The sequence below is a fragment of the Cryptomeria japonica genome, chromosome 5, assembly GCF_030272615.1.
Source record: "Cryptomeria japonica chromosome 5, Sugi_1.0, whole genome shotgun sequence".
NCBI lineage: Eukaryota > Viridiplantae > Streptophyta > Pinopsida > Cupressales > Cupressaceae > Cryptomeria > Cryptomeria japonica.
This window is the reverse complement of record NC_081409.1, coordinates 508,579,545-508,723,723: the sequence shown is the minus strand read 5'-3', so window position 1 is coordinate 508,723,723 and position 144,179 is coordinate 508,579,545. Positions and strand designations below refer to the sequence as shown.

General features: G+C 36.9%; 1 protein-coding gene across 12 annotated transcripts; it reads right to left on the bottom strand.

The window, feature by feature from the left end:
* Window positions 1-26,926: 26,926 nt before the first annotated feature.
* On the bottom strand, window positions 26,927-122,372 carry LOC131064878 (digalactosyldiacylglycerol synthase 2, chloroplastic). Of its 12 annotated transcripts, XR_009111328.2 has the most exons (8): window positions 118,528-120,756; window positions 53,654-53,753; window positions 52,122-52,612; window positions 36,121-36,387; window positions 29,501-29,850; window positions 28,909-29,402; window positions 27,445-27,527; window positions 27,246-27,284 (listed from the first exon to the last, which is right to left on the bottom strand). XR_009111328.2 is itself a non-coding variant. In XM_057999194.2 (7 exons), the coding sequence occupies exons 1-7, from the start codon at window positions 119,173-119,175 to the stop codon at window positions 27,247-27,249; spliced, it is 2,388 nt and encodes a 795-aa protein (XP_057855177.1). In that variant the 5' UTR covers window positions 119,176-120,756; the 3' UTR covers window positions 26,927-27,246. The 12 variants fall into 12 exon arrangements, 11 of the variants coding, with proteins under 11 accessions (XP_057855177.1, XP_057855182.1, XP_057855181.1 ...); XM_057999194.2 differs by lacking the exon at window positions 27,445-27,527 and having other exon boundaries at window positions 26,927-27,284; XM_057999199.2 differs by lacking the exon at window positions 27,445-27,527 and having other exon boundaries at window positions 26,927-27,279.
* Between the last annotated feature and the right edge of the window lie 21,807 nt (window positions 122,373-144,179).

Sequence of the window (144,179 nt, the reverse complement as noted above, 5' to 3'; positions counted from 1 at the left end):
ATATGTAATAAGAAAGGGATACACAATAAGAAGATGGCGATGTATGATAGCCTATAAGTTTTACAAACTCCAATGGAATACATGCTATGAACTGTTGTTTTTCTTTGCGTATGTGCTGTGGATTATTTCACTTTGTTTTGGCAATCCTCTGTGATATTATCTAAAGTGATAAGGTTATTCATATTCTTGAAATCAAATTTGTGCTTCATGTTATAAGGTTGAAACAAAAGTTTTCCTTGCGAATTGTAATTGTTCCTCACAGTACTTCATTGATTGGTCCCTTAAAGGTAGGGTTAAATTCACTCAATCAACATATGATATAAGCATTCAAATTGATCTCAAAAGAAATAATAACCGACAGGTCTATAAAAGGGTGGATTAAAAAACTGTCTCACAGGCTCGCATAATAAGTCCTGAAGAAAGTATAATGACTCTGTAGCCCAAACAGCAAGGAAGGCACTGGTCAAACTCAGATTACACTTATCACCATATTCATCATATGTTATTTTAAAGCAACAGAAGTAATTAAGAAACATAGATCGAATAGCTTCTACAACAACAATCTTGAACTCATCTGCTATATCTCCATTCTAGGAACTTATGCCATTCTGAGACTAAGAGATATCAGATTAAGAAACTAAATCTGCTATAAAAAGCATTAGTTGGAGGAACAGCTAGTGAGTAGGTATACCCGCCTAGGTCCTGCAGAGCCTAAAGTGAGAGAGTTAGTAACCAAATAGGTTCACTCTATAAGTTGGCCAAGTCAATTGGAGGGTTTGATCATAGGAGTTGGCATTTCCTTAAAATCTATCCAATCTGTTGATTTGAGACCCAACAGGTACCTTAGTGAGTTGCTCGCACAAAGCATCACTTATTTGCTTACCCCAATATATTATATCCTCGTTTTGTCTAATGATGTGGATGTATTGATACATCCATTCATAATATGTATTTGAAGTAGGAAGTCCCTTAACCCTGCTTAGAAGAGTAACCAAGTCATTGACTTCCTCAATAAGATCACTCTTGTGAAAGGTTTTCAGCCACCTGAGAATGGAAGGTATTGAAGACTTAACCAATTATCATTCATGTTTCTTCTCCACTTATCAAGATTCCTATCATAGTAACTTTTCATTGATTGCATGGTGATATTAGAATACTTTTCAATGTTTGGACAATTGAATATAGTGTCAAAAAATTCCTCTTCAAGTATGATAAGCTTTTTGCCACTAGCATCTTTCATACTTCTGCTAATAGGATCAAAGTGGTTTGTCAGTGTAAGAACGAATTCAAGGTTTATGAGCCAACATTGGAAATGTTGAGACCAGATGAATACTAATATTGATGGTAGGATCCATATTATAGTATGAAGGTGACTGCTCAATCCTTTTGAGAAATTCTGCCAAGTCCACATGACCTACTTCAATATCCCTTATATTATCAATATTCAAATATACTGAAGAAGGCAAAAAGACCAGATGTGGATGTTGTTTTTTGAAATTCATTGTCTTCTTTACTGGAGATAGTTTCATCATCTGTGTAAGAATGGCCTATAGCATAGAGAAAACATCAATACTTGTGAAGAACAATCACAAACCATCTTGATCATTTGAACTGAACAGGGTCATGTATGTGTTGAATTTGGTGCTATTAGGATTTCAAAAACCCTCATTGTATCATAGTAGGACAAGTGTAAATTGGGTCTACAAATCCTATTTACATGTGTGTGCATTTGGTGTAATTTGGGTTTGTAGACCCGATTTACACTAAAAGGCTAAGTGTAGACCATATGTGTAGTTCGGGTCTGTAAGTCCGAACTACACATTAAAATGGGGAGGGCAAACTAGGTGTAGCTCAGACCTACAAACCTTAACTATTCTTGGGTAAAACAAAGTGGCAATGTAGGTCAGGTCAATAGACCCGAACTACACTAAAAAAGTGTAAAGGTGGGATAGGTGTAGGTCGGGTTGGAAGACCCGATCTACACTAAGAATGAGATTGTAGTGTAGGTCAAATCTACAAACCCAACCGACACCAAATAAAACAATGGTAGTGTAAGATGGTGGTGTTCGGGATTATAAACCCGAACACACTTGTGATATGGTGTTGTTCGAGTTTACAAACCTGAACACCACCATATGAAAGATATTGTGTGTGGATTGAAACATGGTGTTGTTTGGGTTTATAGTCCCGAACACCACCATTAGAATTGTGTTGTTCGGATCAGTAAACCCAAACAACATAGAAAGGATAGTGTAATGCCCCGCCAGGAAACCCCGAAGGGATAAGCTAAAATAACAAGAATAGAGTGCAATTTTTTTTATTTTTTTTTTTAAAGTTACAACACATAAGATGCAACAAGATAACAAGATTCAGATTACATAGCGGAAGACTTCAACTAACTCCTAAAGAGTTTCCCAACGAGATTACTTAAATTTTCACAATACACTAAGCTCACACAATTAATCCATTAAGCTGAATATCTTAATAACGAGATAATTCACAATCAGGATAATTTCTTTCAAAGATGGAAATATAAATCACAAGCAAGATTCATCATTAAGATCCATTCCTAATACTCATTCAAGCTTTTCAATTAAAATTGCAAACCAACATCTAACATTCTAATACACTAGGAATTTCACCATAAACATAAGAGGTCTTTCCAAGCATCTTAAATTTCTCAACAACAACTGAGTATAATTCATTACTCTAAGTTACATTCATTCATAATCCAATTCATTGCATTAAAAGGACGATTTCACACATGCATTACGATAAATCGCATCTCAACCAATTATGCATTCGATCAACGAGGCATTCAAGATAGACTGAATATAAGCATTTAAAAGTTAATTCCAATTATCCACTTAACCATTCAACATAAATTAATCATACATGATAAAGCTGAATAAAGAGACATAAGAGAATGCATCACATAACACCATACTGATCTCGGAGTTCACCCCTAATGGGCTACATCTCCGGGTCTGCTCAACTGCAAGACCCCCTCGGATAAATAATAAGGTTAAGAGTACAAGAGGTTACACTATACAATCCAGCCATCAAGGCGATACATAAGCAATATACAACGACCACAACGGTCAATAATACATAAATGATCCTTACAAAGAACAGGATCCAGCTGAACATAATCAAAGCTAATAACATAAGAGTCCATGAGGGCATCCATAAAACTGAACCATCACCACCCAAGGTCTAACAAAGGACGACTCACAAGGGTACTCAAAACAGGACAAAACGACAAAACACTAGCGAACGTAGGGACAAGTGTCATCACACAACCTGGTATGGATACCATGGCAAGTCTTCATAGGTCCCGGCCCATACACTGGTAACCCTGGCAACCTAATCCGAACTTCCGGCCCATCCAAGCCTCATGTGGACCCACACATCCTCTCGTGAAGACAAGGAAGATGGTTTGCCATTTCAGGCCTTCTCACAGCATGTCGAGTCTATGCTAGCACTCGTCCCATGTGTGAGGCACATTATCTTATTTAGAGATTATTTTCTAATCTACTTAGGTTATCACTTATTAGACTCACTTTCGATGGGTTACCCAGCAGCCACTTTGGGCGCGGCCCCCAATCGAAAGCCACTTTCCCATACGACACTAGACTAGCTCAGACGAACTCAAACCACGGAATACACATGGTAAGACGAACGGAGTTCAAGAAGAGAGAAACAATCGTCTGGTCAAACATGACTCAACGGTAATCACTTACTGACGGTACTCTAACTAGAGACCTGACAACTAAGGTTAACCACGAATCATCATTCGACTCACTCAAGGAGGATATGACCAACTATGACAACATCACAATTCAACAATCAACTCGGAATTCAAGGACTGATACAGGAACACCAATTCATCCATACGACAGGGTCCTACTTACAAAGCAAAACATGCCATTTCATAATTAAAGGCGAATACAGAAATTAAACTCGCAATGCAATAATCAGAAAAGACAATATTTCCTCAATTTGATTTAATCATTAAACGACGATCAAGTTTTCTACAAGATCTAAAACAACTTATAGTCATCTACCTTATCAAGGGATAAGTCGTTCTTGGTTTTCTAACTCGTTAAAATTCAAAGCATATCCAGACATATAAAGCCGTAAAGAGTTTTAACCAAATCATATTATTAAAATTCAGACAACCGATTAAACGATTAAAATAAGATATTTAATCTCCATCCCAAAACGTCATAAACATACTGGACTAAAAATCAATCTCTACAGATTCATAATTTCAATTCCAGATGCATTATACGGATTACGGAAATAAAAATATAAAAAGAGAATCTAAATGGAGGTAGTCATTCCCAATGCATATCGTTAAATTTCTAATGCCCAACGATAAATATTTCACTACTTACAATTACTCAATAATATATTCTACGATAATATTTAACATCATCAAGTAGAATTACATCGACAATATTAAATTGCAAAATAACAGTCTCAGAACTTAATTAGAAAAGGTACCAAAGTCGTGAAATGAAATTGGATAATGATTAACCTATAACCCCATTATAAAATTAATCAATACCAATTTGACATTTAACATGATATTCCACCTTTAATCAAAATTAAGCATCTAATCTAAACTTAACATTAAAATTACTTCCATTAAAATGATATATAAAAAATATCATAAGCATTTTCTTTTATACAAAAAAAAACATTCATTATAAAAAAAAAAACGAAGTTAAACACAATGGCTAGGGCGGGCCGTGCCCTAACCCTAGCCACAGGGCAAAGCCCGAGCGGCGGCGCCGCTGTGGTGCCCGCAGGCTCCGCGGCGCCCTGCGGCCACTGCGGACCTGCGGCCACCGCAGTGAGCCACGGCCGGGGTTCCCAACACCTGCGGGGGAGGGGAAAGCAGAGGGACGAGCGGGGAGAAGGGGGGACGTGCGCGGGAGAGGGGAGGAGGAGCAGGTGGAGCTCCGCTCCCCGCCCTCCAACCCCATAACATGGTTTTAAAATAAAACAACGCACAGTCCCGATAAAAAAAACAAACGCCCAGCTCCAAAAAAAAGAATAAAAAATATATTTCTTTAGCACAGTTCGGAACAAACAACAAGAACGCCCATCCCAAATTCATCATGAATATAAATTCGATATAAAAAGTTCGGTTAATACGAACTGGGTTTTGGCATTCCATTTCTTTGGTGAAATACATTCTTCCAAAAACAACAAGAGTTCAAACACCCAACCAGCTGGGAGGAACAATACACCTCCAAAAATTCTAATGATTTTTTTATTAACAAAACCAGGTATGGCAAAAAGAATTCATATAAGCACAATGATACAGCCATAGAATTTGCTTGAAGAACACAACTAAAGCATGGATATAAACCCACAAATCCACTTTAAAATTGAAAGCAAATCAAAGAATGGGTTTTGGCAACAAGCAACCATTTTCACAACAACAAGGAAGAACAATTTGGATAAACCCTACCTTCATACGCAATCCTGGCATGGCTGAAGGAGAGCCCACCTGCCAGATCCAGCAACCTGCCTCTTCTCCAAAACCCCCCCAAAATCTTTCCAACCAAAATCTCCTCCAAGAATGTCCATTTTTTTCCAAATTTTCCCCAAAATTGGGTTATATGGAAGAGTTGACCCCAAAATTTCCATTTTTTGAATAAAAACTCTTATTTACAAAATAATTCATAAAATTAATCCTTTTCAACAATATCAACAATATAACTTGCTTTTCCAATTAAAAATCGACTTCTTCAATCAATTAAATTTAACCTTCCAATATCAGAAGCCACAGAATACAATTAATCCATTGCGATTAAATACACAGCTTTCCTTTTTCAACAGCATATATAAAATGCATTAAATATTCGAAAACGGTTATTTAATCAAACTTACTCCAAAATTAAAACAGGCAATTCATTAACAAAGAAAATCGCATAACGAATACCTGATTAATTAAATCCATTAATCCTCAATGCACAAACGCATATATTTAGTAAAGAAAATTACTAAGGACTACTAATCAATTTATTCATGCACACCAAGCACGCAAACCGAGAAGGTCAGCCAAACAGACGACTCGCAACCCAAACAAGAAGGGATTACCGACGACGACTGGCGATGCTCACTTGAGCACGACTAAGGTCGACTAGGGTCTGACGACCACCTAAACCAACTCTACGGCTTAAAAAGGGGTACACTCAAACCTGCAAAACCAGGTGACGACGAACCTCGCACTCATGCGACTTCGCACCTGAAATCTCCTGCAACAAAAGATCATACATGCATACATTTATAAAATCTAATGAAAGCGTTAGTCCGATACTAAAATCACGAAATAGGTACACTGAATAACCTGCATACAACTAGTGTGAGAACCACATCAATAGCTATGCGTTAAAATCAACATCTGACTATCACATAATATTACGATAAACTGATCAAGATTAAACCAAGGTTAGAGATCGATTACGGTAGGGGTACTACATTCTCCCCCCCTAGGTTCCGACTTACTCCTGGAAGTCGTAAGGCTAGATGGAGAACATGTCGTACGCATTAGCCCTGAAACTCATTCAACAAAGATCAAATTGCACATAGAAAACTTTCCATAAATAAATGAAATATAATTGCAAAATCCTTTACAAACGCCATTATCCATTGGCAAGATACATCTAAAACCATACATTCCTTGCAATATTCTAGGAATTATCCACAATCATAGAAGAGAAACAAGAATTTACTTCCATTCATTACACCAAATTAAAACATTACAATGAGGTAACAACAATTACCATAATCATCGATCAAAAATGACAGGAAAACATGCCATAAGATCAATTTCCTTTACCAATCCATCTTTATCATAAGATTTAATAACATAGAACTAGCTCAAAACATCAATTTCTACAACCATATAAACTTTCAATAGATAGGAGCAACATAAATAACTCAATTGGTTACACTTGCTAGGCATAAGAAAACCTTTCCAAAGACTATGTCCCATAACATAGCGACAAGCTAACACAATTTACTCCATGATACAAATAATAACCATCCACATAACTGGAATGCATAACAGAAAAGGCCACATGTGAGCATGTCTAATGCTCGGTCAATGATAACATGCACGATCAGCATCTCTATGCCTGATCTCAGAACAACAATATGATCATAAGAATCCAATATCTCACTCAAAGGCTTGATGGTGCTAGGTACACCATAGCGGTGCTACCTTCCATACAAGACCTTTGTGAATATCCCTTGTTGTGCAAGGTGGTTAGCCTCCAAGAGATAGTCACCACACATAGGTAGGTAGTGGATACTAGCTGCATCACAGCCTCACATACCCCCATCCTCAAGGTTCCTTCCGTCTACTTCCTCGTATACACTCATCCAAGCCCGTCTCCTACGTTCTTGGAGAGGAATTCACATTGCAACACAAGACCAGCATACGAAAACAACAAGGATAAACCAGGTTAGCCACCAAAGTACAGATGAATAAAGATAATAAATCCTCATTTCCAACAGTAAGGCAAGAAAATAATCCGGAATTTCAACACCAAATCAAAGTGTAAAAGATCACAAGATCGTGGCTAAACCTTCACAATCAAAGTAAAATAAACTGCTGATCCCCAAAGAAATATAAAGAATATCACAACTGCACATAACAGCACTGTGTGACTAGCATCTAGCCACCAACGAGGAAGGAAGGAACAACTGACTAGCTATTGCAGTAGCTCATCATGTGGTGCGACATAGTCACACTATCCACATGGCATGGCGGTGTGCACCTCGACATCACCCCGCATCACGTCGTCACGTGGCATGGCAATACCCCAAGTGGAGAAAACACACAATGGACGTATCCCGCATGGTAGTGCACCTCGCGGAAAAAGCACGCGCAAGCCACATCCCGCATAGCGACGTATCTAGAAGGATACTCGCCGTAAGTCAGAGGTATACATGACTCTGGTCCACCCACAAGTCTACCAACACAGGCCAGTTGGCAACTTATGTAAGAATAATAACACGCCTCTCAAGAAGACAAGGCAACAGATACTCCAATAGAATCCAACAATAAACTCAAAAACTGCCATCTATATGCTCAAATAAGGAGAGGAATAGGCTGGCACACATAAACCTATAAATAGGTTCATCAAAGGGAAAGTATTGAGTACACCTTGATACAGTTTAGTAGTACAACTATATCATTCCTCGAAGTAGAGAAGCTAAAGTCGCTTCGCGCCGACATTACTCGTACGCCCATCCATACTATTCAAGGAACGGTCGCTTCGAATACTATCCCTTAACATACTGAGTTACCCACAACCCGAGGTTTGGTACTCAGTAGGGAAACAAATAAGCAACATCACATAAACAGTATGGTTTCCCATACTCAAAAACAACATATCCTCCATGGTTGATTACTTCACCAATCCATGGGCACATGGAATACGCACTGGTTTCTTACAATACACACAATTACACCAATACTGGTTTAGTCACATTTACGAGGAGTACTTTTCAGTACGCTAACATCTATACAAGGAAGATTCCAATTATGCTTTCTATATAATTAACTGAATTAAGTTTACTCTAGATTCATGTACTGAAATTATTACAATTCACAATTTTATAAGGAAATCACATCATTCCTATATCTTTCTCGAATCTCACTAAGCATTCATAATTAAATTACTAGCTAAGCAAATTCCTTTCTAAAGCTTAAGACTTTCATCTATCACTACGAAGCCAAAAGCAACATACAATTTCACATGTTTTATAAACATTCTATTTAGATCAATGCACTCTTTAATATCATTTCTAAAAATCTCATGATTAGGCAAAGAGAAGGGAAAGAGAGTTTGATAACCAAACCATTTCCTACAAAACACGCAAGATCAAACAAGATCACGCTTCAATATTAAATTTCCCACTATAAGCCTATCATTTAATTACACGGTTTTCATTTCGCTACTGATTAGAAAGATAAAATTAGCCTAACCAAAACACTTCCAATAATTATGGTTGCAACAAGAGGTTCTAGTTTTCCAAACAACCAGAGATCAAGGGAGGCACTCTTTTCAATAATGCAAGACCTCATAAGAACACTCACTTAATAATAATGCAATATAGACACATGTCCTAATTTGCAACCTCTTAGAAGATCATATTACGATCCAAGATAAGCAAGGAGCTAATATCCAATTAAAACATATTAATGCATGCACATCAAACAAGCTTTCCATTCGCACTTCCTAAACACATTAAGGTAATTCCACATACCCAACAGCGAGTTCAATGGAGCATTTGCTAAAATAATCTTCAATCAAACTGGTTTAATAAAACACATAAGACAATCTTTCAGGGAACACATTAATACTTTCTCGAAGCTACAATAACATGCTCCTTTTAACACCTCTTCTACCAATCAAGCAGTTTCACATAATTCATCTATTCGCATATCAATGCACCTTACTAAGGTAGAATTTAATCATGCTACTCCTACGAGATACATATGGAGAATTCTTTAACCAAACACATACAGTTTTCTCCCATTCACCCAAAATAAATTTTTAAACCCATAGCCCTTTTAATAATCTAAAAACATAAGCGACATAAGGCTCACACAAAGGTTCAAGAAGTCACAACCTTTTCTCTCTTGCAAACAAGAAAATTCGAATCAAAGATAATTACACATATCTTAATCATTTTAATTTCCAGAAAGAGAGAGAGGATCATTTAATTTTCTACAAATAAGCATTCAATAATTGCCATACTAGTCCTTCAAGTGGACCACATAAGCTAGATCCTAATCTTTTTAAACAAATGCAATTCACACTTTCAGATTCAAGACAAGCACGGACCAATCCAACTAGGTTAGTCTAAAGAGTACAACACTCAATAGGGAAGGCACACAATGCACACATAAGCACTCAACACCAACATCAAGAAGGCGAAGACAAGGTGTGAACACACACACGTTACACACCAGCTAAGGTCTGCTCAATCACTCACATGCAAAAGGAGGACAAGCATACACATAAGGTCGATACACCTCACACACAAATAGAGGGCACACGCGACACCAGAGATCCCAATGTTTGCAACATGGGCTCTGATACCAAATGTAATGCCCCGCCAGGAAACCCCGAAGGGATAAGCTAAAATAACAAGAATAGAGTGCAATTTTTTTTTTTTTTATTTTTAAAGTTACAACACATAAGATGCAACAAGATAACAAGATTCAGATTACATAGCGGAAGACTTCAACTAACTCCTAAAGAGTTTCCCAACGAGATTACTTAAATTTTCACAATACACTAAGCTCACACAATTAATCCATTAAGCTGAATATCTTAATAACGAGATAATTCACAATCAGGATAATTTCTTTCAAAGATGGAAATATAAATCACAAGCAAGATTCATCATTAAGATCCATTCCTAATACTCATTCAAGCTTTTCAATTAAAATTGCAAACCAACATCTAACATTCTAATACACTAGGAATTTCACCATAAACATAAGAGGTCTTTCCAAGCATCTTAAATTTCTCAACAACAACTGAGTATAATTCATTACTCTAAGTTACATTCATTCATAATCCAATTCATTGCATTAAAAGGATGATTTCACACATGCATTACGATAAATCGCATCTCAACCAATTATGCATTCGATCAACGAGGCATTCAAGATAGACTGAATATAAGCATTTAAAAGTTAATTCCAATTATCCACTTAACCATTCAACATAAATTAATCATACATGATAAAGCTGAATAAAGAGACATAAGAGAATGCATCACATAACACCATACTGATCTCGGAGTTCACCCCTAATGGGCTACATCTCCGGGTCTGCTCAACTGCAAGACCCCCTCGGATAAATAATAAGGTTAAGAGTACAAGAGGTTACACTATACAATCCAGCCATCAAGGCGATACATAAGCAATATACAACGACCACAACGGTCAATAATACATAAACGATCCTTACAAAGAACAGGATCCAGCTGAACATAATCAAAGCTAATAACATAAGAGTCCATGAGGGCATCCATAAAACTGAACCATCACCACCCAAGGTCTAACAAAGGACGACTCACAAGGGTACTCAAAACAGGACAAAACGACAAAACACTAGCGAATGTAGGGACAAGTGTCATCACACAACCTGGTATGGATACCATGGCAAGTCTTCATAGGTCCCGGCCCATACACTGGTAACCCTGGCAACCTAATCCGAACTTCCGGCCCATCCAAGCCTCATGTGGACCCACACATCCTCTCGTGAAGACAAGGAAGATGGTTTGCCATTTCAGGCCTTCTCACAGCATGTCGAGTCTATGCTAGCACTCGTCCCATGTGTGAGGCACATTATCTTATTTAGAGATTATTTTCTAATCTACTTAGGTTATCACTTATTAGACTCACTTTCGACGGGTTACCCAGCAGCCACTTTGGGCGCGGCCCCCAATCGAAAGCCACTTTCCCATACGACACTAGACTAGCTCAGACGAACTCAAACCACGGAATACACATGGTAAGACGAACGGAGTTCAAGAAGAGAGAAACAATCGTCTGGTCAAACATGACTCAACGGTAATCACTTACTGACGGTACTCTAACTAGAGACCTGACAACTAAGGTTAACCACGAATCATCATTCGACTCACTCAAGGAGGATATGACCAACTATGACAACATCACAATTCAACAATCAACTCGGAATTCAAGGACTGATACAGGAACACCAATTCATCCATACGACAGGGTCCTACTTACAAAGCAAAACATGCCATTTCATAATTAAAGGCGAATACAGAAATTAAACTCGCAATGCAATAATCAGAAAAGACAATATTTCCTCAATTTGATTTAATCATTAAACGACGATCAAGTTTTCTACAAGATCTAAAACAACTTACAGTCATCTACCTTATCAAGGGATAAGTCGTTCTTGGTTTTCTAACTCGTTAAAATTCAAAGCATATCCAGACATATAAAGCCGTAAAGAGTTTTAACCAAATCATATTATTAAAATTCAGACAACCGATTAAACGATTAAAATAAGATATTTAATCTCCATCCCAAAACGTCATAAACATACTGGACTAAAAATCAATCTCTACAGATTCATAATTTCAATTCCAGATGCATTATACGGATTACGGAAATAAAAATATAAAAAGAGAATCTAAATGGAGGTAGTCATTCCCAATGCATATCGTTAAATTTCTAATGCCCAACGATAAATATTTCACTACTTACAATTACTCAATAATATATTCTACGATAATATTTAACATCATCAAGTAGAATTACATCGACAATATTAAATTGCAAAATAACAGTCTCAGAACTTAATTAGAAAAGGTACCAAAGTCGTGAAATGAAATTGGATAATGATTAACCTATAACCCCATTATAAAATTAATCAATACCAATTTGACATTTAACATGATATTCCACCTTTAATCAAAATTAAGCATCTAATCTAAACTTAACATTAAAATTACTTCCATTAAAATGATATATAAAAAATATCATAAGCATTTTCTTTTATACAAAAAAAAACATTCATTATAAAAAAAAAAACGAAGTTAAACACAATGGCTAGGGCGGGCCGTGCCCTAACCCTAGCCACAGGGCAAAGCCCGAGTGGCGGCGCCGCTGTGGTGCCCGCAGGCTCCGCGGCGCCCTGCGGCCACTGCGGACCTGCGCCCACCGCAGTGAGCCGCGGCCGGGGTTCCCAACACCTGCGGGGGAGGGGAAAGAAGAGGGACGAGCGGGGAGAAGGGGGGACGTGCGGGGGAGAGGGGAGGAGGAGCGGGTGGAGCTCCGCTCCCCGCCCTCCAACCCCATAACATGGTTTTAAAATAAAACAACGCACAGTCCCGATAAAAAAAACAAACGCCCAGCTCCAAAAAAAAGAATAAAAAATATATTTCTTTAGCACAGTTCGGAACAAACAACAAGAACGCCCATCCCAAATTCATCATGAATATAAATTCGATATAAAAAGTTCGGTTAATACGAACTGGGTTTTGGCATTCCATTTCTTTGGTGAAATACATTCTTCCAAAAACAACAAGAGTTCAAACACCCAACCAGCTGGGAGGAACAATACACCTCCAAAAATTCTAATGATTTTTTTATTAACAAAACCAGGTATGGCAAAAAGAATTCATATAAGCACAATGATACAGCCATAGAATTTGCTTGAAGAACACAACTAAAGCATGGATATAAACCCACAAATCCACTTTAAAACTGAAAGCAAATCAAAGAATGGGTTTTGGCAACAAGCAACCATTTTCACAACAACAAGGAAGAACAATTTGGATAAACCCTACCTTCATACGCAATCCTGGCATGGCTGAAGGAGAGCCCACCTGCCAGATCCAGCAACCTGCCTCTTCTCCAAAACCCCCCCAAAATCTTTCCAACCAAAATCTCCTCCAAGAATGTCCATTTTTTTCCAAATTTTCCCCAAAATTGGGTTATATGGAAGAGTTGACCCCAAAATTTCCATTTTTTGAATAAAAACTCTTATTTACAAAATAATTCATAAAATTAATCCTTTTCAACAATATCAACAATATAACTTGCTTTTCCAATTAAAAATCGACTTCTTCAATCAATTAAATTTAACCTTCCAATATCAGAAGCCACAGAATACAATTAATCCATTGCGATTAAATACACAGCTTTCCTTTTTCAACAGCATATATAAAATGCATTAAATATTCGAAAACGGTTATTTAATCAAACTTACTCCAAAATTAAAACAGGCAATTCATTAACAAAGAAAATCGCATAACGAATACCTGATTAATTAAATCCATTAATCCTCAATGCACAAACGCATATATTTAGTAAAGAAAATTACTAAGGACTACTAATCAATTTATTCATGCACACCAAGCACGCAAACCGAGAAGGTCAGCCAAACAGACGACTCGCAACCCAAACAAGAAGGGATTACCGACGACGACTGGCGATGCTCACTTGAGCACGACTAAGGTCGACTAGGGTCTGACGACCACCTAAACCAACTCTACGGCTTAAAAAGGGGTACACTCAAACCTGCAAAACCAGGTGACGACGAACCTCGCACTCATGCGACTTCGCACCTGAAATCTCCTGCAACAAAAGATCATACATGCATACATTTATAAAATCTAATGAAAGCGTTAGTCCGATACTAAAATCACGAAATAGGTACACTGAATAACCTGCATACAACTAGTGTGAGAACCACATCAATAGCTATGCGTTAAAATCAACATCTGACTATCACATAATATTACGATAAACTGATCAAGATTAAACCAAGGTTAGAGATCGATTACGGTAGGGGTACTACAGATAGTGCTCAACGATAATGATCATAACATTCATACATTGACGTGATTCTGGTTCATCAACCTGACATAACATTCATACATTGGTGTGATTCGGATTCATCAACCCGAACACACCAAGGTTAATAGAGATAAAACTGTGACAGCATGGTGTGTTTGGGATTTGCAGACCCGAATCACACTATACAAATGGCAATGTGATTCAGTTTTGTAAACCCTGAACCGCACTACAAAAAGAGAGATTCAAATCAAGGGTAAGATGGCCCAGCTACGGCACGAAAACTAAAGAGAAAACCATGAAAAATGAAACTTACTTGGAATCGCTACAATTTCGGAAGAAACATGAGCCCAAATGAACTCGCCTCCAAGTGAATCGAAAAACCAAGAAGAGATCATGTAGACTGATTAAACAAGAAATAAAAATGAATTAAAATACTCCTAAATCAAAATGATAAAGGAGACATTTAATTTGAACAACAAGTGATAAATAGGTGCAAATCGAATCAATACACCTGATTTGCACTTGAAATGGCAATGCCAAGGTGCGTTTTGGGTTTATGAACCCGAATTGCACCTAAATATGCAAAGGAAAGGTGTAAATCGAGTCTATGAACCCGATCTGCACCTGAAGACCAAAATGGTGTAAATTCGGTTTGTGAACCCGAAATACACCTGAAACTTGACAATAAAAATAGTAAGGAATTTCAAAGTATTCCAAAATGACAATCACGCATGTGAGGTGACAAAATCATCTCAAAATACATGCACAGTGCATTTAAACTATAAATGGGGATAATACACACACACATAATTTCAAATGCATAAATAAATATCCTTAAATACAGCAATTGAGTTCACAAATCCAGATAATGTGTGAGGTCCAATTACAATTAGTGAAACAGTTGACCAAGTAAAAATTTGAGTTTTGAAATTTAAAAGGGATTAGATTTGTAACTGCAAGATTGATGAGTCAAGTTAGCACCTACAAATATGATCCAAGATGAGGAATAGTAATTTTGGTAATCATAAATGAAACTCAAGGGATTAGCAATGGCATGGATCATGATATAAGACAATTTAACACAAAATTATTGTACTTGTAAATAAATTAATGCATTTAGGCCACCTTTATCAAAGATCACTCAAAACATATGGGAAAAGTGCATGGATATGCATTTTTTACCAATACGAAAATATACAAGGTCTAATGTCCACTTTTCTAATTCATTCCAACATTTTTAGTAATTCCAACTTTCTTGGAGAGCCCCAGTTTTTACAAAACAAAAATTCTAATAGTGACAAGAAGTTCCTAGAGCCAAAACATGCACACCAAAGTACTTTTTGTGTGTGGCTAACATTTTGGGAGTGCTCCATACTTCTTGAAGTTTCTCATTTTGAGAAAGTGTCAACTTTCCTATAAATTGATATCAAATGCATTTAAGATATTGGTGGTGTAATGTACCATATTTGACAGATTTGAAAATTAAAATATTATTTAATTCCCATGACAAAAATGTAATTAAAAAAATTAATTAATTATTATTATTATTACCTAATGTTTATTTAAAGATGATATATATTAATTAAAATGACTTTAGACAAAAGATTAATTAAAGTCACTAATTATTAACTATAGAGGAAGGGAAAGAAATAAATTTAATATTTATTTAAATGGCTTAAGGGATGGGATATGGATGTTGGAATCCAATAACACTGAGAGGGGGGTGAATAAGTGTTATACTGAAATGATCAATTTTAGCCTTATTAAAAAATGCATACACCAACTGGTATACCGGTACATACAGAATTGAAAGAAGTAAAGCAACCAATAAGCCAATCACATAAATGAGAATCATAACACACAAATTTATATGTGGAAAGCCTCAAAGAGGAAAAACCACGGTGGGATTTGTGACCCACAATATCAATCCACTGGCCATATGAAGAGATATTACAAAATATAAGGGGCCTGCACTTGAAGGAAGGCTTACAACCTAGAGCACATTGCTCAATCACAAAAGGAGCCTCACTGACTACATATAAATCCAAACTACAATCTGGAGAAGTGTTGAACTGCTAAGATAGCATCTTCTATGCCAGAATATAGTTCTGGTTTAAGCTTTGTCTGTTCCGGTCTGAAACCCTAAACCCTTTACTGAAATAACCCTTACATAAATATCCTCACATACATAATCTCTCTGATGTATTTCGCATTATATCGCATTCGCATATCCATAATCTCCTATCACAAAAATGATCTAATCCAACTGACCTATATACCCTATACAACTTATCATGCCTTATGTTGGCTTACAAAGATATTTACAATATCAAATTACATGTCGGCTAGATAACATGAATGCATAAATATTAAGAACAATTGTCGATGCCGGATCCAAGAGATGTCGGCCTCCAATACCGATAACCTTATTCTAATGCATGTTGGCATGCATTGCCAATAACCAAAGAAATCCTTCTGTCCTGTTGGTGTTGGTGCCAGTGTAGTGTGTGTGAAGTTCCTGTCGATACACAACTGAACCAAAACATGAAGCCGAAATAAGATACCATGTTGCCATCAATGACAACATAGTGAAACCAACCAATTGAGTGTCAATTGCCAACAATGGAATGATTAATAATTTCTTATTTATTGATTTGAGAGTTTTCTCAACTTGCAGACTTGGGTTAGAATCCTGAGAATCGCCATTTTCGAGAGTGAAAGATCTTTCCTATCCTAAATAGATTTCTCAGTTAGCATGTAATGGTTGGAAATTTTGCAAAATAGTTTACAGGTATTTATTATTTTCTAGAACAAGGGTTGAAAGACAAATTATTATCGTTGATGATTAATTTTATTAATTAATACCATATTATCATTGGCGTGTCTTTCCAAGGAAGGTTGGAATATTCATATTAATACTGTATGCAGAGAATAAGGGGTCGAAATCTCATTTGCAGACGACTTGATAATAACTTATTTGTGTGGGTTTTTCTTCTAGCGTATAGGTTTCCTTCAGGTTAGCATTGTAAAAATTTGTCTATCCATTAGAACTTGGAGTGCATAAGTTCACATTGGTTCATACTAAAGGAAAAAGTAGAAAGTTTGGTTCACATTGGATCACATGATCATAAAAATATTTAATATCATTTTAATTTAAAAATTATTTTAAAAATAATAAAAAGAAAAAACATTTTTTTTTAAATACTGAAAAAGTAATAAAAATATATATATTTTCAAAAAATGCAAAAAAAAAATTGAAAAAAATAATGAAAAAGAAAATAATATTTTTTTCTTAAAATAACTCTAAAAATGGTTATTAAAGGAGGTGTGATCATAAGAAGAATTATTGGTTATTCATTTTATTTGCTTTTGTAAGAGAACATGAGCTCTTCCTATTTTCCTAAAGACAAAAACTCTTTGGCAAATCTAATTTCAGAGACAAAAACCCTCCTAGTGGGTTGAGTGATTTCATCCAAAAAAAACATCATTGTGGTGAATGCTAAGTCATTTCCAATATGTTATTGAAAATGGAGATTATTGTAGTGTTTTGAGAGACTTTGATACATTTATTGATGTCTGTTGTTTCAATTTTGGCTTAAATTTAAGAGTAATTTTAGGAGCTTAGAGATGGTTGTACTTCCTCATTTTATGATATATTATTTGCTAAAAAATAATCAAAGGTATTTAGAGAAAAAAAAATCTGATATTTTTTTTACAATAGGGTAGTTATATATAGTGGTTTGAGATATTAAATATGATGGATTGAAAGCATTTTTCAGACCCAAATAGTTTGATATGATAGTTCTATGTAATGTTCAGCAAGTATACAATCAACACTCTACATTTTTACTTGAGTATATTGAGTCTATATATGTAATAGTGTGTTCATTATTTTTTAATAACATTATTAGTGTGTGCAATTAAGTTATCTTATCAATATCATTCTTAGTTGTACTTAATGCATTCCACATTCATGTTATTGTAACTCTAGATTGTGGTACTGTTAGAGAGTTGTGCATTTCATGTTTAAGATATTGTAAAACTAGATGTTCTACCATCAATGAATATATTTATCAGTGAAAGTTTTGACCAATTCACCATTGGATCCCTTTGCATTTCAAGCCCATTTTGGCATTAATCAAATCTACAAGTAATTAGCCATTTTGACTTGATCAAATTCCATTGTAATATGTCAATGACTCTACATTCTCTACACATGCTTGCCTATTAAAGAGGTGTTGATTCGGGTCATCTTTTTCATTTGCATGATTGATCATCGTTATGTCTTTACATTTAAGTAGTGCATTCATCTAGATAGAGTATGTGTTGTCCAAACAATGTATGCTTTCATCTTAGTCATATTGGGAACTTGGTGATCAAAAAGTGCACAGACTTATATTTGCATTTTATTTATTGAAAAATAATGAAATTGGTGTGGATTTAATTTCAATGGTATGAGTTAGCGGTCCTGCCATCCTATTAGAAAGCTAACATTTTTTTGTAGATCTTTACTTGCATGCTTTGAGTTGACCACGTTTTTCAATTGTATTATTTATTTATTTATTTTAAATAGCCTTAGTTTCTTTAGTCTATGATATCATAATGTTAGCAAATTTAGGAAAAGACTTTATACAGAAGGAAGAAACTTGAGCAACTAACCAAATAAAAAGATGCTCTACTTAGTAGTTTAGAGGAAGTGGAAGTTTTCTTTTCCATGGTAAAACAATTAAATGAAATTTTGGGATGGAAGATGAACATCAATTATTTCTTTGGTTAAATTCTAACTTATGTGACACCTTAATAAAGATGTGAAACTTGCAGTTACTATTTGCTTTAATGAAATTAGGAGATTAATAGCTCCAATTTTTTCATAAGACAACAATATGATGAGAGAAATATTTTAGTTGATTGTGGGAAGTTTTCGAAGTTTTGAAGATATCCGAATTCTTTTTGCTAGAGGATAATAATTCTAAAAATTGTTGCTACAAACAATTTATGTTTGATTCAAAATATGATCTTCTCCTTAAAATGTTTCAACATTTATTTTCTATTGTTAGTATGAATCATGAGAAAAAAAATTTAATCTCAATGCAGACAATTATGTCTTCAATTTTGATCGAAAGTGATGATATTCCTCAACCACTCTTATCAGTTTCATTGGCTAATGTGAAAAAGGATGAGCGAAAAATTTCATCAATTACATATGCTCTAGCTAAAAATGTTGACACTTGAAATAACAGCTGAATAATTTACTCTATGTAACAACATATTAAGAGTTTTGTTGCAAGAAAGGAGAAAGATGATAGCTAAAATGAACTTAAAAGACAAAAACATTAATTATGCAAAGAATCTTGGAATCCAAGTCACAAATGTTAGAGCAAAGAAGAGGTGAAATGCAATAATAATCTAGTAAAGAAGGTGATAGATACTCCTAAGCAACAAGCTAAAAAATGAAAATAAAAATCAACTTCTACTGAATGCCTATTCCAAATGGTGATGAGAACAAGGAAGAAATTGTCATAGTGGAGCATGATGAAGAAGAGAATATAGCATCAATTTTATTTTATTTTTAATTTTTTAAAGAGCTTAAATTTGAGAAAGAACGATTAGAACACTCCTATGAAGAAGAAAATGTTTTAACTCAAGAATTATGTATGGTGGATCTCTAGAATGACTTTGTTAAAATATATGTATATAAGACAAATGATTTATGATTTTCTAATGATGGGATTAAGCTTGTTGAAAATTTTAAACCAGCAACTAATAATGGTTAGATCAACTTTGAGAATTTCATTCAAGAAATGAGTGGGAGCCACAAAAAAAAAAAAAATAGTGTGACTTTTAGAATGACTCTATAGAGAGGTATGTTTTAAAAGAGAGCTGATTTTTGCATTGATTCTAATAGAAGCTTGGTATAATAGCATGAATCTATACTTGTGATTGGAAGAAATGGTTAATGGTAATTAGAGAAAATGAACTACAAGTCCTAAAAGAGTTGGATAGCACAAAAAGGCTCCTTGAAAGGTTAACATAAGATTTAGAGAGAGACAATATTGAGTGATTAGATGGAGTAAATGTTGCTAGGAGTAAGCATATTATTATTACTGCAAATTTACTTATTGTTAAGAATGCAATGGAAACAATGAAATTGAAATATCTACATATGATTAAAGACAAAGATGTAACTATCTAATTTGCAAGCGAGGCCTTAACTATGTCTAAGGAAATAAGGTAATGTTTGTTGAGCTCATCTTTGAGAATAAATTAATCAAGAACTCATTGAAAAGAATCCAAATGGCACTATTGGAGGTAGAAGATTAGCTACATGTTTTAAATTACTTTAGAGAGTAGGAGAATAAATAAAATATTAAGGAAATCATGTAGGTAATTGTTGAGCATGATAAGATCCAACAAGATTTTGACTCGAAACATTTTTCAAAAATTTAGAAGTTGTAAGTACAGAGTTGGATTAGTAGGAAGATTGGTTTAAACAAGAAAATGAAAATAACTTTTGATCTTTTGATAATCCACTTTTTGAAATGAATGTAGAGTTATCTTATAACAATCCATTTTTTGAGATGGATGTTGAGATATCTTGATTCTATTACCACAACTTGTGATAATAATAGAATGGTGTAGCAAAAGCCATCATCATAAGAAGGATCAAGGATTGGGAATTATAAAATCTTAATATTGATATGGGATCCAAGTGAAGATTTCAAACATGAGATAAGTGTTACATCATATACTAAAAGTGGTTCTCAATTGAAGTTCTTAGAACAATTGATTGTGAGCAATTTGATCATCTTCATTACAGCTTGTGGTGTGAAAAAATTAATACTAGCAAAGGTTTAAGGTAAGGCTTTTGTCACTAAAAAGTACCATGAGATTGGGAAAAAGGAAAAAAGTACTTGTAGCAAAGGGAACTTATATGCATTTGCTCAAAGTTGTCTTAACATAAGAATGAGGAATCCAAATTTTTCATTGAGACATCTATCTTCAAGAACAAAGGGCTATCCTTTATTGAGGAGTTGTAGTTTGTTAGTTAGGACATCAACAAATTTCTCATCTTATATTGATTTTGATTCAATTGTCTCTTAACATTGGCATTTGTAATGAGATGAATCAATGTGAAATTGATAGCACATATTGCCAAAGATAGGTTTGACATTATGGATGGATAGAAGGTTAACAAATTCTTTTTGTATCATAATAGCACAACATAAACATAGTGAAACTACTTCACCATTGAGTATACAAGCAAGAGATCACCAAGAAAGTATGTCGGAGGTTAGTGGTGATGGGAGAAATGAACCATGGGGGATTATAGGTCAAAATTTTGACTTAGTGTTGTTGTCAATATTCAAGACAACCACCATAAAATTTCATTTGCATACATACAAGTGGTTTGGCAAACACTTTTAGTCAAGGGATGTAGCATTTTTCAATTAGTGACCGCTGGGAAAGAATTTTCAGTTTTTACAAGAGTGTTTTGAATCAATACAATGCTCACATTTCCTATTCTTGCAAAAAAGGTTTCAACTTTGTAGTAGTTGTTTCATTTTCAAGTTGTTTACTTTGATAAAATAAAACTATAATTCATTATTTTCAAACTTGAAAAGCTATGAGATTGATCATTTTGATATTATTAATCATTGAAAAATATTGATAAACAGTTTCAATTGAAGAGAATGGATACTTCATCAAACATGACTCCAATTTGGGGGTAAACCCAAATGATTCATGACTCCTATTTTATTCTCAACTTGCACACAACTAACTTGATTTGTGTCTTTTTAAGGACTTGAAAGAGATAACAACATTAATTATTAGATGATCCTAGATAAGTATATGTTGTTAATTACTCTTGATGATCGAATAATTTTCTAAGCTATCAAGAGTCATTATTTTCAATGCAGTTGAAAGAAAATTGTTTAACCCATAAAGCATGAGTATTAGACTTGATAGTTTCATGGCATTTGTCTTCAAGTAAAAAACGAACCTTTGTTAAATGTTTGCTCACATTTTTTCAAGGTATGAATCTTACACTTGTGGTATGGTGAGATATGCACATATTTTTTCTTTCAATTCATATGAGACAAATTTCAAAGACTGCATATGAATATTGTAGATAGTAGCCATCATAGACTTTTTTGGCAAGACAGACGTCATTTGACAAGAGAAGGATCCATACTCTATAAGTATCACAAAATGGTTCATTACATTAGTACAGTGAAATTGGAGCTTCGAAGCTTGCACTTGCTTGCAAATTCAAGATACAATTTGGAGAAAAAGTTAATGAGGTATTTTTGAATCTCTAGTGTTTGCAAAATGAATCAATTAGTTTGAATTGATGAGTTGAGACATCATTGCTTGATGACAACCAATTTTGGAGAGAGAGGGGACTTGTGATGTCCTCTTTCCTCATCCATTCCAAAATTCTTGGAAATTTCAACTTTCTTGAAGAGTGAGTGCCAACTTTTTCAAAAGGAAATTCTAACATTAACAAGTTTCTAGAGTCAAGATGTGCACAACAATACTTTCTACGTGTGAATCCAAAATTATAGGAGCACTCCACACTTCAAAATTCATATTTTGGGCTATCTTAATATTTTTCAAAATTTGATGGTTGTATGAAAATAATTAAACAACTAAAAGTTTTTGATTAATATAAGTAGCAAAACAAGGGTGTTGGCCCTATATACAACAGGCCATAGGCAGCAAAAAAGAAAGGCAACAAAACAAGGGTGTTGACCCATAAAAAACACAAGTCATATAGGCCTTTTACGACAAGTCAAAAGACCATTGTTAAAGGCTTGCCAAACCAGCAACAACCCAACTAAAGAGTGGGAAGAAACACCCAAAAATTGACATAGAGGAGATTGGGGGGGGTGGGGAGGGAGATGAGGAAGACTTACCTTTCCGCGTGCAACAAACAACAGTCTAGGCAATATTATCATTAGAAACATCATAGGAGGGATAGAGAGAGGAGTTCTCCACAGGGTTTTTGTCCGCAACTGGAGCAAATTGTTGCTGCAAAATAGCATCAGGAGCAGATCGTCATTGCAAAACAAGAGCAACAGGGGTAGAAGCCTCAAGGGGGCCTCAACAATAAGAGGCACAGTCTCATCCTGAGAGGAGTCATCTTCCACTAGTGAAGAGTCGTTAGAATCAACAGAATCAAAAGCCTTGACCATCAAATGATTAGCAGTAGCATCTTTCCACCAAGTAGCAACACCTTTATGTTGTGAAAGAGAATAATCTGAAGCTAAATGACCCGTTGAGAAGAATCTTTGACAATGAAAGGGTAGGCCCTCATAATCCAATGATTGAGTCCATGGCCTATCCCCAACCATAAACACCACATCCCCAAGGAGAGGCATAGAGATGTCAATGTCGATTAAGATGCGAGCAAAGGTAGAATGATCCGTGGAGGACATGGCATCATTAACCTTCAAGAATCGACCAATAGAGTTACCAATGACCTTTAACAAGAATGCTCCCAGAAATGAAGGGGAAGATTGGGCAAGCGAACCCATACTGGATGCACATTGTGTGGTTCAGTAAGAGGGTTAAAAGAAGTTGTCCTGGGTTTAACTGAGAGAGTTAACTCCCCAAGCCCACAACTTGCCCAACACCAAATCACAATCATCAGAAGAAGCAAAGGAAGCAATGGAAAAACCTTTAGCACAAGGGTAGAGCTCAATGCTAGCAGCAACCAAAGGCTTCCCAGAATCACTCACCCAACGATGGAGTTCAGCGAGAGAAGGCCAAAACCCAGCAAATTTGCACACCAACCCATAACGTTCGTAGAAACCAACATTTTCTACCATAGCTTGGCCACAAACCACCACAAGGGAGGTCTTGGCACAAGGTAGAGGACGGTATTTCCCCTTGGTAGGATGAGTAGCAAATTTGGCCGTGCGAGCAAAACTTTGCCCACCAACAATAGAAGGTGGTCTAGGAGGGACCTTAGCACCCGCATTAACCCTAATAGGGCCACCATCATCAACAGCAACAACGCCACTGGGCAAAGCAGCCATAGCACCAACATCCACAGGCAGAGGGCAACACAGAGCTTCGAACCCCACAGCAAATTGGGGCGCAAGGGGGACAAAGCCAACTAACGCTACAAAGGAGGAGGGCACAACAAACACATTGTTCAAATCCCACTAGGTGGGAAGAGCGGATAGAAGAGAAGACATCACAATTAGGAATAATTGAATATATATTTACTACTAGATTGTTTTGTTAATTTAAAAGTTAAATATTAAATTGTCTAAAAAGTAAAATTAAATGACAACTTATATTCAATTATTAAAAAATGGTGTTTTAAGCATGCAAATAAAGTGCTACCAAGCTCAAAATGCTCAAAAGTGGTCATAAAGACACTTTATATTATTTTATATAGGAAAAATATTTTTCTCAAAAAACAACAAAAAAAAAGTTGAAAAAGTAACAAAAAAGCAAAAACCATTTTTCCTTAAAAATAAATCTAAAAATTTTATTAAAAGGAGGTCGGATTTTGAGAGAAGGGTTACTAATTATTCATTTCATTTTCTTTGGTGAAAGAACATGAGTTCAAACTATTTGTCCAAGGATGAAAACTCTTTGGTGAGTCCAATTTCAAAGGAAAAAAAAAAAAAAAATTAGTTGGTTTGAGTGATTTAATCTAGAAATCACCATTATTCTGAAGGTTGAATCTTTTCCAGTTTGTTTTAATAATAGAGACTTTTATGTGCTTTCAGAAATTTTGGTGTGTAAGTTTATTGATGTATACTGTTTTAATTTTAGCGTGAATTCAGTGGTGTTTTTTGCAGCTTTGAGAAGTATGTATTTCCTTATGCTATATTGTTTGTTTCAGCAATAATCAGTCATTTTCGAGAGATTTTTTTCTGCATTTTCAGTCATACAACAGTGTTGTTATCATACAATTAAATGATGGTTATACAGCGGTTGAGGTATTAAGTATGGTGGATTGAAAGAATTTTTCAAATCCAAACAATCTGATATGTTAGTTATAAGTAATACTTAATGAGTTTGAAGGTCTACAATCAGTGTTCTATATCGTTCATCAGCTCTATTTTAAAATACTCCTAGATTTATTGAATCCACATGAATGAAATTACATCAACCTATGATTCCGTGGACCCATGTATATGCAATACTAAGTTCATTATTTTGAATAACATTATAGTATTATACATGTGTGCAACTAGTTTCTCTTATCAACATCATTTTTAGTTGTACTTAGTTCATTCTATGTTCATATTATTGTAACTTTGGATGGTAGTACTGCTAGAGAGTTGTGCATTTCATGTTCAAGAGAGTAAAACCGAAAGATATACCGCCATTTAATGCACTTATCATTGAAGGTCTTGATCAGTTCACTACTAGACCCCTTTGTATTCCAAACCTGTTTTGGCATTGATCAAATCTATAAATCTAATTAGTCAATTTGGCTTGATCAGATTTTGTTGTAATCTTCCAATGGTTTTGCATTCTCTACATGTTTGTCCACCAAAGAGGTGTCGATTTGGATCGATTTGTTGCCTTCATACTTTGGTCATCTTCTCATCTTTACATTTCAGCAGTGCATTCATCTCGACGGAGTGTGTTGTCCAAACACCACATGACACATTAGGAACCTGTTGATCAAAAAGTGCATGAACTTGTATTTGCATTTTCTATATTGAAAAATAAAAAAAATTGGTATGGGGTTGTTTCATAAGAGCAGTTGTGCATTATCATATATTTATGGGGCACCAAGTCGAGCACTATATTGCTTCTTGGATTGACTACCATTACATATATTCATAAATCTTGTAGAACTGAAAGCAACACACTGCACAAAACACATGTACAAGCATTAATGGAAGGATGTACTCAATCTTGTAAATGAGGATATCAAGTGGTTGCAGAGTGGAAATTACAATATCCACATAAAATGATACTTTCCATGTTCTAGATCAAGTGTTTCATACTTCTCTACATGGAAATTAAAATTGCTGACATTCAGCTTTGGAAAAATATAAAGAAGTTAAGAAACTGTGAACACCTTGAATATTCAGGAAACATAAAATACACAAATGGAGTTTACAGTACTCATGCTACTAGACATATTTGCAACTTGTTTGTGAAGACTGTGTTCCCTGGTGAGAAGTTTGACACAAAGGAAAAAACTTAAAGTTGCTGTATTGATAGACTGAATGTTCCTGAATTCTGTGATCAGATCAACAAAACGCTTCATCTTTCTTATTCATCAGAAAAAGGATTACCAGTCAAACCATGCTAGTCTCACAAAATTGATGCAAACTGCACACTAAAAGGACAATTGCACAATCAGCTTACAATATATGCTGTTTATATATTTCCAACCATCAGAAAAAGGATTAACAGTCAAACCATGTTTTTCTCACAAAACTGATGCAAACTGAACACAAAGGTCAATTGCACATTAACCTTACAACATATGCCATTCATTCATCAGAAAAAGGATTAACAGTCAATCCATGCTTCTCTAATAAAACAGTTGCAATATGAACACTAAAAGGACAATCGTGCATTCGCCTTACAATGTATGTTGTTTATATACTTACAACCATCACCAAAACTAATCAACAAATCAAAGCAATTAATACATGTACAACCATATAACAGTCAACTCAATCTTTTGTTCTTCATTGAAAGACAAATCTAACACATGCAGAATTTAAATCCATTTGTTTTATTCTCTCTCCTGTTTATTGGATACAATTTTCGTAGTCAACCTTCCATTCCTCAATGCTTGATTCAGTGAAACTGCTTTGATTGCCGGCTGCCTGTACTAATTTTAAAAGTACAACCCCATAGACCTGTTTCTACAAGTGCTCATACTTGGTATGAGGTGCAGCCTGTACTGCATATACAAGTGTGTTTAAGCATGTTAGTCTCAGTTCATCAGATAAGAGTTCAGTGTCCTATGATTATGATACTCAAATATCAAATAAATATTGTCAGCTATCTTTAACAATTTTAAAAGTAAAATCCTATAGACCAATTTCTACAAGAGATCATACTTGGTACGAGGTGCAGCCTTTACTGCACATACAAATGTTTTTAAGCAAGTTAGTCTCAGCTCATCAGATAAGAGTTCAATGTCCTACAATTATGATACTCATGTGTTAGGTAACATTATTAATAATTACTTAGTATACTATGCCACTTCTGTTAAAAAAAAATTAAGTTTTATCAATTAAAAGTTTAGACAATGCAATCCTGCATAAAAGATGCCAACTGCTTGACTTAAGTAATACTTAACATGCATCTCATATTTCCAGCAACTTTAGTCATAACAAATTTTAAATTTCAACTTTAAATAGCAAGTTACTGAGAAACCTCTTAATTAAGTAGATATAGGTTATTTAAGTTAAATCATAAAAGATCTACAAAATACCCTTTTATATAAATCATCCTGAAGTGCAACACAATTCCAACAGTTAAATTTCTTGATATCATTAACTGGTACCTAACATCCTAATTTATCTAAACACTAGGATTACCTTACACGAGAAGCATTTTAAGGAAATATCATTAGCAGTAGGCATAACATTATTGCTTGCCACAAAAGCTGGTGTTTTAATCTTTACCAAATTTACAACCGCTCATAAATTCATAGTGATCAGGCATTGCATTACAAGCAAATTTCAAACCAGAATTTTGGTATTATTTGGTCACATTCAAGGAAAAGTCTTTTGTCTTGCTTTCAATTTCTTTAGTATTCAATTACAGATCTATAAAGGCCTGGCACATTGAAGATTGAATAAACAATTAGAGAAATTAGTTTTCTTCCTTTTCATTTTGATCGAGTCAGAAACAACTGAGGATAATCATATTGTTAGGTCAAAAAGGTCTAGACTTTATCTTCGTATAGTTTTAGGGATATCTATAAAAGCTGTCACTTGTTGGGACACCATACACATGAGGAGGAACTTTTGAAGGAAGACCAGAAAGAAAAACATTATATATGTCCACAAATGACCAAGGCAGGTCAAAGGACTTGAAAACATTGTTATTTACAATAGCAAAGACGCAAAATGAGGACCAACATCTAAAGGAAGCAAGAGGATGCAATTTAAAAGTACAATTACATAAGATCGTAATAGACTAGAGGGATGGTGACGGGATATGTGATTCTCCAAGTATAATCGATTTCCTTGACAGGAAATCTGTAAAGAGATGGGAATGCCCCTAAGAAATACCTAGAAAATCCCTCAAATGATAGATATTATTATCCATGCAATTGCAGGTTATGGAAAGTGCTAAGGTAACTTACAGCCTGTACACTAGTCATAATTGTGCAATCTCTGCACATTTACATACCATTTAGCTTCAATGTTATAAAAAGGATCACAACTAGAAATGTTCAATCACAGTAAAGACACTTCTAGATTGATTATGACAGAATAAGAAACACAAAAATCCTAGAAATACAGCATATCAACACCTATACAAAGGTCGTGGTACATTAGGTAAAGCTATACCCAGGTCCTTGCACTGTTCTTCATCTGGGTGTATTGTACCAGGGATCGCACCAGATGCAATCCTGGCAGGTTCAATGCCAGAAACAATATAATGTGTAAATGCAAATCCATCATCAACACACCGCTTCACTTTAGCCATTGACATTGACAATGGCATTGTTCTTTTCCGTCTAGATGAGACCAAAGGTAAGGATTCACCATTCCTGTCTTGGGAAACATCCAACTTGGAACAGCTTATGAATCGATCTGTTGCAGCTTCCCATGATAAAACATGTTGTTGATCACTCGTCAGTGGCAAAGGTTCACTGGACAGAGCCTGCTTTACCTTTTCAACAAATTCTTGTGAATCTTTGTAAGTAAGACAATTTGGAAATGACTTAAAGAACTCATTAGATGGGTGGTCTGCACAGACAACTATTTTTCCCATGGCTAGAGCTTCAGCTGTAGTTGTGCAAACTACATCAGTAGTGCTAGGATTGATAAACACCTTGTACCTGTAAGACCAAGAATGGAAAGGCATAAATTAGCAAAAGACAGCATTTAACAAGAATTTAATGAGACTATGAGATGAAATGAATCTACATAACCACACCCGTGAAGTGATTCATCTGCATGATCAATTCCTGGATTAAAATTTATAGCCAACCCTAGTTTGTGAGCTTCTTCTTGGACTTCCTTTGAATCTTCTCCATTTCCAAAGACATCAACTTGTAATCCCTCCAGTTTTTTCTTGTGTATAGCTAAGAGATCCAAAAGTTCTCTATAGCCTTTACTCCAAACCATCTTCCCAATGTAATATGCTCCCTTAGGAAAGACTTTAATTCCATGTTGTTTCTCAATAGCCTTTCTCTGGCCAATCTCAAGAAATTTGGGGTTGACACCATGTACATTGCAGACTATGGAATTTGGGAGTTCTTGAGTAGCCCCTGATAGTCGTATGACCTGCAAACATTATAATGATTGCAATGATGATGTATCTTCAGGAGTATGATCAAATTTCAAGTAAGCTATTCTTTTCTACCCAAATAAAACTAATTCTTCTGGTGTAAATATGTGAGCATTCCATATTTAATAACCAAATTCAGTTATCATCATCGTTACCAAGATAGGGGCCAGGGAAGTGTTTGTCAAAAAATTTAAAATATCAGGTTTGTGGTAATGCCAAAATATAAATAACAAATGATACTACAAAGAAATATATGATGGATATACAAATAAAACTCCAATATTTTAGAATAATCTATAAACACTTCAAGATCACATGCACACTGCATATAGATATTCAAGTGCATTACACACTGGCAAGGCAGTGTCCAAAAACAAGCTGATTCAGAAGCTATCAAACAAGATTTAAGTTAAAAATACGAAAGCTCCATAGTCCATTCGTACATGGAGAAATATCTCTCTTTCTATTATCTCCCTTGGTGGCAAATGGGGCAAATGCCAACAATTGTACCCTCTCAAAGCTCTAGGAGGCCATATTAACTTCTAGACCTACTTTTTTCAGCAAAGGCATACACCAACAAATGAGTACTCATCTACATTAATCAACAGCCTCTCACTCCTAACCATTTTCAAGTTGTTTCCATGGGGCCACATTTCAAGTCTGTATATGTAACATACATGACTAATCACAGTTCATGCAACCAATTTGGATAATGATGAAACTTCCATGCATGTATTGGTTATCAACTCTACTGCCCAATCGATAAGGCCCACTGGCTATGTATTCTAATTCACACGGCACATTAGTCCACGGTCATGTGTCATCAAAGGCCTCTAGTGGTCTTACTGTCATGTTGATGTGAATAAAAACACATTTAGTATATCAGTGACTTAGTAAACTTTTTGTGTTCTTTACGTAATAGAGATCTTTGATCCTGACTACACTTTTAAACCACACTTACAAACACCTTTTTAAATAATTAAATGTGGTTTTTTTAAATATAATGTAAAGTTACTTTTCAACAACTTAAATTTAATTATTTAATTATTTTTACTTTTACCATCCCATTGACCTATGGGTACAATTAAGGAAATAGGCTAAGGGTCTTCATTAATCTTATGCTTGAGTAGGGGGCATGACACAGAATTTCACTTCTATAAATCTGTTGTTTCAGATTTTGCAGGATGTGAATGGCAAGGTTACTCATTCTCTTTCACTATTTTTATCTCCTTCTTTGTCATGATGAACACTGTTGAACTTCTGTAGCAATAATAATTATGCAAATTTGGGTTCCCATATCCACAATGAGATATAAATCTTTTGAATCCATCCCCAAGGAATAAGGAAAATTCATGCGACTTCAACTCTCCACTCTTACCTTGGCAAAGCCAATATTGTAAATTCCTTTATTGTATAGCTCAAAAATGTACAGTGCCCTTACTGCAGTTACATCATATGATCTTCAAATTAGACACATTGATCTAGAATGTTCAAATTGAGCAAACATGAAATTGAGGAGAAGCTTGAGATAGGTTGGGAAACTCTAAATGCTGGGCTTCAATAATGCAATTGCAAGTGCCTGAAATTCAGTTGCAAGTCCCTAAGAAATTTTACAAAACTGAGGAAAAGATTTGAATGCATGACTGCCCTACATAAGCATGGCGACCAGCCTGAACAACAAGGGGAAGTTACTATAATCATAGATGAAGAGTCTCAAGGCACTGAATTTATCGCATGTAAGGTGGCCGATTCAAGCATCCCGGGTGGGGCTAATCAAATTAAAAATGCTCACTTCAAAACTATGGTTAATCCTCCTTCAGTTTTCACTCCTCTGCAGCAATCCAATCTGATTGCCATACCCATTGGAGTTTCTTCTGTTGCTGGACTTTTCTCCAAACCTTGTGTTCCCATCTCTCCCCTCTCCCACAAAGTCATCACCCTTCATTCTTCACCACCCATCCAAATATTGACCCTAAGGCCACTATTTGTCACCTAACTACTCAAATTGGGAATTCACCTTATGCCCTCTAACAAATCTGACAATCATGAAGCCCATCCAAATGCAAAGGAAAAATCTGCCTTTCATCCTAATGTTGTTGATCTTACTGCCTAACCCCACAAACACCCCAATTTTCATAATTCCTCTATTAATACAGTCCTTGCCAATATCAATGATTCTCTGAGAAGTTTAGTGAAATCTATTAAAGCACAATACTCACAAAAACACAACACTTGCCACTCTTTCAATTTGCTGACTGGAAACCTGCATGTTCTCAAAGATTATTAGAGGACCATCTCCAACTGCCTCTCCAAGAAGGAAGAAAGCCTTTCATTAGGCATTGTTATTAGATCTTACTGAATTCTATGGAGCCCATTGGTAAGTTTCTAAATGCTGAAAAGATTCAAAACAAAACTGCTGCTAGGTCAACAATAATCCAGCATTTCTTCAGCACCAGAAAACCCCATCCAAGCAAATTCTACACTGCCAATGAAGGTGTACCTTAAGGAGATCCCTTGTTGGTTCAGACAAGAGGCATGAGTGATGGAGCTATACGCTGGCCCTGAAATAAGGAGGGTTGTATTGCTCCACAATGCAGTGCAGGATAATGTCATTGCCACATCAATTGGAGCCCAGGATGACATCAGCTGTCTAACTGGGGAAAAATCAACTTGCCTCACTTTTAGTCTATATCCTTTTGATATTGTTTCTATAGGACTATTATGTTATCATGATGTTTACTAAAAGATTGTCACAATATAGCTCTAACTAACTGTCAGAAATAGTTTATCAGGCTGTTTCTTGCTATGTTCTTTTGCTAAGCATCATTTGTATCATCCATTTCCAGTCTCAATGCTTTGAAATTTAATCTTCTACTTTTAACATATATAAATATAATAGTTTTTTGTCAAAAAAAATATTAGGTCTTAAGTATCACACGTGTGTGAAGGTAAAGGTGAATTATGTCTTTGGAAGCTAGTTAATGTTCATGTTTGAGTCAAAAGAGGAAGATAGTTTGCAACAAACCATGCAATGTAATAAAAGATAGGAAATATGATGCAAATGGATTCTTCTCTCTGTCCTGAAATGGTATATGCAACTTCTTTGTTGCACTTGTTTTGTTGGTATTTTAACCTGTGCAAATGAAATGAAGCTTTAAGATGATGAAAGTTACTTCCATCGATGGATGTGATGTACCTCTTTTCTAAATCTAATTTTTTGTTTGTGAATGAGGACTAATCATGTCCAGGTACCATTTTTATCTGCATGCAGTCTATTCGTGCTCAATATTCTTTGTAAGATTAGTGTTGAATGGTAAGCTTTTCATCATCTGCATGTGCTCAAACATGGAGAGAACCTTGAGCTTTTGTAGGTTTTTAAACTTTTCCTATCTTGTATATCAATCACCCATCATCATTTTCATGAGAAAGAGAAACTTCTTTTCAATTCATGTTTTCCCCTTCTTGAGTTGTCTAGGTGGGCTTTTGTCCTCTTAAACTATTCTTGATATCTCTTTCGTTCTCTCCTTTGTTTTTTTTGTTTGTTTATTATTTCTTGAGAAATTTCAAGTTAAAAGTAACAAAACCTCCCATTATATGAGGGGATATTCTTATATCCATTGCATTTTTTGCCATTGTCCATTGGGCAAGTCACATAAATTTTGTGAATGATAACAGCAAATAACTTTGTGCTCACAATTTCACAATGGATTTGGTATGCTTGAAAATACCCAAAATGAGTAACACATCCACACTTCATTGCATGTAACAGTTCTATTTTACATGCCATAGTTTATTAGTAGTGAACCATGGGGACGCATTCCCCCCAAAACCCCCGCATTTCCGAGACGGGGACGTCTCCAAGACGGGGGGACGGGGACAGGGCATCCCCCACCATCCCACCACTGCCATCGAGACATCTGGAGACGTCGGGGACGTCCAGACGTCTCTGGGATGTCTTGGGGACTCCTAGGAGTCTCTTGGCCATCTCGGGGATGCCTAGGAATCTCCCATAGCCCCAACTTAGAAATTCAAACCCTAAGCAAAATGGTGGAAGATTTGTGAAAATAGCATCCTTGTCTTCAAGCCAATCTCATTCTCTTCATCAGATATATACATGAAATATAACATTTAAGTATAAGAATGTTCCTTTCTTATACTTTAAGTTATCTTTCATATATATATTGGTAGGATGTTTGAGAGTGGTTTTAAATCTCTAGAAGTTATAATGCACATTCTACGTTTTCGATGATTTAAAAATTTCAAAAAGTCAAATTTCAGTAATCAGCAACCTCCTATCAGTATTCTTTCACTCCCTCTATCTCACTCTCTTTGTCTCCCTTCAACTCTAGGCCTATCTCTCTACCTATCACTCTTCGTCTAACCCCTTTCTCTACCTCTCTCTATTTCACTCTCTTCTCTTTCCCCCCAAGATCTAGACCTATCTCTACATCTCTCTCTCTTACCCAGACCCCTGCTGGGGGTGCTACCCTCAACCTCGTTTTGGTGTTGCCCCCAAACCTCCATTAAACTATAATTCTAAGCAAGTAATAAGCCAATGATTAATCATGATCATAAATCATATTTTTGATATAATAGAAATCTCTAATTTGACGATTTCATTTGTCAAATTTTATTTAGTATTCAAGAAATCTTAGTATTTAGTATTTGCAATTTTGCTATTTTACTAATTTACCAAAAATTCATTTGAAATATAATTCTTATACATCTTTTCATAACTACTTTTTCAAGTACTATATGTATATTAGCACCACACTACACCCCCCTCCCCCACCCACCCGCTGTCCCCATACTTAGGCCCTTTGTCCCCCCGTCCCCAACTGCCATGGAACACTGTTTTTTAGTACAACCTGCTAACATGGTCTACGGCACTTTACTATCCAATGAATCTAAAAGATCTTATGCACATAGACATCTTAACCATGCTTATTGTTTTCTCTTCTTAGCAGTACCATTTTGGGTTTTCAATAACAAAATTCTGTTCTAGAAAACATTTAAATTTTCAGTAGAAAAAGAGGTAAAATGCACACCACTTAGCTTTTTGTTTAGTTTTTTCAACTCTTTTCAACCAGAAATTACCAAAAGAGAGAAATTCAATGTGATTTATATGACATTTAAGTAGAACCTATAGGAAGTTTCACAATTTTTCAGGGCTGTTTAGGGAGATCGTATGAAGATCCAAGGAGATATCAGCTAAAGCTTTTTGATGTCTGGGGAGATGTGTATCTCTTTTCCAAGAGGGGGATGGGTACCAAAGATCGAGTTATGAGTTTTTGGGTAACTATGGTCATTTAACTTCAATTTATTTGATTTAACAATGTTGTGGATTATGATTTTAATTAATCTCATATAACTGCACCTGCTCAAGTCAAATGGCCTTCTCAATAAAAATATTTCACCTCACATTCACATTTACTAACTATTAATTTTAGTGCAATACTTTTTTTGAATATGTGCTTCAAAATATAATATTATCATTTGTTCCCTTTTCTTTCTTTTTTTCATCAGTACTTTTCTTTTGTTGTTTTCTTCTTGTACTCAAGTATTTTCCAAACATTTGAATAAATATTCAAAAACATGCACTGTCATAAATTATTGCTCGTTGTCAATCCTTATGGTTCTTGTTGGTGTGCATCCTCAAGCTTCCTTACGCCCTTTGTGTTCCCTCATTTTTCTTTCCAAGGGGCTCCCTCTTCTATTTGTTGAGCTTTCATAATCTAACTAATGATGTTGTGATCATTTTTATTTTATGTGGCCTGTTTCCTACAGTATTTTATATCCTACAGGAAATTCCTCCCTTCTACCAATCACAATTTGAAACCCAATTCTTAAAATACAAGAAAATTCGAAGGAATGTGTTGATAGTACATGCAACAATGGTAATGGATAAATGTAATCCTGTAGTGAGCAATAAATCTCTCGTCACGTATATTCAGCAATGATATTATCAGTTTTTGTTTTTTTAATTTAGCCTCCTCAGTGAAAATCACTGAAAAAGGTCAGTCACACATCTGGGATGTCTCTCCTAGATCCAGAGTCAATCCAGTATAATGCTATAGAATCATTATCAATTCTGTCCAACATATTAGTTGGCATGATGACAAGCTTGCCAAAGGATTTGGGTTCATGAAATAAAGACTTCATTGAGCACCATAAGACTAAAATATTTTTCTTAACAAACAGATTCCAACCTTGTAGAAATCCAAAACTAGGAACTAAAAGAATCAATGAACATGAAGAATACTAACTTTGTTGCAGTAAATTCTTGTCACCCAATTGTTCACATGCTTTAACAGAAATGCTTTCAATTGCCCATTTTTCTCCCGCTTCACGTACTCAAGATAGTTAGTATGGACAATGCCAATAACATTTTCAAATTTCTTTGTCCATCTCTTTCCATGGTGGAACCAAGTGAGATGTTCTGGTTCCTCGAGGACAGCAATATCAGCTTCATTGTCTGGAATGAACTCTGAAATGTCTCCAGCTGCCAAAATGCTTCTTTTGTCCTTTGCATACTGCATCAATATTTGAAAAAAAAATCATCAAAATAGATTAGGTAAGTCATATTATTAGCTCAAATTTGAACCTCCACACAATAAAAGTTAGCTACCTAGTAATACTCAGAATATCAAATACTTCTTGTCATTTCAATTTTGATCTATAAAAACTTGTAATTTCAGTATAGACACAGCAGTAAAACTCTAAGAGTACCAAATCAAAGTTTGAGCTTAACCCAATTCGAAATCCACAACTATTTTTTCTATTCATAGTAAGATATTTAAATAACCAATTTAATTTTCACTACAACGCAAATAATCAAAATTTATTCAATGTCATGACCTCTAAGCATAGCCCATTACATTTTATATGTCTCTATAGTATAAACTATAAAGTACTCCTGACTCAACAAAATGACTCATTTAGCAGATGAGTTCAGGGTAACTTGTGTTAAACATTTTTATGTTTTCATGACCTTTTTATCAATATCTTTCAACATGCCAACCATTGGACTCTGATCTAGCAGCAATCCGAAGTCATTACAGCAAGAAGACCTAGAATCAATCCAGTCCTCTCTCCTCCTCTCTCTCACTAAATATTTAAGGCTTACATAGTGTATAAAATTATGAAATGGGATTTTTGAAAAAAAATTGTGTATTTTAATTGAATTTCAGACTGCACCACATGATCCATCATTAGGATGAAAAAATACATATGAATTGTGAACTAGCACCCCAGTAAATATTACTCTAGTAAAGTAAATGATGGTGGAAGAGAAAATAAGAAAATGCATTAGCCATTACAGTCACTAATAAACTATAATGACTAATTAAATAACATTAAATGCCACTATTCCTTAGGTGATGGATCTCTTTAGAATGTTGATATTGAACCACAATGAGTACCTCATTCCCAGATTCTCTCATTAATATTCAGATTGTGTGCATGAAACCTAATATCAACTTCTTTTCTCAAACATCATTTGATGCAAAGATCTGCCACTGCTACTTCTTTGACTCTTTCTATGCAAATGTGGTGTTCAGTTTTAAGTGAGTGATCTTCTGAATCTGAATTACCAATTTGCTTAGGTTTGAAATTTGCAGCATGTTCTTTAACTTTGGAATGTATAGGTCAACCATTCACACACACACACACAATGCATCCAAACATGCATGTGCACAACATAAACACACAAACATTGTATGTATATCATGAGAATGTGGTTCTTTGAAATGCAAGCTTCTAGGAAAAACACAAACAAAAATTGATTTGATGTTTCAGAGCACATTATTAATGATTGTATTTGCCTAGGTATTCAATAGTAACCAATGTAAATCTTCTCATGTGTTGCTATTCTTTGTAGGAAATTGTCTTTTCCTCATAAGAAGAATCTTCCACATGTCTTTGTATGTTTGAAATCATACATTCCTCCACTTGTGCTTTGCATGCTTTGTGGAATCTTCTTGTTGTAAGTCACATGCTTCCACCTACGCATTCCTCCACTTGTGCTTTGCATGCTTTGTGGAATCTTCTTGTTGTAAGTTGCATGCTTCCACCTATGCATTCAATCCACTTGTGCTTTGCATGCTTTGTTGAATCTTCTTGTTGTAAGTTGCATGCTTCCACCTATGCATTGTAAAATTTTCGACTTGTACCTGTTAGACACATTGACATTGATTGTCAAAAACAGATAGTGGTCATTGAACAGATTTATATTGAGTTTCAGAACACTTACAGGTATACGTTGATGAAGAGATGAGTTGCAGATCAAAAAGATTGTCCTGCTTGTACTAATTCATCACATACAGTATTCATTCATTGTGAACTTGATAAAACAATTCAGGCAAGCATCGTATTGATCTTGTAGAATACTGAACATATGCTGAGTTTGTTATGGAATGGATTTCAACAGTTATGAACTGTCTGTGTTAACTCACCACTAAACAATATTCTTCGTATTCTTCTTCAGCGCATTATATTGGAAAAGGTTTGGTTAGTACTTTCAGTTGAAACTGCTTGGGATTGGTTAGTTTCAGTTGAAACTGTTTGGGTTTAGTTAAGCTTTGGTTGCAACTGCTAAGGTAGTTGAAACTAGATTCAATCTTTTAAATAGAGTGTAATATCCCCGATGTAGAAGTGTTGATTGTTGATCGCTGAAGCAAAGAAAAAGGTGTGCTATTCATGATGAGTTTGGTTACTTGGTATCAACTTGTGAAGAATTCAATTATGTAAAACTGGTTAAGTTCTGTGAGTATGGTGTTTCTTACAATGTCAAGAGAATCTTGAAAAGAAACCATAATAATGTTGCAGAGAGGCATTATTCAGAATGACAAAACTTATGAACAAGAGTCTGCAATCAATTCTGTGTGGTGAGTGGAGTGAGTATGTATTAATTATTGAAGAAAATCAGATCAAATACAAGATGCTAACAGTGTGCAAACTTTGAGGTATACAGTACTTGTACAATTTATTTATTTTGACAGATCCAAACAGTGCTGCAAGTTTGTGTTGATTAGTTGATTCAAAATTTCAAACGGTAAATAAGATCTGATAATGTAGTGGTTTATGATATCTTGTTTGATGAAGTTGTGTTGAGTTGGTGTGAACAGGGCTTCTCTAAAAATTACAGACTGTATACTATTCATAAAAGTTTTTGCCAAGTTTGTCTGAGTTTATGGACAGGACCTCTGAGTTGCTGATAGTCCTGAGTTTGTAAAGGTTTATCTGCAGATTACTATTGTTATAATGTATAAAACAGATCAAAACATCTGAAGGGTGGTACTATTCAGTTTGTAATACTTTGCTTGTATACCTTCACAGTTGTGAAGTATAATATTGCAGATTTGAAATCAGTAATAACTTATTTTGTACCATCCTTTTGGTTGGTGCCTCAAGGATGCTGAGTTGGTGCTCAGATTAAGAAGGTTGTGACAATAAGAGTTGCTGCTCTTAAGTAAGGAGTTTGGTGAGTGTTGGTGCTCTTGAACCTTGTACATGTTACTTTTGTGAGGCTGGATTACGACAGTAGACCCTAGCAGCACTTCTCACTATGGTTTTTCCCATTCTGGGTTTTCCACATATTTCATGTGTATTGGCTTCATCGTGTGGTTGCATTCCTTTCAGTTTCAATTTCAAGTTTTGCTAAGTTCATCAAAAGTTTTCATTGGTTAAGGATCTGAATCTTATCTCTTCTACTGTTTCACCCCCCCACCCACCTCTCAGTAGAAGAATTGTGTTCTACAGTACCTTGCATTCTTACAAAATCCTTTACTTTTACTTGTGCATATCTTATATGCAAGATTATATAATGGAGTACTTAACTCTGTCTGTATCTTGGATTAATGCTTTCTAGTATGTACACTTGAGAATTAATTCAATATTTCAATGCTATTGGTATCTAACTTATTTTGTGTGTATGCTAACCTAGCAAATGCTTTCTCACATTTTATAATAGTGTATGTAATCTCTACATGGTATCAAAGCCATCTTTAAGCTTTGGTTATTGTGCTCTATTTTAATGCATCAAACCACATGGAAAAATTATGCTTCTATATTTAAAAATATTGAAAGTAGCAACTATTGGAGGAAGACATTTTTTGCAGAAAAAAGTGATGCATTAGATGCAAGAAGGATTAGAGATGTTAAGGTAGAAAATGGAAAATTTACTAATGTCTAAACATTAATTTTTGTCTAGTTTTGTTTCCTCGCTATGCCTCCTACACTTAGCGATTCCACTGCTTGATATGGTGCTAACCCTAAATCTCTTCAAATAGACAATCATGAATTATATCACATAAAGAATAAAGGGGTAAGAAAATCATCTCTACATGCCACCTATAGCTGCAAGGAGGCACTCGCTACCTCCAAGGGAGATTGTAGGGCTTCTAGTGTAGCATTAACAAAAGGAAACCAATCACACGACACAAATTCAGGCAGTGTGGATTGAGGATTTAGCAATACGTAGGAGAAAAAAGGGTAAGAAGGTTGTTTACAAACTTCTCAATTCCTTCAAGACACCACACCTCTCAAATCATGATGCACCAAAAAGGTGTGGCTATGAATACCAACTTGTCCAACCCAAACTCATGAAACACCAAAAATGTTTTCCAATTGAGCATCACTCTCATTACCACAAAAGACTTGTTACTAAGTAGGGAATTCATTCACCTCATGCAAAACGTACTTGGTGCTTTGGTGTTGAGTTCCATCAATTTTGTTATCCCTCCTAGGTATCTACCTAAGAAAGACCCTCCACATGTTGTTTTAAATGGGTTCCCCCTTCTTATTCTTTCATTTCTCCATATTTGCAAGATTGTTTTGGAGCTACTCCTATTAGGGTTATATACAAGAAGGTGGCCTTTTTGGCACTCAAATCCAAAAAGTTGGATAGGATTCTAAGGCCCCAACAAATTTGAAAGTAAAAATAGATTTAGATATGGAGACACCAAGGTGTGAAGTGGAGAGCCCAAGGAATGATGTGGAGCAATAAAAATTTACCAAGCCTAAATCACAAAAGAGGCCATTGTATGATCAGTAATGGACTAAGGTTAAAAAGAAAAAGGAACCTACTCAAAGAAACAAAAAGCACCAAATGTCTTTGAGATCATCCAAGAAGGATGAAAATGGAAACTTTTAGTAGAAACTCAAAGAAGCTCATTTGTATGTGTTCAGCACCTTGTTAATAGGGTGAATGCAAAATTTGTTGTTCATTTTTTTGAAAGGGGAATGGAACCCTAGTCCACAATTCACCTATCAAAAAAAGAGAGTTTTCACTGCACCAAATTACTTGAATATCAAAGAAAGAAAATTTTTGGTTACACAAATGTTTTATCCAAGATGTTAACAATTTTTTGCACTTGTAGCCTCTAGTTATGTTGATCAAGCATTGCACATGTTATAGAGGTTACTAAGTTATGGCATGAGGAGACTGCTCGTCTTTATCATAAAATTCTCTAAATAATAGCCAAATTTCACATAGTCAATGGTTTATCCAATAGTTCAAGGTTTTGTGCTTGGAAAGAACTTTAAGGAAAATTTAGATGGCAGAAAATATAGGAAAGCGCAAAGGCATTTGGAGATTGAGCATATTGATCTTATGAGACTATGATAAAAGTGCATTTTTCAAGTTTTATATATGAACACTTTCAATGATGACTTTTCTAGATACAACTGAATTCATTTCTCAGATTTCATAGAGCAAGTGCTTACAAAGTGTCATCCCATTGTACTGTGTTTCACTTTACATTTGTCATTGCAATTATCACTATTGCTGCTTGGTTGGACTTACTCTTCCAAATCCTAGATCTATCATCATTTCTATGTTTTCCGCTAGATATCAAATCCTCCTGATGTACAGTGATGCACCTCGTCCAAAGGTCCTTGACTTCCATACAACCTATAGAAACCTTTGGTTGTTTGTTTTCTTTTTATCCCTATCTTGCAGCATCAGCAGCTGTTGGCGGCATTATTGTACACGGGAATAAGGCTAGTTAATTATGTGTAATTGCCTTGGTTAGTTGGCAACCGAGGGGTGGTAGTTGCGGTGCGACAGTTGGCGCTCGCACCCCCTCGGTACCCTTATATACTTCGGAATGTAACTTGTAACACACAATTTATGAATGGAATAACATCTCTTATACTTGTCTGATATCTATGGCATTATCATTCTGCATTACGTGCTTTATGTTCGAAGTTATTCACCCGAGAGGGCAAACATTTGGCGTCGTTGCCTAGACGTACTTGGGAACGGAAGACGCGGATGGCGCACGGACACGATGGGCCTACCCGTTGGTGAGATAAACCCAGAGGCCGACGACGCACAAACAGAACTTTACACAGGAGAAGACAGCGCAACGAGAGAATTCTCAATTCTGCTCTAGGTAGCCATCCAGACCTACGTCCGACGAGAGGCGACGGAGGCGGAAATCCCACCAAGTGTTGTGTGGACAGCGTTGGAGGTGAGCCCGGCAGTAAATCGGTTGATGAACCATCTCCCCCGGTTGCTTGCACAGGCATCGCTAGCACAACAAGCTCACCTGGAGGAGATTGCCCAGGAAGAGCGACGCCAACAGATCCTTCAACAGTACGAAGATAACAGCCGACGGGAAGCAGAACGGGATGGCACTAGGCCAGGAAGGAATTGAACCTTGAATCTTCTATATTCAAATAAAAGTGTCATTGACACGAGTTGTATTTGAGGAATGAATTAATAAAGACGTGTTTTGATTTATGTATCGTGAGTTATGGAAATGTGCGGCAATTAATGCCCGACCTATTGAATAAAGATAGAAATAAAAAAGCAGAAACGGACGAGTGGGAGGCCGCACAGAGGGCCTTGATTTTGGAGCAGCGAGTAGAACGGAGACGGAGGCTGAGGCAACTTGCCGAAGGACGACCTGCCGAAGGGTGGCCCGAAGGGAACCACAGAGGTGTCACGGAGGTGTCACAGAGGGTGCAAAAGCCGAGGGAAATTTCTACGCATCGCCAGAACACCGTAGGGCGCGGAGCCACGAAGAGTTTCTAGAAGAAACAAGGTTACGGCGAAATCTAGTCGAGGAGACTCAGGATCAATTTAGAAACTTATCCCTTACACCACGGAGTGAGGATCACCAAGGAGAGCAAGGAGTGGGCGCAGGTGAGAACGAGGGGGAGGGCAACCATACGGCTGTAGGTGCGACGCACGGCAGGCAGAACACCGTACCACCAGTCACCCATGCAGGACACACCACGGGCGCTGGAGGGAGCGGCGCAGGGGCTCAGACACAGCAACAGCCACCTCAGGGGAGACGACCCCCATCAATGGCAAGCAAACAGAAACTACCGAAGTTCAACAGCGACGGGAAGGAAGATCCTGTCCGCCATTGTCGAACGTGCGAAACCATATGGTCAGCAAACGGTGTTACCGATCAAGATGAATGGGTAACACAATTCCCAGCAACCTTGAGAGGAGTGGCCATAGACTGGTACTCAGATATGGACAAGGCCAAAGTCGGCACATGGCTCGACCTGAAGAAGGAGTTTGGGATAGAGTTCCGCCTCCTGAGAGATGACAACGAAATAGTCGCCGAGATCTATGGAACGAAGCAGAATAAGAACGAGACAGCGCGAGCTTATAGTCGACGGCTGAAGGAACTACTGGGAAAAATGGAGAGTCAACCAGCAGATGGGTTGAAAAAGCGATGGTTCGTGGAGGGACTAAAGCATTCCCTCCGAAAGAAGATGAAAATCGTTCCACCTACATCGTACGAAGATACATACAATAGAGCGATGGATCTCGAGAGCGAGACCAAGACATCGAAGAAAAAGAAGAAGGAGGATAGCTCGTCCGAGGAGGATGACTCGTCACAGGAAAGCAGCAGTGACAGCGAGGCTAGCAAACGAGTGCAAGCGCTCCAGAAAGACATGGAGCGAATGAGGAGAGAATTCAAAACAATGAGAAGCACCGGTCGGACTGAAGGGGACATATGGTGCACTAAGTGCAAAGAGGGGCACACAAAGGGTACTTGCCAGAAGAAGGCATTCTGCGAGATTTGCCAAGTGATGGGACACTCCACCAAGGAGTGCCCATACAACATGAAAACCCGAAATACGCAAATGAACCAGGTGTTGTTCACGGAGCAGGCCACAACATCCGCACCTGCGGGTACGGGCCAACAAACAAACACAATGGCATCATCTGGAGGATACCGAGATAACAGACGCGACGGCGGAAGAAATAATAACAATAACAATAACAATAACAGAAACCGGATCCAGTATGACGCCAAAGGCCGGCCAATGATCCAGTGTAGGGCCTGCAATCAGTGGGGACACTTCGCCTACGATTGCACAAAGGAAGCCAACCCTCAGCACCTCTGCCGATAGTGCGGGCGAGGTGACCATGAGGACGCCAATTGCTCGAAGCCTGGTGTAAACCTTCTAAACATAGAACCCACAAAGGCGGAAGTGTTGGCAATCACCAGGGTGTAGGCCAAAAAGAGTGCATACCCAAATCCCCGCACGGAGACTGAGAGGGTGCGGGAAGCAAGAGACGAGATCACAAAGGAAATGGCCGCACAAAGGCAGAACAGCCACCAGACCGCAAGTCCGCTACGGACGAGGGGAGAAGAGGAAATCTTACGGCAAATATTGTAGATGGAGGTACCTGTGAGAATTCAAGACATCCTGGAGACCATGCCGCAGCTAAAAACGGCTATCTTAAACTCTGTACCTTCACAGGTGAAAATGAGGGAGGTCGTGAGCCCCACAACCGACTCTGCGTTAAGGGAGGTCCTAAGCCCCACGGTCAACCCCATGTTGTTGGTAGTCAACAGCGGACGCCAACCGGCGGTAGTAGAAATGGGCATATACTGGGGACTACCTTGACAGACACTATTGTGGACGGAGGATCAGGAGTAAATGTGATCCTAGAAGCGACATGGAAAAAACTAGGAAAGCCTACATTTGTGGCCCCCCACGTTCAACCTACTAGGAGCAGATCAGCATGGGATTAAACCCCTTGGTACCCTCATGGACTAGCAAGTGATGATTGGCACACAGCCCTTCGTGCTGGATTTTGTAGTAATTCCCCTGAAGCAGAAAGGGTATGACGCCATCCTCGGGCGTGGGTGGCTCATTGCAGCAAAAGCGAACCATAACTGGAAGCATAATACTCTGTCCTTGGAAAACGTGGGGAGGAAGTACGTGATCGATCTCCGTACGTAGATGGTGAGTGAGGAGTTGGCATCCTCCTCCGACTCGGAATTTGAGTGAGACCAGTTAGCGGAGGGCGAAGACGGACGCCGCATGGAACCTAGTGACGAAGGGGTGTTAGAACTGGAGGCATGCTCAGGGGATGACGGGGACTCCTTGAATGGCCTCTTCCATTGGCAAATGGGAGATTATGAATTATTTACACCCTCGTGCAATGTATTGAGCATCGAGGAAGAACCAGATATATTTCCCCCAGAATATGGCGAGTACAAGGAAGGGGAGGCCTCGGTGAATGAGACGCCGGCACACCAATTCCCGAAGGGGAAGCCCATTAAATATCAGGAAGCCAATTTAAAGGAGACAAATCTCGGGGGGGCGAGTGACCCCAAGATCATCCTTGTCGGAGATGACTGGAATCCAGTGCTGAAGGCCGCAGCCTTCAAAATTTTCCTTGAATACAAGGATGTCTTTGCATGGACATACAAGGACTTGAAGGGCATGCCCCCAGAGTTGTGTGTACACCGAATAACATTAGTACCGAGAGCCCAACCGGTAAGGAAGCGGCTTACCGTATGAACAAAAATTATGCTGCACGAGTGAACGACGAAATTGAGCGGATGTTGGAAGCAGGCATAATCTTCAAAGTGCAGACAAGCCAATGGGTGTCTCCCATTGTGATTTCCCTCAAGAAAGAGGCCAATCAGTTCCGGATCTGTGTAGACTTTCGGTGCCTGAACGCTGTCACTATTAAAGACCCGTTTCCCATACCCTTCACCGACAGCATCTTGGAGGAAGTAGCTGGACATGAAATCTATTCCTTCATGGATGGGTTCTGTGGATACAACCAGATATCCATCGCGGAGGAAGATAAGTTGAAAACAACCTTCGTGGTGGAGGACGATGTGTATGCATACAACCGAATGCCCTTTGGTCTATGCGATGCACCTGCCACCTTTCAGCGCATCATCTTGCACATCTTCGACAAGATGTCAATGGGGAACTTCAAAGCCTTCCTCGATGATTGGTCTATTTACAACGGACAAGACATCCACCTAAAAACCCTCGGGGAGTGCCTAGAGAGATGTCGGAGGGCACGATTGGCCCTCAACCCGAAAAAATGTAGATTCATGGTACCACAGGGAAGATTGCTGGGACACATTGTGTGTAAAGAAGGATTGAAAACGGACCCAGACAAGATTCGGGTAATAGTAGAAATGGAACCTCCTACGGACGTCACGGGGATAAAGTCCTTCCTTGGTCATGTGGGGTACTACAGGAGGTTCATCAAGAACTTCGCTGAGGTGTCCCACCCGTTGGATAAGTTGACACGGAAAGGGGAACCATACATCTGGACAGAGCCACAAAGCAAGGCCTTTGAAGAGCTGAAGACAAGGTTGATGGGAGCACCCACACTGGCATACCCGAATTGGGATAAGGAATTCCACGTTCACGTGGATGCCTCAAACTATGCCATCAAGGCTACATTAGCCCAAGTAGGAGGACACAGGTTGGACCACCCCGTTTATTTTGCCAACAGGTTGCTCTCGAAGGCAGAAAAGAACTACAGTACCACAGAACGTGAAGCCCTCGGTATGGTCTATGCCATGCAAAAATTCCGTCATTACCTCCTGGCCACACCATTCACATTTTACGTAGACCACCAAGCACTCATGTACTTTGTAAACAAGCCTATTATCCAGGGGAGGATAAGCCATTGGCTATTGCTACTACAGGAGTTCACATTTTTAATTGTGGTAAGACCGGGGCGAAGCCATGTCATAGCCGACCAGCTGTCCCAGATTAAGTCAGGGGAACCTCCAGAGGGAGTAAATGATGATTTTCCGGATGCGCACTTGTTCCAAATAGTCATACTTCCTGCGTGGTACAAGAAGATTGGAGAGTACCTGTCGACGTCTCGATTTCGGGAGGGTATGCCTCCAGGGGAACGGAGAAAGCTCGTATTAAGGAGCAGGACTTTTTCGCTCGTCAATGGGTTACTCTACAAAATGGGGCCGGACCAGGTATTAAGGCGTTGTGTCATGGAGGAAGAAGTCTCGAGCGTATTAAGGGAGGCACACGAAGGACCCGCAGGTGGACATATGGGCCCAGACACTACAGCCCGCAAGGTGCTTCTGGCAGGACTGTGGTGGCCAACCGTACATCACGACGCCAGGGAGTGGGTCGTGGGGTGCGACACTTGCCAACAGGCGGGCAAACCTCTAAAGCGGGACTTCATGCCCCTCAACCCGTCGCATGCACAAGAACTCTTCGAACGATGGGGACTCGACTTTGTAGGGCCTCTCAAGGCTAGCCGCACACGACGGTGCCGGTACATTGTGGTTTGACGCAATACTTGACTAAGTGGGTGGAGGCGAGGGCTCTCCCAGATAACTCTGCAGTAAGCACGGCAAAATTTATCTATGAACAAATCATTACGCGATATGGCATACCTATCCAATTGACCAGTGACCGGGGGGGCCACTTTGTGAACCATGTCATACGGCTGTTGACCTCAGAGTTCAAGATTTTTCACTCATTATCGAGCCCGTACTACCCACGTGCCAATGGCCAGGCGGAGGCCACGAACAAAATATTGGTATCGGTAATTTACAAGTCCTACAGAGTAGAAAAAGAAGATTGGGAAGAGAAGTTACCCTCTGTACTATGGGCCTACAGAACGACTTACAAGGTGACCATGGGTCAGACCCTGTTCCAACTCATGTACGGGCAGGAAGCGGTGGTGCCAGCGGAATTCATGGTGCCAAGCCTTGGCATTGCAGTAGAGAACAGACTCGGGGATATGGAGAGCCTGAGGGAGAGACTGTATGCCTTAAGTAAGTTGGACGAAAAAAGAATGCTAGCACAATGGGCCATAGAGGCCGCCCAGCAAAGACGAAAGCTCTGGCACGACAAGCACCTTCGGCGAATGAAGTTTACTCCTGGACAGCTAGTGTTGAAATTCAATGGGAGGAACGAAATCAAACCAGAAAAGTTTAAAGTGCGATGGCTGGGGCCTTTCAAGGTACGCGAGGTCAATACCAATGGGGCGATTAAGTTGTGGACGTTGGACACGAAGGAGGTGCCAGACGCCGTCAACGGATCAAAATTAAAACCGTACCATGAACAGGCACCCAATCCCGGACCCTCCAGAAGAAATAATTGAAAAAAAAAAAAATCCGTACGGTCGTACGACAGGCGACCATACGGTCCCAAAAAAAAAAAATTTAAAAAGGGGGCCACAGTGGAACCACCGTACGGTGGGACCACCGTGCAGTGGTAACCACCGTCGTGCAGTGGCACCCGCAACTACAAAGCCCGAAGCCCACAAAGACAAAACAATTAAAATGAAAAAAAAAAAAAACATAACCCCCGCAAACACAAAAAGCACCACGCAGCCCACGCACAGGGGAAAAAAAAAAGAGGAGGAACGCAAAGGGAGAAAAAGAAAAAAGAAGGCGAAGGAAACCCACAACCGTCACGCAGCCCAGCCCGCACAGCAACAGCCATACACAACAGAAGGAGGTCGTTATGAAGGTGTCCAACGACTGTACAATTTTTAACCAGAAATCAGTTATACCAGAGATTAATGGATTCAGCAGGGAAACGAAGTTGGAAAAAACAGCTGCAAGCTTCCTCCAGTAGCAGCCAAAGGGATAGCAATACCAAGGTTTTATCATCAAGCGTACGTGTTGCAGGCAGCACCATGGATCACAGCGCCCGACAGAAGCAAAAGCAGAAAGCACCACAGGCTGCCATAAGTGTGAAAAATACATTAACACCCCAAAACATCACCTTTGAAGGCCTGAATGGGTCGGAATGTCGGAAATGGTGGCAAGACACTCTTGACAATGATCTGGTGAAGCAAAACCTCCATAAGGCGGAAGTGGAGTGGGCTATTCGGATGCCCGTGTTTCCTATCCGCGAGTATGAGGGTGCCCTACGGTTCATGGTGGACACCTTCGACAGACACACATGCACCAGCACTTTTGAATACCTCGGGAGGGATGTTACCATATCATTCAAAGCGAGGGACTTCACGAGGGTATTCGGCATTCTAGGCAGACAGGGCAATAAAATAGAATTGAAGGCTAAAAAGATGAAGCGGGAGGAGAAGGAGCGATGGATTAAACTAATCTCCAGGAACTTGACGACAACAAAGCTGGACAGCGTGGCTAATGCCACGAAGGGTCAAGGAATCCGTAAGACCTTTGTTGCAGAGGGCCACTGGCGGTGCATTATGGATGTCATCAAGAGCAGATTGACAGGGTCGGGTAGGGCATCGGACATCGCCCTCCCTCAGATTATGCTTATGAACGGGTTGATGAATGGCATTGTGTATGATTGGGCCGCGTTACTCGCAGAGCGCATGTATGAGTTTTTGACAATGCAGCATCACACATTCTATATGCCGCACTATGCTATAGGGTTGTTCCTGGAGGCCACGCAGGAAGCAGTGCCGGAGGCAAAGCTGGAGGTACGGCCACAGGGACCGTTGGCAGCAGGTGAGCCTCCAATAATGTATTAGAGGCACTTGGACATTGGGCACTCTTCCACGAAGCGGAAACGGGCGGTAGATACGGCCTCAGCTTCAGGGGAGCCTGACAGCGGGAGGGATTCCAGTAGCACAGAGGAATCAGAAGCGGAAGAGGAGGATGATAGCAACACGGCGACGGAGGAGCGGGTCCTGTTTGCCCCACCCCTGCTACCGATGGGCACGCCGATGCCATCATCTGGAGTAGGCGGCACCTTTATTCCGGCCTTCGGACAGAGCCGCACGCCAGTTACACTTGGCCCCCTACAGCACCAGGTAGCATCACCGGGCCCAACCACGGCAGCACTTACGAAGGACATGGCAGAGTCAGGGATGGAGGAGTCACCGCATCAGGTAGTAGTCGCCGAGGAGCAGGGACTAAGGGAGGTAGTGGATACGGAGCCTCAGGTGCGGTTGGACGTTGTGGGGACTGAGGCCGTGGTGACTGTTTCAGCGTCTTTGTTGGAGGAGCCGATGACAGCAGCCCATCCCCCGGTCATAGAGATGTGTGTCGACCCGTCGGTCGTGGTTATGGAGAGCTGGCTCACACAGAGATTTCAGATGACTTTGGCACAACCGGAGGGAGCTGTTGTATTTTCACCGTTTCGAAAGACTAGAGCAGAGGTAGTTGACTTGGACGATTCCTCTGGCGAGACACATGTGCCAGCAGTGGGGCATGTGGCAGGAGAGGTCGTCTCTGCCATCCAGACGCCAGGGGAGGGTACATCATTAGTGGCGGTGGAGGTACCTTCACAGTAGGATGCAGTTGTGTCAGCTCCGCCACAGACTTCACAGCCTTCGGAGTAGGAGGGGGAGGATATTGAGGCCTATCTAGTAGACATGGTGACGAGGGGTAGGCGGGTAGTGGCCACTGCCCAGTCGCACGCATTGCAGCAGGTTGTGGTGGAGTTGGAGAGGGCCCTACAGTTTATGCAAGTGGGCTGTTCCGCAGCCTTTACTACATGCTTTGAGTCTCAGGGTTGGCCAACTACTGAGACGGAGGAGATGCTCCAGGCTTGGCGTGTGCATCAGCCATTGTGGAGAGTTGGGTGACGGCAGTTGTCCGCGAGATGGAGCAGGTCTACTGGGACGCCTACTATGCCCTAAGGCGTGCCCAGCATGAGTCGGAGGTCCAAGAAGCTACTAGAGTCGCGTTGGAGAGGGATGCACTCAGCAGGCCTCCTGGGCAGCAGAGAGGGCCCAGTTGGCTCAGCTAGAGATGACCTGCACAGAGAAGGCGGAGGTAGAGACTCGCCTGTCAGCAGAGCAGAGTGTGAGGAACCTCGTGCAGCAGGAGTTAGAGGCAGTCACTACCGAGAGGAGCCTGTTGCAGACTCGGTTGGTCGATATGACAACGACAACGGATGCCAAAGAGGAGCTGCTGGAAGCCGCGCATATGGTGAAGGCGGCTTTGGAGAAGGTCTTGGTGGCGGAGCGGGATGTGACTGCACGTACTCAGCAGGTTTATGAGCTCCGCGCCCGCTTGGCGGCCTAGACACCGGCGTCTCAGCCTTCTACTTCAGGGATGCTTCCTTAGCCCCCTCTTTAGTTTTTTCTGCTGTATGTATTGTATAGGTTGCATTATCTCCGTTTTGTTGTTAGTCACCTGGAGACGACTTTTCTTTTGGGGGGGATGATGTTGGCGGCATTATTGTACACGGGAATAAGGCTAGTTAATTATGTGTAATTGCCTTGGTTAGTTGGCAACCGAGGGGTGGTAGTTGCGGTGCGACGGTTGGCGCTCGCACCCCCTCAGTACCCTTATATACTTCGGAATGTAACTTGTAACACACAATTTATGAATGGAATAACATCTCTTCTACTTGTCTGATATCTATGGCGTTATCATTCTGCATTACGTGCTTTATGTTCTAAGTTATTGACCCGAGAGGGCAAACAGCAGCCAATCAGGTTTCTGCATCTATACGAACAGCTTGAGAATCTGCTTAGGAGAAAGCAAACTTACTTCCAAATAGCTTTCCTACAAAAGAACATGTTTGAAATGAAAAATGTAAAAGCTGTAATAATTTCATCATCTAAAAAAGGTTCCAAAAAACATTAGATAAATTCAGATCAATATAAAATAGAGGGCATCTATCCCTCTTATGTTTCAGGAATGGCACTGATGTCTACATCCAGGAAAAAAAGTGGCATAGCTTTTTTACAAAAGATATACTTGCAATAGAAAAAGAAAAAACTTTAATGGTTTCACCATCTTTGGGGATTCAACATATGCAGCAGTAAACCTTAATGTAAAATAGAGTATGTCTAGACAGCCAATATAACAAAACAGATAATCATTAGAGGATGCATAGAATTCACTTAAATTTTATTTATCAAAAAGAAGCATTGAATTCACTTACATTGTAATCATCAAATGACGCATATTTTCATTTTGTCTACAATTCAAAACCAATTTTTCCTAAAAGATTTGAAAGAGAGTGACCTAACACAAAGAAGAGCTGAGACATAATATAACTAATGAAATATGTGAATCACAATATAAGAGAACAAAGAAGCCAACCCTACCTTTCCAGGATAAAAGGAAATTTTAAAATCCAATTTGAATCCAACTCTTGACTCAAGCCACTGGTGGACATAATATTCTTGTTCTTCTGGAGATTCAAAAGTTATATGATTTGGGTAGACCAGTTCTTGATCAGCTTTACACAACCACGGAACCACCAAAGTGACCTTCCTTTTCCCATCCTTTGCAAGATAAGCAGCCCGAAATAAAGGGTTGACAGCAGTACCAGTCATCCATGGCAAGCTTGCAGTTGTGAAAATTGCTATATGACGTTTTTTATCAGCTGCCTCTTCTGTCATGGACTTTTCTTCCCAAAAGTTTCCTTCTCGTTGATATCCTGTACTCTGAAGCACACTCGATATTCTTAAATCTAGCTCGTGTACAGTAGCTTCAGCAATACTGGCAACATTCAAACTGTCTGTGTTTGACTCTGACAATTGTTTATCTTGGTGTCTGTATCTTTGGAATATTGAACAAATCCTATCTGAAAAGCCTGCACCATGACATGGCAACTTGTTTGATTCAGTTCAGCATCCATATCAAGACATTCTCATATCTCATAGCAATCAGTTTAGATCACATTCCATATCAACTTGTTTTGGTTCACCATATCATGAAACCTAGGCAAGATATTATTGTTTGCATAGACTTAGATGGGTTCATAACACTTCACATGTCAAAAGAACTGGTATGTCAAGTTTATTGTTGATGAGAGTGAGAAATTCTGTTTTGCTTGGTGATGGCAAGTCACGCACGGTGAAAGGGATACTAGGTAGAAAAGACACTGGTATAATTGTAAGTAGCCAATACATATAATTCAAATCAGGATATAAGGTTTTACTTTTGTATAGGAAGCTTCCACATCTGATTTCAAGAGTAGTTCTTCTGCACATACATTATATTTTGTGTCACACTAAAAGGTGCAAATTAAAAAGCTAACATTTGTTCCATGAATATCTATTTTTAAATGTGATGTGGTGGCTCATAATTTTTGTTTAATTTTCAATAATCAATTAAAGTCAACTTACTAGATTAAGAAATTACAAGTACTTTTCAATATATCTATTATATTTTATTGGATGGCAATGTAAAATGATTTATCTTTGTTACATTTAGCATTTTTTTATTTAGTCACTAAAAATGAATAAAACACTTGTAATTTGTTTTTTTGTCCACTGAAATGCTCAAACAATCTAGACGCCCCATGTTTGGCAAACATAATATATAATTGAAATGATCTGCAGTATTGCTTAAGTTATACAATTACTCCATTTTTAATTTAAAAAAATGTTCAATTTATAAAGTACAAAAATTACTTAATCAAGGTATTTATCAAAGATGATGAATGGGATAACCATGGATGAAAACTTCAACACACAAAATGTTTAACAATGGATTAACACAGCTCTAGAAACATTCCTTGTAAAAGTTAATTGAAGTTTAACATGTCAATGTATTGAATAAATAATCAAAGATATTCCAATTATATATATGTATAAGCACAAATATATGGGTAGTTGATAGGCTAGATTACCTTTTTTAATCCCAATTTTATCCATAATTTGTGTAGATTCCTTGATGGCGTTCTCCAACAACTCTATTGCATCCAAAGTTTGCATATAACTTGATCGTTCCTACGAGCAAACGACCAAACTTAGCTTTATTAGGAGATTAAAAGGGTAAAAAATTTAATTGGAGACTTAAAATTGATATAATTAGAAATTTAGAAGTGTCAAACTAAATGATGAAAATTTAGTGATTTTGGAAAGCAATTCTACAATAGCATTTGAAAGAATGTATAAGTAATCTACTTTCTAAAGAAAACTATTACACATCAGATTAAAATGATATAAATCAAGCTACATGGACGTCCTCTTTGATAAGACAAAACTCTAAAAAATTCTTATTCATTATTTATATAAAATTGTTGCAAATAATTTATCTGACTTCTTAAAGATTTTGGGATCAATGATCAGTAAGTGCCACCCAATATTACCAGATTTAGGCTGTTTACTAAGAGAACAACAGATAAATCTTACATCCATTATTGAAAAAACAATCAAAATCCTATTACTAGAGAGGTATTAACTCCCCTTGTTGAATCCAATCTTTAACAAAACTAGTACTACTTTTCCTCATCTTTATTTATAAAGTTTACTTTTATTAAAAGATTATATAGACTTGTTCAAGAACTTGCAAAAAACAAATACTCCTATTTAGACTTAAAATTCATTGTTCAAACTAATTTTTACTCTTGGTTACCACTATCCTGACTCAGTGCCTTTTGCCTTTTTACAAGTTTCTATTAAGATTGTATTTTGAATTTGAAAAACCAACTCCACTCCAAGACTTGTCTACACCCTATGAAATAAATGTAGTTTGACTAGAAAGAATCTTTGTGGGAACCTTAAGCCCACAATAAGAACCATAAAGGATCTCCATCCTTATGTGCCTTGCATATGGATGTTTTTTTAAAACAATAACCACAGAAAAAGCTCAAGAAGCTCAGCAATAATCATCTTACCAAAGATATAGGACTCAATTTTATTACTACATTCATATTGGATCTTTCCCAATCCCTAGCTAATGATTTTGTTTTAAATCAAATAAGTCATCTAGCTTGAAAGATTTTTATCTAACATATTTCAAATAGCACTGTATCACTCATTTCAATCAATAAATTGAGACAAAGATCCTTCTCAAACTATGAATCTTTAGAAGGGATTACTTATCTAACCATCTCCTCAAACAATTATCAATTAGCTATATGCCAAAAATGGACCTAAAATAATATCAAATGAGAGAGACATCCACCAAAATGTGTCCTTGTGTACCCTTGAGGAAAGTAACTTGTTTTAGTGACTTCTTGGGGAAAGGAAATAAGTATTTGATGTTAGCTCTCAATAATAGCATTCCTAGCAATATATACTTAGTACTATATTCTTCAAAACTTCTAGTCTGACTCTACATCTCATTATCCATATTTTCCTTAGTGGCAAGTGGCATTTGAGAATTTCATTATGCGTATCTTTTGGTGAATGGAAAAAGAATGCATTGTATGATGAGTATTATACTATTCCTTAATTAATTTGAGATCATTTTTCTCTTTCAATGTGTATGAATTCAAAAATTTATGGAATGAAAACATCAATCTTTTTTTTTCAATCAATATGTTCTGCAATTAATATCAAACTCAATTTTAGACACCTTTATTTGTCTTCAGTTACTTAACTTCATGTGCACTTGTGCATATTTGATCTCAAAGAATTATTTCTTTTTGAGTTTCTAATAAATCCATAATTTAGTTCTCAAATACATATTTTATCAAAAACCCCAAGTGACCAACCTAATCAAATTCAAATCATACAATAGTAAACTTGTCTCTAAATATAAACTCCTTGCATTTTCATTGTTCTACTATAAAGATAAACAACATACTAGTTTGAAAATCCATCCAACTCTCCCACAGTTAGCAAAAATAGCAATAAGTGTGCAAGGGTCATATTATACCAATATGAAACTGAACTTTCATGTTCCCTTTTTTCAAATGTCATCAATTGATCATCATTTGTCAATCAATCCATTTGACTTGTGATCTTCCCATTCTGTTTGCAAATAATATCATTGTTTTCCTTTCTAACAACTTTCATAGGGTGAAGAGGGTTGTCACAAGCCCAACATTTTACAATCTCACCTGCTACACGTTGTTACTGTATTTTGCATAAAGAAAAATTAAGGAATTTAAATACTTATTAAGTTGTCAAGTCAACAAGTACAAGTCATTTGTGTTTACAAATTTTTGCTAAGCCCAAGTTTTTAAACTGTGCATGACTGTATAACCTTTTTCTATCTCTAAACATACCTTTGTAACCTAAAAATGCATTTGACTAACACTATTTCATCCATTTCATCATAATACATCCTTGAAGTGATTCATGTTCTATATTATAGCTATTATAGACAAGTTCACTATTTTCATCCAAGAAAAGGCGAAATGAACTAATGAACTGAATTTGGCATTGTTGTACCCATGCAAAAATTCCATACCGTGTCAAGTTTCCCAAGCACAAACCATGTTTCAACCCTTGTCTTGTTTTCTTCATCCTGTGTGGGTATTGTTTTCGTTGTTTTTTCTCCATTTTTACAAGGATCGTGGAAGGAAACGTTAGAAGTCATTTGTCGCACTAAGGAAGGAATTTAAGTAACGGATGCATTATTAAGGATCTTCAAATCATACAGATTGTATCTCAATGAGTAATGATGCATGTATGAAGAGCAGATTTGGAGTTTCAATGTTGGAATACAATCACCACACCAATGCATGCCAAGAAAAAAGATAAGAAGTTTTCAAAGAAGAAAGGTAGCTTTTGTTGAAGACATTTTCCAAGGCTAGAGATCAGACATACACCTATATGTGGAAAAGAAAAGTTGGAGAATCAAAGTCCAAAATATAGTGTAGAGGGGTGTGCTATTTGAAGGACATGGCATCTTAAATCTGTTTAATATCCTTTTGTAACTCTATGAGAAAAAAATTCAAAGCTCTAGTTCACATCAAAATCACTTACACAAGGGCATGCCTTTGTAAAGGAAATTTATTTCCAAATTTTTTTTTAAAAATGCACTACCAAGTGCACAACTCTCTAAAAGAAAAGAGGTCAATATATTAAAAAAGAATGCATTATGAGGTGCACACGTATATGAAGGAAAATGTTTTTAATTTTTCAAAGGGAAGATTTACACTATATAAAAGAAAACAAATTCTATATTCAAATCACGATTCCATTGTGAAGTACGACCCTCAAAAGGTAGGATGAGGTTGACTTGTCATAAGGATTGATGCCATTGTGAGGGGTGCATCTATAGAAAGGAGATTTATTTTTTTGTGTAGTCTAAATTGCATGTTTAGGTGCACACCTGTGTGAAAAGAAATGGACATTCAAGATCAACAATCAGATTACCATTATGAAGCACACATCTAATATAGATAAACTGAATATATGTTTCCAAAAGTTGAGATCCCATATTAGGGTACACACCCTATAAGGGTTAAAACATTTTTTTTGTGTTAACCATGTCCAAGTAGAGTACAAGGGTCACACCTAAATAAGTAGCCACTAGATTTGTCCAAAACGTTGTGACTGTAAACTATAATCATTTCAAAGATAAGTTGAAATCTAATATATATATATATATATATATATATATATATATATATATATATATATATATATGGATGGAGTAATCAATCACAAGGAGATCCATCTTTAAATAAACAAATTTAAACAAAAAAGAAAGCAAAATTGAAGGTTATAATTAGCAAGAAAAGGCACTAAGCATAGAACAAGTTTCATACTTAAAGGCATCAAATCTGGTGGAACAACATCAGAAAATTCACCATTGTGCTTTTCATAACAGCAGAACATGAAAAGAGCTGAACACAAATCAGCGGCAAAATTTCAGTCATCTACGACAATGTTTTTCAGCAAGCTTTCAAGGTCTTTGGCTGGGAATTACATTTCAAGAGAATTTCTCATTTAACTCCAGTGTTCCACGGGCGTTGGGGACGGGGGGACACAAGGACGGGACGGGGGGACCAAGGGCCTAAGTTTGGGGACGGCGGGGGGATGGCGGCGGGGGGTGGCAGGGTGGTGGTGGTGCTGATATAGTTATACATATACATATAGTACTTGAAAAACTAGTTTTGAAAAGATGTATGACAGTATTACAGTATAAGAATTACATTTCAAATGAGACTGTAGGAAATTTGAAATACTAAATCTAAATACCAAGATTTCTAAGTTGTGTTGTTATATGGAGCCTAATCAGACTCGAAGGTTAGATTTTCCCTACTTCTATCGGCGCAGTTTCCCCCTATATTTTTCAACGGGGGTTTGGGGGCAGCGCCCCCAAGTTGGGGTCAAGGGGCATCGCCCCTTGCGGGATCAAGGGGCAAGCAATACAAGGCGGGGTCGAGGGGCAGCACCCTGCGAGGCCAAAAATACTTATTATTTTCTAAAGGCGTCGGGTGTTATTTTTCTATTGGCCCACGTCCAATTGGCCAAAAAGTCACATGTTTATAGAAAAATGTTTTTTCTGTTTGCTTTTGACGTGGGTGACGGGAGACATCTGGGCGTCTCCCCGTCCCTCGAGAGACGTCTGCACGTCTCTCGAGAGACGGGGAGATGCCCAGACGTCTCCCAAGGATACGCCTAGACATCTCTTGGGAGACGTCTCCACGTCTCCCTGGGAGACACGGAGACGTCTCAGCATCCCGGCAGTGCTTGGGTGGCAGTGGCGGGACGGTGGGGCATGTCGCGTCCCTGTCCCCCCGTCCCCGAGACGTTTCTTACGGGGAGACGTGGCCAAAAAGGGGGGGGGGGGACGCATCCCCGTGGAACACTGTTTAACTCCTTCAATGATGCCTAATATCAGCAATCATTTGCATAAAAAATTCAGCGGTTCCCATTGAATCTTGGCAAATCATTTGTTTTTTAGTGGAATTCATCTAAATATATAAGCAAAGCAGCAAGGAGTTTTCAGGAGTAATCTTTATCATTTTAGTATGGTTTTCAATACCAACACTTCAATCATCATCTTTAGCTGCTACAAAGGTATTATGAAGATTTAGAAAAGGAAGATGGAAACCAACAGTTTAAAAATTCTGAAGCTTGCATATTTTTGGTTAAAGTTTGATGCAGAATCATCCAAAAAAGGGGTTTTGGAGCTTCCAAAGTTATGGGGCTCCAGCTGGGGTTTGCTAACGATAGAATTTCAGAATCAAACTTTCAAAGTGCCTTCAAAGGGTTTGCCATGCACAAATAGAAAAGATTCATCAAAATCATCACCCAAAGCTGCTTACCAAGATTTTCTATTTTTAATTGAAGTTAACTAAAGTTGTTGATCTTTTCAAGGATAAAATATTCTTAGTCTATTTTTAGCTAGAGTTATTTATAGCATGCTATTTTTAACCATCTCTAATTTTCCTAATTTGCTTTTGAGTCTTTATTTTTGGATTTCTTATCATGCAAGAGATGTAATTTCTACTGTTAGTTTGCAGTAATCTTTACCAGCAATCTAAGTAAACTTGCCTAAATTCAAACTTAGTATTAATAGACAAAATTTTGTAATAAAGCTTGCATTGCATGCAAGCAAGCTACTCTTGGAGTAGAATTTGTAGTTAGTTTTTTCATTTATTTCTCATGCAGAGTTTTGTAAATGTATATAAATAATTGTTTTTGGCATTTAGTTTATTCTTAGTAGTATAATTAGTCCAAAATTCATTATTCATTCAATTAAAACTTAGTAGTGTCCATCTTGTTTCTAAATTGCTAAAGAGATGTTTTGTATTATTTGTTATATGTGTTGAGGTATACCAAATTGATTTTAGCAAGTTTGCAAGTTTTGTATAGCATATTTACTCAAAATTGGAGATTGTGGCTTTGTATTGATTCCTTGATTTAATCAACCAAAGCACCTATATCCTTGGCCTATTCAAATCCTTGTGTGTACTTTCACTACTTACTCTATGCATTTAGCTAAACAACATCAAAGTAGTAGTAGTAGTTATGGAGTTTTGATCCAATTAAAAAGCATAAAAATCCTTTGCCTTGAAATGATGTGTGTGCTAGCCGTTTGTCCTACGCGAATCCAAAAAGAAATACCTTTGGTTTTGTGTAGTGTGAGCACAAACCACCCCATAAAACACTGTACAATTTATAAATAGCAAGTATGTATATTGTTCAGATTAGGTTAGCTTTTTATTACAAAGAGCTTCCCCCTCTAGTTTGAAGAGCAATTCTACCATGCATCTATTCCATTTTGTGTTGCATTAAAAGATGAAAATGAAAATGCTAAGATTTCTCTTCTATTTCAAAAAGCAATTCTACCATGCATCTATTCCATTTTGTGTTGCATTGAAAGGTGCAAGTTAAAATGATAACATATGGGTAAGTTGTTTTTAGAGTTGCATTTGTTGGCTTGAAAAGGTACAAAGAAGGAATAGTTGTTGCACACAAGATTCCTTTTGTTGTGCAAGGCACTTCTATTCCTATGCAAGAGATTTCTGTTATTAGACAAGAGATTCCTTCTGCTACACAAGACAGTGTTGTTGTGCAAGAGATTTCTTTTGCTATGTAACACTTAGCTTTAGTTGCTACACAAGAGATTCATGTTGCTACACAAGGTAACTCTTTGGCTATGCAAGGTACTCTTTCCCGCATAAGAACTCTCTTTTGTTGTGCAAGTTGATGAGTTGTTATCAAATATCATATTTCTGATACACCATTCCACACAGGTATCTAAAACAGTTCTTATTCATAAGAAGAATAGAAAAATCAAGATATGCATAGACTTGTGTAACCTGAAGTGTCATTTAAGGATAATTATCCCCTCCCAATAATAGGTCAATGACAGAACTAGAGATGTTGTCCATATTGGATTGATATTTCAAATACAATCAAATTGCAGTTGCAGGGTTTTATCAATATAGGAGCAACTTTTCAAAGAGCAATGGACATGACTTTTGGAGACTTGAAGGACAAAGTTATTGTTATATATTTGGCTGACCTCGCTATTTTCTCCAAACAACATTATGGTCATTTTTAGCATTTGACAAATGTTTTGGAAAGATACAAAACTTCATGGTATCTCCTTGAAACCCAAGACATCTATTTTGTAGTAACAAAAGGAAATTGTTAGGACATATTGTATCAAAAATTGATCATAACTAGGTTGATGCCATTCATAAATTGTCTTTTCTTACAAGCAAGATTAGTGTTCATACATTCTTAAGCAAGGTCAATCTCTCGAGAAGGTTCATACTTGAAATTTCAGAACTCACATAAGATATATCAGTAATGATGAATAAGACTGCAACTTTCAAATGGACCAAGGGAGGGAAAATAGCTTTCACAAAGATTGAAAAAGCTATTAGCAAACCTCCAGTATTGTATGTCGAGATTTAATTAAAAAAAATCTTATATTGCTACACTTCAGAGCATACCATGTTCACAATTCTTACACAAAAGCTCCCATTGCTTCCATAGGGGCCCCAGAGACAGAAGAATCTTCCCATGGAAACGTCTGTACTATCTATTCTATATCAACATTAGCTCCCCCACAAAAATGAGAGAAGTAGTTTCAAAGATCATGGGATGCAATAATCATAGCTAGAGAAGCATGTCTATGCCCTAGTAAGAGCAATTAAAATTTTCAGGTTTAAAATCTTGAACTCTCACACTTCAGTGTTTATATCAGATTCATTAGTAAAACCATTCTTATGCAACAAGAGATGGGTTCCAAGAGAGGCGACTAGATTGCTAATGTTCAAGAATATGATCTTGGAATAAGCCTACTAATTACAAACCTGATATCTCCACAATTCATATAAACAAATTTAAAAGCTTCTTATAATAACTTTGTAATATTTTTTAAATCAACATCGTGGTTCACACTGTATTTCATCATTAGAAAGAGGAAAAGTGAAATCAATTGCACAACCAAGCTCTTTAAAAAAAAGGGAAAGGAGAGAAGCAGAATTCAAGAGCTTAAGGAGAGTGAAAACCAATATGATAAGGAATAAGAAATGAAAAATCAAAAAATTGTTATGATTGAGTTATTATTAAGGTAAAGAGAAAGATCTTTAGTTAAAATAATTTGTAGTGAGGAATAAAGGCATGCTAAATTATAATTATAATAGGAGTTAATTAATATGATAACTGAATACAAAATTAATATAACTGAGAATGTTATAAAAAAATAATTACAATTGTGAGTATTGAAAAAATTAAATTAATTGAATTAGTTACAAAATATTACAATTGCTATGAAATAATATATTATAGTTAATATATTAAAAATATTATAACAAGTATTTTATGCATATTGGCCCATTAATGGGCCTCAATGGGTTGATCCATCTAACAACACAAAGAAAGATACCAAAAGAAGGGTGGATCATAATAAATTTCAATGGCACCTCGAAAAGAACCCTGAGGCCATCCGGGCTCAGGATTGGTGTGGAAATATACTAGCTTGGTGTGTACGAAAGCTCGAGGAGGGAACCGACAATGAAACTAAAGCAAAAGAAGCCTTGCTTGCCGTAAACTTGGCAAGCAAAATTTCGGCTTCCAAAGTTCACCTGGAGGATGACTCACAGATAATCATTAATGCTATCGTTGAAGGGGAGATGCAGATGTGGAAGCTGAATAAAAAAAATTAAAATTATTAAACAAAAACGGATATCATTTCAAGATTTCAAGATCTCCCATGTTAGGAGAGAGGGAAATGAGGTGGCCGACAAGCAGTCTAAGTGGGCAGCAAATTTAATGTGTGATAGAGAGGAGGAGATTTGGGATGATCTTTGAGCGGTGGCCATAGTAGATGACGGCATACGGTGAGCAATGAATACGCCTTGAGAGGATGGGGTATTGAATGCGATGCCCTTAACAAGACAATAGGAATGTGTGCCATAGTTTAAAGGAAGGGTAAGTGGTCATTTCACTCCACTGCAGATGTTGGCAGAGATATTTCCATTCAAAATGGAGGCAAATTTCTCTCTCCAAACCAAATAAAAAATGATAGCATTTTGGAGGAAGATACCCAATGACAGATTGCGGAATGTGTTCAAAATTGAAGACCCCATGTTCCTTCAGGAGGTGAAGATGATGCTCGGTGATGAGTGCCTAAAGGCAAAGTACAAATATCGAATGAACATAGATATTGCCTCCCTATTTTTGGCATGGTGTTTGGAATTGGGCAGCAAGGAAGAGGCGCATTGGCTCATGAACCAATGCGTAAGAGATGAATTGTGTTGGGGCGTTGGGGCCTTTGTGGATATTGCCAGTCTAGGAGAGGGATTTATTGTGCCAAGATGAGATCAGCTCCACATAGCAAAATACACACCTCTGTTGCGTCCCTTTCTCATTTGGAGTGCATCTTGTGACAAGGAGGATCACAGAGCAAAGGCACTGGTTGCCTGCAAATTTCATGAAAGAGTGCCTACGAGAAAGGGGGGAAGAGGAGAAGAAAAAAGGTGGTTGTAATGTCCCCTTTTCCGCTCTAGTTTGTTTTGGGGACTATTGGCCAATTCTGAGACCTGTTCATCAATCAGAGGAAGAAATTAGGGTTTCCTATTTTCTAGGAGGATGCTTTGGCGGTTTTGGTGGTTTGCATGTTGGAATTTAACAGTTCTAATTATGGATTCCTTCTGGGTTTTCATAAAGCTTCGCAATGGGGGTACGTGCATAGAAAGCAATGGAATTCAACCGACTTACTATTTTTAGTAATTGGTGGCAGAAGCAGCTAATTTCTCTGGGTTTTTCCTGAGATTTCTGAGAATTTCGCGATGGTATAACATGCAAATCAATCTGAAGACCTTTTCAGGACTTACTATTTTTAGTAAGTTCGGCAGCTACTCAAAATGTGGTTAAAATCACTTTGGAAATACTTACTATTTTTAGCAATATGCTATTTTTAGTAAGTACTATTTTTAGCAGTGCTATTTTTGGCAGGGGTTCTACAACTCAGCTCAGTGGTTATTTTTGACAGGCTCCTATGTTCGAACTCAGATGATTATTTCCGGCAATGCAATTCAATGCCTTGGTCTCAGCTCATTTTGAAAGTGTTCAGTATTTGGAAGCAAAAGTATTTTTTAATACTTTATTATTTTTCCCTTGGCCTAGGCGTAACTTGTGTATGACATAAAGGGGGCCGATTTGATATTTAAATTATCAACTTATAACCTAAGTCTGGATGTCCATGGAGGTATTTTTCATTAAAAAAAAAAAATTATGACTTTACATTATATATTTGGTGATTGATTATTTGGGCAGCCACTTAAGGGAGAAATACATTTGTTGCTAAATGAAATATTTTAATACTTGAGCGATTTGGTGAAGGAAGGAAATGAAGTGAAATGAAATGTAAATTAAAGGAAATTTGAATGCCATTGTTTAATCCCATATTGGAGGGAGGAGAAGTTCGACTTGGGGAAAAGTTATAAATAAGAGTGTTGGGCTCTTGTTTTGGTTATCCAAGAACAATTTTATAATGAAATGTTGTCGAAATGCAGAGTGAAAGCTTCAAGGAACGCTTACCTCCTAGCCATAGCTTGATTTCTTGCTTGCAATACAACAACTAGTCGAGCCAGAGACTGCTCTTCATTCAAAGGAGTGGATTGGAGATAATGTTGCAGATTTATGTATTAGATTTCTGATTTTTGGGAGTGTTGTAGTGTGTTTCCAGGTTGTTGTTTTCCAGTGTAGTTGAAGTGTGTTTTCGCTCGTAGCTCCTTGTGTGTGTGTCATCTCATTCTGGATGTTTGCTAGATCAATTCCTATGCCATGGCCGATTCATCCTGTAAGTTTTTGTTGAATATTTCGGAGTATGGGATTTTATATTGCAAGTCGTACTTTTCAGCTGTAGACGTTTTTGCTGGAGGTGTTTGGGGTTGTGTGTTATGTTGATTGTGTTTTATTGGAGTCATTTCCTCAATGTTGCCTTAATCGCTTTATGCCTAGGGTCTTTGGAGTGTGTTTAGAGATAATTTGGGTGTGTTGGGAGTGATTTAGAAGTGTTTGTGAGGATTTTCATGTTGCTGGTCTATATTTCCATCCTGCTGTTCATTCATATCAGATTTAGTTTTGGGGGGTTGAAGTTGGTTTTTCAGGTGTGTCTATTGGTGTGGTGTGAAGAGTCTTGGTGTTAAGTTGCAGCTATTAGTTTAGGTTTTGGCATTTGAATATCCATGATGAATCATATTGTAATGCTAGTTAGTAGTACTAACAACAACTTATTTGAACTCTCTTAGTCCCACTGCATAAGCGGAAGATGTTGGCCTTGTCGCCTAGTTTGGACAGTGAATCTAGTAATTTGTAATCCATGTTTGCATTGTAAAGTTGATTAGTAGTACTAATAGCTATATACTTGGATTGTTGCTCTTTGTCCCACTGCATAAGTGGAAGAGGCTATCTTGTTGCCTTTTTATCTATTGTAACACTGTCCTCCCACTGAATAAGCGGTTGAGTTGATTGTAATCTCATTTTTAGTCCTCCCGTTGAATAAACAATTGAGTTGATTGCTATTTCATTTCTAGTCCTCCTATTGCATAAGCGGTCGAGTGATTGTTGTTCTTTAGTTTGTAATCTTCTAATTGGCTGGTTGCACTGCCATACTGTTGTAGTAGTTCTTACACCCGCTGGATAAGCGAAAGGGGTTGGCTTAACGCCTAGTATTGTATTTGAGATTTCAATTCCAGCAGTTATTTGAGTTAACGATCCCCTTGACACCGTATGCTCTCACCCTCCCATATTGGGCTCTCGATGATCAGAAAGTGAAAGGGTTACTTTCAGCATTTCCTTTCTGCGTAAGTTTGATTATTCTAACCTTAACCAGCGAATCTTGTTGTGTCAAAAATCAAAATAAATTGTGGGGATATTACAGTCGTATCAAAGCTGGTTTTCCTGCTAGCCTGTGCATTCAGTTGATTAGAGATCTCCATGACCAACAGAGAAGTCCATTACTACATCAGAGAATCAGTAGTTGACACTATGGCAGAGAGAACGACAGAACAAAAGCAAGAGTAGAAAGAAAATTTGACACCATGATGGACATGATGTCCCAGTTGCTGGCTAAACTTAATCAAAATTATGGTGGGACTCATAATCAGCCCACTAATGGAGCTGAAGCTAGCATTTCTAATAATCCTAGAGGAACACTTGGAGGGTCAATTTCAAGACCTTTGCAACCCGTCTTCCTACCCAAGGAAGTGCTTCAAGCTGAAATTGAGATATCAACAGTGGATGAAATAAGGAATAGTTACATGGAGTATGCTTCTCTCCCTGCAGAGATCCGGAATATCCTCACCTTTGACCAGTTTATGAACCAAAAGAAGAGAGGTGGAAGATATGATAACCGCCCTTATGCTCCATGAGATTATCAACAAGCCCTTGGAAAGGTTACCCTAGCCCACTTTGACTAGAGTGATAAGTGTTCTGCTAGATCGTGGCTTCAGAAGTTGGACAATTATTTGTCCCAGAGACCAATGCTGGAAGAAGATGAAAAGACAGTAATTGAGGTTATGCATGATGAATCTCTCAAGGTTTCTTATGGAGCTAGTGATGGTGTTGAATGCACTCATGTGCTTCCAAAGGAAGAGAAAATGAAGATTCAAGAAGATATTGTCATTGAGATTATAGAACCAGCTATGATAGATCAGCCACAAGGAGGCCTGAATTCTTTTGGATCCCCTCTAATTGAGTCTAGCATTGTTTAATCACTTTCACCTCATCCTAGCAAGGAGTCAAACCATAGTTTGGGATTTCTTGAGTATGATGATGTTCACCAATTAGCTAAAAATGATGATGAGACAAGCTTTGAAGAGGAGGTACATGAGATTTGGGGCACAGCCATGGAATCACTACTGAAAGGTATGACAAAGATTCTGATTTTGGTATTCATCATAGCAGCAGTTCACTTTCTTTGAAAAATCAGTTTGTGGTTTCCAATGATAACCCATTGTTTGAGATGGGTATAGTGAAAACATATGACACTCCACTTTTTGAGTGGGAAGATCGAACATCACTTGGTTCTAGCATTGCACTTGGTGAAAATAACAATGTGTGGAAACCAAGAGAAGATTCAAGATCTAAGTTGGATGATACTTGGAGCTATGGTGACCACTTTTTAACTGAGCAAAGTAATCAGCCTTTTAGTATTTGGGATCCAGGTGCGAAGGCAGGTAAGGATGATAAGGAGACCATGTGGGATGAATTTCCCTTTGATCCGGATGATGAAATGGAACTTGATGAGGATTCTATATCAGCAAACAATGGTGACATTACACTTGATCTTGGGGCTGCCTTCTCATTTGATCAAAGTGACAATGGGGTGGAAGCAGATTTAAAAGTCTATAAGGCTCCTGATATTGAAGGGTTTGATGGTGTTCTTGAACATAAATCAGATCTATTAGTGCACAGTGTTGATCATCATCTTGGTGTTGAGCAATGTCATCATGTGGATGATGTGGGGTGTGAGACTAGGGACAACCAAGGTGTCGCTAAAGACAACAATGGAAATTTTGATTGTAATCAAAGGCTCGAAGAATTAGTGAAGTCTAATCCTATTTATGATATTGAGCATTTTCAGCTAGTTGGTGGAGTTAGACAAGAGTCTTGGAGCAGCTATGGGAGCAGCAATTGCAAGAAACAAATTTCTAACTTTTTCTTACAGCCCATCAACAGTACACCATCTCTGTATTATTATGAGTGGGATGGCTTCCAGGTTCTTGATAACCCATTCTTTGAAGTGGGCATTGAGAAAAGTTATGATAACCCTCTCTTCGTGATGGATGATAATACATGTGGTGAAGTCACCGAACATGAGATTGAGTATGGTTTCCAGTCTATGGATGATGTGATGTCAAATCATGAGGATGTGCCACATTTTATGGTTAGTAATCTTCCAAGGCTGCTTGATACTAAATGCATAAGTGGGATTGACGATGAAGACTCCACTTGGGAAGTGTTGAATCAAGATGATTTCAATATCTTTGACATCAAGGTGTTGTCAAAACACAGTTTAGTGGTTGTACAAGGTTTCATTGCAGCAGCAAGAAGTGAAGATTTCAGACTTGTTACTCATGAAGTAGGGGAGAAAGAAGGACCAAAACGTGGTGATTGCATGTTTGATAACCTATTCCTTGGGTTGAATGATAATGAGGCTCATACTAGTCCATTTTGGGAGTTGGATTTGAGGACAACATTTGTTCCATACTCCAATGTTGTTGAAGCTTTCATGGTTAGGCTTCAAGGGTTCACTAGAGGAGACATCAATTTCTTAAGTATGCACTTGGTCCTCACTAGCACTTGGGGATGTGTTGAGCTTTCTTCTCAGTGTGTTGGAAATCTTTGTTGGTTGGGAATCCAAGCTCGAGATCGTCAACATGGACTGAAGGAGCTTATTACATGTGGAAAGAAGGATCTTTGGAGGGGTAAGGAACAAATTTTCAGACTTGATGGTGTTGTTCTCTTCTTTACCAACCATTTGATGGTTCCTTTTTCTCATCAACTAGTGGATTGGGAAGATATTCTGAGCAAAGGATGTTTCTATGTGGAGTTGGAGTCACTTGAGAGGATATTTCCAGCCTTGGACGTGAGTAGATGTGTTGTTTTGGATGACGATTTCCTGCGTTGCAGCAACTGTTCATCTTCTTGGATGTTGATTTTCCAAAAATCAGATCTCAAGTCAATCATTTCAGACTTGGTGGACTGTTGGTGTACTCTTTTTCGAACTTCACGGTCTCCTAGCTGGATAAGTTTATGGTCTCATATGAGAGGAATGGCGAGTTGGGGCAATCGGTATCTCTGTATGGGAAGTGTTCAAGCTCTAACTAGTGGTTATTCTTATGCCCTCTCCTGTGCTTATGATTGGGACAGCAAGCCTTTGCTTTCTATGGTTCATCATTCTAAGGTGCTTGTAGTGGGAACTATAAGAGATTTAAGAAGTCTCCATGGTTGTATCAGAATAATTCAATTGAGGCCCAGTAGATTCATGTGGAGTTATGAGAATAAATTTGTTGAGCTCCTGCAAAGGATTGTTTTCCTCCTTGCAGGAAGATTTGGAGAAGTCACATTCACAGTCATAGCTCTGCTTGACACCTTGTGGAGACATGTTGTGGAGTTTGATTGTGAGTTGAGTAGACTTTATTTCCTATTGCCCAGGCTTGTGATAGACAGTGGCATTATGGATATTGATTACTCAGAGCTTTATGAGCATGAGATGCTGCATGATATTGATTTTAGTCCCTCAAGATTTTTCAATCTGAGCATCATGGATCGCAACATTTTGGAGTTACTAGGGAGGTTAGTGCAGTTGTGGTGTGATGTTTTCATTGATGTGATCAGAGTGGTGCAGCTGCAGCATCAGCATGGTGGGTTCTTCTTGAGACGCACATGGAACCCTAAGATCGTACTTGCTTGGGTATGGATCAGTTTAAAATTTCCTAGAGTTGCGGTAGTATTGCTTGAGGACAAGCAATTTTGGGAAGGGCGGATTATAATGTCCCCTTTTCTGCTCTAGTTTGTTTTGGGGACTGTTGGCCAATTCCGAGACCCGTTGGTCAATCAAAGGCAGAAATTAGGGTTTCCTATTTTTTAGGAGGATGCTTTGGCAGTTTTGGTGGCTTGCATGTTGGAATTTTACAATTCTGATTCTGGGTTTTCAAAAAGCTTCACAATGGGGGTACATGCATAGCAAGCAATGGAGTGACCAACTTACTATTTTTAGTAAGTGGTGGCGGAAGCAGCTAATTTCTCTCGTTTTTTCTGGGTTTTTTGAGAGCTTCGCGATGGTATAACATGCAAATCAATCTAAAGACCTTTTCAGGACTTACTATTTTTAGTAACTTTAGCAGCTACTCAGAATGTGGTTAAAATCACTTTGTAAACACTTACTATTTTTAGCAATATGCTATTTTTAGTAAGTACTATTTTTAGCAATGCTATTTTTGGCTGGGGTTCTGCAACTCAACTCAGTGGTTATTTTTGACAGGCTCCTGTGTTCGAACTCAAATAATTATTTTCGGCAATGCAGTTCAATGCCTTGGCCTCAGCTCATTTTGGCAGTGTTCAGTATTTGGAAGCAAAAGTATTTTTTAATACTTTATTATTTTTCCCTTGGCCTAGGCCTAACTTGTGTATGACATAAAGGGGGCCGATTTGATATTTAAATTATCAACTTATAACCTAAGTCTGAATGCCCATGGAGGTATTTTTCATTAAAAAAGAGAAGATTATAACTTTACATTATATATTTGGTGATTGATTATTTGGGCGGCCAATTAAGGGAGAAATACATTTGTTGCTAAATGAAATATTTTCTTACTTGGGTGATTTGGTGAAGGAAGGAAATGAAGTGAAATGAAATGTAAATTGAAGGAAATTTGAATGCCATTGTTTAATCCCATATTGGAGGGAGGAGAAGTTCGACTTGGGGAAAAGTTATAAATAAGAGTGTTGCGCTTTTGTTTTGGTTATCCAAGAACAATTTTATAACGAAATGTTGCCGAAATGCAGAGTGAAAGCTTCAGGGAACACTTACCTCCTAGCCATAACTTGATTTCTTGCTTGCAATACAGCAACTAGTCAAGCCAGAGATTGCTCTTCATTCAGAGGAGTGGATTGAAGATAATGTTGCAGATTTATGTATTAGATTTCTGATTTTTGCAAGTGTTGTAGTGCGTTTCCAGATTGTTGTTTTCCAGTGTAGCTGAAGTGTGTTTTCAATCGTAGCTCCTTGTGTGTGTGTCAGCTCGTTCGGGATGTTTGCTAGATCAATTCATATGCCATGGCTGATTCATCCTGTAAGTTTTTGTTGAATATTTCGGAGTATGGGATTTTATATTGCAAGTCATGCTTTCAGCTGTAGATGTTTTTGCTGGAGGTGTTTGGGGTTGTGTGTTATGTTGATTGTGTTTTGTTGGAGTCATTTCCTCAATGTTGCCTTAATCGGTTTATGCCTATGGTCTTTGGAGTGTGTTTAGAGATAATTTGGGTGTGTTGGGACTGATTTAGAAGTGTTTGTCGGAATTTTCATGTTGCTGGTCTATATTTCCAGCCTGTTGTTCATTCATATCAGATTTAGTTTTGGGGGGTTGAAGCTGGTTTTTCAAGTTTGTCTAATGGTGTGGTGTGAAGAGTCTTGGTGTTAAGTTGTAGCTATTAGTTTGGGTTTTGGCATTTGAATATCCATGATGAATCATATTGTAATGCTACTTAGTAGTACTAACAACAAGTTATTTGAACTCTCTTAGTCCCACTGCATAAGTGGAAGAGGCTGGCCTTGCCGCCTAGTTTGGACAATGATTCTAGTAATTTGTAATCCATATTTGCATTGTAAAGCTGATTAGTAGAACTAACAACTATATAATTGGATTGTTGCTCTTTGTCCCACTGCATAAGTGGAAGAGGCTGACTTGTCGCCTTCTTATCTATTGTAACCAGAGAAACGGGACTCGCCCGGATTTGGCGAGTCCGAGTCCGAGTCATGCTCGGCGAGTCCCAGGGGCTCCGACTCGGACTCGTCCGAGTCTGGTGAGTAAAATCGCCAGACTTGCCGAGTTGGCGAGTTTGGCCCAAACTCGCCAAACTCGGTGAGTCCCGAGCCTCGGACTCGGTCGACGTCAAGCCAAAACGAAAACACAAAAAAAAAAAATTTGCAATGTTTTTTTAAGTCCTTTGTTTTATGCTAATTGTCTTCTAGCCCTAAAACTGACTTTCATTTCATTCACTTGCAAAAAAAGGAAGAGTAAAGTGAGTTGGGAAGAAAAACATAGAAGAAAAACCAGCAAGAAGGAAGCTCAAGTTTTCTTCAATTTGTCACATTGGAGCTGCATTGTGTTTCGATTTGGTGCATCAAGAGTTGGATAGGAAGACTTTGCAACTCGTTTCAAGATTAGTTTGGTTTTTTGAAGATTAGTTTGTTTCTTGTATGCAAAAAACTCAATTTTGTATCCATTTATTTTGAAAGTTTTACATCTTTCAAAATCTTTTGTATGTGTATGTAGCATGTAGTATGTAGTTGTAGTGTTGTACTATGTAGGGTTTGTAAATTTATTTTTTTTTAAAGTAGGGTTTCCTTTTGACAAACCCTACTTTATTTTTTTTGAATGTATGTAATATGTATTAATTTTATTTTGTATTTGTAATGTTTTATTGCAGCAAACATCACTTTATTATTTCAATTTGCCTCAACTTCAAGTTTCACAAAACTATCCTAAAATGTCTACTTCAGCTTCTAGACCCCCCATTAGAAAGGACCCTGCTTGGAAATATCATGAGGATTTTCCAGGGCAAGGGAAGGGGTAAACAAAATGTATGTTTTGCAAAACAATATTCCATGGAGGTATATATAGGCTGAAATACCATATTGTTGGTGTGCGTGGACATGATGCCGAACCATGCCTAAAAGCAGTCCCTGAGGCCGTACGTAATTGTTATGTAATGGTTGAGGAGATTGAAAGAAAAAAGAAACAAAAGGAGGATCGAGCAGCCATTGGGAGAGAGACAATTTTAGGAAGAGCGACACAGTTAGGTTGTGTTGGAGGCCCTTCTTCCTTACCTCCATATCGTCTCACTCAATTTGCTACTGCTGGTGCTTCTGTTTCTGCTTCTGCTTCTATAAGTGGCAGTGCCACCGCCACTTCTCATGCTCCTACCACTAGTAGTTGTAGTGGGAATGTTACCATTGGACCTAGGATTCGTAAATCTAGGTTGGATTCCTTCTTTGTGCCTCGCACTACTCCTGGGTCCCAACCGTCGCTTGAGGGCATGGGTTGGAACAAGGAGGTCCATGATGCTGCTAAAATGGCAGTTGGCAAGTTTTGGAGCTACAGCTGTATTCCATTCTTTGTAGCCAGGTGAATGTTTTACTAACTTTTATGTTTGATAACTTTGATTGTTTTAATTTTTATACTTAACTTATCTCATTGAATTTTTATACTTAACTTATCTCATTGAGTTTCTTTGCGACACGTCTCCTTATTGGCAACAAATGGTTGATGCCATTACCATATGCGGGGCGGGGTTCAAAGCCCCTAGTGAGAGTGATTTGAGGGGACCCATTTTGTCTCAAATGGTGGATGATGTGAAAAAGGATTTAGATGAACAACACCACATATGAAGCACTAAAGGTTGCACCATCATAACTGATGGTTGGACGGATAGGAGAAATAGAACTCTCCCTAATTTTCTTGTTTCTTCCGCAGGTGATTGATTAATTTTAGTTTCATATAGTCTTTAATTTTTTATTTTTTATCTAATGGTTTATTGAATGATCATTGACCTAGCTTTATTTTTTTATTTCAAGGGGCACCGTTTTCATCTAGTCCATTGATGCCTCCGCCCATTGCAAGAATGCCACCTACCTATGTGAGCAGATAGAGGAGGTGACTGAAGATGTGGGTGAGGAGAACGTGGTACAGGTGGTGACCAACAATGCAGCAAATTATGTTGCTGCGGGTAAACTTTTGATTACAAACTAATTTTGTTTGCAAATTAATTACTATCTTGTAGTTTGTACCTCCATTAATTACAATTTACAATGCAACAAATTATGTTGCTGCAGGTAGACTATTGATGGAGAGGCACCCATCTATAGTTTGGACTCCATGTGCTGCTCATTGCATTGACCTCATGTTGGAGGATATTGGAAAAATCCCATGGGTCAAGAGATGTGTAGAAATGGCAAGAAATGTCTGCAAATTTGTATATAATCATTCATGGGTGTTGGCTCTTATGAGACAATACACAGAGCAGAAGGAGTTAGCTCGTCCAGGAATCACAAGATTTGCCACAGACTTCCTCACATTGCAGTCCATGCTTAGGTCTAAGTCTGCCTTGAGACGTATGATTGTTGGTGAGGAGTGGTCTTCCTCATCCTATGCTACCACCCCTGCAGGGATAGAGATGGCAGACTGCATTTTTTATGAGCAAGGCTTTTGGGTCCCTTGTGATGAGATAGTGAAGGTAAGTTTTTTATAAATTCTACAATTTAACTTCATGTTTTATAACTTATTATATGTATTCTCTTATTTGCTCATTTTTCTAAATTACACAATATTTTCAATTTTGCAGTTTGTTAAGCCCTTGGTGGTTTTGTTGCGAGTTGCGGATGGAGATAAGCCCGCAATGGGCTATATATATGAGGGCATGGATAGGGCGAAGGAGGCCATCAAATTCGTCTATGGAGCAAATGAGAGCAAGTATGGTCCCATTTGGGAGATCATTGGTAGGAGATGGCATCATCAGCTTCATAGGCCCATCCATGCGGCAGCCTATTATCTGAATCCGGCATTCCGTTTTATCCCTTCTTTCAAGGCTGATGTGGAGGTCCTTAATGGGCTATATGCAATCATGGAGAAGATGGGACCTGCTGGTACTTCTCAAATAGACCTTTTTCGAGAGCTACAGATGTTCTCAAATGCACAAGGGGAGACCTTCTCTCGTCCTGTTGCCAAAGACGATAGGACAACTATGATGCCAGGTAAAAATAAATTGTTAGGCTTAATTTTAGTTTTATTCAATACTATATTGTAACTTGTTAAATGAGTTCATGAGTGAGACTGATTTTATTTATTTTTCTCATTTCAAACTCAGATCATTGGTGGAACTTTTTTGGCCCAAAGACACCAAATATTCAGAAGTTGGCCATTCGCATCTTGAGCCAACCATGCAGCGCATCAGGTTGTGAGCGCAATTGGAGTATGTTTGAGCACATACACTCCAAGAGGCGCAATAGATTATCTGTGGAGAAGATGAATGATCTCGTCTTTGTTCACTACAACCTCCGCCTGAGAATGAGAAAGAATGCAATAGTTGACATGTCTCCTATCATTCTAGATGAGGTTGATCTTGAAGCAGAGTGGGCCAATGAAAATCAGACAGCTCCTGGGACTCCTACAGCTGTATTTAGTGATGATGACATTGATTGGATTGACCAGGTAGATATAGAGGCTGAGGTTGTAGCCATGGTAGAGGAGGAGCAGAGAGCACGAGCAGAGACAGGAAATATTGAGACTCAAAGTGACACAATTGTTCTTGATGTTGGCGAGCATGACACAGCTGTTCCTGATGTTGATGAGCATGGCATGGTGTCACGAGGAGCGACTATGGCTGCTGAATCATCCAGGACCTACTTTAAACGCCTTCGCAAGGGGCCAGGGCGAGAGGGTGCAGTTGCACGGCCCTCTGAGCCATAGGCTTGTACACTTGTAGTTGTATTTAGCATTTACTATTTACCTTTCGTATTTGTATGAAACATTTGATGATGATCATATGATGACATGGATTTTTTATTCCATGAGTTTTGTAATATTGTATACATTTGACAATATTTATATATCTATGCTTGTTATTTTCTTCAGCTACAATTTGCGTTTATGCTTATGTGATTGATGTATACTTGTGTATGTAATCAAATGAGCCGAGTTTGATGATGTTTTTGTGTCTTTAAGGTGTATTCAATTAAGGGTGTCTGAAACAAGTTTTAAATCTTTAAAAATCTCTAAATTTCTTGAGTTTTTCATTTTCCCGAGTCCAACCGAATCTGGAGCCGAGTCTGACGCCGAGTCCCAAGTCCGAGTCCGAGTCCGAGTCCGAGCCGAGTCCAAGTCCCGTTTCTTTGATTGTAACATTGTCCTCTCGCTGAATAAGCAGTTGAGTTGATTGTAATCTCATTTTCAGTCCTCCCATTGAATAAACAGTTATGTTGATTACTATTTCATTTCTAGTCCTCCCGCTGCATAAGCGATCGAGTAATTGTTGTTCTTCAGTTTGTAATCTTCTAATTGGCCGGTTCCACCACCATACTACTGTAGTAGTTCTTACGCCCGTTGGATAAGCGGAAGGGGCTGGCTTGCCGTCCAGTATTGTATTTGAGATTTCATTTCCAGCAATTATTTGAGTTAACGATGCCCTTGACACCGTATGTTCTCACCCTCCCATATTGGGCTCCGTGATCTGAAAGTGAAAGGGTTACTTTCAGCATTTCCTTTTTGCGCAAGTTTGATTATTCTAACCTTATCGGGTGAATCTTTTTATGTTAGAAATCAAAAAAAATTGTGGGGATATTACAGTGGTGAGGAGGTGGGAAGAAAGCAAGTGAAATTTGGCAAGCAAGACTATTGGGACATGTTGATGGCGAAAGCTTGCACTTTCAGTCAACGTAGAACACAATGCTAAGTGTATCCTATCCTCTCTTGAATAAGGAAATCTCTAATGCTGTTCGGACTGATCATAGGAGATTACCTCAAGGTTCCAACTATTTGGTCTTGACTTTTTCAAGATAAGTTAGGGTCAATGTGCTTTGTTGATAATTACGAGGGGATATATGCATTTGACAAATTGGCCTATGTTGTCCTCATTTTTGTAAATCAAAAATGAAATGAGGGCAACCCCTTTGAATTTTTGTTAAAATTCATCCTTTAGAGTCCCTTTGCATGTTTTCCAAGGTTGAAATTTGTCTCAAATTTTGCCTATTTTAAGTGTGTGCTTTTTCTTTGGTTTTCCTTGGTTAGTTTTTAATTGTTTTAAGCTTTCATTTTGCATCCTTAGTGCAAAATCGGGTTTTCAAGGTCATAGTGCAAGTTGGGGGACTTTTTTTTAACCACATTGCAAGTAGAACTTAAACACTTGTAATCAGGTCTTTAAGACCCGACTACAAGTGGATTGGGACTTTTTAAGCATAAGTCACTTGTAATCGGGTTTCTTACTACTGATTACAAGTTATACCATAAAGTTGAAAGTGTAAGTTTTGAGAAACTTGTAATCAAGGAAAAATGACCCAATTTCAAGTGCTAATTAGGTGCTCAAACAAATATCGTTCTCCTTTATAGTTGCATCAAGCTGCAAATAGCCCGATTTTCTTTCCTCTTGGTTCCCGTTTTTAAAGGGATTCAATAAATGCATTAGTCTTTGAATCCAAAGAGGAGTAGTTTTCCTCTAAATCGCCTATTAAGTTGCTCGCAAGGGTTTTAAAATCTCATTCAAGATCACATTGGTGTTTTAGTTGTCTCTCTCAAGGGTTTTCTTTAACAGGTATTTCGTTTTCTTTTCCTCTTCTCTTCCTTTTATCGTTTTGCTCATGCTTTAAGCAAGGTGTATTGAAGAGAAGGTCGCTCTTATTCATTCCCGTGCTTTCATGGTTTTCATATATGTATGTGTTGTTTTGTAAGCTTGCACCTTTTGTATTCGGGTTTTGGTGTCTCTCATACCTTACATTTTCGTTCCATATCATATTGCCCATTGCATCTTACAAAATTGTGCCACTCCTATATGCATCACGTGCTTTCAAATATTAATCGTCCCTTGGTACTTGCAATCGGGTTTTGCCAAGCTTGTAACAAGTCAAACAGTTGATGTGCTTTTAAGTCTTCCTAATCCACTTTTCTTTTGAACCAATTGCAAGCCTTTCACCACTTCAAGTTGGGTCAATGCAAATCTGAGTTTGCACTTTGTGTCGAATTTGGTGGGTTCATTGGCAATTAGGTCTATAAGATCCAATTGCACATTTACCTCTTTAAAAATTCACTTTGACACTTGTAGTCGGGTTTGTGTAAAACGATTACAAGTGTTCTTGGTTCTTGATGTAAGTTGCATGGATGTAAGTTCATTTGCAAGAAAATCGTTTCCCAAATCGCCTAAGTGTAAAATTGGGTCTTATTACTACAAGAGCAAGACATAGTATGCAAACATACTTGCAATCGGGTCTTGACGACCTGACTACAAGTATGCATTCTTCCCCATAAAAGCATAAAATCGATTCTCATGAGGATGATTGCAAGTTATGTTTACAAGCTTTTGTACCTTTCACTTGCAATCGAGTCTTGTAGACCCGACTACAAGTAATATGTTGCCTTTCAAACTCGGATCTGTAGAATGTTACTGCAAGTTTTATAACTTCAAGTAAAAACACATTATTTCCCTTTTTTGCTCACTTGCAATCGGGCTCCCAAGACCCGACTGCAAGTGCCAAAATAGTCATTTCCCCTTAGTTTGGTGCTCTCATTTCACTTGCAGTCATATCCCTTCATGCCACGATGCTTTCCAAAATGCTTTGCGCTTATGCTTTAGTTGTAATCGGGTCCCAAACCTTCCATTTCAAAGTTTTCTATATTCCAAATTTTCACATTTGCACTTGCAGTCGAGTCTTGGAGACCCCACTACAAGTACGAAAAGTAAAAAAATTTCACTTGTAAACAGCTTCATGAGATCTGATTTTCCTCCCATCGCTGTCCAAGCTCATCTATAAGGCATTCTTGAGTCGGTAGAAGCAGTTTTATGTTAAAATCCTTCCCAAGTTCTTGTGTGAGCATTGGTTTTCAAAGCTTGAAGGCTATGGAATAGCCAATTGCAGTAGAAGATGTTCTTACCCTTTTGAGTTTTCATCACAATATTGCAGATTCTTGTTCAATATCGGGAGAGCCATCTTCGCCACCAAACAAGAAGATGAAATACAAGTATGACAAGTACCAGAATGAGGTTGCTCCCACACAGGTGGTCTATCTTATTGATGAGATCCAGGATACAGAGATTGGACATGTTGACATGTCCAAGTTTTTGGAAAGACGGAGTGTTCGCCAACACATGGGATACAACTGCTCCTGAACAGTCATATCCATCTAGTGTCTTCATTTCCAGTGGCTGCCTTAGAACCCGATTTTGTTCTTGCATGTCTGCTCACATTAATTGAGAAACGAGAACAATCAGAGATGAGGATGGAAATGTAATTATAAGGCTGGATCCATAAACAATAGACAAAATCTTTAAAGTCCCCATATCTCCTATGTATGTTGACATAACCATGTGTTAAAGTCCTAGGTATAGCCTATATTTTTTTTTATATTATTATTACTATCTTATTCACTCAATGAGATCACACATCTTATAATATATATGCAAGAGGCGCCCTTTCACCAAGGGACACCATACTTTATTATAATATTAAATAATTAAATATTAATGATTATATATTGATTATATATTAATATATTAATATATTATAATATTATTAATAATTATAACTATAATTATATTATCACAATTAATAATATAATTATATTATAACATAATATAATTATATTATCTCACAATTAATAAAATAATAATTATATTATCAATATAATCACAAGCTTTGTGTTATTTATGTAGACCTGTGGATTCCAACCATAGCTACAATAAAATCAACACTCCCTCTTAGCTAGGGAGGAATCCTACTTGACATCTTCAATAAGTAATAACACTTTATAGTAAACACAATAGCTCCATTTATTGTGTGAGAAAAAGATATCACATCACCGTGATGTCAAAGGTTATGGCATATCCACGGATATCATGTCACATGATATCCACCATAACCACATAATGTAATATCCACCATTATGGCTTGTCCACAAATATCACGTCTCATAATATCCACCATTATGGCATTTAAGGATATTACTTCATGGCATGCCTACGGGTATTACGTCACATAATATCCACCATGAATATCTCTTTATGTAATATCAACCATCATGGCTTATCCACAAATATCACGTCTCATGATATCCATCATGATGGTATGGTCAATCAATATTGCAATACTAACCTCAACCTCCTGACCTAATATTGATAATGTAATTTGATTGCCTTTTGACAGAATTGTCTTCTCCTTGGATGAATAAGTATTTGATCAATCACTGGATTTTGTCAAACTTGCTGATGTCTAACAGCCTCAATGTCGCTACCTTCAATAGCAACTTCGCTGATCAAATGAAGTCAATTAGCTATTGATGATGACCGAATTTGATTCCTTGATGACTTAACCTTGATTCAAACATAAATTATTATCAACATTGAGTGCACTTGTTGTCCTCTCAATAGCGAATTCAGTGTTGATGCTGATTGAACTCGTTGCCTCTTAATGAGTTTGCCTTGATTGTAACCCAAGTCAAATCAAGGTTCCCTGCACCTGAAATCAGAATCACCTTTCTTCATGAATTTATGATTATCAAATCACACTCAGATGAAGATGGATTCAATATCGCCTTTAGTTAAAACACAAATCACTATCAATAATGAATTCGCTGAGGTTGACAACAATGATCTTGGCAACACTCGATCAAAATTCAGATCGCTACGCCTAGAGAGGAAATCATTGTAAAATATGATCAAGTCATTGTGTGTGATCAACAACTTCGCCTTTCATCATGCCTGCCATAATTCAAGTTAGAATCGTACTTAATCAGGATGAATTCGCTGTGTTCAATAACTCCGTCACAATCTGGATCAGAATCACATTTAGTCAAGGTGGACTTGCTGAAGCTCAATGTCTAATCAGAACTTGGATCGCTATGCTTGAGGTCGACTTCGCTGTAGATGATGATCGCTTTGCCATATACAACTTAACAATTTCACCCTAGATCATAAGCCTGCCATAATTCCAATCAAAGTCGCATTCAACCATTAACAAGGTTCTTTGTATCACAAAATCACTCTGAATTGTCCTCACTGCTGCCTTCAAATAATTACAAACTTGAAACAAATTAGATTAGAAATGCAGTCCTCTAGGCACCCTTTGCAATATCGATTTATTGTTTGATGAAATGATCAAACATAATTTATAGATGCTTTAGGAAGGATCGCATTCTTCCATATAACCGCCTTGCCACCCATATTGAATGCTTCACAATTAATTTATGAGGCCAAAAAACCTACATTAAATACCTTGCGACTAACTCCTATGGCCGACTTGGTTTTTGAAATTTAAGTCTTGATAAAAAAAGACGCTTATTCTCAATTCACTATTTTGGAGCAAGGCAACGGAAATCGTAATTCTCTTTGTTAAAGTCCCACAACGCAAATGCTTCAATTGCACTTGTCGTCGAATTTTACCACAAAAAAATTCTCTCCGTAATTTTTTTTTTTCTGATGTGTTAGTATGATGCTTTTGTTTGGCGTCTTGCTTCAGTCGATGAAGTGAAGGAGCGGGCAAGGGTCGAACCCGAGCGCCCACTGAGGACTCGCAATATGGCTGTCATGAAATCATTCTCTAGAATTCCTTATGGGAAAATGGCTTCAAATGTCACTATGTTGGAGGGTCATTGTATGTTGATGACTATTCTGAAGAATTCAAAGCTTCTTTCCTCGAGCATGTAAACAACGATTACATTGCTGATCGCTATCATAATCACATAAATACCATGGCTCTGATACCATGTTAAAGTCCCAGGTATTGCCTATATTTTTTTTATATTATTATTACTATTTTATTCACTCAATGAGATCACACATCTTATAATATATATGCAAGAGGTGCCCTTTCACCAAGGGACACCATACTTTATTATAATATTAAATAATTAAATATTAATGATTATATATTGATTATATATTAATATAATATTAATATATTATTATATTATTAATAATTATAACTATAATTATATTATCACAATTAATAATATAATAATTATAATATAATTATATTATCTCACAATTAATAAAATAATGATTATATTATCAATATAATCACAAGCTTTGTGTTATTTATGTAGGCCTGTGGATTCCGACCATAGCTACAATAAATCAACACCACGAAGAGTGCCTTAGATCATTATAATATGAGGATATCAGATTGTATCAGGCACATTAATGCTAAGTGGCTGAAAACTCCTCGGACCTACTTCTCGAGATGGCCTAAGTTGTATAGATGTGACTTCATTGAAGAAGTGGGAGATATGATCACACTTCTTAGCAGGATCATGGGTTTGAAGCATTCTAATGTATTTGAGATCTGGATGTACGAGTACATCGTGGTCATGAGGAAGGGACAATCCCACAACTTCTAGGGAGAGATTATCAACGACAACTTGTGTGAGCAGTTGTCACAAGTTCCCAGCACCCTCACTTTCTATAAGAATTCTTGGTTGGTTTATATTGCAGCGTCACTCAGACAGTTTCCTAGTCTCTCTACCAAGGGTGATAGATCTCTAGTGCTGGTATGGAAATATTACGATCAGTTGACTCTGAGACCTAGTAGGCTTCATTACAGAAGAGTGCAGGATGCATTCTTTGGTCTCTTCATGTGTCTCTTTGATAAGACACTCAAAAACAGAAGGGTTTTTGAAGCTGCATGGAGGAAAGTGAATGAGTATGGATGTTTGTTCTTATAGTTCCCAACCTTCACATATATGAGGGTTGGATGTTTTGAGGGACAGCCATACATGTTACCTTGATATCCTACAAATAAAGTTCTAATGGAATTGGCAAGACAGTTGATGGCAGTTCATGCAATACAACTTGCCAATCATAAACTCGGTATAAACATTTCCTCGCATAATCCACTGCAGATTGGCCATATTTTTTGAATACCTTAGCGAGGGCTAAGGCAATGGAGACAGAACTCCAAGAGATCAAGTTGAGGAAGTTTATAGCCAGAAAAGATTTTGACTACCGAGGCTTGAAGGACAAGATCAAAAGGGCCTTCACCCATGTCCATCATCTGGAAAACATCTGGGTTGATCTCCACACTGAAGAAGAAATCAGGAGAATGGACTACAATAGGATGACTCTCCAGCAGATTGTGGATCCTGATTTAACTAGAATTCCAAAGGGCATGGTAGATGATGGAAAGATCCTTGATCCTGAGTATGTTGAGCAAAGAGTTGCAGAAGCTCCTTGTTGTGACCTTTTCACACATCGACCCATTGCAAACGGGAACCCCCTCTTTCCTGCTTTCTGTGTTGGTTAGTGGACAATTTTGAGTTCCCATGCTGGAGTCTCGAATTTTTGATCATGCCTAATTGTAGTTTAGAGTTTTGAAGTTATAGGATCAAGTGCGTAAAATGTTAGACTTTAAGTGATCCTAATTTTGCCTAAGTGTAAACCTTTTGAGCGTTAACGTGTTTTTGAACGTCCGCATTGGTGATTTTAAGTGCCTAAGTGTTTCAGGACCTTTAGGAGTTGTTTTCTTGCTCCTAGGAAGTTATTCAAGTTGATTTTTGCACTTTATCCTGATAGGTTTCCTTTCGTTTTGCTCAAATTTTGGTGAATTTGCCTAAGTCCCATTGCGTTTTATTGAAAATTCTAAGTGTCCAGATGATTTTGAGTGGTTAGATTGTTAAATTCCTAATGAAAATCCATATTCTTAGGGTCAAAATGTCAAAATTCTAGACTGGAGGTGCTTTTCCCCCACACTTCTGATGACCCATGATTTTCCCCCATTCAAAATCCTGACTAGTGGATTTCCACTGGATTCCAGATGGACCTAATTTTTGCCCCACTCGTTATCCAGACATGGGACGATTTTCCACCAGGATGCTCAAAATTTGACTAAGTGGAGGAATTTTTCTTGACAACCCACGATTTTCCACCAGGATTACGAATGACTTTGATGAGGACTAAAATGATGATTCCTGATGCCTATCAATTTTCCACCAGGATTACGAATGACTTTGATGAGGACTAAAATGATGATTCCTGATGCCTATCAATTTTCCACCAGGACTTTTATGACAAGATTTCATGGATTTTAGTGCGGATAGTGATTTCAAACCTTAGGCGAATTTCCACAAGTGATGGTTTTAATGATTTTGAGTTCGGATTATTGTCCAGACAGAGGTCGATTTTCCCCCAAGGTGATTTTTTTGTGCTAGGTGGCCAGTTTGAATTGGAATTTTCACTCCAAATTGGGATCGATTTTCCCCTGGAAGCATTTTTATGCAAAGTTGATGAAATTTTGTTGGGATTTTTATCCCAATAGGGTTCGATTTTCCCCTAGATGTGCATTTTGAACATTTTCATTATTTTTATTTGGATTTTTTAATCCAAATATGGATCGATTTTCCCCTAATGGTCAATTTGATTTAATTTTTGAAATCTTTTTAATAAATTGACCCCCATTTAATTGTTTTCACAAACGTCAACGATTATTTAAAAATAAAAACAATTAATAAATGATTTGCAATGAATATTAAATGATTTTCACCTTCTAGAAGCAAATCAATTTTTCCCCAGGCAAGTATAAGTAACAATGTTTTATCCCACATTGCTTGTGTGGTGAAAATTGAAGGCAAAAGTAAGTTTAAAGGAAGGTGGCCAGCAATATTATAATATTATATTTGCCAAGTGTGTTGCTGACTTAGGCGATTTTTTCTCCAGCTAGCGAATTTGGTGAAGTGTCAAGTTGACACATTTGAAGCTGAAGATCGTTTCCATTGTTCATTTTTCTCTATTCCCAGCCTTAGGCGATTTTTCTTGGCAGCCATTGGAGAGTATTTGTTGGCGAATTTTCAGATTTTGGCAATTTACCTTGGGTGGCGCCATTGTTGAGGATAGGGCGATTTTGTTTGAGGAGGTTATTCCTCCAGTTTTTGGTGATTATCCTCCATGTTGGGTGGTGCCTTTGCTGGAACTTACCATTGTTGACTTCAGACCTGCACATTTTCACCTTTTGCTGAGACTTTCTACCTCCATTGTTGGCTGGGCACGTCATTTTCATTCATACATTTCATTGACAGCTCATTTGTGCCTAAGGCAATTTTGTCTAAAGGCTATTGGGGGAGTTTTCAGTGCATTTTCAGAGCCTTCTATTGCTGTTGCAGGTCTGAGATGCCATTGTTGCAGTCTGTCCTCAGAAAAACATCATTTCCAGCCACTTACCTACTTGGGCAATTTCACTTGGAGGGTGTTTTTAAGTCATTTTTCTATCATTTTCAGGGTTTTTTGTCACTTTGCAAGGTGTTGGTAAGCCTGAAACCACCATTTTCAGACTTGTCCTCAGAAAAGTTTTATTTTACCAGCCATACATGTATGCCCAAAATTGATTATTTTTGCCTTGGGAAAGTTATTTTCATCATAATTTTTGCATAACACGCGATTGCAACATGATTTTGATGACTGATTTATAGAGTTGCAGGGTGTCTTCAGACTTGCTGGCAGCTATTGTTGACTTGGGAAGGTGTCCTCAGACAACTTTTGTGTGAAAGCACTACTTTTCACACCTTTCCTAGTTCATTTCCTGATCCAGTATACTCCTTTGCACTCTATCTTGGATAAAATTTCTAAGTATAAGGAGGTGTCTTCAAGCTTTGCTAAGTCTGAAAATTGATAATTTAAATGAATTTCATGAGGGTTTCATACCCTAATCTTGTCATGTTTTTTATTGTATTTTCAGAATTCGTTTTAAATATGGATTAAATTCTTGATTTCCATCCATAAACTTGTCTAAATCATTAAGAAATCAGAACTTATTTAATTCTGAAAATAGTCATCAGGATAAATTTTCCGAAGTGTCTAACTTCCAGCTTCATACAGGTACAATGTCGAAGTCGGGAATTAGCATGCAGAGGGAACAGCAGAAGATAGTTGAGACAGGATTTTATCTAGAATCCAAGATCTCATCCAGATGGAAGGAGATTACAGACACAAACACGCATTTCCTAAACATGGGCCAGATGCGACAGGGGATGTTTGGAATTGGAAGCTAGATTCCTTCCCCAGCTTATGTGAACATTATGAAGAGTGGCATTTATCAAGCCGTTGGATTCCTGCAATCCATACAGTGCAGTGAGCTTATCCTAGAGTGTGCATGATGTTATTATCATCGGTCCCGAATGATCAAGACTCCTAAGGGTGCCATCATTGCCTACCTTGTTGAGGATGCTATTGCTGAGGTGTTTGGAATTCCACGTGGAGCAAACATGAAAGATAGAAACAAGGATGAATATGAAGAAAGATATAAGAAGAAGATGGATGCGTGCAAGACCGTAGTGAACAAGGAGTGGATGATCGATCCTAGGACTCATCATTCCAAGGCTCCCAAGACACTCATGTGCACAGATTTCAAGGATGAATATAGTGATTTAGTATTCCTGCTTAACCGAGTGATGGGGATGTTGCAGGGTGCAATATACGATGGATGGATGGATGTTCTATTTAATCCAAGATTATCTAAAAAGAACGTTGATTAATTGGTCTAAAATCATTAAGTGACAATCTAGATTTTCAGCTGAGGAATGTGGAGAGATCCAGGTCATTTGCCATGACTTCCTATTTGGTGTACTTGCTTGCATGATTTGTTACCTACAAAGGATTGATATGCAGAGGTGAAGTCAGGAATGGACAAGGGCAATTCAGAAGTTATGAGTGTTATCCACAGCTGAACATGTATCGAATTGAAGATTATAAGAGAGTGAATGATGCATTGGTGAGACAGCTTCTGGAGTATGATTCTATCCAGAAGGACAAACATAGAACGGGGATGACATTTCCTATTTCAATAGGGAAAACATTGGAGGTTTGCCAATCCGCCGCAGCAGCAGTTGAAAAGCTTGCATTCTATCGATTTGCAACATACAAAAGAAAAGAAAGATTTGATCCAGATAAGAAAGTTGGAAGGATCGAGGGAGATAAGTTCATCCACAAGGTAGACATAGAGGATTATTGGGCCAACTTGATGGACGAATCCACAGGAGGTTGTCCAAGGAGGCAACAAAGCTGATAGAGAAATATGGATCGTGGTACATACAGTTTCCTACTTTCACATACCTAAAGATTCATGGATTTTAATCCAAACCTTATAGGCTTCCTAGGTATCCTACTGACAGAATGATCATGTTGGAAGTGGTGAGACAGCTTCTGGAGTATGATTCTATCCAGAAGGACAAACATAGAACGGGGATGATATTCCCTATTTCAGTAGGGAAGACATTGGAGGTTTGCCAATCTGCCGCAGTAGCTAGTACAGCAATTGAAGAGCTTGCATTCTATCGATTTGCAACATACAAGAGAAGAGAAAGATTTGATCCAAATAAGAAAGTTGGAAGGATCAGGGGAGATAAGTTCATCCACAAGGTAGACATAGAGGATTCTTGGGCCAACTTGATGGACAAGCAAGCAATGAAAAGAAGAATGTGGTTCAGGATGTTCGTGGATTTCATGAGGAAGTGTGGACTTTTCCTCATTCCTGATCAGATATTAGATGACAAGGATCATACACATCCACAATATGAGAATGAAATGAAGAAGGCTATTTTATTACCTAATTGGTCAGAACTAGAAGAAACGGATTTGAATGTGTTGATGAGAGAGGTCTTGAGTTTCTCCCGAGGATGGCTAGATAATCAAATAAACAAGTTAGTTGACATGGATGTTACTTTCACTTATGAAAAGATGAAACAGGAGGAATCCACTTCCGAAGATGATCAAAGAACTATCAGCGACTTAAGGATTTATGCGGGTGAGGAGAGTCAAGCTCCTAAACGAAGGAAGAACACGCCAAGAGAAGTCAAGGCTAGAGGGAAGAAGATTGAGGAGGTCAAGAAGAAGAAGCAAAGGACTATCATTCCTTCACCTATCATTCCTTCACCTTCCCTCAGTGTCTCATCAATCAAGGAAGTTGAAGTGCTAGAACAGAATAAAGAGGCTAAACAATGTTCCAACATAGTAATATTACCAGAGAATGTTCAAGATTTACATGCCACTGCTACATCTGCTCCACATAATGAGGATGATGATCAGTCGGGATCTTCTACTGTCCTTTTGGAGGTTAGTTTGGGATAGAATGTATATGATTTGATTGGGGATAATCCTGATGATGATGATGATGATAATGTTATCTCGGCATTGAGAGAGCTTGATCGAGAGCTGTGTCTCGATGATGGTATGGAGACGGCCGCTATTCCTGATTAGCTGATGAAGAGTATGGACAAAAGCAAGAAGATGGTAGAGGCACAGCCTATTGAAGACATTGATGACTACTTAGCTAGGAGCAACAAGGATAAAGAACCTAAGTAAGCTGAGATTTTGTCACATATAGCTAGAGATGAGACAGGAATTCGGATTGCGTAGGTGGCTATTCCTATTGGACATGTGATGGCGGACATTGCAACTCCCATGGATTTCCAGATTACTTCAGCTGCCCTTGGTCGAACTACAAAGGAGCGGGAATTTCAGGAGGTTGGTGATACCCTCAAGGCAATCAGTGCGAAATTGGACCGAGAGATAGAGAAGAGAGAAAAGTATGAAGATAATATCAAACTTAAAGAGTATATTGCAGGGATAAGGCGTGAGAATCCCACCCTTATTTCCTCTATTGCAGTTGATTATGGACTACATACACATTATGAGGCAGCAAGACATACACTCTCGGAAGTGGAGAAATGGATTGAGTATACGAAGAGACAGGCGGATGATTTCCTTACTCATTTTGTCCAGGCTTTTGACAAGACAACATGGCTCATATTCAGGATATAGTATTTGGAGGGATTTTGGGAGGAATTCCAACCTATTCAGGAGAAGACCATTCCACGCCTCAGAGCTTTGAAGAAGATTCCTATGTCCACATTGATCAAGGAGAATATTGTGCACAATGGAGATAGATACAATTTTCATGGCTGGTATTGTTCATTAGCCATGAAGAAATCAACTCATGAGAGCACACAAAAGAGTTGTGCAGAGATGGAAGGATCTATTCATGATATTCATGATATTCAATCGAAGATCCTAGCCTCAGTTGAGGAATTATTGGGAGTTGATGTCAGTGAAGTCAGTGGGTTATACTTAACAGAATTGAGAGATAAGATGAAGTTCATGTATTTCAATCAGTTGAACTCTTTGAAGAAGAGTCAGATAGATGACTTGGTCTCTTTGTTGATTCATGTTCATAATTCGCAGCTCATGCCAAATTGGGAGAACACTTTGGATGCTTGCTCGGATGCGTTGGACGTGATTGATTAACAGCAGGATACCTTACCCAGCATTTCCATGGAGTTAGATTATGTATTAGCTAGATTCTTGGATTATGCTATGAGAAGAAGAGATGCAGGACGAAATCTTCTAGAAGATTCCCTATTTGATGACTCAGTATCTTTTTATTGGCCCATATGTTGGCGGCTCCATTTTTTATGTAAACCTTAATTAGGGCAACTCTAGGGCTTTGTTGGCATGATCTTGGCCTTTGATTTTGTTTTAATCTTGGCCATCCATTTTGTATGAGACTATATATACCTCATTGCCTCTCAATTGTAAGAGATATTTTTGAGAATTGTTGGTAGATGCTACAGATTTGAATATAAATCATTGTTCGACTTGATGGTGATTTTTGTTTAAGTGTTGTTTTGCATTCAAAGTTCTCAATTCCTCCAAGTTAGATTAGAATTTGCTTTCAATGTTTGTTAGATTGAATGAAAGAATTGTTCAGTATATTTGTGTGGAATCTATTAATCCATACCACTAGCCTCTTGCTGATTGTAAGTGCGTCGTGCATGGTCAACTGGAAATTTGTGCAAACTTAACTTTGATTATTATACATCTATTGTTATGCATCAACTTGGATGGTTTCAATGTTTCATGGTAGTAATTTGAAAATCTATGAAATACACCTTAGATGATTGCACTAAGCTCGTGTCAAAATTTGTTCGACTTGATGGTGAGACCTTGCCTAGTTTGATTCCACTAGAGTTGTTCACCATTTCCTACATTCCTAGGCTTAGAATAGATTTCCTGAACCCTATTCCCTTTTGTCCTTTTTTTAAGAAAGTCTTGTTAGAATCAAGTCAGAACTACATTGCCAAATCCTAAGTTATCAGCACACCCATTCCATATTCATGATAAGCAAAGTGGATTCAAACAATTGTGTAAGTCCCCAAGTGAAAACAGCAATTCACATTAACCATTGAGTTACCCACTCGTCAAAACCTAACTATAGAAACCTTGGAATCATTTTAGTTGATCTTATCCTTAGCATCTGAGGTGATTTTGTTCAAGAGAGGGTAAAGTACTTTGGTATTTTATTCTGATGCTTGCATGTGCATAAAACACACATCAACACTCCTCTTCCTCTCCACAATATTCGAAGAAGGAATGTGACTCTACCATTGATAGATTTCAGCTCATCCTTGCAAACACAAATGCTTGGTTAAAGGATAATAGGGTTAAGACTATCAAAATCAAAGTTGAAAATGAAAGTGATTTGGCTGGGCCTGCTAGGCGAAGATCCGAAGTCGGGATCAAATCTAAGGAAGGTGCCTCTTCTTCGGGCACAAGGATCAAGCTGCGAGTTAGCAGAGCCTTGGTTATCCCTCCACCAGAAGTGTCACTTAAAGGGAAGGAAAAACCAAAAGTATAGATTCATGTCATTGAAGATGTTGACAATGATACTCGTGAGGAGAACATTGTAGGATCACCCCCTTCAGTTGGCTTAGATTCTTCTCATACAATAGTCCCACAACTATCATTGGATGTTCCTATGTCACCAATTGACACAGATGTGGATTCATTTTCTACCATATATGTGAACCCTGTGGAACCAAGTACATATGTTGGTGTTAACACAAGATTATCTGTTCAAATGTCTCATGGCAGTCTTGAGAATATTTCTGAGATAAATCCCTCTTATGTGGCCATGTCCAGTGTTTCCTTTCCTAAGTTTGATACTTCTTCTTTGAACTTTGAAAAGTTCATGACAGAGGCAAGTAGTGAGTTACCACATGAGCAAAGAACTGTTGTTGTTCAAACAAAAACTTCTCCTCAAGTCACAACTCTGGTACAAGTAGAACCTGTTCCTTCAAAAACCACAGTTGTTGTCTCAAATATGAGCTCATTAGAACTACCCCCTTGGCTAAGTTTGATCACACCAAAGAGGAAGAAGTAGGAGATTTCTCCTGATATCTTTGATTTTCAGCAAATTGCAAAACTTAAGCCCAGAGCCACGAAGAAAGCAAAGACAGTTTCGCAGGTGGTGGTGGATAAGAATAAGACAAAGTATGTAGAAGTAGCAGAGCCACTAGTTGAAAAGCCACCGGAAGAGATGCAGCTGTCAAATTACAGGCTCACCAGGATAGAACTAATAGAATATTAAAATATGTTAATTTTAGTATTAATGCTCATTCAGTGTATATTCTATTTTAGACAGATCGTCTTCGATCTTCTCAGAAGTTTCTTATTAGAAACTTGCTATTCTTGTAAATAGCTTTGTATTATTTATGAGCGTCTTGCTCATTCTGATTAATCAATCGATTCTTTGAAATCCATTGTGTGTCTCGCACTGTTTTATGGTATCAGAGCCATAGGAGGAATTTTTTTTCGAAAATTTTTTAATCCTAATTTCCAATTAGTGGAAATTTTCGAAATTATTTTTCTGGAAAAATTTATCGAAGATTTTTTTGGCTTCTGGGGTAGAATCGTCGGTTTTTCGACCTGCAGGATCGTCGTTTTTCGGCCACCTCTGTCTGCAGGGTTGTTGCGTTTTACCGCGACCTGTGTTCGCGCAGGGTCGTCGTCTTTCGGCATCGCGTTTTACCCCGTGACCTATGTTCTGGACCTGCAAGGGTTGTCGCGTTGTCGCGACCTGTGTGCGACGTCGCGGACTCACTCCAGCGTCGCCTCCACTACCCCCGTGACCTGCAACATACCTGTTTCCGGCGTCGTTCACCTGCGACTTGTTCCCGGCGCTGTTCGGCACCTGCAACCTCCACTTCGCCCGTTCGCGACCTCCGGCGTCGCGACCTGTTCCTAGCGTGGCTTCGGCACCTGCAACCTGGTCACTCGCCATTCTCTGCAACGCCAATGCCATTTTCTGTGCAAACAATGGCGCCCACGACCTCTGTAATCTTCGATTGAGGTGTTTACCTCCTTTTTTATCGAAAATAATTTTTTTCTTGCAGATTCTTGGTGGGTTTTTCGAAACCTAATCTGGGTACTTGTCCGTTTTTTTCTGGGTGCCTCGATTTTCGTGCCTCAATTTTCGAGCCCGCGGATCCAGATTCTGACAGGAGAATCCTTCTGGGTTTTTTGCACGCATTTCTGGGCTGTCTTTGGATTTTTTTGGGTCAGCCAAGAATTTTTTTTGGGAAACGTGCAAATGGCTTCTCTCACCAATCTGATGTTAGAAGGCAGTCAACGCTTTAATGGTCACAACTACAACATCTGGAAACAGCGTATGTTGACCATTTTTGAATATAGGCGTCTTGACCAGCTTGTTTTGGGAAAAGAGCTCAGTCCTGGTACACCTAGTGCAGATCAAGATAAGTTTGATGAACGCAATCGAGAGGCAGTCATGCTTCTCAAACTCTCAGTAACTGATGATCAGTTACCACAGATTCCTTCCGGCAAGACCGCTTCTGACATCTGGAAGCATCTGAAGGAATTGCATGAGACATCCGACAAGAGCCGAGCATTCTTTCTGAAGAATCAGTTGTTCTCCATTATGATGGACGAACGTATGTCCTTACAGGAGCACCTCACGAGGATTAAGGACATTCGAGATCAACTCGAAGCTATTGGTCGGACTATGGAGGAAGAAGACATGGTTGTAATCACTTTAAAAAGTCTTCCGAAATCGTATGAACACTTCATTGAAACCCTCAATATTACTTCCACTAATGTTGACCTGAAGTTTTCAGAATTGTGCACCAAACTTCTACAGCAGGATCGCTGGAAACAGCAATTTGGTAGTGGTACTACATCAGCCTCCTCGGAAAATGCCTTCACAGCTCAATCCTTTCAAAAGGATAAAGGCAAATTTCAGTCCTCTCAGTCTTCTTAGCAGAAAGGCTCTTCTCAGACACGGGATGGAGCTAAGAAAAAGAATGTGCAATGCAATTACTGTCACAAGTACGGCCATATGAAGAAAGATTGCCGTCAGAGGCTCGCTTCTGAACAAAAGAAGCAGGGAGGGTCACACCAGAAGGCGCATGTTGCGGAACATTCCGAGCAGAAAGAGTCTGCCTTTTATGCCTTTATGGCTAAGAGGTCTTCAGATCATGCCAGGTCTTCTGCTTGGTACATCGACTCTGGTGCATCACGTCACTTTTCTCATCGGCGTGACTGGTTTACAGACTTCTCACCTTTCAGTGATTCCGTTGTATTTGGCGGAGGTGAGGAGTATACAGTTGTTGGCAGAGGTACTGTTCAGATACAGTCTGGTGGCAGGACTCTCCTTTTTCTGAATGTGTATTATGTTCCTAGAATGGAACTTAATCTGCTCTCTGTCAGCCAGATTATGAGGAATTCTCCTCAACTAGATGTGGTGTTCAGTGCTCACAAGTGCTCCATCATTGATTGGGAGACTCGTCTTACTGTTGCTGTTGGTCTAGAGGATCATGGCCTATATAGGCTTCTTGACACTGGTGATTCTCCTGAAGTGGCTCTGGCAGCTCGTGTTTCTCCTCTTAGCACTTTGTGGCATCAGAGATATGGACATCTCAACATTCAGTATCTCTCTCAGCTATCTCGGGAGGGACTTGTTTCAGGGTTACCTGATATTCAGACTCAGCATCTTGGAGTATGTGGCGCCTGTCAAGCTGGCAAACAGCATAGGACTTCATTCCCACATGGAAAGTCTTGGCGCGCATCTAAGGTACTTCAATTACTTCATGCTGATATTTGTGGTCCTATGAATACATCTTCTGTTACTGGTTGCAAATATTTTTTGCTTATTGTAGATGATTTTAGTAGAAAGATGTGGGTGTACTTTCTTAAACATAAATCAGATGTATTTAGTATCTTTCAGAAGTTTAAATCCTTTGTTGAAAAAGAGTCTGGACATAGTATCATTACTCTTAGGACAGATAACGAGGGGGGAATTTTGTTCTTCTGCATTCTCCAACTTCTGTGATACCCATGGCATCAAACGCCAGTCGACTACACCCTACACTCCTCAACAAAACAGTGTTGTCGAGCGTCGCAATCGTACGGTTGTTGAGATGGCTCGCTCTATGTTACAACACAGGAGTGTTCCGAATAAGTATTGGGCTGAAGCAGTCTTTACTGCTGTCTACCTTCTTAACCGCTCTCCTACTCAGGCTGTTAAGGGGAAGACTCCAGAAGAGGTTTGGTCTGGTCGGAAGCCTCAGATCAGCCACCTGAAGGTTTTTGGCTCTGTTGCCTATGTTTGGATTCCAGATGCTAAGCGCTCCAAGTTGGATTCCAAAAGTCAGAAACTCATGATGACAGGATACAGTGATCACCATAAGGCCTACAGACTGATAGATATAGACACTGAGCGTCTTATCTTCAGTCGTGATGTTGTATTTGATGAAGACAGAGGATTCTTTCAGTCCCCTTCTTCTGAGCAGAGTTCTGAGGATCAGCCTCACAGTGTTCTTATTCCATTAGGTTCGCTTGATGGGAGGGATGATGCAGAATCTATTTTCGATGATGCACTACCTGAGTTCCCTCCGGAGAATAATCCTCCTCCTGCTGCTCCTGTTCCTGATCCTGAGCCTCTTCCAGCTCCTCCAGATGTTCGCACTTCTACTCTCCGGCCTAAATGGTGGGCCAAGACCATTGGTGATCTCAGGGATACTGAGCTCATCGAGGGTAGAACCTCTCGTAATAAGAGCAAACAGCAGCATACAGTCAATTTTGCTCTCATGGCTAACATACACAGTGTTTTTGAGCCTCAGACATATTCAGAGGCTAAAGGTATACCTGAGTGGGAACAGGCTATGGAAGCTGAGTTCCAGAGTCTTCAGAAGAATCACACTTGGGCCCTTTCTGATCTTCCTTCAGGGAAGAAGCCCATTAGCTGCAAATGGGTGTACAAAGTAAAATACAAAGCTGATGGAACCTTAGACAAGTATAAGGCTCGTCTTGTTGCTCGTGGGTTCTCACAGAAAGAAGGCATTGACTACGAGGAGACTTTTGCTCCTACAGCCAAAATGAGTACCATACGGCTCGTTCTTGCCTTGGCAGCCCAGTTCAGTTGGAAAGTCCATCAGATGGACGTCAAGAGTGCTTTTTTGAATGGTGACTTACAGGAAGAAGTCTACATGACGCAACCCCCAGGATTCAAGGTTGCTGGTCAAGAACAGAAGGTCTGTAGATTAGTCAAAGCACTCTATGGTCTGAAACAAGCTCCTCGGGCTTGGTACATGAAAATTGATAAGTACCTGACAGATCATGGCTTTCAGCGGAGTCCATCTGATGCAAACCTGTATATCAAGCATACTAGTAATGATATTCTGTTTGTGGTTGTCTATGTGGATGACTTAATCATTACTGGCAGTTCAGCACATTTGATCACTGGGATCAAACAGGATTTGTGCCGCACCTTTGATATGACAGATTTGGGACTTCTACATTACTGCTTAGGAGTTGAAGTCTGGCAAACTGAGACCAGTATCTTTCTCTCTCAGTCCAAGTATGCCAGAAGTCTTGTGGACAGGTTCAGAATGCAGGATTGCAAACCTGCCTCTACTCCTATGGAACCCGGGCTCAAACTTTCAGCTCAGTCATCCTCACCAGTTGTGGATGAATCTCTGTTCAGGCAACTAGTGGGCAGCCTCATCTATCTTACTGCCACTAGACCTGACATCAGTTTTGCAGTGAGCTACATTTCACGCTTCATGACAGCTCCCAAGGCTGATCATTGGTTAGCAACGAAGCGTGTGCTGCGTTATGCGAGTGGCACTCCTGATTATGGACTTCTGTACACTCGGAGTTCTGATCCTATACTCAGTGGTTACACAGATTCTGACTGGGCAGGTTCGGTTGATGACCGTAAGTCTACAGCAGGGTATGTGTTTAGTTTGGGATCTGGTGCTGTCACATGGACTAGTAAGAAGCAGCAGGCTGTGGCTCTCTCCTCGACAGAAGCAGAGTATCGGGGAGCAGTTAAGGCATCTTGTGAGGCGGTTTGGCTTCGACGAATGCTTGCGGATATGCATGTCTCCCAGGCAGGTCCTACTCCCTTGTTCTGTGATAATCAGGGAGTGCTCAAACTCGCCAAGAATCCAGTCTTCCATGAAAGAACCAAGCATGTGGAAACGCATTGTCACTATATTCGACAGCTGGTTGAAGACAGATCCATCCAATTGCTGTATGTTCCTACCTCGGAGCAGCCAGCAGACATCTTCACCAAGCCCCTTGGTCCTGATAAATTTGTAAAATTCAGGGGGTCTATAGGTGTAGTTAATAGATTGAGCATTAAGGGAGGGTAATAGAATATTAAAATATGTTAATTTTAGTATTAATGCTCATTCAGTGTATATTCTATTTTAGACAGATCGTCTTCGATCTTCTCAGCAGTTTCTTATTAGAAACTTGCTATTCTTGTAAATAGCTTTGTATTATTTATGAGCGTCTTGCTCATTCTGATTAATCAATCGATTCTTTGAAATCCATTGCGTGTCTCGCACTGTTTTAAGAACTTGGTAAGCAGACACATACAGGTGTCGTGCATGATGCCATGGATTCAGTAGCCCTCTTGGTCCAGAATTATGATGAACTATTGACGAAAAAGAATGAGCTTAAAGAGAGAATTCACATCTCATTACAGTAATTCAAAATATAACAAATTCTTCAGAGCAGGTTGACCCATTGACTTCTTCTACTTCTGAGGAATCCGTTAAACAGTTGGAAAAGGTTGCTCAAAAAGACAGAGCAGTTGATACCTGGGTTGATCAATTGATTGATCAAAATACCCAAGTAGTGAAGAAGGCATTGCATGTTTTGAATAGCGTTAGAGCAGCAAGAACCAAATTGAATGAGATTTTGGAAGATTTTGAGAAAAGTCTTAGCTCAATTGAAGAAGATTTGAAGATCTGGCATCAAATGGATCAGATTAAGTTAGAGGTGTTGTGCAACAATATGATTATATCTGACAGAAAACAGTACATAGAATTTGATGAACTTTTGACAAACAAATCGTTGGTTGCCAAAGAACTCATCAAAGATGCAAGTAACACTTGAGATGAGTGGGGAGGTTGAACAAGACATACTTTCTAATTTTCACAAAAAGTCTTGCAAGATTCTAAATTCAGATGGAGAATTGCTTGCAGCAGATGAGGTACTTGTAGAAATGGTTTCAAGACTCCGCAAGGAACTAGAAGCAGAACAGTTTACTGTGGATTCAATCCATAGATTTGTGAGTTGTCAGGTATTTAGATAAAATGCAAGTTGTTCTTGACAAACATAAAGAAGCAACAGTGAGGTATTATGATGTGATTATCAAGACTGTTGCAATTGCCCATAATACTTCAGGGCCCGATCCAGATAAATTGCAAAGATCAATCAGCAGTTTCCAGTCTTTCATGGTTAGGAATGAAAAGGAATAAAGAGTGTCTCAGGACACTTAGTTTTTAGTTTTTATTTTATGCATTTTGCTTTTGACAAGTTACATGTAAAGATGAGTTTTGTGATTGCAAGTGTATCTTTCACTTGCACTTTTGTAAAATGTAATTACATGTTGAGCAATTACAAATTGAGTTAGATTAGGATTGTAGTTGGAATAAGTCATGGTGGTTGAGAGAATTTCTCAAGTTGGTTAGGATCCTCCCACCTTTTTCTCAAACTCCCTCTCCTATATATACTTGAGGGAGTCTATTGTATTTCTTATCTTTTTGCAAGCAAGTAAATTTTGCAGGATTTTATACTCATAAAGACTTTGAGCTTTATAGTTGTAAATTGTCATCTTTTGAGTAATATAAAGAAGTGTGGGATTTCAAACTTTGTGTTGAGATCTTATTTGATTCCCATTGTGTTCTTGTGTCATTGTGGAATGTATCTATGTGCTTACTTGAAGTTGTAGAAGGCTGTTGAAAAGAGATTCACTCCAACTAATTGCAGACTTTGTGTTGCAGATATCAAGGGTGAAATTAGTTTTAGATCGTAATTTAAAGTTGAGAAATATTGCAGACTTTGTGCTTGTGATAATTCCCATTTTAGTTTCAAAAGTATATTATATTTGCAGACTTTGCGTTGTTGTACGTTGCTCTTGTTCTTAGAAGCTATTATAATAAAAGGGTAGATAGGATTTCGAATATTCAAGACTTTGCGCTTGTTATTGTTTTCCTATCCCGAAGGAAGTGACGAAAGTCTTTGTGCTTTCAGGAAACTTTATTTTCCTCTCTGATTTTGCTTTATAAGTTATTGTTGTTATTTATTTCCAATTGCTATTACTTTTCTGTGAAGAGAAACAAATATAGTTTTTCTTGAAAGAAGAAGAAAGATTGTTGTCTCACCCATATTAGATTAGATTAGTTAACAGATAGGGGGAGCCTTCCCTAAATTAGGAGAGTATTATACTCACACACTGTGGCTGAAACCACAATTTTGCACATCCCCCAGATGTACAAAATTTTCAACCAACAGTTTGCATCTGGTATAGCAATCTGGCGACGCTCTACTCTCAAACTAGTTAAAATAAATAGCAAAGAGATAGGGTTTAGAGATCCTAGGGACAATGACAATAACAATTGGTGCTATAGGTAGACAGATTTCAAATAAACTAGTTCCTGCTTAGCCAGAGATAAACTCACAACTCTACAGGAATAGTGCAAGCTCCAAGGAGAAGTAAAATATTTTCAGACCAGGAACATTCATCTAGATACCCAATTATGGCGCAATCCAAAACAAACACTCACAGTTGAACTAAGAGGAACAATAGGCTCAAACTAACCATACACAGAGACCTATAGTCAGCAAACCTCCAATGGTATGAACCTGAAATCAAATCAGATACCCTCACACTTCACCATTAAAATCACTGAACTTCAATTAGCTAGGTGAAGAGAAACCATGCAAACAAGTTAGGGAAAATGGCAAAACACTATATTTCAATGCTTTATTCATGTACTCCAACTGCCATTACAACAATTTCTGCACAACAATCCTACTCTATTCTATTTCTACTTCTAACTACTGCTACTTCTAAAATCCTAACTATCTAACTCTAAAATTCTAACTTTTCTAACCCTTTACAATGACAGAGGCACTGGCCTTTCATAGGCTTTACATTTTGAATCAATGGCCACGATTCCATTCATCCAATGGCTCTGATTTGCCTTTCAAAAGTCCTGACAGCTTTTTGGTTAATGACCTCAACAACCATCTACCACCTTTTAAGCTACCTTCAACTGTTTTCAATTAATCCTACTAGATGACAAAAATGCACGGGTCTCGAGGAACAAAAAGGTGAATTTGGTAGCTGGGTAATAACTAACTTGTGGCCCCCTTTTGAATTGCATTAAACCAAGCCCACAAGTAGTCATCTTACAATAAAGCAATTGCTTTTACAATAAATTTATTTTCTATCATATCCAGTTGTTCTTTTTTTGTTTTTGCATACTCCTGTAGCATTCTATGTGTTCTGTCAATGCCTTCCAGAATTATGGAAATGGCACCAATTGGCTTTACAGCACACCATTCTGTAACTTTTTCTTCAATCTTATGCCCTGGCTCTTAACTTGTTGCCATGTTGATGGTGGTAGGGGTCCTTGCCCATCCAACCCTTCTTTCTTTGTCCTTGGCTCTACTTGTTGACATCTTCAAGATGCTAGCATGGAATTCTCTCTCTTTGGCTTTATCTTGGGAATCCTCTGACTCAATCAATGCTCTAGATGGTAGTGTTGTAGAGCTTACTTTATCCCAAGCATCTCCACATGGCCTCCTTTGAGTCCTCCATCCTGCATGAACATACAGGTCAAAGATCAATCACCATTTCACTATTCACTCATTCCCCGAAGGATTTGAACATTATTCTACGCTTGCATCTACGAGGGTCTTTGGGCTTTGAGAAAGTGATCCAATGATCAAACTTGGCACAGGGAAGTCCCATGGCAATGAAGACTACTCCTGATTTTGAGCTTCAATCAACATTAATTTTTGGAATGCCACTTTGTTTGGTCTAGGAAAGGCCCTTGATGCCCTCAATCTCACCTTTTGTGACTGCAAAACCCAACTTTAAGGAGCAAACTTGGGAATAAACCTTGACATTGAGGGAGTATTAGGAACAGCATTGAATTCTGGCACAAACCAAGAAAGTTTGGCCTAAAATTCAGCCTTGGAAGGGTCACCGAAACAATGCTTTACTGCCACCGAAGTTTGGAAGGTAATGCACAAAACTTGGCCTAAACTTCGGCCTTTTTCCATGGTATTTGCAAGCCAAAACATTAGAAAACTCCAAACTTGTCTTGGGAATAGGTTAACTTCAATCCTAAGTTCGGCATTTTCAACTATTTTGGAATGCCAACAGTCTAGAAAACTCTGAACTTTGCTCATGAAAGGCATGAACTTCGGCAAGGCTTATGGAATGAGGTTATTTCTTTGGCAAAACTGAAGTTTGGTCTTCATTTCAGCTTCATACCTTGTTCTTATTTCATTTCCTTAGTCTGTATCCCCCCTAAACAGTTAAATCTGATGCTGCAACCCCTTGCTTATGTTCATAAGGAGTCCATGATGCCTTGGACTGAAACTTGGTGGCACAAAATGATTAAAGCTCATCTCTTTTTCACTGCAAACTCATGAAATTCGAAGGGAATTATGACCATTGGCCTAAATTTTGGACTTTTCAGGCAAAAAGTTTAGCAAACACCAAAATCTTCTCTCTCTCCGCTGGCTAGCAAGGCAAAAAAAACAAAGGGGTCCTTGTCGAAGACGAGGAGTGTGTGCACAGCACGACAGGGCAAGTGACAATAGGTGTAACCGAGGCTTGAAGGATAGTAGATATGCAGGGTTTTTGACATGATAGTTCTTTTTTGTTTATAATATGATAGTATAATCGAGTCAGGCGGGTGTATATGTTGTAATTTTGGGGTGGAGTGTAGAAATTTTGTTGCTATAAAAGTAGAAGATTAGCATATGATTTTTGTTATAAATTGTCGATAGAATTTTTTGTACAAAATTGAAGAATTGAGATGATGCTATCGATGTAAAACATAGAAACGAGACTCGGACTCGACGTGGACTCGGCAAGGCTGACCCGACTTGAGACTCGACAAAAAAATCGGCAGGACAAGGCAAAATACTAGTTTCTAGTGAGTCTTGCCTAAAGTGAGTTCTTGGAGAGTCCCAAATCCATGAGACTCGGCTAGGGTCACTCGGCTCGAGACTCGCTAGGACTCGGAGAGTCCTGGAACTATGATGTAAAATTTTTGGAAACTAATACAAATAGAACCTTTTACCTATCAAAAAAAAAGTATTTTATGCATATTATATTTTAAATTATTATAGTAATATTATAAGTAATAATAATGCTAAGAGGTGTTGGGATGACCCCGCAACGTGACGGTAAGTCACGAGCCCTGCTGATAGGGCAGTCATGAGTTCAAAACTCGTGCCTTTCATCCTTCAGGCGCCCCCAACAAGGCACATGTTGTTCAAGTTTTGGTTGGTTTTTGCCTTCATTTTCCTAGCTTTCTGTGCAATTTCAGGTTTCAGATCAGTCGCTGCAAGTAGGAACTTTTTGTTGTCATTGCAAGGAAAGTCATTGCAAGTAGGAACTTTTTTATCTCACTGCAAGTTAGTTCATTGTTTTTGTCAAGTTACTTGTCAAGTCGGGTTTTATGTCCATCATTGCAAGTGTGAAGGTATATGTTTTCATTGCAAGTTTATTTACTTGCAGTCGGGTCTCTAGAACCCGATTGCAAGTCTCTTTATGCCTTCTTTCTTGCAAGTTATCTCTACTTGTAATCGGGTCTCCTAGACCCAATTGCAAGCATATTACATGAATGTTTGGATGTGTTGCACTTGTATTCGGGTCTTGCAACCACACTTGCAAGCTTATACTTACCATGCCCTAGTAAACCTTGCACTTGCAATCGGTCTACACAACCCCGATTGCAAGTATAAGTATTGGAGTCTTTCCATTTATGCCCACCGTTTTCTTATTGCAAGCTCATCCCTTCCATTTATTTGCAGCCGATTACCAATAATGCCTATTGTTGTTGTTTCCTCTTTATTAAGCCCTTATGTTTCATTTCGAGTTTCGAAAGGGTGATTGCAAGTTCATTATCCATGGCTTTCATTACTTGCAGTAGGGTCTCTGAGACCCAATTGCAAGTGATTTCAAAAGTTTTAAAACATTGCTTACCTTCCCAAAATTCCAATGTTCTAAAGACAGATTATGAAGGCTTTCCCACAAGATTGCAAGCTTATACCCAATCAAAATGCTTACTTGCAATCAGGTCTTCAAGACACGATTACAAGTGGAAGTGTAAAAGTTTTTCCCTACATTGCACTCACATTCCATCTCCCAAGATCCGAAATTGGTCCAAAATGCACTCAAAAAAACACTTGAAAATGAGTCTCTAGGATCCAATTACAAGTGCAAACTTATATTTTCCCATTAAACATATGAAGTTGCATGTTTGTTCTCCACAATTGCAAGTCGATGCTCTTGTTTTTCCACACATGTAATGTAGTCCTCAAAACCTGAAATTCACTTGTGAGCCCATTTTTGCATCAATTTATCCCTTCCATTGTCAGTCTTGTTTGCACACACGATCTATCAAACCAACAAATCAAGGCATGGGTGTTGTTTTATAACAATTTCATCTTGAATAAGGTGAAATGGTTTCTTTATCAATGAACAAAAGAAGAAGAGATACAACAATAATTCATGGGACAGCCCAAGGGTCAATAATCCTCATGAAGTCATCCAGTGACAAAGTGAATCAAGCATGGAAAAAGAACACAACGAAGAGAAGAATTTTCCTCCTGAAGAAATGGTACTACCCCAAGCATGTGATAAGGTTAAAGTTTGTTGGCCAAGGACACAGAGACTGTCAAGGATGCAAGTTCTTGTTCTGTTTCAAGATGCCATTCCCAAACCCGAGTACTTCAATTACAGAGTGTCTTATAATAGCATGAAGATCAAACAAAGGATGATGTAAATAGAGTCGTGTCTCTAGACGCTTAGTTTCAATTATGCATTTGTAATTTCATTTCGACAAATTACATGTAATGTCAGAAATTGTAATTGCAAGAGATCATATCACTTGCATTGTTGTGAATTGTAATTGCATGTAAACAAATTACAAGTCAAAAGACAATAGGACTGTAATTTGAATAAGTCATAGTTAGTTGTGGAAAAGGTCTCAATTAGTTAGACTTCTCCCACATTTTTCTCTCAAACCCTCTCCTATACATAGACGAGGGTGCTCTATGTAATTTTTATCTTTTGGCAATGCAACAAAATTCTGCCAATTTGTATGTGCACTCTAAGACTTTGAGCTTAGATGTAAATCAAATTGCTTTCAATAAAAGAGGTAAGTTGTGTTGAGACTTTGTGCCAATTCAAGTTGTTATGTGACAACATTTTCTGGAATTGATTGTGATTTGTGTTCTATTGTTCAAAGAGGGATTTACATACAATCTTGCAAACTTTGAGCTGCTAATTGTATTTAGAGTTATAGGTTTGGTTTTTAGACTTGGTCTTGCAGACTTTGAGTTGTTTATCACGTGTGGAGCTAGTGTAGAAAGCTCAAGTAAGGAGATAACTTGTAGGCTTTGTGCTGCTATTATTTTTAAGACTTGTGCATGTAAGGTGAAGTGCATAATATAGACAAACTTTGAGCTGCTATGTGTTGTACACTATTATCATTTTGAGAAGGTCGGTAGGACAGTAGGAGCGTTGAAGACTTTGTGCTTTCATTTCTATTTTCTCGTCCCGGGGAAGTGACAAAAGTCTTTGTGCTTTCATGGAAACTTTGCTTCCCTTTATGTTCTAAAAATCCTACAAAAAGTTTCATTTTTGTATTTACTGTTGTTGCTGTAACTTTTTTTTTGAAATAAGAGAAGAATATCGTTTGTTCTGAAGAAAGAGAATAAGATGTCATCCCACCCAAATTAGATTAGTGTTAGTAGTAGTAAGGGGGGAGCCTTCCCTTAGAATTAGGAGAGTTTTTACTCACATGTTGTGGCTGAAAAAACACAATTTTGCAGACCTCCCCAGTTGTAAAATTTTCAACCAACAAGCCAATCATTGATTTGATGATCTATATCTAATCACTCCTCATCGACTCTAATTTGCTTGTTCCTTTTGAATAATAAGTTTAAATATTTAATTAAAACTTATTCAATCATATATCAACTCTTATCGTCCTTAGGTCTTGAATGGGGACATTACATGCATCTATGGTGTTAGTGGTGAGGTCAAAAGTCATATTTGGCCTATTTTAAAATTCTTAATAAACTTTGGCTAATGTGTGGGAAATAATTTATTAAGTTGTCCAAAAAGGTACTTTAAGCTATAATTTGAAAAAAATGACAATTTATTATATTGAATGGAGTTAAAAGTGACTATTAAAATATATGGCCAAAAAGTTAATAGATTAAGTTGGAGGAAAAAGGTGAATATTTAATTAAAAGAAATGTTGATTACCCCTAGGGTATGGATGGAAAGTGATAAAAGGGGAATTATTGAGAAAAGGAAGAACATTTTGTTCATTATCAATTTCTAGAATCCCTTGTTTTGTAAAGCTTTGTTTCAACTTTCTCCCTAGGAATGGAAACCCTCATGGCTTATTTTAGGATCAGAAGACAAAAACCTTCTAGTTCTCATTATTAGCTTCATACAAAGGTCAAATTCGTGATGAATGCAAGAAATATTTTGTTTTCAAGAAGATTTGAGAATTTGTAGGTAATTACATGTTTATTGTAGATTTTTAGAATTCTTATTTAAAAAATCCCAAACTTAACTGGAATTTATAAATTTTATTTGTTGGTAACAAAATAATAAATCCTAATCCCAACCGTACCCTATTCCATTCCCTAAGGCAGGTCGTACAAGTTCAAAGGTCCTAAATAGTGTTATGAAAGTAAAAAGGAGAATTGTTAAACAATCCTAATGCTAATAGCACAAATAAATAGTAGTTGGCATACCAGAATTGGAGCTGGACACTTCAAATTAAAAAAGCAGCGACTAGGTTTTAAAAGAATTTTAGATTGTTTGTCGGTTGGCAGCCTATGAAACAAGATGTGGCCGTTTGAAGCTATTGTTGGTGACTTGTAAGGGGGTCATGGGACCCTCCTTCAACTCTGGCCACCTCTTTTCTAAGACATTAGCAGCTTAAGAGGGATCGTAGGATTTATGAGGCATTCAAAGAATTACTAGCTGCCCAGCGTGAAATAAAATACAGACCACACCAAGTATAAACTCAGGCACTCTTCACAAAAAAAGAAGGTGCAATAGTGTAGGAATAGTGATGGAGTTTATGACATATGAAATTCATGGGTAGAAGGTAATCTAATTGCTGTAATAGGTTATTACAGGTAGGTGCCACACTTCGGGGGTTGTAATCTCTAGTGACTCTCCATAAAAGGGATGTGAGAACCATTTAAAGGAAACGTGGCAGGAATAAAGTTTGCATAGTAGTTGAGGAATCAAACAAAGAGGCAAGCAGCTATCATTTAATGGTTAGTAACGATTTATATACTTTGATCATTGATGTATGCTACTCCAAACTTGTTATTAGTGTAAAATCATGTTAGAGTGAGCAAAGTGTTGTGCAAATTCCAGTACCATATAGTATCAAACAATTATGTTTTTTAATAAGGAATTCATGCAAGATATTGTGTTAGTCTTTCCTATAAAAAATTTGTGCAAATATTCAAGTAGCAATTTGTCAAACATTTGTATTGTGTTAGTCAAATATTTCATTGCCGGCATTTTATCAAACGCAAAAACAGAAAGAATACATGTTTCAATAGAAATTGCTGAAAACATTAAAAAGGGATATTTCACCAATTCATAGTGTCTCTAGTCCCCTTCATCAAGAGCCCATTTTTGGATCAATTGTCAATGCACTTGAGGAGGATAACTAGGAAGTTAATTCTTTCGAAGAAAGAGGAATAAGTTAGTCAAATTTGAGAATTGACAAATTAGATTGTGGTGAACAAAAAAATAAGTAGAGGAAATCCAATAGAGAACTCATCTAAGGGTGGGGGAGCAAAAGGCCAAATAAAGATAAACATGCTACAGAGATCGAGGAAGGATGTTCCTGTTCCCAGAGCGCAATGAAGATAACCTCATGGAATATTAGGGGCCTCAACACCCCTAACAAAAGACGCTTGATTAAGCATCAAATATAAATATATTTTCATTCTTCAAGAAACTAAATTGCATAAAAAAAAACTTTCTGAACCACAAATGGAAAAGATGGAATGGATTTTTCAAAGAATCAACTGAAGCCTCAAGTTGTTTAGTCCTACTCCAGAAACTATCCTCCATTGTGGAAAAACTGATAAAACAATCAACACATTGGTAAGTAAATCAAATGTCTTTATTTTTTCATTTTTTCTTAATAATGGTATATGGTCCTGTTTGTGCCCAAATGAAAAATGTTTGGGAAGACTTAACAAAAAATATCAACTTTATCCCCAATGTTTAATAATCATCCGAGGTGACTTCAACGCAATTCTTGGTGACCAAGATATAAAGGGGATGTCCAAAAAGAAATGTCACGGTTAGAGTTTTTTTAGTTTGTCTCCAATTCAAATCTTTAGGACATTATTCCAAAGAATGGTCATTACATATGGACTAACCACAAGCTTCGTTTTAGCAACATTGCAAAAAGATTGGATAGATTTATGTGTGGTGGCAACTAGGCAGCTTGTCCATGGACTTGTGAATGCTATATTCTTCCAATCTCTAGGTCTTATCACTTTTCAATATAACTTACCCTGAGCGGAGAACAAAATCAAGAAAGATGTCGCTTCAAATTTGGAAACATGTGGTTTAAGCATCTAAAATTAATGAGCAATGTGGAATCATGGTGGAAGGAAGATTATTTCTAGACAAGAACAAGAATGTTTACCCTCACAAAAAAAATTCAATCTGTCAAAGAATGCCTCAAAGTTTGGAAGTGTGCATTTTAAAAATATCTTTGAGGACAAAGATTAGATAGAAGGGAAATTAGAGCAGATTAATGAAAAAATCATTCTTAGTGATAAGGATCAAGAAAGATTTAAGTTAGAACAGGACTTGATGAACCAATATGCAGATATTTTTCCCAAGGAAGAAATATATTGGAGGAAAAAATCAAGGGAATGATAGTTAAAAGAAGGCGGCAAAAACACTAAATACTTCCACAACTCCATAAAAGCACACCAAAATTTGAATAGGATAGTAATATCAAAAATCTCAATGGGTTTCAAATTACTGATGGTAAGAAAATAGGTGAAAAAGTTGTATGTTGGTTCCAAAAGCTCCTAAATAACACTGATGGCCCAGATTTGTTATTCCAAAACAAAATATTGATAATATATCTATACTAATTGGTATGAAGCAGAATGGTCTACAAATGAAATCCTTTTAAAACAAAGAAACAAAACTAGTAGCTACCCAACTACAACCAGATAAAGTTCCTAATCCAAATGGCTTCCTTACAAGTTACTTTCACAAGTGCTGGCATATCGTGGGCAAAGATATTTGGATGGCTGCTAAAGAGTTAAGGAAGAAGAAAAGTCTTCTAAAAGATCTAAAAAACACATTTATTGCTCTCATTCCCAAAAAGGAGACCTACTCTTCTTTTAAAGATTTCTGCCCAATCTCCTTATGGAATACTATATACCATAGTTGAAAAACTCGAACTCGGCAGGTCCAAACAAATTTAAAACTCAGAACTTGGCAAAAACTTGGAAAAAAACTTAACAAATTTATTGAACATTTAAAACTACATATTTTTTAAAAATATTCTTTTGGCATGCCATTAATATGCTCGAACAATAGGCAAAATGAATGAGAATGTAATTTGGAATATTATTAACATTATAAATTTATATTGTATATTCTAAATGGATATTATATAATTATATTGTATTATTTTAAATGTATAATTATATATTATTGTATACTATAAATAAATATTAGTGTATATTATATATTATATTCTAGATGAATTATTGAATTAAGAATAATATATAAATATATAATATATATTATTGTATATTATATATTATATATTATTTTAAATGTGTATTATATAATTATATTGTATTACTTTAAATTTATATTGTATGTTATTCTATATTAGAAATTTAGAAGAGATAAAAACCTATTTCTTTCCCATCGTGCTGTTGTGCCATGCCCAAGCCGCGAGTTGCCCTAGTCACACATCCACAAATGCCTTGGAAATTTCTGAAAGCTTAAATTTTTCACAGATTGCCATTTTTAATATCAAAATGGCAAGTTTTTAGAGCTTTTTCCTGCTATTTCCAACAAGTTATTTGTAGGAAATGTGGTAAGTCTACAAAAAAATGTGGCACCGAGTATTTTTGCGAGTAACTCACCGCCACATGGCACGTGAGTACTTGCACGTCCAACAATTTTTGGGCAATTTTTTCATCTATGCCATATACAAAATCGTCTCAAAGGCAATGGCAAATAGATTATAAATTAAAACTAATTCTTCCAAATATTATAGCAAAGCAACAAAGTGGATTCATCTTAGGCCAATCATTTCTAGATGGGATCATAAAAACATTGCTCAAGAAGCCATTCATTCTATCATCTACACAGAGAAGTAGTATGATCATGAAGTTAGACATCAAAAAGGCATATGATAGAGTGAACTTGTGCTTTCTTTTGCAAACTCTAGAAAAATTTGGTTTTTGCAAAAATCAGTTGAACTAGATTTATAGCCTCATTGCTAGCCCAAGGTATTCCATTCTTATCAATGGCAGTGGCAATACCCAAGGTTTCTTCAAAGCATCTAGAAGTTTGCACCAAGGGGGTCCATTATCCCCTTTCCTTTTCATTATCATGGGAGATGCTTTAGGAAGATCCATTTGATCTAAGTTTAATAAAGGGAAATGGAAAGGTATCTCAATCACAAAAGAGATCAACCAATTCAATCACCAACAATTTGTAGATGGCAGGTTATTGTTTGGTTGGTCCAAAATCAATGAAGCCAAAATTATCAAGGAAACATTTCACAATTATATGAAAGCTTCTGGTCAATACCACAAAATCAGAAACCTTTTTCATTCATATAGATTACAAGAGACAAAATGAAATTACTAATTAGTAATTTATTGGTCTTTAAAATTGTAAATCTCCTTAGAAAATATTTTGGCTTCCCTCTATTTGAAGGTCCATGTGCAACAAAATTATGGTATCCTTTATTAGTATCATGTGCTAAAAAATTGGTTACTTAAAAAGGGCAATGTCTATCCTAGGCAGACAGAATTTTAATGCTAAAGGCAATTCCCTCTGTAATTCTCATTTACCTTATGTCATATCTAAAAATTCCTTTGAATGGTAATCTCAACTTGGAACAAAAAATGAGTAATATATTTGGCAAGGAACTTCAAAAAATAAAGAGATTAACCTCATGCTAAATATAACCGAAGGTGTCTTTTTGGCAAAAGGCTAGCATACTCCAACTCAAAGAAAAAGGTTTTTAATACTTTTTGACTGAAAGTAAATCCTACAAGTGGACAGTTACATTGTTCAACTGAAAGGTATCGACTAAGCAACGCAAGTACAAATAAGGATTGGATAGATTTACACAAGACAAAAACTTGGTAAATCAAAAGGAAACAAGAAAAATGAAGTTATGATGATTACACTTCTCTAACCTTTACAATACATAGCTTGCAATGGTTAGAAACAATTCAATTCACCTCATCGATACAAACAATCAAAATATTACAAGTTAACATAAGAATTGAATATAGAGCTTCAAGACCCAACTTAATTATCATGGTGATGTAAAGCCTCAATAATTATTGGGCAATATTGAATACTTTGATAGCAATTTTAGCAAGTAGACATGAAAATTACTAATACAAATCTAAGCGCAAATGGCACTTACTTAGATGCCTTTACAACAAATTATATTGAAATAAATTTAAAAACTAACTGCACTTATGCATTAGGAACTGACTATTTACATTCAGTGCAAACTTTATTACAAAATTCTATCCACTAATTCTAAATTTGAACTCCAACAATCTCAAGTTAGACTACCAGTAGAAATTACTACAAACTAACATTTACAAGTTGCATCTTTTACATAACAAGAGATTCAAAACTAGGTGATCTAAAAATAGTGCATTGGGCTAAAATTAGAGGCCACTAAAATTCATGAGCTATCAATAGCACTAGCAAAAAATAGACTACTTGAAATATGCTCTTCTCTTCAAAAACATTAATGGCTAAAAAACAGGACATGCTAAATATCGTTCCAGCTAAAAATAGTAAATCTTGATAGGTGGTTCTGAATGATGATTCAGATGAAGCTTTCCCTGTATTATGATCATGGTGGATTCTTTGAAACACTCAAAAACTCTAACAATTCACCTTGATGTCTGAATCTAAAAATCCTTCTTTTGTTGATTTTGCATGTAACCCTAGCTCTTGTCACCAATGTATTTAGAACAATCTATTCTTCATCGTCTTAGAAAACTCCATAATGCCTGACCTCCATAGCAATCTCCTTTGGCAAAAATCAAGCCATAAAACTTGAAACTCTTTGAATGAAGAGAAGGGAAAATGATAACCTATCACTTTTTGCCATTAAATCATACTTTTACAATGAAAATGTCCTCATCATGCTGATTGCTTGTGAAATTCGGGATGATATAACTAAATTACAAACATTTTAACATGGTGAATCAGCCGAAATTTTGTAAAATAAGGACTCGATGTCAACTAAGAACCCAAGGCCTATGTTTGAAAGTTTGAATGTTATGGAAAAGGCAAAAATTTCGAATGAACAATGATAATTCATCTCAAAGCCCTATTTACCCACTAATTATAACTGATTAAAAACTGATCCTTTTTAGCTTGATTAAAAACAATTTTAGCCTGGACAAATCTGAGTTTGCACCTCTATTACATAGCAAGAGTTTGCCCATGATTCAGTCACCTGGCTGAAAAGATCAACTCAACACTGAAACCATCTCCACAAATTCTTCTGAGCTATTTCATAAACATCCTTCCATAAGGGATTGCTTTCTTGGTCAAATCCATGGGAATTGATGAACTTCAAGAAGCTCAGAAGCAAGAAATCAAGGTATAAGATGATATGATAACCACTGGAAAAATCAAGAAAGACTCCATCAGGCAAATGGTGCGAAGTTCTATGGAAACCCTCTTACAAGTAGTAATCAATTTGACAAACATGAAAAGACAGTTTCAACAGAATGGTTCAGCTCAACAATATCAAGGGCAGTTTCAAAGGAATAGCAAAAACAATCATTTTAAATTGCCTCCTTCACCTGAAAAAATTGTAGAAGAAGCACCTCTATAAGTCAACTTAAATATTGGCTAAGTTGCCTCCTTCACCTGAAAAATTGCAGAGGAAGCACCTCTAAAAGTCATCTTATAAATATTGGCTAAATTGCCTCCTCCACCTGAAAAAATTGCAGAGGAAGAACCTCTAAAAGTCAACTTAAATATTGGCTGAATCACCTCCTGCCAAAAAGCATGAATAGAACAACAGTATGGCATGCTTTTCAAGTGGCAATGCCACTCAAAATCTATGCCTCACTTCAAGACATTATCACCTAAGTTCGGGATCAGCATCAACTTCGAGTTTTAACACAAAAAAGCATCAAATCTCATCTCTTTCTTGATAAAGGCTACCAACTGAAAAAAAAAGGAAAAAAAAAAATTTAAGCAAGGGAGAACTTATTTTAGGCAGTTTTAGTGTTGCAGAGGATGGAGATTAGGATTGCTTTAAAGCTAAGATACCAATTCAGGTACGGGTACGGATTCGCAGGTACGGCGAAAAAAATTCCTTGGGTGCCCGTGTGTGTGTGTGTGTTCAAACATCAAAATCATTAAAAATATAGTCTATATCAATGTATACCTATAATTCGTGTTCTTCATTAGAAGCATCAAGGTCAATATCAACATTTGGTTGAATTTCATTTGAACCAAAATCAATTGGAGTGCCACTACCACTAGCTGTGTCAAGTGCAGAAGCTGGTTCAATTTCATTTTTCAAACATTTGACAAAATGCCAAATCATTAACAACACAAGGAAAGTGATTTCACAGAACAGAAACAAACAGCTGCTACATATGCATAATGTAAATCAACTAAAATCAATCTCAGTAATGCTGATATAAAGTTTACTAACCCCATATGTATAGCTCACAAATGCAACTGAAATGATATTTAATTGCTTGCTTGCTTGCTGGCATATTTTGATAAAAACTGATGTCACAAAGTTGTGAGAGTGAAACTGAGGTTTTAATTTATGAAACTATGCTTGGGTACAGCCCTTGGTACTTCCTGCATGCTTGGGTTCTCTATGGATCCACAAAGAACCCAAGCACCCAAGAAGAACCCAAGCCGTACCCATACCCGAAAAGTACCATACCAAGACCCGTACTAAAACAGAAGAACCCGGTATCTTAGCTTTAAAGCAATTATTTTAATATTATTTTCAACCCTAGAAGCTATTCCTAAGACTCGAGAGCTATAAATATGTGTGATAAACACATAATATAGAAGGTACTTGGAGGGCAGACTTAAACTGCAAATTTCGTCATTCAAAGGATTGAAGTTAAATTTTTGTATTTTTTTCTAGTTAATGAAATTATGAATGTATGAAAATTGATGTAAAGCCTATGTTCCAGAAGTTTATTTGGAAATCATTACCTTGCATTTGTAATTCCGTCAAGTCAATTGAATTGAGTAACTTCAGTAGACTTTATGTTGATGCTCATTCATTGATGAAATAATTTTGTATGTTCCTTGAGTAATTGATTTCATGGAGCCATAAGATGTTTATTTATTAAATCATTTCATATGTTGATGTATTGGTCTTTGATTTAGCCAATAGATAGCATTTGTTGGTGTTATTCAATCTAAACTTTGTTTGCAGCTAAATATTAGTCTCTAATTTAATCAGTAAGAAGCAATGTTTGTTCATGCTTGGGTGGTTAGTTTTTCTCAAATCTAAAAATTTGGCTGCAGCCTTGATTGTTGACAGTCTAACAATACATCCAAGGCATAAACATAGTCAAAGTAGATACTAACATTCAAGGCAAACCTCACGCACATTTGTAAATTCTATTAGTCCAAGGTTTAGTTTGGCCTCAAGGAGCTTCCCCTTATAATTTGAAGAATGGTTCTCTTATACACAGTGTTCCATATTGTGTTATGAAAATGAGCTAAAATGCTAGCATAGTCCTTATTGGGTGTGCAACTTTAAACATACCTATCTACTAACACTTTACCATATCTAGGTGGATTTCTTCAAGTAATTCTTAAACTTTGGATCTTCCACATATATGCATGCCCTTATCAAATAAATTCTTTGTTTTTTGAGGTTTTTTGAGGTTTTTTGAGGTTTTTTGAGGTTTTTTTATACTGTATAGGCACGTGACCATTTAAGTGGTTTGGATTTCCCTCATATCCATGTGCCTAAGAGTGCTAACTTAGACTTTGGACTAAGGGGTGCACAACCCTACATTAAGTTTGAATGTTCAAACTTGTTCCTAGGCGTACCCTTCAACACTACACTTGGGAATTTTCTAATTTGAATGCCTCCTTATCAAGCACCCCTTGTCAACAAAAAACTTGTAGGCTTTTAATCTCCACTATCAAGTGCATAATTGATTCTCTCACACAAACCCATGAACTAATGTTTGATGATTTAATCTTCTAATTTTGAAATCAAATTTTCCTTTGTGAGGTGCACACATGCATTCTTAGTGCACACCCATAAATGGACCTTAAAACTCTACTTTGAAACTGAATTCCTCTTTCCTTAAGTCTACACTTCTACTTCAAGTGTGCCCTTGAGAAAAACAAATTGGCTTTTAAGTATACAATTTGAGGTGCACCTTTGCACACTAGATGTTGCATTATGAATTTTTCACATGGCAATGCACCCCTCATCACTAGGTGTGCACCTAAACACTCTTTGGACTTTTGAAACATAAATTATTCTTCTACCTTTTCCAAGCACTTCTACACACACACCATTGAATTTAGTTTATGAAATTCATATTTCCTTTTTGCATTGCCCTTCAATATATATGCATTACATGCTTAGGGATGCACCTATATCTGTACCTCTCAAAATCCCTTATTCAAATGTCCCCTAACCTCAAGCCTTAGCCATTTTCTTTGAGATTTGAATAAAACTTCAATTTCTCCTCATAGAGGCACACGCCTCAAAATGGAAACTCTAGACTTGAATTTGGTTGAGTCTCTCCTTTGTAAGAGTGCACCATGTTACATATCAATGCTCAAAGTTTAAACTCCCCCTTATATCAAGTGCATACTGATCTTCCTCATTGGATTCATGACTTTCCTTCGCTCAAGTACACACTTGTCCTCATGCGTTTAAAATTTATTCAACAAAACTTCTTCTCTCTATTGTGATAAACGTTTTTTAAAGCCTCATTCCATAGTTGTTGACATTCATGAAAAAGACACAAAGACAACAAAACAAAACAAATTGGACAAGACCTTACCATGACTTGTACTTGGGATAACAATAGAAATTAGCTTTAAAATTCACACAATATGTGAATTTTGTATGGGTACAACACTCATTGTCAAAGGGCAAAAATCTTCTCGACTCTAAGGATGTTTCAACTTCAAGTCCAACAACTTCCTTGCGCATCAGCAAAGAGGAATTTCAATCTATTCCAAATTTTCAAATGCCATCTTCTCTAGAGAGTAGAATTTGATACTAAAGGTGGAAACTTTTACTTGGAACATCAACCAAGGATCACAACCAATCAATCAAGAAATATTTAGAGAGAGTTTGATGTGAAGTTGACATTTTTGCTTCAAAATTTTGATGAAGAGTGGCAACCAAAGTATATAAAGGCATGCTTTCTAAAGCATCGACTCTAGACACAATAATGTCCATGGACATCTTTAAAGAGGTGGGTGTTTAAGAGTCAATAGTTATCAATGAGTGCCTATCAAAGGATAAAGAATATTGAGATGATGAAAAGAAAAGAAAGCACAAGATTGTCACCAATCATGAAGATAAATAAAAGCATCACACTTCAACAAAATATCTCTCACAGATATGTAAATTTCAGTGATATTGAAAACTTTCTTATTCATCTTGAGCCACAAAGCAATGGTCCATTCTCATCCATATTTTCTCAACAGGAATTTCAATGTCTTTCTAAACCTTTCTCGCAACAGATCTTTCACACAATTCTCAATTTGGCATATTACCACACTAGGATTCTTATCTTGTAAGGAGAGATTGCAACTTTCCTTGGCTTGTAAATGGATTTGTGTAACCCATTTTGTTCCCCTCAAGCCATTCTTGTATAAGAGCTATTTTTGTGTTGTGTCTTCTCATGTTTCCCCATTTGTGATGTAATAATTATGTAGTGATGTATTTCTAATTTGCAATATGATTTTGAAGTAAGAGACAAATCTACTGATGAACCAAAGATTTTGAGTTTCTCCATAGTCCCAAGTATGTGCCATGGTCTTTAAACAAATCCAGTTATTGCACCCATACAAAAAAAATTGTATTGAATCAACTTCTAAGCATAAACCTTGTCATTTGTTGCTTCTAAGTCATTTTCGAGTCCTTGTTATCAATAGTTGTTGATGTTGAACATGCCATCTGTTAATTCCTAAATTATCTTATGTAGATAAAACAAATGTCAAATTGGCCTAATCAGCCTTTGACATTTGTAGTTTATAATTACTTAATTTCTTATATACTTTATTGTTTAAATCAGCTATTAACTTAAAAAATCACTATTGTTTATTTATCTAATTCATAATCGTAATTATCTAAATTGTCTATCTATATTTATCTAGTTTCATTTATATAACTAGCAGAGTTTAATTAAAATGATTCATAAATGAATCGGTTTATGTAAACCCGATTTATTTATGAATCGGTTGGGATTGCAACATTTGGAGAAGTCATGTCTTCCCAAGATGCAATCACTATTATATTTATCTCATTGCGGATGTAGATGATTTTAATTTGATGCTATCAAAATATTATATATATATCAACACGTACTTCTCAGATTAATAAGACAGTGATATTGTGTGCAGATCAGACAGTTCCCAGAACAATTGAACTTTGATATTGAAGATATAATCATCGAATCATTTGCAGACCGAAGTTCAGTGAATCCGTCCCTGAATAATCTTATATATAAGAAGTCGATTGTCTCCTTCAGTCAGGCTGGAGATTGTCAGACTCAGATTATTAGAAGAAATATACAGCAGTCTAAAGTTGTCAGATACTAACAGCAGTCCATATACAGTACATATATATATCAATTGAACTTGTATCAAGACAATTCATATTAAATCTATGTTATGCTATGTTCTATCTTTAAATTTATAAAAATACCTTTTGTATAAATCTGATACAATTATACTGTGTAAATCTGATTAAAACTTACATCATCAATTCTAGTCAGCACCTATGCATGATCTACAATCAACTGGGGTACAAGGAAAGTATTGAAGTGTAGAGAAAAGTAAAACGAATGACAGAGCCTTCAAGGAACATTTTGACAAAGCAAAGGGACCTAGGAGTTATTTCAAAATGGAGATAGGCATAGAAGTGATCCAAGGTGTGCCAAAGGTACACTAAAATCATAGAAAATATCTCCAAGAAGATTAGGAAACCCTATTGTGACATCAATGTCAATTTGTCAATGTGCAAACTTGAAAAAGTGATATTTTCCTCATGAGCAACCTAAATGATTTAAAGTTCAAGATGTCAATGCAAAATTTAAGTAAAAAGTGCTCTAATGACCTTAGGCGTCCTCATAAAGCTCCTTGTGTCAAAACATCAACTTGGAATCAGGTAAAAAGAGCACTCCCCCCTCGAAGAACAAATGTCACCTTGACAATTGAAAAACATATCAAAAAGTGCACTTGTGTCCTTAGACACATCCCTAAGCCTCATTGTGTTAAGATGTCAACTCAAAAACTTATCAAAAAGTACTTTTAATTCATCATGCATGCACAAGAGAGTCTTAGTGTTAAGATGTCAACATGAAAATGGAAGATAAACTTCCTTCAAGTTCCCTAGGTGCACATGAGAGGGGTTAGATGTCAAAAAGCAAGTAGAAGACATGAATGAAGGTCAAAAAACAACTCCTACATGTCAAAGTCAAGGTTTCATCTTCAAAATGCCAAAGAATGCGAATGAAGCAAGCTTGATTAACATTTTGTAGGTCCTTCATGACAAATTCCTCAAGCTCCATCACAATTGCCCAAGTATAAACATTCTTGTTCATCATGGACAAGATCCACGTAAAAGACACTAAATTGCATCAGTTTGCAAGGAAGGAATCAAACTCAAGTCACCATGTTTGTTCATCAACTTATAGGATTTCTTTAAATGATCTACCATGGTCAAAACAGAACAACTTCATCAAGACAGTGCCAAGAGTCAAGTGTCAAATTGGCTAATTTTAGCCCAAGCAATTTTTAGCTGTCACTATTTTTTAGACGATAATCATATTCAAGGAAATTTAATTTTTAGAAATAATTATAGATTGGCTATTTTAAGACAACCTTCTAGAAGGTCTTCTATTGGATGTTTTTCTAATTTAGGTACTAAACTTGTAGACAAAATTGTATAATAAAATTGCTTTGTGTACAAGCAAACCATTCACTGCAAAGAAAATTTAATTAGCCTTTGGCTTTTTATTATTTCTCATGTAAAACCTCATAAAGGCTTATAAATAAGTTCTTTTGGCACTTAGATGTTTATGGAATGGTAATTTTTATGGCTACTTTTTGCTAAGATTATTGTTCGAGCTTCTATGTGATCTTGTGAATCGATTGTGGATGTATATCGAACTGCTTTTATTGAAAAAGTTGCAAGCTCTAAATTGCAAATTTCATCAAAGGATTAATTGTAGCTTTGTATGCAATTCCCTCCTTTTAATTTGTTTAACTTTGCATGTGTAATCCAGTTCTAAGTTTTGCATTTTACTCATGCTTTCTAGTCTCTACTATTAGCTAGACAACATGAATGTTCGTTAGCTATTATCAGTGTTTAATTTCAGGAAAAGATATAAAATCTGTAATAAAAGATTAGAAGTGCAGATAAGCCTTGAGCCCTTATCTAACAACAAAAAGATGGGTAATTGATTTAGTTTGTTTAAAATGCTTGTTCAAAACCCCAAGATTTAACTTGTACATATTGCAAAAATCCAAGGGTCATTTTCTTAGGTTTCTACGGTTTAGTTTTTTCTTTTATTACAAGGTGGCTTCCTTTAGTTTGTTTGCAATTCTTGTTCAAAACCCCCAGATTTAACCTGCACATATTGTAAAGAGCTAAGGGTCATTTTCTTAGGTTTCCTAGGGTTTAGTTTTTTCTTTTATTACAAGGTGGCTTCACCTTCTAATGTGAAGATAGGTTAATCCATACACGATGTTTCATTTGGTATTGTACAAAAATGTGCAAATCAAAATGCTAACAGTAAGCTAGATGAAGGGCCTGGATATCAAATAAGAACAAAACAGAACAAGAATTTCCAGCCCAAATCAAGGATTCAGCTGCTAGAAATACTGCACCATATGATACAAAAAGATATATGAAAATTTGCAGATACAAAATTTCTTAAGAATGAAGCACGTGTAACCTGGAATGGTTATCTTAAATATTATTGCATGTTTGTTGTAGTATTATTGGATTTTCCTGGAAAATTAAAAAAAAAAATTGAACAAGTAAATATTTTTCTTCAAGACAGACAAATGGACTATCATTTTTCCGAAACAAAAGGAGATTAAAATAACAGTACATAGCATATTTTCTAAGACACCAACCAGGTAAGTCTTTGTCCTAGCATTCTCTAACAAATATAATTGATACTGCAAGGCTACAATTCAAACAAAAGCCAAATTTTAATTGTTTCATTGCCTTGAGATCTTGGAAATAGCAAAGTGCAATGAAAATGATATAAACCTCAAGAGGAGAAACTTCTCATTTGCATTAACGTTAGGTTCCAAAATAAATTCAAGATGTCTATGGATAGATATGAACTCCTTTTCTTTGCAAGCCGGGTTTCTCTTATATATAGAAGTACAAGATGCTTACATACAGATTGAAAGCAAAATTAAGATGTCGTATACGGCCCTAGCAATTATTAACTTCTAGAAGAAAAAAGAAAGCATTTGACATAATAAGTTTCTTTAGTTTGTGCAAGAAACCATATGACATACCAGGGGTCTCTTTGAATTTCGATAAAGTTTTGTCTTCTTCAGCTTCTCAAAGAACTCTGCAGGAGAATTGCTTGAAGCTGCAGAGCTTTCTATGTCATTCAAACTTGCATTTAAGTGTGTCAGTGGCTCCGAATCTTCAATTGCAATCTTTCCTTCTTCTTGTGTCTGCCAAATTTTTGACCATTCTATGGGGATGAGGGATTCATTCTTCCTCAAAGTGTCTTGATCCTTAGCTGCTAGAATGCATAACCTGCCATTCAAAGGTTTCAATCCTCTTAGAGAAACCTTATCTTCATAGCTAGGAAACTCTGGTTTCGAATAAGAGTGATGTAATTCCATCAAATTTGATTCCCATTTTTTCAGCAATCCTGATTTATCTTCTTTGAGTGGTTTAACTTTAAACGGAGAAGATATAGAACTCTTTGTGATATCCTGCCATCTCTGGAACCATGCTTTTTCCCACTCTTCATCGAATGAATGTGCTAAGTCAGTAAGAGGCTCCTTCAATGAGCACGCTCTTTGTAGGACAAGTTGTAAATCTTTATTTGCATTTTCTCTCACATTTTGCCAGCTCCTAGGTATTAAAGATAATGATCCCTCTAGAGAATGTACTTGAGATTTTTGATCTCCCATGCAATTGCCTGTCATTAGAGAAGACCAACTTACCACTGAAAAACCCAGGTGATCTAATAAGTAGCATGCATTCAGATATTGTTGTATAGAATTTCATGGCAGACTTACTTAACAATAGCCCCTGCTCTTATTTAGTGATTCCCATATTTTATGGCAATACATATGGCGGTATTTGACAGAAATGCTTCTCTCAGGAATGCAAAATCCAACACTAGTATAGTATTGTTACAGCTTAAGTTAGCAAAATGTGAAGATCTAAAAAAAATTCTTCTCAATTAGACTACATCGCAACACGACCTGTGGATAATGGCTTAAAACGCCAAACTCACCACAAAAAGAAAAAAGATAAAAGATTAAAAAAAAAAAAAAAAAGTTGTCTGGAACAGGGCAGCAGGGAAAAACTTTAAAACACTGGTATTGGCAATGGTGCTGCCGAAATTCAGAAAAAGGGAAACATCAAGTCTGTGGATGTGTCTAGCATAAATTTGAAACATCCAACAAATAAAGTGAAAAATAATAGCAAATGGAAAATATAGAATATGCAAACATTACAATGAGTTTCATGATTCATCGCATGATAGGAATAAGAGATCCAGTTACATTAACACTTCAAGGATCATGGATCAAAATTAATAAGCCATGCTTTCTCCCTTTCCCGGTGTTTTGATTTTCATCTTTTTCAATTCATGTTTTTTGTTGTTCATGCATTGGGAATATTTTAAATTTTTAGGTTTAACTCCTAAATTAGTGTTTTCAGTATGCATCAATAGGAAGCAGTGACGTGTCCAATTGACCCACCTAATCCACGTTAAGTAGCCAAATATTCTGCATTTACATTGAAATATTTGTTTCGCCTCCAATTTATGGAAAATACTGATGAAACAGATGCAAAAATAATCATAAGATTTGTACTGCAAAAACGAAGGAAATGTATCGGAATAGAGATTCATAAGAATAAACAAAAAAGAAATTGATGTTATAGTCAAAACTAAGTAAGATAAATGTTAAAGGTGTACAACAATTTTATGCAGACACAAGAGGATCCTTCCAGGCTTAATGTGAGGGACATGGAGGTCTAATATGAGATTTAATGTTGTCACAAATGAGTTGTCCGTTACTGCAAGTTATTCCCAATACTAGGCACTTGATCGTAGCTCCTAAATTGATCCAGTGTATCTCCACCCTTGGCCATTAGTCACCCAATGTACCAATAATCAGATTGTATTTCACTGTAATTTTAGCTTTGTCTTCTCAAGGCAAAATCCGTAAGAATTCTGAAATGGCATCTAGAAGAAGTAACACCAGTAAAAGCATCAAAGCCTGGCCTGCAAATTATTTACCATGAGTTTCCACACTTTAAAATTATTTCACATCATGGCAGTTCCCCCAATTGGCCTAGTGTGGATCAGAACTGCCTTAGATAGGTGACCACACAACACAGCAACAAACAGGATTGCTTTATATTTTCTTCTTGTCAAGAATCTTAAGACACTTCTTAAAGTTAATCGATGGAAACAAACCTTGAGAGCAACTACCTGAGGCCTCCATTCATTACCCTTTTCAATTATTGAATGAACTGTGATTTGCTAGAGAGCCCTAGAAAAATAAAATCTTAGTAAGCTGTTAGACAAATTGAAATGACTCTTTAATTGAAGAGACTAGCTCAGAATCTCCCAACTAGAGCAAAAAATTCCTCAAAAAAATTTATTGGGGGTCTGTGAACTTCATAATTGTTCCAAGATGATGTTAGAGCCCAAGAATGTAGAATATTAAATAACTAATGTAGTGGATGCCTCCAGGAAGATTGAAGGATCAATGCAACAGAAATCAATAAAAAGAATGGGAGCTAGATTTTGCTGGAGAAGCCACAATTCTAATGAAGGGACTTGTATGAGGTGAATCACAGACGGATAAATACAATGGGAAATTGACAACCTTATAATCAGAGAGTCCTAAGACTAAAAGTTAATACTTTATGATAATTACTCTATTAATTAAGGAGACAATCTAAATTTCACTCAATTTACTTTGGAAACTACAATAGCAAAAAAGATGCGCACGTAATCCGACACAAAGAGCTAGCATAAAGGCTCAAAGCTTCCTGTTGAATGGCTTTTAAGGCGCTTCATATCACCAAATGAAAAGATCAACTAATTAAATTCCAATAACCAACACAAACATGCATAGGCACTCCGAATGGCCAAATTAACATTAGAATTCAGTATTATCAAACAACATATAAATTGGAATCCAAAAATTCAATGTTGCTCTATACCTTTAAATTTCAAAGCCTTTGAGATGGGAAGAAAAATACAAAGATTCCTTTAGCTTAAACTGCACATGAAACCTGCCACTGTGAATTCTGAAAAAGACCGAAAATTCAACAGCGGGCAACACAAACATCCTAGGCTAGAGTTCTTGAAATAAGAAAATATTTTTGAAGAAAAAATTCCACAGCATTTGAAAATTCTTCGCTTTGCACAATACAGACAATAAAGTACAAAGCATTTGAAAATTCTTCGCTTTGTACAACACAGGCAAAAAATTCGAAATCTTTTTAAATGAATAGAATTTTTTTCTACTGATTATTCGATTTTATCAAAAAAAGAAATCAAAATTCCAAATCTTTTCAAATTTTTAACCAAAAGAGAGACGCGGAGAGAGAGAGGGATACGAGAGGTGAATGGATTCTTTCTCCGGCACACAGAAACAAAAGAAAAGAATAGGGAAAACGAAGGAGGATCACTTTACCTCTATAAAATTCCAGTCGTTTTGAGCAAATTACTACTGTATTGGGATACAATGTGCAGAATGAAAATATTCGGAGGAAAATATGAAGACTATTGGCTTATAATAATATGCAAAGACTTTTAGTTTGGAATTACCTACCTGTCTCGTGGACGTTTGTTAAAAGACGTGAAATTCTCTTTATACGACAAGAAAAGCATTCATTTGTTATACATTACGCATTGCCCGTAAGCGAAGAAAAGAAAAGTTGCTTTATTCCCCGGATTTCGAACTCCTGCAATAAGGGATTCTCTGGACAGGTTGGAGATGCAAGATGGACATTACAGATTGGCATATTTAAATGGTCAAAATAAAAGGAATATACTTTCCCTGATTGGAATGATTGGAATATGATAAAAATGAAACACAAATTTATGCGTGGGGAAAGGGGGAACATTCAATGGATTATAGTGCTAACGGCAGCGTAAACTTGGCCACTTCTATGTCTTATTTCTTGCACGCACCAAGCACCCATTTCTCAAAATTACACACCATTTAACGTCAACCGAAATAAAATGCAATTTCTCAAACATTTAAGTTATTGTATTTATTATTTTTTTTATTTTGAGTTTAGGGGGCATCTAATATTTGAGCTAAGAGCAGCTTATTTGACAAATATTCTATTTATAACGAAATTTTCAAAATCAGATAATCACATTGATATCATTTCAATATGTTTTTGTTGAGAAGTTCAAAAAAGGAAAAAAAGGAAAAAAGGAAAAATTAGACTAATAGTTGTGCACAAAATCATGTTTTTTTGTTGAATCACATGATTTGTTACTTTTTAGAAATAAGGAATACATTTCATTCATTTATTCACAAATATGGTGCTATATTAATAAAAATATTGAACATTAAATCAACAAATACTATAACAACTATTGGAACATGTTCAACTATGGATCATTTCTCCTATAATTAAATTGTTTTAAATGTATTAATCAATATATAATATAATTTTATTTTGCATAAAAGTTAGTAAATTGTGCTATTTATTTTTGCATTATATTATTATGTATTATTTAATTTTATCATATTTTCTTAAATATTTCATTTTTTATCTTGGTATAAATGCATGAATGAAGAACTTGTCTAGATCAATTTTACACCAACAAATCTAGTAGAGTCAAAAAAGGATTGTTCAATTAAAAACTATCCAACCATACAACCAACACCAAAAACACTCAATGGATTCACACAATGAAATGAAAATGACAAAGTTTTTTATTGACTCGTTGTTTAAATGACATCATAGTCATTGACCTAAGGGCTTGCAACAAAATAAGACCTAAATTTTTCATTAAAATGAATTATAAGTGTACACACCTAAAATTGACATAACTTTGCTAGCAACATCTTTACTAATTTTCCTCTTAATTAATCAAATAATTTTAATTATTTACTAACTTTATTCTTCTATTTTAAATTCAAAAATTAAATTTCTCCCTCCTCTCATAATTAAATAATTTTTAACTAACTAATTTTCTTCTAATCTTAATTAAATAATTTTATTATTTAATTAATCCCCTTTCATACACTTTGATTAAATATTTTTTATTAGTACTTAATCGAATTTTTCGCCAATCAAAAGAAATTATTGATCTACAATATGATTGGATGAAGAAAAAAATGGTGTTATAGGAGCAAGTTTATAGGAATAATAGATTTTATGTGCTTTTTTTAGATTTCTTTATATTTAAAAAATAAATGTCTATTTTAAATATATTTTTTCATTATTTTTATAATCTTGTAAATTAAGTGTTTTTTGTATAAATATATATAAAATTTAATATTTTTTTATTTTATTTTTAAAAATATAGGTGATAAAATGTATCAACTATTGTCACACCACTTAAATAAAATAAAATAAAAATTTAAATAAATAATTATACTATTTCATTACAAGTATTACACAACAAATATTTTTAATAAATTGATTAAAAATAGGCGCCTCAAGAAGGATATATGTCGGCGTATTTTATATAGATTAAATTAAAATTTAAGGTATATATGCTAGTGGCAGTCGCGCGACGCGACATGGAAAACACAAAATAAATTGAATTATTTTATAATATTATTATATTATTATGCAAAGATATATATGAAATTCTATATATCTTGCAAGATTAAAGAATATACTAAAATGTAAGATATATTAAACTTTATTTAATGATAATATAAAATTTTATTAAATGGTTGGTATTATGGTTATGGATAGGGTTAAGGTTAAGGTCAGTATTATGGTCAAGGTTAAGGTTTACATCATTGTTAGGGCTACGGTTAGGGTTTATATCATGGTTAGGGTTAGGAGTTAGGATTATTGTTAGGATCATGGTTAGGGTTAGGGTTATGGTGAGGGTTTAGTGTTATGGTTAGGGGTAGGGGTTACATCATGGTTGGGGTTAGGGTTGGGGTTAAAATTATGGCTAAGCTTAAGATTATAGTTATTGTTAGAATTATGGCTAGTGTTAGGGTTTACATCATGGTTAGGGTTATGGTTAAGGGTTAGTGTTAATGTTAGGATTAATGTTAGGGTTTACATCATGGTTAGGGTAAGGTTTAGGGTTAGGGTTATGGTTAGAATTTATATCATGATTAGGGTTATTGTTAGGATTATTGATAGGGTTAGGGGTTATGATTATGCTTAGGGTTAGAGCTTGAATCATGGTTAGTGTTAGGGTTATGGTTTGGGATAGGATTTACAGTTATGATTAGGAACATGGTAGAGCTTACATAATGTTTATGTTTAGGGTTAGGGTTAGGATTTACATCATGAGTAGGGTTAAGGCTTGGGTTAGGGTTAGTATTTACATCATTGTTAGCATTAGGATTTACTGCATGATGAAGGTTGGGGCTATGGTTAGGGTTAAGTTTTAAGTTTAGGATTGGGGATTATTGTTAGGGTTAAGGTTTAGGTTTATGATTAGGGTTATGGTTAGGATTATGGTTATGGTTATGGTTTATGTCATGGTTGGGGTGAGGGTTAGGGTTAAGTTAATATTAGGATTAGGGTTATGGTTAGGATTTTGATTAGGGTTAGGATTTAGGGTTATGGTTAGGATTATGGTTAGGGTTAGGGTTTATATCATGGTTGGAGTGAGGGTTAGGGTTAGGGTTAGGGTCATATTTAGGATTATGGATACGGTTCGGGTCTACATCATGGGTAGGGTTTAGGTTAGGGTAAGGGTTAAGGTTAGGCTTAAGGTTAGGGTTAAGGTTTAGGGTCAAGGTCAACATCATAGTTAGGGTTGGTTTTAGGTTTAGGGTAATGGTTTGGGTTAGAATTTACATCATCGTTATCATTAGGGTTAGGATTATGATTAAGGTTAGGGCTTAATATTAAGGTTAGGGTTAGAGTTTAGGGTCAAGATTAGGATTATGGTCAGGGTTGAGGGTTAAGGATAGGGATAGGTTTTCAATTAGGGATAAAGATTATTGTTAGCATTAGGGTTTAGAGTTATGGTTAGGGTTAGGGTTAGAATTGTGATTATGGTTATGGTTTAGAGTTATAATTAGGATTATGGTTAGGGTTATGGTTTACATGTGGTTGGGGTTAGTGCTAGGGTTCAAATTATGATTAGGCTTAGGGTTATGTTTATTATTAGGATTATGGCTAGGGTTAGGTTTTATATCATGGTTAGGGTTAGTGTGTAAGGGTTATTGTTAGGATTAATGTTAGGGTATACACCATGGTTAGGGTTACGGTTAAGATTTACATTGTGATTAGGGTTATTGTGAGGATTAGGGCATAGGATTAGGGTTATTGTTAGGATTATGGTTAAGTTTAGGGTTATGGTTAGGATTATGGTTATGGTTAGGGGTGTATCATAGTTAGGTATAATGCTCGAGTTAGGGTTAGTATTATGATTATGATTATGATTATGGTTATGCGTATATAATAGTTAGGGATATTGTTAAGATTAGGCTTAACTTTTGGGGTAGGGTTAGGGTTAGACTTTAGGATTATGGTTAGAGTTATAATTTAGGATTATGGTTAGTGTTTACATAGTGGCTAGGTAAATAGGTTAATGGATAGGGTTAGACTTAGGATTAGGGCTTAGTATTAGGGTTATTGTTAGGATTATGGTTAGGTTTAGGGTTATAGATAGGATTATGGTTACGGTTAGGGGTGTATCATAGTTAGGGACAATACTAGGGTTAGGTTATGTTTTGGGGTGGGGTTAAGATTATGGTTAGGGGTATATAATACTTCGAGATAATGTTAGGATAAGCGTTATCTTTTGAGGTAGAGTTAGGGTTAGACTTTAGGATTATGGTTAGAGTTATGTTTAAGGATTCCGGTTAGGGTTTATATCATAGTTAGGTTTAGGTTAATGGATAGGTTTAGACTTAAGTTTAGTGTTTGAATTAGAGTTAAGTTTTGGCTCAGAGATATATTCAAGGTTAGGGTTATGTTTTATGGTTAGAGATATAACTCAATTTAGGGTTAGATTTAGGGTTAGGGTTAGTGTTAAGGGTTACTATTAGGATTAATGTTAGGGTTTACACCATGGTTAGGGTTAGGTTTAGCGTTAGGGTTATGGTTAGGATTTACATCATGATTTGGGTTATTATTAGGGTTAGGGCTTGGGATTAGGGATGTTATTATAATTATGGTTAGGTTTAGGGTTATAGTTAGGATTATCCTTACAGTTAGGGGTGTATCATAGTTAGGGACAATGCTAATGTTAGGGTTAGGTTTTGGGGTAGGGTTAATATTACGGTTATGATTATGGTTAGGGGTATATAATAGTTAGGGGTAGTATTAGAATTAGGGTTAGCTTTTAGGTTAGGGTTAGTGTTAGATTTTAGGATTATGGTTAGAGTTATGGTTTAGGATTATGGTTAGGGTTTGTGTTGTAGTTAAGTTTAGGTTAATGGATAGTGTTATGGTTAGGTTTAGGATTTTGGCCAGGGTCATAGTTAGGATTATGGCTAGGGCTAGGCTTAAGAGTAGGGTTAGGGTTAGGATTTACATCATTCTTAGGGTTAGGGTGAGGGTTAGGGTTGGTGTTAGGGTTTAAGATAAAGGCTAGGGCTAGGGTTATGGTTTGGGTTACAATTTAAGGTTAGGTTTAGGATTATGGATAGGATTTAATCTTAGGATTAGGGATAGGTTTCAAGTTATGGTTATGGTTAGGGTTATGATTAGGATTAGGTTTTAGGGTTAGGGCTAAGAATTATTATTAGGGTTAGGGTCTATGGTTATGGTTAGGTTAGGGTTAAGGCTTAGAATTATGGTTAGGATTATGGTTTACATCATGGTTGGGGTTGGAGTTAGGGTTAGGTTTATGGTTAGGCTTAGGGTTACATTTATGGTTAGGATTATGGCTAGGGTTAGGATTTATATCATGATTAGGGTGAGGTTTCAGGGCTAGTGTTAGGATTAATGTTAGTTTTTATATCATGGTTAGGGTTAAGGTTAGGATTTACATCATGGTTAGGGTTAGGGTTATTACTTGGGTTAGGGTTTGCATTATAGTTAGGTTTAGGGTTATAATTATGGTTAGGGTTAGGGTTAGGATTTGCATCATGGTTAGGATTAGGGTTTACATCATGTTTAGAATTATGAATAGAGTTAGGAGTACATCATGGTTAGGGTTAGATTTAGGGTTATTTTTACGGAAACGACTATCTAGCCCTTAGGATGCACCGAGATATTAATACCCTTCATATATTATTAATACATTGTAATAGATGATTGGTGCATCCTAAGGATTATAGATCCATTCCCTATTTTTAGAGTTAGGATTGAAGGTTATGATTAGGTTAGGTTAGGGTTAGGGTTAACATTAGTATTATCACTAGGGTTATGGTTTAGAGTTGTGGTTAGGACTATGGTAAAGGTTATGGTTTAGATCATGGTTCAGGTTAGGGTTAGGGTTAACATTAGTATTATCTCTAGGGTTATGGTTTATGTCATGGTTAGGGTTAGGGTTAATGGTTAGTGATAGGATTAATCCTAGTGTTTATATCATGGTTAGGGTTAGGTTTAGGGTTAGTGTTATGGTTAGGACTTACACCATGATTAAGATTATTGTTTGGGTTATGGATAGGGTTAGGACCTAGGATTATGGTTAGGTTTAGGGTTTGAATCATGGTTAGAGTTATGGTTATGGTTTGGAATAGGGTTTAGGATTAGGATTAGGATGATAGTTAGGGTTTACATCATTGTTAGGGTTAGGGTTAGTTTGGGTTTAGATCATGTTTAGGGTTTGGGTTACGAACAAGTTTAGGGTTAGAATTATGGTTAAGGCTAGGGTTATGGTTTAAATAATGGTTAGGGTTAGGGTTAGGGTGCTGGGTCAATATTAGGATTACAGTTAGGGATATGGTCGACATCATGATTAAGGTTAGGAATAGGGTAAGGGTTAGAGATACATTTTGAGTTATGTTTAGGGCTTGGTATTAGGGTTAGGACTAAGGATTATTATTAGGGTTAGAGTTTTGGTTTATGGTTAAGTAAGAGTTAGGCTTAGGGTTAAGGGTCAAGCTTATAGTTGATTAGAGTTAGGGTTCAATTATGCTTTAAAGGGTTTGATTATGGTAAGGGTTTAATTAGGATCAAGGTATGGGGTAGATTAGGGTTAGGATTTAATAAGGATTAATGTTCAATTATGATTAAAGTTCAATTATGGTTAGGGTTAAATCTAGGGCTATGGTTCAATTATTGTTAGATTATAGTTTAACATGTAATTAGGGCTTAATTCTAGGTTTGTAGCTAAGTTTAGGGTTAGGTTAGGGTTAGGGTTCAAAATTCATTCATGGTTAATGTTATAATTAGATTAGAATAAGAGATAGGGTTCAATATCATTGAGGTTTAGGCTTATAATTCGATTTGGTTCAAGGTTAGTATTTTATTTGGTTAAGTTTTAAAGTTAGTTCTAAAATGATTAAAGATTGGGGATCAATTTGGTATAAGGTTTGGCTTCAATTTGATTTAATATTAAGGTTAGAGTTGAATATGATATAGCATTAAGGTTCAAATTGGTTGTGTTAGGGTTTGATTTGATTTGAGTTAGGGTTAGGATGAAGGTTCAATTTGGTATAAGGTTACGGTTAGGGTTAGGTTTTAATTTTGTTTAGGGTTAGGGTTATGAGTTCAATTTTATTCAAGGTTAGGGTTAGACTTCACTTTATTTTAGGGGTAGGGTTTGATTTGGTTTAGTGTTAGAGTTAGGGTTCAACATGGTTTAGGATTTGGGTTCAATTTGATTTAGGTTAGTGTTCCATTTGGTTTAGTGTTAGGAGCTTATAGTTCAATTTGTTTTAGGTTTAAAATTCAATCTGGTTTAAGGTAAATGTTTATTTTGGTTTAATATTAGTTTTAGAGTTCAAAATAGTTTAATGTTTAATTGGGTTTCAGGTTTAGGTTTAATTTTAGGTTCAGGATTACAATTAATGTATAATTTGATTAAATACTCAAATATAAACTTAAACCTTATTACCAAAGCCATGGAATATTTACTGCATGCAAGATTTTGTGTTTTTATGGAGAAGAATAAAATTCTCCCATCTTAGCTTACTTTATCTTCTAAATTTTGTAAATGGGTGCAACTTTTTGAAAAATAAAGTTCTTTGATTGTCTGTAAGAATTGTAAAAGGTGGGTCATTATACTATAAATTGTAAGATCATTAAAGATAACCATTTGGTTTTGAGGAAAAAATAAATTCCTTTTGTGCAATCCTCTTCTTAGTGCAATGAAGATCAATTGATGGATAAGTGGACAAAAACACCTTTCCCCTCCTAATGCTATGCATTCTTATGATGGTTTGTTGAACAAAAAAATGTGTCTAGAAGAGAATGACCAACCTTTTCCTTCTATCCTAGGAAAGCAAAAAATATAAAAAGTTGAAAAAGGAGAAGATTATCACATGCAAAATCTAATGACTCCTAAAATTTGGTAAATATTGGGTGTCTCCTTGTCTAAATTATTATGGAAGGACCTTGAGTATAAGGTTAGCCAAAAATATTTGGACCTTTTTGTAAAACCCTCATGTGGTTGTCAAAATCCTATTAGTTGTCTTATTGTATTTGTTGTTTGTTGTTGTTCATTCTATTTTGCTATATATCCTTGGTCATTCCATCACTATTTTTTTTTGTGGTAGATCTTTGTTGACCTATTACGCTTAAACATTTATTATTCTTAATGTAAAAGGTTTTGGGCCCTTTTAAAACCCTTTTTACCTTAATCAAAAACATCTTTGATATACATGTTTGGCTCTAAATTACTTTTGCTAAAATACTATAATACATAATTATCAATTATTGCATACCAATCACAAAGGGAGCCTTTTAGCAATAAATGGTGTTGAATAATAAGAGAAAAAAGAAAGAAAGATAGGAAATAATAAATTAGATATAAGCTCTTTAGATCATTGAAGTAACCACTGTAAGTATTGTCAATTTCAATCTTTATGTCAAATAAAATGAATTTGACAATGCCCAAAAAGTGGAGAGGATAAGAAAAGGTACATTTGAGATATAAAGGCGAATGAAAGATAAATCACATATATTTATAATAAACTATATGTTCTAGAATTATAACAAAATCTTCATCGCGTTAGTTAATTCAAAAATGGAAAATTATAAAATTTTGTTTGGAAAAAGTTATTGCAAACTATAAATTGAAAATAGTTATCATCTTGTAACAAAGGCTTCAATGTCAAAGAATAGTTTGTTTTGTCTAACTTATTTTTCTAATAAAGTGAATGTCTTCAAAGAAACCATAGATGTTTTGTGGTTATGACACAAATGCTATGAACATCTAAGTTTTGAAGCATTGAGCTTGCTTCACAAGAAGTAATATTGAAAGGATTTCTAGGAATTTAGAGAAAGAAAAAAAAGTTTCTATGATATGTGTATTTGCTAAATAGTATTGGAATATGTTTTTGGTGAACAAATAATGAAAAGTAAAAGCTCATTGTGCACTTTTGCATGATGACACTCGTGAGATATATGTAAGCACAATATTTAGATGAGAATGTGTATTTTTAAAATTTAAATCAATGATTTGTTTTTCTATTTTTAAATCTAATTTTTAAAGTGGAAATAAAAAAAATTTGAATCAAAAGTGAAATGAATACTATTTTAAAATAATTATAACTAATTTGAAAAAAAAAATCACTTGAAAAAATATCTTTTTAATGATAATCATGATGTCTAGACTATATCCCACACCTCAAGAAACCAAAAAATGTGACACAAAGAATGTTTTTTTTTTCATCACATGATATCAAGATTTAATCCTACATTTCCTAACAAAATAATGACTGAAAAAATGAATTATACTTGAACATAGTACATGAGATGTCTTATATTCCAACTAATCCTTGGAAAATAACATAAGTTCATAGCACAATTTTCTAGAATTTATATTTCCCACAATCAATAGCAAGGTTTTTTTTGTGATTCTCATGAACATCCAACTGCATTCTTCACTTAGAAAGTTAGCAATTTTCATCCATAACTGGAGAGCATAACATGAAAATGAAAATAAATAACGATGGATATCTTACGATTCCAACTATTCAAGAACTCCACAAAACTGACCTGCATTTAAGGTTTCAATGTAAAAATTTAGTCGTAATGTCTACAGAGAGGTCTAAATCAATGATCATGGAATGAATTTTTAAAAAGCAACCTTAAAATTGTAGTGACTACATTAGTGATGCCTTGGAGTCTCTCTCAAGTTCGTGGTTGTCTAAGCTGCAGTTGTGCATGAAATCATACTTTTCAATCTCTTATTACAATATTCATACTTTTCCAATTATGAAATAAAACTTAGGCTTGCATACTTGATATTGAGCCTTCTGATGAATACAATACCTTCACCCACAATGATTAGGAAATATAATCAACGTACATATGCCAAATGCGCCCACAATGATTTGGAGATATATTCAATGTATATATGTCAAATACAAGGCAAGCAAGAGACTTCCCAATCTCTCGTTTATTTATTTTGCAATTTACACTATCCTAACTGTAATTTATATATTATTAAAAATTAAAACTGATTTATGCATCTATTCTCCACACCACACTTGTAACTATCATCTATTTGTAACTCTCATCCATCTTTACAATCTTTATACAAAATAGATACTCTAAGACAAGAATAATGCGACAGTATATATTTTACTTTGGGGCACCTTGTGAAGGTTTTAGGCATTACTAAGCATGTCGAAGAACTTTGTAGACAACACTTTCACTAGTTGTTATCACAGTTTGAGGCCATTATCATCAACCGTCTAATGCCTCACCTTCTTGATCATATCTCAAATTCTTTATAAACTATATACAATATGTAGATGACTTCAACTATAAAACAATGAGATCTAATTTGTAGAACTTATTTCACAATAGTTTCAACTTTACAAAGTATAGAACAACAAAACTGAAAAGATACTGCATAAAGAAAACTTATATCTCTAAAATTAAGGATTGCAGAGCTATTATTACTCTTCATTCCTTCAAACAGATGAGACAAAGCATTGAGTTCAGATCAAAATGAAAATTCTTTACGTCCAAATGCAAAAAATATAGTCACAAACTGATTACATCTTTATTGGAAACAACTCGATGTTGATCAATACTAAAGGTGGGAGGCGAGGAATGCTAGTCACTCTCCTTATAGTGCCAGCCGATTACAACCAAGAAAATCATGTAACGAATAAAGGATCTACAATGGATCAAATGAAACGGTTCCACTCTCCTTATTAATTTCTTTTTAATTTGATACAACATTAGTGAAGTCTCTGCAACGATAGCTTGAGGATTATAGAGGATGATTTAAGAAGAACCCATTGAATGTTTGATTGGAGATAGAATAAAAGCAATAAAAGCTATTGTAATATAAATGTTTCATTGATTCATAGATGATATATAATGGGTTGTAAGGAAAAGCTTGATGAGATACCCGTATGTGATGAGATATAAGCACTTCTCAAAATGGTTGCCTTCCTCCACCATCGATACCATTTGGTGCTTTTCAGACTAACGTCATTCCTCCAACCTGTATTCTACATCCCATATTAAATTCATGGACTTCTTCTCGCGTACCTTCAATGGTATTTTCTTTCTTCCAATTAAGAGCAAAGTGATTCAATCCATGAATCCTCCCCCTTTCACATTCTGCATTTCGTAACGTCAGTTAGAGGTGATTCTATAACGTCGAACCAGTATCAATGCATATTATATTTAAAATCTTGATGGAAACTTAAATGAATTCTGCCTTATTGAAACTACATGCAGCCCAATGCCCGTCGATCATGTTGTAATGGAGGCAATAACAATAAAATTATAGGAATACGGATTAGAAAATGATGTTAGCGCACTTAACGTTTAGTCCTGCCCCGTATTTTATGGACAAGAGATGGTGCATATGCGTTGTACATGTAAGGCTAACTAAGGAGCTCATTCTTGTTTTTAACTCCCTCTTCATCTTCCAGTTTTGTTTCATGCAAACAGTTGTTGATCTCCAGAAAATCCATGCATCTCATGCATAATTTCTGCTCTTGTGATCTATAAACCAATTGTAATTCATTCAAGTTTTAATATGGTAATGAAAATGGTTTTATTGCTTTCATTTGTTCTTCTGATTTTTCTTCTGCAAGTTTTGCTCTTCTCTTCTTGCTAGATCCTTACTATGCACTTTAGAAAATTGTACATGGTATCAGAGCGTGGAGCTAGAAGGAAGGAGCACAACAATTATTTGCTCTCAGATTTATGAAGATTACCATCACCATGGAAGCTAACGTAGACCTCTGTTTCTAGATGCATGCTTATTATTTCCCTCATTTTTGCATGCTCTTTTTTTTTCTCTCATATTGATTCTTTAAAATTGTATGTGCTTTGCAAGTACTACATGACAAAGATCTGAAAAATTTGGGGCTTTGTAAAAAAAAATGAACTTTAGAAAGTTTATATGGGGGTTTTGCTAAATGCATTTAGTATAGGTTTCTTTCAATAAGTTTCCTGAATAAAATAGAAGATTAAAGTTGCTATGCACTCTAACTCTAATTGACAGCCAAAATTATTCTTTTGTTCTACATTCTTGTCTACAGGAGATTCCAATGTTGCAACTTTGTTTGATCCTAGAGATTCTTTCTAACAGGGTTCCTGACTACATGAGATTCCAAAGTCGCATCCTCGAGTGCTTCCAGAGTTTCTTTCTAGTGGGACATTATTGAGCAATGGATAAACAATGGCATCATCCTAATCAAAGACATTTTGTAGTTCTTCAGCTTGGAGCACATTTCTGTACATTCATATCTTCCTGTCTTCAGATGACCAATTTATGTATTCAGAGACCGTGTACCTATCTGTTCATCCATGTAAGCAATGCAGAATATGTACAACTGATTTTCAAAGTATCCCAGAGGTCCTCATGCAGTGGTTTCTATGATTCTGTACAATCCTATTGCAATGTGGATTTGTAATGCCCCACTAGGAACCCCGAAGAAAAACCCACAACAAGGGTGAAACAATCTTTTTTTTTTTTTTAAAAGTATAAACATCATAAGTGCACTTACACAACATGCACGATAACACAAGCGAAAGACTTACACCAAAATTCCTTAAGGGTTACCAACGAAGAATTCATTTCAAGAACAAACTCCACAAAAAACATAAATCCACATATGCATCATTAACTCAATGATCACAAGAAGCCATAAGCAAATAAAGATTCATCATAGAAAGATTGAAAGGATACAATATAATTTCCACTTCAATAAGCATTTACTAACATCATCAAGGAAATTGATAAAAACATCCCAACATAGGATTACATTGCTCTTCCAATTACATAGCTTCTCAATAAACATATAAGGATAGATCTCATCCAGTTACAAGGTTACATAAGATCAATATTACAATGATACAATGACCACAAGGGTCTACAAATAACAATAATCTTCAAACAAGAGATGAAGCATGAGTCACGAACCACAGGAACACCTACGAAGCCAATCCTCGCATGAAGGTACAAATTTGAACATCCGATTGGAAGTGACACTACCACCCGACCATGTAATTCCCAAATGGAATCACCCCACCGTGTTAGGAGATAGTTGAGGACCCTCAAACAAGCATAAGCAAGACATGGTCGACAAAACAATACGATTCCATGACAGCACATAAAGACCCCACAAAGATCCGAGTGACTTGAACATCACAAACACACAAGTGAGCCAAATGAGAGAGTGTCATCGCATAGCTTAAGATGGATACCGTGGTATAGCCTCCATAGGTCCCGACTCACTGTCCTGGTAACCTCTCCCGAACCTCCGGTTCCAACTAAGTCTCATGCGGACCCTACCACCCTTTCATGAAGACAAGGTGGTTGGTTTGCCATTCTAGGCCTTCTCGCAACATTATGAGCCCTGTACTAGCACTCACCTATGCACGAGGTACAATTATCTTTTTAATGTTATGATACTACCCACCTAATCAATTCATTAGTTACCAGTTATTATCTGACTTCTGTTGGGTCGTAATGCCTACCACTTTGGGCACAACCCCCAAGCGAAAGCCACTCTCACAAAGGACACTAAACAAACATGGTCACTCCCTAAGGACCCTATGGCGAAGCAGACAACCATAACACCACTATCAGAAACAAGTGGTCAAACAAGGACATACTGACTCTTGGCTAACCATAAGGCAAAGACACTACATGGTTAAGACAACGAAGCCAACATATATCTCTTGGTCAAAGGAACCAAATACGCCTCCATAGGACAACTGACCCATAGACCAAAACAACACATAATACACTTGCAACATCATGGATTGAAAAGAAATGAAATAAAACACTCTTTCAACAGTCACGTTATTCAATTTCTAAATCAATATCCCATCAGAAATAAATTCCATATTGAACATTCAACCAAATAAAGATATGAATTCCAAATAGGCACTTAATTCATTTACAAAATAAATCCAAATCTACCAATTTGAATCTCTAATTCATGCCTTGATTTCCATTGATAAATTTATTAACCACATAATAAAAATCACATGAAAAATCACCATTTATGCTTAACATAAAACAACCATATCAACATGTTCACTTGATAAAATTCAAATTCATTTTATCACACATACCAGTTTGCACCGGTAAGGCACATGGTCAAGCGGTGGCAAAAGCCAACCCGTGGTAGTGCTGCTGCCGAGGCAACAGACACTACCTGCTGGTAGTGCTGCTACCACTGGTAACAGCCCTACCGACCGGTAGTGCTGCTACCGTCGGTAACAGCCACTACCGACCGGTAGCACTGCTACCAACCGGTAGCGGTGCTGTCAACCAATAGTGCCGCTACCGCTGGTAGCAGCCGCTACCAACCGGTAGCAGTCCTACCAATTGGTAGTGCTGCTACCAACCGGTGGCAATCCTACCGACCGGTAGTTCTGCTACCTACGGGTAGCAGACACTACCGACTCACATGATGAGACAAGCCCATCAAAGGAGTGGTAAAGTCTACGAACAAACCAAAAACACATGCCTCCAAGGCATTCTAATACCAAAAAGTCACAAAATTAATAACCACAAATAACATTCCATTTCCATAATTATTTCATGGGCACACACATACAGTGCCAGTTTCCAAAATTTCAAGGAAAAGTTTACCAGCAAGGTAGATAGTGAAATAAACATACTGGAAAGACTGACTAGCCAATTCTTGACAATAAGAAACAAGGATGCAACCAGCAGACCCAATCTAAAATTCTTTCTTTCCAAAAAAGAGGTAAATCAAGAAGTTGTTTGCTATGAACAAATAACACACAACAAAGAAGAAATGAACAATTCCTTTCCTAAATGCAACCATATGCTAATAGCATCACAAAATCAACTATATCGGGCAATCTTTCTTCCATTGATCAATATTCCAAAAAGAATCTACAGGAAGATTGTATAAATTTCCACACACAGGAAGCAAACTGGAAATTTCAAAAAAAAAAAAATTCAAAACAAGAAGGGAACCTCCAACCTTGTAGCAATTAGCAAGCAAAGAGATGAAGAAATTTCAGTCTTGCAACCAGGTCGAATTTCCAGCTCCTCCAGGAAGATTTCCAGAATTATTTTCTTTTCTCAAAATTCCTCTTCTTCTCCTACCGTGAATCCCCATAATGGATGCCCCAAAAATATCTTTTAACCTAAGCTTCTAGGTTAAAGTTTACACCCAATCAAATTTAAATATTTTAAAAACTAAAAAGGCAATCAGATTTATTTCTTTCCCAAAAATAATAATTCTTTCCAATGATTAAATTAAAAAGGCCAAATGGAAAAATAAAAAGGGAAGCTTTTATTTATTTCTTTTTCCATAAATACTTCCTTCAACATAAGAATTTAACCTTTTTAAATGGCTAGGCAAATTATTTATTTCACAAAAATATCAATGCAACTTTACACAATATATTAAGCCATTTAACCATTTAATCTAGCAACCATTAATTTAAATAAATCAATAATCACAGAGCATAATAATTAAATGATTACGCCAACACAAGATAGCATCATCCATTTAAATTAATTAACCATTTAAATAAATGGAAGCACGCAAAACAAGGGACGATCAAATGACGACTCACAAATGACCCAAACCAGACACTATGACTCGCATACCCGCCAGACGGGAAAGACAACCGACTGACAACACTCACACGAGTGTAACTGCGGGTCGGGGTGGGGTACCACAACTATCTCCTCCACTCCCATCGGATATATAAGGCATGCTCAGACCTGTGAAGCTAGGTGGAGTCAATACCCCGTACCTACCCGGTACTAGTACCTGCAATGTCCTGCACCCAAGAACCACACGTGCATATAGACCAATATATATATATACAAACACAACACGCACACCGATGAAGGAGGATCGTGATGTTCCTTGTCTCAGCAGAGTGAGTGAATCCCAATACACTTGCAAACATGCAACATATAAATAACACATCGCAATATAAGGGAAAAGTGTCAGTCCATGATAAAGATCCATAAAATAATATTATTCATAAGCATTGAGATACTGTATAAAATCATACACCATAAATCAAGATAAAACATGAAATAACATCGCATAATATCTGAATCAAAATACAATAATGTTCCACAGAACAGTCACCGAAGTAACTCAAAACATAGAAAAGAGGTTGATCGAGGAGGGGTACTATAGGATTCATTTGCAGTTCTTCTTCATCGATAATTGCAGCTTTCTTCTATAGTTTGAATAATGGTCAGGAGTTTCTCTCAGTTGGGTTTTCTCCTTTCTTCTTTGTAATTGGGTTCCTGATCAAGCTTTGTTGCCAGGACCCATATCTCTCCTTAGTTAGACTTAAGGGGGGGTGTTAGCGCACTTAACGTTTAATCCTGCACCGTAGTTTACAGACAAGAGATGGTGCATATGCATTGTGCATGTAAAGCTAACTAAGGAGTTCATTCTTGTTTTTAACTCCCTCTTCATCTTCCAGTTTTATTTCATGCAAACAGTTGTTGATCTCCAGAAAATCCGTGCATCTCATGCATAATTTCTGCTCCTGTGATCTATAAACCAACTGTAATTCATTCAAGTTTAATATGGTAATGAAAATGGTTTTATTGCTTTCATTTGTTCTTCTGATTTTTCTTCCGCAAGTTTTGCTCTTCTCTTCTTGCTAGATCCTTACTGTGCACTTTAGAAAATTTTACAAATGAAACAGAACTATTTTCAAACGTATGAAAATAAAATAAGATATGTTAAACCTTCTCAGAAGAGAATGTTACAAAAATCTATTCAAACTCAGCTAGATAAATCAAATCACAAAGCAGAATTCTACCTATGGAACATGCTTTTGATCTGGAGGTGTTGGTGATGAAGCTGGGCCTTCCAGAATGGTTGGAGCTAGCGTTGCAGTGATTTAGGCTTCGATTCAATCTAGAGAAACAGTAAAAGATAAAAGTCATCAAGTGACATAGCAAGATGAGAATGATGCGACATCTCTTACAATCTCTAGAACTTATACCATTTTAGGAGAGCGTTCAAATGGCTCCTCTTCAGCCAGACTTGCATGTTTCGATGTAGGCGGTGGTGATTTTTCATCTCCCATCAATTCATCGTCACTTCCATAGCTATTCATTTTGAGCAGTCACTTCATCTTTAGGTGATGCAATATTGAATGTGTGTTTGTAACAGTCAAAAGAGCATGCAGACTATGCAGCATTTGTAATTGTCAGAATTTGAAACACTTCTTTTTTCTCACACTGACACTGGTGGTGACCTCTATCTGGTGCCATTGTAGGTTACGCCTCTCGGTGTAATTGTAATTTTGTATATTATTTTTTGAAATCATTATATTTTTTATTAATACTTTTTAAAAATCATAATTTACTTTTTAATTATTAATTATTTTAATATATACAATATAATTTTATAATATTTTTCATTTAGTCATTAAAAAATACTTATTTTCACTTTATCATTTATTTTATATAATTTTATAATTATTAATAGTTATTTTATTAAGATTAATTATAATCAATATTACATAAATATAATCAAAATAATATATAATCTTAAACTAATAATTAATAATTAAGGTTGAGATTAATTTTATATAACATTTAATCATAAAAAGAACCAGTTGTTAAAGTTTAGACTTAACATATAGATGTTGTGTCATTACCTTGCTCTCTACAACTTCTCGCTCAAACTTGTTCAAATTTCAAACCTTTCGATCCCTGCACATGGAGCCTGTGGAGGGTGGGGGTCATGCTCCCCTTCTTGCAAATCCTCCTTCAAACATTGTCGATGTGTTGGGTCTGAAGGATTTCATTTTGGACACCGCTAAAGTGCCTTCGAGAAATTCCACTTTGGCAGGTTCTGCTTCTCTACCTAAGAACTTTGTTGCCCCTAATCCAGATGGTAATAATAGTTTTGATAACTACAGTAAGTTAGAGACAATAAATCCAAAGGATGTGAATCCACAAGGGAAATCACATCCCAATGGATGGAAGAATGCGCTTGCGGGTGAGGTGCATAGTCAAGTGGACTTCAATATAATCCCAAAATGCTTGCAGACTAAGGATGGCCATGTTATTGTGTTACTGCATTCAATGGTGGATCAAGTTGTCTCTTCAATGAAGGGCACTCTACTTGGGAATTTTTTCTCTTTTAGACCCATGATTGAGATGGCGAGGAAATGGGTGTCCCTAAAATGGAATTTGAAGGGAAGTGTAATAGTTAGTGTCATGCCTAATACTCTCTTCTTATTTAAATTTACAATGAAAGACTTAGTGGTGATCCTTTCTAGGTGTTGGGCCTACATGAAACACCATCTCTCTCTTTGTAGATGGAAACCTAGTTTTGATTGTGCAACAGATTTGAACAAGTCTGCCTCGGTGTGGGTCTATTTGCCAAGGCTCTCGCTTGAATTCTGGGATGAACAAATTTTGTGGTGAATGAAAATTATGCGTCAACTAATGAGGTGACAAGATTAAGATCCAGGTTAGTGTTTGTTAATTTTTGTGTGTTGGTTATTGTTAAAAAGAATCTCCCCAATTTTATTACTTTGCAATCTAAGTGGGGAAGTTGGACTCAGGCAATTGCTTATGAGAATGCCACAATTTTTTGTCAATTTTTTTATAAACCTAGACATCTAATCTCTGACTGTAAGCGCCCCCCCCCCCCCCCTAAAAAAAAGCCTTTTAAACAAAAGGAAATAGTTGTTAAGCCTAAGGTGGTGGATAAGTTTCTGGATGGGGTTGTCATGGAAGATGATAGTGAGGGTTATCCTTTTACTGAAGGGCTCCTCAAATCCTCAAAATGATGGAAACTCCCAACAAGTCCTCTTAGGGGGACCCAAAATGTTCTTCCACTCAGAATGGTTCCCAATTAGAGGTTAAGATCCCTCCACCTTTTTCTAATGTGGCTTTGGTGGATGCGTTGGATAGTATGGTGGCTCAAGGACCCCTTGAAGAGGGGGAGATTCCCTCCCCATCTACCCCCCAACCTGTGCCATTGTTGTTGTCATCCCTACTCCAGTTACTTTTGGTACATGTAAATCGGGTGTGAATGTGGCCTCTACCGCCCCTATTGGTTCTCCTCCCCCCTCAAATGTGGTGTGGACCTTCTCCTCTCATGATGCTTCCTCTGGTGGATGTTCTTAGGCTGGTATTAATGGCTAGGTGACTCAGAAAAGGAAAATGAGGAATAAGAAGATTGACAAGGGACTGGAATTGAAGACGAGATGTCCATCATGGAGGCTCTTTAAACATAAAGAAATAGTAAGGAAAATTGCTAATGAAAGGATGAGGACCCCTAATTATTCAACTAGAATTAAAAATGAAATTCCTTTCATGGAATATGAGGGGCTTAAATAGATCCCAAAAATAGTTGGCCCTCAAGGATTGCATTCTTGGAAAAAGGATTGATATTTTGCTTCTCCAAGAAGTTAAGATGATAGACAACTCTTTTAGTAATATTGCTAGGAATATTTGGCTAGGTTCCTCTTGTCTTATTAGTAATGTGAATGGTGCCTCGGTGGGTGTGGTCATCATGTGGGACCCTTTGAAACTAGATGGCTTTCTTATTTATTCTTCTACTAGTTTCTTATCTATGAAGTTCACTTATCATTCCAATTCTTGCCATGTCAATGTTTATGCGCCCAATACTCGGATGAGTTGTCTGGTTCTTTGGGATGAGATCTCCAACTTGATGTGTCAGGACTAGGATTCCCATTGGATGGTTGCTAGTGACTTTAAATCTCCCCTGTTTCCTTATGAGAAATGTGGAGGCTTGAAAGAATACTCAGATAGTATGGCTGATCTTGTAGGGTTTATGAGTAAAAATGGGTTTATGGATGTTGACTTGAGGGGGAAGCCATTCACTTGGTCCAATCATAGGAAGGAGAATTACCTTATCTAGGTTAGGTTGGACAAAATTTTGGTCTTAGCTAATTGGGATATTGGATACAATGCCTCTCTTCATGCTCTCCCTCAAATGATCTCAGATCACAACACCATTAGATCATGGAATGGTTTGACATACCTATCAATGGTCAAATTCCTTTTTGTTATGAAATTATGTGGACAACACATCCCAAGTCTAGAGATTGTATTAGTGCATGGTGGGGTACCCATTTTCAAGAAACTCCTATGTATAGAATTGCTTAGAAACTTGACCTGATAAGGAAGAATGTGAAGGGTTGAAATCAATTCACATTTGGTAATATTTTTGCTAAGAAGAAAAAGATTAATGCAATATTGGTTGCTATTCAGGAGAGAATGGCATAGGGTTCTTGAAATCTACCCATACGCCTGAGGAGGATTTGAGGGAAAAGTGGAAGGAAAACTTGAAACAAGAGAAAATCTACTGGAAGAAAAAATCTAGAATCTAGTGGTTGAGAGAGGGTGATAGGAATTCAACCTTCTTTCATAGATCAACAAGCAAACATAGGTGAAGTCATATGATTCTAAGCCTCATAAATGAGTTCGACCAAGAAATTAAGGATGACACCCAACTTGGTATTGTGGCATCTAATTGGTCCACTGAGGGGATAATCAAAGACATTCACAGGTTTTTTCTAGGGCTAGAGCACTTTGAAATTGAACACATCTATAGGAAGGGAAATAAGGTTGTTGATGCCTTGGCAGTGCTTGGCCTCCAAGTTGAAGGATGGAGATGTTGGCGGTGGAAGGATGCCCTCCTTAATAATGTTCAGATACTCCTGCATGGAGAGTCCCTAGCTATGGAGTCTAATGGGTAATTTATATCTCCGGGGGAGTTGGCTCTTACAACATCTATTAACCTAGGCTGGGAGCTGCAAGTTTGATTGTGGATGGTGGTAAAATTTGAATTTTAAAAGAAGCGAGATTTGGATGATGTGGAATCTACTAAGGCGAACTCTTAGTTGGAGGGGTTACAATCATGCTGGTGTTAACAACTTTCATGAACCGATGTGGATTGGGTCCACCTTTTGTGTTTCATATGTATTTTAGTTTGATACAATATGATGCTTTGGCATCATTGTAGAAAGTCATGTGGAGTTGGATTAATGATGACAAGTTAATCCATAGAGAAAGAAAGCCTACAAATTTCAATCCTACTAGCACTTCACATTGCATGTTGTGTTGATGGCACATGCGAGGGATTGAGGGAAGATACAGGTGCATTTATAACTTTGATGACCTATACAAAACTTTCCTTCACATTTATTATGAAACCAAAAAAAAATTCATAATTTTCTCGTGTTTCTCTAGTTTTTCTGCAAGACTCTCTTACTACTCACAAAATGGGAGGAGACCTTGTGCGTATTGATCCTAATAAGCCGAATGAGTTTTAAAATATTGAAATTGTATGAAACATTTGTAAGGAAGGAGGGGTGGATGGGCACCTTGAACTGACATAAGGGTTTGATGAAGAATTGTTGAATCAATTTTCTATGTTGGGTGAATAGGAGGGTCACTATGGGAGAAATTTTGTTCGAGGTCAGTGAGGAAACGAATGCATAGGCGACTAGAATCTCCATGGAAGGTGGGAAGTGGAAGAGAATAAGTCATGTATTGAATAGTGAAAGTCTTAATTGATTCTTTCATGGGAAGGATGCCCCTATGAAGCCGCAAGGTGTATGTGCAAGAGAAGAGTTGTCAACCACTAGAAAATTGTATGTTTAATGGTAATGAAGTAATTTACTCTTGAAGGCCATCATAAAGTTTGTTACTTATACCATATGTCACTCCTGAATTATTTTAGGAACCATGACACCATCTCTTTCCCCTTCTATTTGCTTCACTCCTTGGAACACTCTATCAAAGAGGCTCTATATCCAAAAAAGCAAGACAAAAAGTTGATGCCCTTGCACTAGGGTTTGATTTACAAACTATATTTGTTTTATCTTGCCCTTTTTCCGCTTAGGAATATTGTCGTTATGGAATCCCCTTCCAGGAGTGCTTCTCCCATGTTAATTGGTGCACCTAATGCTTGGACCAAACATTTCATTCCCCATTCAAATGCTACTTTCATGGCTTCCCCTAGAACCCCCTCCACTATAGTGGTAATCACAAAAATAGATATGCCCAAAACCCAAAAGGTCTCAATTAGCAAGAATTAAGGGAAGAACTTGAGCCACAAGGAGATAACAATTTTAGAAGAGTCAAGTAAGGGTGAAGAGGAGGAAAGGGAGAGTAGTAGGAATAAAGATATGAGACAGTTGAACAAACTTTCCTCTCATGAGTCTGGGAAGGGTAAGAGAC

Excerpts from the sequence above, each read along its gene's own strand:
- LOC131064878 (XM_057999193.2), bottom strand. The coding sequence starts at position 119,175 with ATGACAGGCAATTGCATGGGAGATCAAAAATCTCAAGTACATTCTCTA. Across the intron at positions 36,388-52,121 it reads TTTCCTTTTATCCTGGAAAG|TATGCAAAGGACAAAAGAAG; the intron begins GTAGGGTTGGCT and ends ATATTGATGCAG. Across the intron at positions 29,851-36,120 it reads CAAGAATTTACTGCAACAAA|GTCATACGACTATCAGGGGC; the intron begins GTTAGTATTCTT and ends TAATGTTTGCAG.